Here is a 144,179-nt window from a genome sequence, read left to right as displayed (position 1 = left end):
ACAGGGGCCATGGAACATTGTGATGACAAATGACGTGGAGCATTGTGATGACAAGTGTCATGGGGCATTTTGATGACATTGGCATGGAGCATTATGATGACAAGAGTTCTGGAGCATTTTGATGACAAGCGCATGGAGCATTGTGATGACAGGGCCCATGGAACATTGTGATGAAAAGGACAGGGAACATTGTGATGACTGGGTTTATGGAGCATTGAGATGAAGGGGCCATGGAGCATTGAGATGACAGGCGTCATGAGGCATGGTGATGACAGTGGACATGGAGCATTGTGATGAAAGACGTCATGGAGCAATATGATAACAGGGGCCATGGAGCATTGTGATGACAGGTGTATTGGAGCATTGTGATGAAATTAGTCATGGATCATTGTGATGACATGTGTCCTGGAACACTGTGATGACACGGTTCATCGAGTATTGTGATGACAAGGGTCATAGCGAATTGTGATGACAGGTGTCCTGGGGCATTATGATGACATTGATCATCTAGGAAATGTGATGAAAGGTATCATGGAGCACTGAGATGACTGGGGCCTTAATCATTGTTATGAAAATTGTCCTGGATTATCGTGATGCCAGCAGTCAAGGAGAATTGTGATGACAGGGATTATGCAGCATTGTGTTGACAAGGGTATGGACTATTGTGATGACAATGGTCATGGAGCAATGTGATGAAAGTTTTCATGGAACATCTTGAAGAAAATTGCCTGGCAGCATTGTGACAATAAAGGCCATGGATCATTGTGATGACAAGTGTCATGGAGCATTGTAATGAAAGGTTTCATGGTGCACTGTGATGACAAGGGGGATGGAGTATTGTGATGAAACTGGTCCTGGAGCATTGTGATAACAAAATCATTGGAGCATTGCGATGACAAGGGCCATGGAGCATTGTGAATACAAGGGACATGGAACCTTGTGATGACAAGTATCATGGATCATTGTAAAAACAGGTATCATTGGGCATTGTGATGACAGGGACATGTAGCATTTTAATGTAATTTGCCATGGAGATTTGTGATGAAACGGATCATGTGGATTTTTAATGACAAGTGCCATGGAGCATTGTGAGGAAACAAATCTTGGAGTATTTTGATGAAAGTTGTCATGGAGCATTGCGATGAAAATCACCAAGGAACATTTTGATGACAAGGGCCATCGAGCATTGTGATGACAAGTGTCATGGAGCATTGTGGTAACAGGTGTCATGGAGCAACGTGATGACAAATGCCATGGAGAATTGTGATGAGAGGTGGCATTGGGCATTGTGATGAAAGGGGTCATGGATGATTATGATGACAAGTGTCCTGGAACCTTTTGATGACACGGTTCATGGAGCATTGTGATGACAAGGAACAAAGCTAATTGTGATGACATCTGTCATGGGGCATTGTGATGACAGTGGTCATCTAGAATTGTGATGAAAAGTATCATGGAGCACTGTGATGATAGGGGCCATGGAACATTGTGATGACAAAGGCCATGGAGCATTGTGGTGAGAAGTGTCATGGGGCGTTTTGATGACATTGGCATTGAGCATTATGATGACAAGAGTTCTGGAGCATTTTGTTGAAAAGGGCATGGAGCATTTTGATGACAGGTCCCTTGGAGCATTGTGATGAAAAGGGCAGGGAATATTGTGATGACTGGGTTCATGGAGCATTGTGATGAAAGGGGCCATGGAGCACTGAGATGACAGGTGTCATGAGGCATGGTGATGACAGTGGTCATGGAGCATTGTGATGAAAGAGATCATGGAGCAATATGATAACAGGGGCCATGGAGCATTGTGATGACAGGTGTATTGGAGCATTGTGATGAAAGTAGTCCTGGATCATTGTGATGACATGTGTCCTGGAACACTGTGATGACACGGTTCATCGAGTATTGTGATGACAAGGGTCATAGCGAATTGTGATGACAGGTGTCATGGGGCATTGTGATGACATTGATCATCTAGGAATTGTGATGAAAGGTATCATGGAGCACTGTGATGACTGGGGGCATGAAGCATTGTTATGAAATTGTCCTGGATTATTGTGATGACAGCAGTCATGGAGAATTGTGATGACAGGGATTATGCAGCATTGTGTTGACAAGGGTATGGACTATTGTGCTGACAATGGTCATGGAGCAATGTGATGAAAGTTTTCATGGAACATCGTGATGAAAAGTGCCTGGGAACAGTGTGACGATAAAGGCCATGGAGCATTGTGATGACAAGTGTCATGGAGCATTGTAATAAAAGCTTACATTGTACACTGTGATGACAAGGAGGATGGAATGTTGTGAGGAAACTTGTCCTGGAGCATTGTGATAACAAAATCCATGGAACATTGTGATGACAAGAATTTTGGAGCCTTGTGATGACAAGGGCATGGAGCCTTGTGATTACATGCGCCATGGAGCAGTGTGATGACACAGGCTTGGAGCACTGTGATGACAAGGGCCATGGAACATTGTGATTAGAGGGGTCATGGGGCATTGTGATGAGTGAGGTAATGGAGCATTGAGATGAAACGGGTCAGGGAGCACTGTGTTTACTGGGGCCATGGAGCATTGTGATGACAAAGTCCATGAAGCATTGTGATGACAGGTGTCCTGGAGCATTGAGATGAAACGGGTCATGGACCATTATGATGAAAGGTGTCATGGAGAACTGTGATGAAAGTGGCCATGGGGAATTTGGATGAAAGGCGTACTGGAGCATTGTGAAGAAATGTTTCATGGAGCATTGTGATGACAAGGGCCATGGAGCATCGTGATGACAGGGGTCATGGGGCATTGTGATGAGAGGTTGCATTGGGCATTGTGATGAAAAGGGTCAAGGAGAACTGTAATTACAGGGGCCATGGAGCATTGTGATCACAAGTGACATGGAGAATAGTGATGACAGGCCTCATAGAGCATTGTGATGACAAGTGCCATTTAGCATTTTGATGACAGGGGTCATCAGGCGTTGTGTTGAGAGGGGTCACGGAGCATTGTGATGACAAACGCCACAGAGCATTGTGATGACATGGGTCATGGAGCATTGTGATGACAAAGGCCATAGAGCATTGCGATGACAGGTGTCATGGAGCACTGTGATGACATGGGCCATGGAGAATTGTGAAGACAAGATTCATGGAGCATTGTGATGACACGTGCATGAAGCATGCTGATGACAACAGACCTGGAGCATTGTGATGACATTGGCAGCGATCATTGTGATTACAGGGATCATGGAGCATTGTGATGAAAAGTGTCATGCAATATGGTGCTGACACAGATCATGGAGCCTTTTGATAAGAGTGGCCTTGGAGCACAGTGATGAGAAACGTCATGGGGCATTATGGTGACAGTGGTCAAGGAGCATTGTGATGAAAGTGTTCATGTAGCAACGCGATGATCGGGACAATGGAGCATTGAGAATACAAAGGCCATGGAGCATTGAGATAACAGAGTTCATGGAGCATTGTGATGAAAGTGGTCATGGATCACTGTGATGACAAGTGTCCTGGAACCTAGTGATGACACGGTTCATACAGCATTGAGATGACAAGGGCCAAGGTGAATTGTGATGACACGTGTCATGGGGCATTGTAATGACATTGGTCATCTTGCATTGTGATGACAGTGGTCATGTAGAATTTTGATTAAAGGTATCTTGGAACACTGTGATGACAAAGGCCAAGGAAGATTTTGATGCAAGTGTCATTGAGCAATGGGATGACACGGCAATGGAGTATTATGATTACAAGTGTTCAGGAGCATTGTGATGACAAGGGCATGGAACATTGTGATTACAGGGGCCATGGAGCATTGTGATGACACGGGCATGGAGCATTGTAATGATAGGCTATCTGGAGCATTGTGATGAAAATGGGATGGAGTATTTTGATGACAGCGTCCAAGGAGCATTGTGCTGACAATGGCATGGACCATTGTGATGAAAAGGGTACTGGAGCACTGTGAGGAAAGGAGTCATGGATCATTGTGATGACAGGGGTTATCGAGCTTTTTGATGACAAGGGTAATGGAGCATTGTGATCACACGGTCAAGGAATATTGCGATGACAATAATTCTGGAGCACTGTGCTGAAAGGTCATGGAGCATTGTGATTAAAGGTGACAAGGAGCATTGTGATGATATGGGCAGAGAAGTTTGTGATGACAGGGGTCATGGAGCATTGTGATGACAAGTGTCATGGAACATTGTGCTGACAGGGATCATGGAGCTTTTATGTAAAAGAGGCCTTGTAGTTTTGTGATGGCAGGCGTCATGGGGCATTGTGATGACAGCGGTCTTGGAGCATTGTGATGAAATTGGTCATGGAGCACTTTGATTACAGGGGCCATGGGGCATTGTGAATACAAAGGCTATGGAACTTTGAGATGACAGGGTTCATGTAACATTGTGATGAAAATGATCATGGATCATTGTGATGACAAGTATCCTGGAACCTTGTGATGACACGGTTCATGGAGCATTGTGATGACAAGGACCTTGGCGAATTGTGATGCCATCTGTCATCGGGCATTGTGATGACAGTGTTCATCTAGAATTTGATGAAATGTATCATGGAGCACTGTGATGACAGGGGCCATGGAATATTGTGAGGAAAAAGGCCATGGAGCATTGTGATGACAAGTGTCATGGGGCATTTTGATGACATTGGCATGGAGCATTATGATGACAAGGGTTCTGGAGCATTTTGATGACAAGGGCATGGAGCATTGTGATGACAAGAATTCTGGAGCATTGTGAGGAAAAAGGCATGGAGCATTGTGATTATACGGGACATGGAGCATTGTGATGGCATGGGCAGGGAACACTGTGATGACAGGTGTTATGGAGCAATGTGATGACAAGTGTCATGGAGCATTGTGATGAGAGGGGCCTTGGAGAATTGTGATCACAGACGTCATGGGGCATTGAGATGACAGTGGTCATGGAGCATTATGATGAAAGGTGTTATGGAGCACTGTGATTACAGGGGCCATGGAGCATTGTGAATACAAAAGCCATGGAGCATTGAGATGACAGTGGTCATGGGGCATTGTGATGAAAGTGGTAATGGATCATTGTGATGACAAGTGTCTTGGGACCCTGTGATGACATGGTTCATGGAGCATTGTGATGACAATGGTCATGGCGAATTGTGGTGACAATGTCATGGTGCTTTGTGAAGGCAGTGGTCATCTAGAAATGTGATTAAAGTTATTATGGAGCACAGTAATGAGAGGGTCCATGGAGCATTGTGATGACAAGTGTCATGGAGCAAGGTGATGAAACGGACATGGAGCATTTTAATGACAATAATTCTGGAGCCTTGTGATGACAAGGACATGGAGCATTGTGATTACAGGTGCCATGGAGCAGTGTGATTAAAAAGGCTTGGAGCACTGTGATGACAAGGGCCAAGGAGCATTGTGATTACAGGGGTCATGGGACATTGTGATGAGTGAGGTCATGGAGCATTGAGATAAAACGGGTCATGGAGCACTGTGATTACAGGGGCCATGGAGCATTGTGATGACAAAGGCCAAGGAGCATTGTGATGACAGGTGTCATGGAGCATTGAGATGAAACGGGTCATGGACCATTATGATGACAGGGGTCAAGGAGAATTGTGATGACAGTGGCCATGGGGAATTTGGATGAAAGGCGTACTGGAGCATTGTGAGGAAATGTTTCATGGAGCATTGTGTTGACTAGGGCCATGGACCATCATGATGACAGGGGTCATGGGGCATTGTGCTGAAAACGGTCAGGGAGCATTGAGATAAAAAGCACTATGGAGCATTGTGATGACAAGGGCCATGGAGTATTGTGAATACAAGGGACATGGAGCCTTGTGATGACAAGGGTCATAGATCATTGTAAAAACAGGTATCATTGGGCATTGTGATGACAGGGGCATGGAGCATTTTTATGTAAGTTGCCATGGAGAATTGTGATGAAAGGGATCATGTGGATTTGTAATGACAAGGGCCATGGAGCATTGTGATGAAACAAATCTTGGAGTATTTTGATGAAAGTTTTCACGGAGCTTTGCGATGAAAAGCACCAAGGAACATTGTGATGACAAGGGCCATCGAGCATTGTGATGACAAGTGTCATGGAGCATCGTAATGACAAATGACATTGAGAATTGTGACGAGAGGTGGCATTGGGCATTGTGATTAAAGGGGTTATGGAGTACTGTGATTACAGGGGCCATGGAGCATTGTGATGAGAAGTGACATGGAGAATAGTGATGACAGGCGTCATAGAGCATTGTGATTACAAGTGCCATTTAGGATTTTGATGACAGGGGTCATCAGGCATTGTGTTGACAGGGGTCACGGAGCATTGTGATGAAAATGCCATAGAGCATTGTGATGACAGTGGTCATGGAGCATTGTGATGACATGGGCCATGGAGCATTGTGAAGACAAGATTCATGGAGCATTGTGATGACACGGGCATGAAGCATGGTGATGATAACAGACCTGGAGCATTGTGATGACAAGGGCATGGAGCATTGTGATTACATGAGACATGGAGCATTGTGATGATATTGGCAGGGATCATTGTGATTACAGGGATCATGGAGCATTGTGATGACAAAGGCATGGAGCATTGTGATGACAGGGGTCATTGATCATTGTGATTACAAAGACCATGAGGCATTGTGATGACAGGGGCCTTGGAGCATTTTGATGACAATGGTCATCAAGCATAGTGATGACAGCAGTCATTGAGCATTGTGATGAGAAAGACCATGGAGCATGGTGATGACAGAGGCTATGGAGCTTTGTGGTGACAAGGCCATGTACAATTGTGATTACAAGGGTCATGGAGCATTGTGATGACAAGAGCAGGGAACCTTGTGGTGACCAGTGTCATGAAGACTTTTGATGACAGCTTTCATGGAACGTTGTGATGACAGGGGTCATGGAGCATTGTGTTGAAAGGGAACATGGAGCAGTGTGATTACAGGGTCCATGGAGCATTGTGAATACATAGGCCATGGAACAATGTGATGACAGGGTCATGGAGCATTGTGATTACAGGTGTTAAGGGACACTGTGATGACAGGGGGCATCGAGCATTGTAATGACAAGTGTCATGGAGCATTGTGATGACAGCTGTCACAGAGAGTTGGGATGAAAGGTATCATGCAGCATTGTGATGACAACTGTCATGGATTATTTGATGACAGGGGTCATGGAATATTCTGATAAAAAGGTTCATAAAGCATTTTGATGACATGGGTCATGGAGCATTGTGTTGACACGGGCATGGAGCATTGTAATGATAGGATATCTGGATGATTGTGATGAAAATGGGATGGAGATTTTTGATGACAGGATCCAAGGAGCATTGTGCTGACAATGGCATGGAGCATTTTGATGGAAAGGGTACTGGAGCACTGTGAGGAAAGGAGTCATGGATCAATGTGATGACAGGGGTCATGGAGCTTTGTGATGACAAGGGTAATGGAGCATTGTGATGACAGTGGTCATGGAGCTTTGTGATGAGAAGCGTCATGGATCATTGTGATGACAGGGGTCATGGAGCTTTGTGATGAGAAGGGTTATGGATCATTGTGATGACAGGGGTCATGGGGATTTGTGATGACAAGCATCATGGAGCATTGTGATGACACGGTCAAGGAACATTGCGATGACAAGAATTCTGCAGCATTGTGATGAAAGGGCATGGAGCATTGTGATTAAAGGTGAAAAGGAGCATTGTGATGATATGGGTAGACAACTTTGTGATGACAGGGGTCATGGAGCACTGTGATGAAAAGTGTCATCGAACATTGTGCTGACAGGGATCATGGAGATTTTTGTAAGAGAGGCCTTGGCGATTTGTGATGGCAGGCGTCATGGGTTATAGTGATGACAGCGGTCTTGGAGTATTGTGATGAAAGGGGTCATGGAGCATTGTGATTACAGGAACCATGGAGCATTGTGAATAGAAAGACTATGGAGCATTGAGATGACAGGGTTCATGGAGCATTGTGATAAAAGGGACTATGGAGCATTGAGATGACAGGCGTCATGAGGCATGGTGATGACAGTGGTCATGGAGCATTGTGATGAAAGAGATCATGGAGCCATATGATATCAGGGCCCATGGAGCATTGTGATGACAAGGGTCATGCATCATTGTAAAAACAGGTATCATTGGACATTGTGATGACAGGGGCATGGAGCATTTTTATGTAAGTTGCCATGGAGAGTTGTGATGAAAGGGATCATGTGGATTTGTAATGACAAGGGCCATGGTGTATTGTGATGAAACAAATCTTGGAGTATCTTAATGAAAGTTGTCATGGAGCATTGCGATGCAAAGAACCAAGGAACATTGTCATGACAAGGGCCATCGTGCACTGTGATGACAAGTGTCATGGAGCATTGTGATGACAGGTGTCATGGAGCATCGTGAGGACAAATGCCATGGAGAATTGTGAAGAGAGGTGGCATTGGGCAATGTGACGAAAGGGTTCAAGGAGTACTGTGATTACAGGGGCCATGGGGCATTGTGATATCAAGTGACATGGAGAATAGTGATGACAGGCGTCATAGAGCATTGTGATGACAAGTGACATTTAGGATTTTGATGACAGGGGTCATCAGGCATTGTGTTGACAGGGGTCACGGAGTATTGTGATGAAAAAGACAATAGAGCATTGTGATGACAGGGGTCATGGAGCACTGTGATGACATGGGCCATGGAGCATTGTGCAGACAAGATTCATGGAGCATTGTGATGACACGGGCATGAAGCATGGTGATGACAACAGACCTGGAGCATTGTGATGACATTGGCAGGGATCATTGTGATTACAGGGATCATGGAGCATTGTGATGACAAGTGTCATGCAATATTGTGCTGACACAGATCATGGAACATTTTGATGAGAGTGGCCTTGGAGCACAGTGATGAGAAACATCATGGGGCATTATGGTGACAGTGGTCAAGGAGCATTGTGATGAAAGTGTTCATGGAGCAACGCTATTATCGGGACAATGGAGCATTGTGAATACAAAGGCCATGGAGCATTGAGATAACATACTTAATGGAGCATTTTGATGAAAGTGGTCATGGATCACTGTGAAGACATGTATCCTTTAACCTAGTGATGACACGGTTCATACAACATTGAGATGACAAGGGCCAAGGAGAATTGTGATGACACGTGTCATGGGGCATTGTGATGACATTGGTCATCTTGCATTGTGATGACAGTGGTCATGTAGAATTTTGATTAAAGGTATCATGGAGCACTGTGATGACAAAGGCCAAGGAAGATTTTGATGCAAGTGTCATTGAGCAATGGGATGATACGGGAATGGAGTATTATGATGACATGTGTTCTGGAGCATTGTGATGACAAGGGCATGGAGCATTGTGATTACAGAGGCCATGGAGCATTGTGATGACAACGGCATGGAGTATTGTGATGACAGGGGTCATTGAGCATTGTGATTACAAAGACCATGAGGCATTGTGATGACAGGGGCCTTGGAGCATTGTGATGACAATAGTCATCGAGCATTGTGATGAGAGGGGTCATACAGCATTGTGATGAGAAAGACCATGGAGCATGGTGATGACAGAGGCCATGGAACATTGTGATGACAAGGCGATGCACCATTGTGATTACAAGGTTCATGAAACATTGTGATGACAAGGGCAGGGAACATTGTGGTGACCGGGGTCATGGAGCATTTTGATGACAACTTTCATGGATTGTTGTGATGACAGGGGTCATGGAGCATTGTGTTGAAAGGGAACATGGAGCAGTGTGATTACATGTTCCATGGTACATTGTGAATACATAGGCCATGGAACAATGTGATGACAGGGGTCATGTAGATTTGTGATGACAGGGTCATGGAACATTGTGATTACAGGGGTTATGGGGCACTGTGATGACAGGGGGCATGGAGCATTGTGATGAAAATTGTCCTGGAGCATTGTGATTACAGTGGTCACAGAGAATTGGGATGAAAGATATCATGCAGCATTGTGATGACAACGGTCATGGATCATATTGATGACAGGGGTCATGGAACATTCTGATTACAAGGTTCATAAAGCATTTTGATGACTGGGGTCATGCAGCATTGTGTTGACACGGGCATGGAGCATTGTAGTGATAGGATATCTGGCGCATTGTGATGAAAAGGGGATGGAGCATTTTGATGACAGGGTCCAAGGAGCATTGTGCCGACAATGGCATGGAGCACTGTGATGAAAACGGTACTGGAGCAATTGCGGAAAGGTGTTATAGGTCATTGTGATGACAGGGGTCATGGAGCTTTGTGATGACAAGGGTCATGGAGCATTGTGATGACACGGTCAAGGAACATTGCAATGACAAGTATTCTGGAGCATTGTGATGAAAGGGCATGGAGCATTGTGATGACAGGTGTATTGGAGCATTGTGATGAAAGTCGTCATGGATCATTGTGATGACATGTGCCCTGGAACACTGTGATGACACGGTTCATCGAGTATTGTGATGAGAAGGGTCATAGCGAATTGTGATGACAGGTGTCATGGGGCATTGTGATGACATTGATCATCTAGGAATTTTGATGAAAGGTGTCATGGAGCACTGTGATGACTGGGGGCATGAAGCATTGTTATGAAAATTGTCCTGGATTATTGTGGTGACAGCAGTCATGGAGAATTGTGATGACAGGGATTATGCAGCATTGTGTTGACAAGGGTATGGACTCTTGTGATGGCAATGGTCGTGGAGCAATGTGATGAAAGTTTTCATGGAACATCGTGATGAAAAGTGCCTGGGAGAATTTTGACGATAAAGGCCATGGAGCATTGTGATGACAAGTGTCATGGAGAATTGTAATGAAAGGTTTCATTGTGCACTGTGATGACAAGGGGGATGGAGTATTGTGATGAAACTGGTCCTGGAGCATTGTGATAACAAACTACATGGAGTATTGTGATGAAACTGGTCCTGGAGCATTGTGATAACAAACTACATGGAGCATTGTGATGACAGGCATCATGGAGCATTGTGAAGAAAGGGGCCATGGGGAATTGTAATGACAATAGAGAAATGTGATAAAAATTGTCAGCGATCATAGTGATTAAAGTGGTCATTGAGAATTGTGATGAAAAGTGACATAAAGCATTGTGATGACAAAGGTCATGGAGAATTGTGATGAGCAGGGTCATGTAGCATTGTGATGCCACGGTCATGGAACATTGTGTTGAAAAGAATTCTGGAGCATTGTGAGGAAAACGGCATGGAGCATTGTGATTATAGGGGACATGGAGCATTGTGATGACATGGGCAGGGAACACTGTGATGACAGGTGTTATGGAGCAATGTGATGACACGTGTCATGGAGCATTGTGATGAGAGGTGCCTTGGAGAATTGTGATGACAGGCCTCATGGGGCATTGAGATGACAGTCGTCATGGAGGGTTATGATGAAAGGTGTTATGGAGCACTGTGATTACAGGGGCCATGGAGCATTGTGAATACAAAGGCCATGGAGCATTGAGATGACAGTGGTCATGGAGCATTGTGATGAAAGTGGTCATGGATCATTGTGATGACAAGTGTCCTGGGACCCTGTGATGACATGGTTCATGGAACATTGTGATGACAATGGTAATGGCGAATTGTGATGACAATGTCATGAGGCATTGTGATGGCAGTGGTCATCTAGAAATGTGATTAAAGTTATTATGGAGCACAGTAATGAGAGGGGCCATGGAGCATTGTGATGACAAGTGTCATGGAGCATTGTGATTAGAGGGGTCATGGGGCATTGCGATGAGTGGGGTCATGGGGCATTGTGATGAGTGAGGTCATGGAGCATTAAGATGAAACGAGTCATGGAGCACTGTGATTACAGGGGCCATGGCACATTGTGATGCCAAAGGCCATGGAGCATTGTGATGACAGGTGTCATGGAACATTGAGATGAAACGGGTTATGGACCATTACGATGACAGGGGTCATGGAGAATTGTGATGACTGTGGCCATGGGGAATTTGGATGAAAGGCGTACTGGAGAATTGTGAGGAAATGTTTCATGGAGCCTTGTGATGACAAGGGTCATGGATCATTGTAAGAACAGGTATCATTGGGCATTGTGATGACAGGGTCATGAAGCATTTTTATGTAAGTTGCCATGGAGAATTGTGATGAAAGGGTTCATGTGGATTTGTAATGACAAGGGCCATGGAGCATTGTGATGAAACAAATCTTGGAGTATTTTGATGAAAGTTGTCATGGAGCATTGCGATGAAAAGCACCAAGGAACACTGTGATGACAAGGGTCATCGAGCATTGTGATGACAAGTGTTATGGAACATTGTGATGACAGGTCTTATGGAGCATTGTGAGGACAAATGCCATGGAGAATTGTGATGAGAGGTGGCATTGGGCATTCTGATGAAAGGGGTCATGGAGCACTGTGATTACAGGGGCCATGGAGCATTGTGATGACAAGGAACATGGCGAATTGTGATGACAGGTTTCATGGGGCAATGTGAATACATAGGACATAGAGCAAGTGCCCAGGCCAAAGGGTTCCAGAATTAAGCCTCAGTCATTTTGCCAGGCCAGAGTGTTCCACCATCAAACCTCAGTCATGATCCCAGGCCACATGTTTCCACGATGAAACCTCAGACATTTTCCCAGGGCACAGGTTTCAAGCATAAAACCTCAGTCATGTTCCCAGACACATGGTTCCAGAATCAAACCTCAGTCATGTTCGCAGGCCACAACTTTCAACAATCAAACGTCAGTCATGTTCCCAGGACACAGGTGTCCAGAATCAAACCTCAGTAATGTTCCCAGGGAACAGGCTTCCAGAAAGAAACCTCAGTCATGTTCCCAGGCCACAGGGTTCCACAATCAAAACTCAGCCATGTTCCCAGGCCACAGTGTCTCAGAATACAACAGATGTCGTGTTCCCAGGCCACAGGGTTCCAGATTCAAACTACAGTCATGTTCCCAGTTCAGAGGGTCACACATTCCAACCTCAGTCATGTTCCCAGGCCACAGGGTCCCAGAATACAACCGATGTCATGTTCCCAGGCCACAGGGTTCAAGAAGCAAACCTCAGTCTTGTTCCCAGGACACAGGTTTCCAAAATCTACCTGATATCATGTTCCCGGGCCACAGCCTTCCAGAATCAAACCTCAGACATGTTCCCAGGCCACAGGGTTCCAGAATCAATCCTCAGTTATGTTCACAGGCCACAGGGTTCCACCATCAAACCTCAGCATGTTGCCAGGTCACAAGGTTCAACAATCAAACCTCAGTCATGTTCCCAGGAAACAGGATTACAGAATCAAACCAATGATATGTTCCCAACCCACGAGGTTCTAGTATCAGGCCTCAGTCATGTTCCCAGTGCACAGGGTTCCACCATCAAACCTCAGTCATTTTGCCAGTCCACAGCTTTCGGCTATCAAACCAGAGTCAAGTTCCCAGGCCACAGGGTTCCAGAATCAAGCCTCAGTCATGTTGCCAGGCCACAGAGTACCACCATCAAACCTCAGTCATGTTCCCAGGTCAAAGGGTTCCTCCATCAAACCTCAATAATCTTCCCAGGACACAGGGTTCCAGAATCAAACCAATGTCAAGTTCCCAGGCCATGGGGTTCCAGTACCAGGCCACAGTCATGTTTCCAGGGCACAGGGTTACACAATAAAACCTCAGCCATGTTGCAGTCCACAGGTTTCTGCCATCAAACCTCACTCAAGATCCCAGGCCACAGGGTTCCAGAATCAAGCCTCAGTCATTTTGCCAGGCCAGAGTGTTCAACCATCAAACCTCAGTCATGATCCCAGGCCACATGTTTCCACACTGAAACCTCAGACATTTTCCCAGGCCACAGGTTTCCAGAATCAAACCTCAGTCATATTCCCAGGCCACATGGTTCCAGAATCAAACCTCAGTCGTGTTCCCAGGAACCAGGGTTCAAGAATAAAACCTCAGTCATGTTCCCAGGCCACATGGTTCCAGAATCAAACCTCAGTCGTGTTCCCAGGACCCAGGGTTCCAGAATAAAACCTCAGTCATGTTCCCTGGACACAGGTTTCAAAAATAAAATCCCAGTAATGATCCAAGGGCACAGGGTCCACAATTAAACCTCAGTCATATTCCCAGGCCAGAGGGTTCAACAATCAAACCTCAGTCCTATTGCCAGGCCACGGTTCCACCATCAAGCCTCCGTCATGTTCCCAGGCCAGAGTGTTCCAGAATCAAACTTAAGTCATCTTGCCAGGCAAAAGGGTTCCACCATCAAACCTCAGTCATTGTGCCAGGGCACAGGGTACCACCATCAAACCTCAGTCATGTTCCCAGGCCACAGGGTTCCTCCATCAAACCTCAATCATCTTCCCAGGACACAGGGTTCCAGAATGAAGCCAATGTCAAGTTCCCAGGCCATGGTTTTCCATTACCAGGCCACAGTCATGTTTCCAGGGCACAGGGTTCCACAATCAAACCTCAGTCATGTTGCAGTCCACAGGTTTCTGCCATCAAACCTCACTCAAGTTCCCAGGCCACAGTGTTCCACCATCAAACCTCAGTCATGATCCCAGGCCACATATTTCCACAATGAAACCTCACTTTCCCAGGCCACCGCTTTCCAGAATCAAACCTCAGTCATATTCCCAGGCTACATGGTTCCAGAATCAAACCTCAGTCATCTTCCCAGGCCAGAGTGTTCCACAATCAAACTTAAGTCATCTTGCCAGGCAAAAGGGTTCCACAATCAAACCTCAGTCATGTTGCCAGGCCATAGTATTCAACCATCAAACCTCAGTCATGTTCCCAGGAAACAGGGTTCAAGAATCAAACCAATGGCATGTTCTCATGCCACGAGGTTCCAGTATCAGACCTCAGTCATGTTCCCAGCGCACAGGGTTCAACCATCAAACCTCAGTCAAGTTCCCAGGCCACAGGGTTCCAGAATCAAGCCTCAGTCATGTTGCCAGGCCACAGGGTACCACCATCAAACCTCAGTCATGTTCCCAGGCCACAGGGTTCCTCCATCAAACCTCAGTCATGTTTCCAGGAAACAGGGTTCTAGAATCAAACTAATGTCAAGTTCCCAGGCCATGGGTTTCCAGTACCAGGCCACAGACAGGTTTCCAGGGCACAGGGTTCCAAAATCAAACCTCAGTCATGTTGCCAGTCCACAGGTTTCTGCCATCAAACCTCAGGCAAGTGCCCAGGCCACAGGGTTCCAGAATTAAGCCTCAGTCATTTTGTCAGGCCAGAGTGTTCCACCATCAAACCTCAGTCATGATCCCAGGCCACATGTTGCCACAATGAAACCTCAGACATCTTCCGAGGGCACAGGTTTCCAGAATCAAACATCAGTCATATTCCCAGGACACATGGTTCCAGAATCAAACCTGAGTCATGTTCGCAGGCCACAGGTTTCAACAATCAAACCTCAGTCATGTTCCCAGGACACAGTTGTGCAGAATCAAACCTCAGTCATGTCCCAGGCCAGAGGGTTCCACAATCAAACCTCAGCCATATTCCCAGGACACAGGGTCCCAGAATACAACAGATGTCATGTTCCCAGGCCACAGGGTTCCACATTCAAACCACAGTCATGTTCCCAGGCCACAGGGTCCCAGAATACAACCGATGTCATGATCCCAGGCCACAGGGTTCCAGAAGAAAACCTCAGTCTTGTTCCCAGGACACAGGTTTACAAAATCCACCTGATATCATGTTCCCTGGCCAGAGTCTTCCAGAATCCCACCTCAGACATGTTCCCAGGCCACAGGGTTCCAGAATAAAACCGTTCTCATGTTCCCAGGCCAAAGGGTTCCAGAATCCACCGATGTCATGTTCCCAGGCCTCAGGGTTCCACAATCAAACCTCAGCCATGTTCCCAGGACACAGGGTCCCAGCACACAACCGATGTCATGTTCCCAAGTCACAGGGTTCCAGATTCAAACCACAGTCATGTTCCCAGTTCAGAGGGTCCCACAATCCAACCTCTGTCATGTTCCCAGGCCACAGGGTCCCAGAATACAACCGATGTCATGTTCCCAGGCCACAGGGTTCCAGAAGGAAACCTCAGTCTTGTTCCCAGGACACAGGTTTCCAAAATCAACCTGATATCATGTTCCCTGGCCACAGTCTTCCAGAATCAAACCTCAGACAAGTTCCCAGGCCACAGGGTTCCAGAATCAAACCGTTCTCATGTTCCCAGGCAAAAGGGTTCCAGAATCCACCGATGTCATGTTCCCAGGCCTTAGGGTTCCACAATCAAACCTCAGCCATGTTCCCAGGACAGAGGGTCCCAGGATACAACCCATTTCATGTTCCCAGGTCACAGGGTTCCAGAAGCAAACCTCAGTCATGTTCCCAGGACACAGGTTTCCACAATCAACCTGATATCATGTTCCCTGGCCACAGTCTTCCAGAATCCAACCTCAGACATGTTCCCAGCCAACAGGGTTCCAGAATCAAACCGTTCTCATGTTCCCAGGCCAAAGGGTTCCAGAATCCACCGATGTCATGTTCCCAGGCCACAGGGTTCCAGAATCAATCCTCAGTTATGTTCCCACGCTACAGGGTTGCAGAATAAAACCTCAGTGATGTTCCCAGGCTACAGGGTTGCAGAATAAAACCTCAGTCATGTTCCCAGTCCACAGGGTTCCAGAACCAAGGCTCAGTCACATTCCCGTTGCACAGTATTCCACAATCTAAACAGATGTCATATTCCCAGGCCACAGTTTTCCAGAATCACGCCTCAGTCATGTTCCCAGGCCACAGGGATCCAGAATCAAACCTCAGTCATGTTGCCAGGCCATAGGGTACCACCATCAAACCGCAGTCATATTCCCAGGGCACAGGTTTCCAGAATCAAACCGATTTCATGTTCCCAGGCCACAGGATTCCACAATCTAACATCAGTCATGTTCCCAGGCCAATGGTTTCCAGAATCAAACCTCAGTTATATTCCCAGGCCACATGGTTCCAGAATCAAACCTCAGTCGTGTTCCCAGGACACAGGGTTCCAGAATAAAACCTCAGTCATGTTCCCAGTCCACAGGGTTCCAGAACCAAGGCTCAGTCAGGATCCCGTTGCACAGTATTCCACAATCTCAACAGATTTCATGTTCCCAGGCCACAGGGATCCAGAATCAAACCTCAGTCATGTTGCCAGGCCATAGGGTACCACCATCAAACCTCAGTCATATTCCCAGGCCACAGGTTTCCAGAATCAAACCGATTTCATGTTCCCAGGCAACAGGGTACCAGAATCCAAACCGATGTCATGTTCCAAGGCCACAGGATGCCAAAATCTAACATCAGTCATGTTCCCAGGCCAATGGTTTACAGAGTCAAACCTCATTCATATTCCCAGGCCACACGGTTCCTCCATCAAACCTCAATCATGTTCCCAGGACACAGGGTTCCAGAATCAAATCAATGTCAAGATCCCAGGCCATGGGTTTCAAGTCCCAGGCCACAATCATGTTTCCAGGTCACAGGGTTCCACAATCAACCCTCAGTCATGTTGCCAGCCCACAGGTTTCTGCCATCAAACCTCAGTCAAGTTCCCAGGCCACAGGGTTCCAGAATCAAGCCTCAGTCATTTTGCCAGGCCAGAGTGTTCCACCATCAAACCTCAGTCATGATCCCAGGCCACATGTTTCCACAATGAAACCTCAGTCATTTTCCCAGGCCACAGGTTTCCAGAATCAAACCTCAGTCATATTCCCAATACACATGGTTCCAGAATCAAACCTCAGTCATGTTCGAGGTCACAGGTTTCAACAATCAAACCTCAGTCATGTTCCCAGGCCACAGGTGTCCAGAATCAAACCTCAGTCATGTTCCCAGGGAACAGGCTTCCAGAAACAAACCTCAGTCATATTCCCAGGCCACAGTGTTCCAGAATCCAACCGATGTCGTGTTCCCAGGACACAGGGTTCCACAATCAAACCTCAGTCATGTTCGCAGGCCATAGGTTTCAACAATCAAACCTCAGTCACGTTCCCAGGGAACAGGCTTCCAGAAACAAACCTCAGTCATGTTCCAAGGCCACAGTGTTCCATAATCCAACCGATGTCATGTTCCAAAGACACAGGGTTCCAGAAGCAAACCTCAGTATTTTTCCCAGGACACAGGTTTCCAGAATCAACCGTTTATCATGTTCCCTGGCCACAGTCTTCCAGAATCAAACCTCAGTAATGTTGCCAGGCCACAGGTTTCCACCATGAAACCTCAGACATGTTCCCAGGCCACACGGTTCCAGAATCAAACCGTTCTCATGTTCCCAGGCCACAGGGTTCCAGAATCCACCGAGGCCATGTTCCCAGGCCACAGGTTTCCAGAATCAAACCTCAGTCATGTTCCCAGGGAACAGGCTTCCAGAAACAAACCTGAGTCATGTTCCCAGGCCACAGGGTTCCAAAATCCAACCGATGTCATGTTCCCAAGACACAGGGTTCCAGAAGCAAACCTCAGTCTTTTTCCCAGGACAAAGGTTTCCAGAATCAACCGTTTATCATGTTCCCTGGCCACATTCTTCCAGAATCAAACCTCAGTAATGTTGCCAGGCCACAGGTTTCCACCATGAAACCTCAGACATGTTCCCAGGCCACACGGTTCCAGAATCAAACCGTTCTCATGTTCCCAGGTCACAGGGTTCCAGAATCCACCGAGGTCATGTTCCCGGGCCACAGGCTTCCACAGTCAAACCTCAGCCATGTTCCCAGGCCACAGGGTTTCAGAATCCAACTGATGTCAGCTTCCCAGGACACAGGGTTCCAGAGCAAACCTCTGTCTTGTTCCCAGGACACAGGTTTCCAGAATCAACCCGATATCATGTTCCCTGGCCACAGTCTTCCAGAATCAAACCTCAGTCATGTTGCCAGTCCACAGGGTGCCAGAACCAAGGCTCAGTCAGGATCCCAGGGCACAGTATTCCACAGTCTAAACAGATGTCATGCTCCCAGGCCACAGTTTTCCAGAATCACACCTCAGTCATGTTCCCAGGCCACAGGGAACCTGAATCAAACCTCACTCATGTTGCCAGGCCATAGGGTACCACCATCAAACCTCAGTCATATCCCCAGGCCACCGGTTTCCAGAATCATTCCGATTTCATGTTTCCAGGCAACAGGGTACCAGAATCCAAACCGATGTCATGTTCCCAGGCCACAGGATTCCACAATCTAACATCAGTCATGTTCCCAGACCAATGGTTTACAGAGTCAAACCTCATTCATATTCCCAGGCCACAGGGTTCGTCCATCAAACCTCAATCGTGTTCCCAGGACACAGGGTTCCAGAAGAAAAAATCAGTCATGTTCCCTGGACACAGGTTTCAAAAATAAAATCCCAGTCATATTGCCAGACCACAGGGTTCAACCATCAAACCTCAGTCATGTTCCCAGGAAACAGGGTTCCAGAATCAACCCAATGGCATGTTCCCACGCCACGGGGTTCCAGTATCAGGCCTCAGTCATATTCCCAGTGCACAGGGTTCCACCATCAAACCTCAGTCATGTTGCCAGTCCACAGGTTTGTGCCATCAAACCTCAGTTAAGTTCCAAGGCCACAGGGTTCCAGAATCAAACCACAGTCATCTTCCCAGACCAGAGGTTTCCACAATCAAACCTCAGCCATGTTCCCATGCCACAGGGTTCCAGAATCCAACCGATGTCATGTTCCCAGGCCACAGGGTTCCAGAAGCTAACCTCAGTCTTGTTCCCAGGACACAGGTTTCCACAATCAACCCGATATCATGTTCCGTGGCCACAGTCTTCCAGAATCAAACCTCAGTAATGTTGCCAGGCCACAGGTTTCCACCATGAAACCTCAGACATGTTCCCAGGCCACACGGTTCCAGAATCAAACCGTTCTCATGTTCCCAGGCCACAGGGTTCCAGAATCCACCGAGGTCATGTTCCCAGTCCACAGGATTCCACAATCTTACATCAGTCATGTTCCCAAGCCAATGGTTTCCAGAATCAAACCTCAGTCATATTTTCAGGACACATGGTTCCAGAATCAAAACTCAGTCATGTCCCCAGGGAACAGGCTTCTAGAAACAAACCTCAGTCACGTTCCCAGGCCACAGGGTTCCAGAATCCAACCGATGTCATGTTCCCAGGCAACAGGTTTCAAGAATCAAACCTCAGTCATATTCCCAGGCCACATGGTTCCAGAATTAAAGCTCAGTCGTGTTCCTAGGACCCAGGGTCCCAGAATAAAACCTCAGTCATATTCCCTGGACACAGGTTTCAAAAATAAAATTCCAGTCATGTTCCCAGGCCACAGGGTTCCACAATTAAACCTCAGTCATATTCCCAGGCCAGAGGGCTCCACAATAAAATCTCAGTCCTATTGCCAGGCCACGGTTCCTCCATCAAGCCTCAGTCATGTTCCCAGGTCACAGGGTTCCACAGTTAAACCTCAGTCATATTCCCAGACCAGAGGGTTCCACAATAAAACCTCAGTCCTATTGCCAGGCCACGGTTCCACCATCAAGCCTCAGTCATGTTCCCAGGCCAGAGTGTTCCTCAATTAAACCTAAGTCATCTTGCCAGGCCACAGGGTTCCACCAGCAAACCTCAGTCATGTTTCCAGGCCACAAGGTTCAACCATCAAACCTCAGTCATGTTCCCAGGAAACAGGAATCCAGAATCAAACCAATGACATGTTCCCACTCCACGGGGTTCCAGTATCAGGCCTCAGTCATGTTCCCAGTGCACAGGGTTCCACCATCAAACCTCAGTCATTTTGCCAGTCCACAGCTTTCTGCTATCAAACCACAGTCAAGTTCCCAGGACACAGGGTTCCAGAATCAAGCCTCAGTCATGGTGCCAGGCCACAGGGTACCACCATCAAACCTCAGTCATGTTCCCAGGCCACAGGGTTCCTCCATCAAACCTCAATCATGTTCCCAGGACACAGGGTTCCAGAATCAAACCAATGCCAAGTTCCCAGGCCATGGTTTTCCATTACCAGGCCACAGTCATGATTCCAGGGCACAGGGTTCCACAATCAAACCTCAGTTATGTTGCAGTCCACAGGTTTCTGTCATCAAACCTCACTCAAGTTCCCAGGGCACAGGGTTCCAGAATCAAACCTCAGTTGTGCTCCCAGGACCCAGGGTCCCAGAATAAAACCTCAGTCATCTTCCCTGGACACAGGTTTCAAAAATAAAATCCCAGTCATGTTACCAGGCCACAGGGTTCCACAATTAAACCTCAGTCATATTCCCAGGCCAGAGGGTTCAACAATCAAACCTCAGTCCTATTGCCAGGTCACGGTTCCACCATCAAGCCTCAGTCATGTTCCCAGGCCAGAGTGTTCCAGAATCAAAATTAAGTCATCTTGCCAGGCCACAGGTTTCCACCATCAAACCTCAGTCATGTTGCCAGGCCACAGGGTTCAACCATCAAACCTCAATCATGTTCCCAGGAAACAGGTTTCAAGAATCAAACCAATGGCATGTTCCCACGCCACGGGGTTCCAGTATCAGGCCTCAGTCATGTTCCCAGTACACAGGGTTCCACCATCAAACCTCAGTCATGTTGCGAGTCCACAGGTTTCTGCGATCAAACCACAGTCAAGTTCCCAGGACACAGAGTTCCAGAATCAAGCCTCAGTCATGTTTCCAGGCCACAGGGTACCACCAACAAACCTCAGTCATATTCCCAGCCCACAAGGTTCCTCCATCAAACCTCAATCATGTTCCCAGGACACAGGGTTCCAGAATCAAACCAATGTCAAGTTCCCAGGCCATGGGTTTCCAGTACCAGGCCACAGTCATGTTTCAAGGGCACAGGGTTCCAAAATCAAACCTCAGTCATGTTGCCAGTCCACAGGTTTCTGCCATCAAACCTCAGGCAAGTGCCCAGGCCACAGGGTTCCAGAATTAAGCCTCAGTCATTTTGCCAGGCCAGAGTGTTCCACCATCAAACCTCAGTCATGATCCCAGGCCACATGTTGCCACAATGAAACCTCAGACATCTTCCGAGGGCACAGGTTTCCAGAATCAAACCTCAGTCATATTCCCAGGACACATGGTTCCAGAATCAACCTGAGTCATGTTCGAAGGCCACAGGTTTCAACAATCAAACCTCAGTCATGTTCCCTGGACACAGGTTTCAGAAATCAAATCCCAGGCATGTTCCCAGGCCACAGGGTTCCACAATTAAACCTGAGTCATATTCCCAGGCCACAGGGTTCCACCATCAAGCCTCAGTCATATTCCCAGGCCAGAGTGTTCCACAAACAAACCTAAGTCATCTTGCCAAGCCACAGGGTTCCACCATCAAACCTCAGGCATATTGCCAGGCCACAGGGTTCCACCATGAAGCCTCACTCATGTTCCCAAGCCTGAGGGTTCCACTATCAAACCTCAGTCATGTTGCCAGGCCACAGGATTCCACCATGAAACCTCAGTCATGTTCCCAGTAAACAGGGCTCCAGAATCAAACCAATGTCATGTTCCCATGCCACGGGGTTCCAGTGTCAGGCCTCAGTCATGGTCCCCGTGCACAGGGTTCCAAATCAAACCTCAGTCATGTTGCCAGTCCACAGGTTTCTGCCATCAAACCTCAGTCATGTTCCCAGTAAACAGGGCTCCAGAATCAAGCCTCAGTCATTTTGCCAGGCCAGAGTGTTCCACCATCAAACCTCAGTCATGATCCCAGGCCACATGTTTCCACAATGAAACCTCAGTCATTTTCCCAGGACAAAGGTTTCCAGAATCAAACCTCAGTCATATTCCCAGGACACATGGTTCCAGAATCAACCTGAGTCATGTTCGAAGGCCACAGGTTTCAACAATCAAACCTCAGTCATGTTCCCAGGACACAGGTGTCCAGAATCAAACCTCAGTCATGTTCCCAGAGAACAGGCTTCCAGAAACAAACCTCAGTCATGTTCCCAAGCCACAGGGTTGCAGAATCAAACCTCAGTCTTGTTCCCAGGACACAGGTGTCCAGAATCAAACCGCAGTCATGTTCCCAGGGAACAGGCTTCCAGAAACAAACCTCAGTCAAGTTCCCAGGCATCAGGGTTCCAGAATCAAACCTCAGTCTTGTTCCCAGGACTCAGGTTTCCAGAATCAACCCGATATCATGTTCCCTGGCCACAGTCTTCCAGAGTCAATCCTCAGTCATGTTGCCAGGCCACAGGTTTCCACCATCAAACCTCAGACATGTTCCCAGGCCTCAGGGTACCAGAGTCAAACCGTTCGCAGGTTCCCAGGCCACAGAGTTCCAGAATCCACCGATGTCATGCTGCCAGGCCACAGGGTTCCAGAATCAATCCCCAGTTATGTTCGCAGGCTACAGGGTTCCGGAAGAAAACCTCAGTCATGTTCCCAGTCCACAGGGTTCCAGAACCAAGGCTCAGTCACGTTCCCAGGGCACAGTATTCCACAATCTAAACAGATGTCATTTTCCCAGGCCTCAGGGTTCCAGAATCCACCCATGTCATGTTCCCAGGCAGAAGGGTTCCAGAATCAATCCTCAGTTATGTTCCCAGGCTACAAGGTTCCAGAATAAAACCTCAGTCATGTTCCTAGTCCACAGGGTTCCAGAATCCACCGTTGTCATGTGCCCAGGCCACAGGGTTCCAGAATCAATCCTCAGTTATGGTCCCAGGCTACAGGGTTCCAGAATAAAACCTCAGTCATGTTCCCAGTCAACAGGGTTCCAGAACCAAAGCTCAGTCAGGTTCCCGGGGCACAGTATTCCACAATCTAAACAGATGTCATGTTCCCAGGCCACAGGTTTCCAGAATCATGCCTCTGTCATGTTCCCAGGCCACAGGCATCCAGAATCAAACCTCAGTCATGTTGCCAGGCCATAGGGTACCACAATCAAACCTCAGTCATATTCCCAGACCTCAGGTTTACAGAATCAAACCGATTTCATGTTCCCAGGCAACAGGGTACCAGAATCCAAACCGATGGCATGTTCCCAGGCCACAGGATTCCATCATCAATCCTCACTCATGTTCCCAAGCCTGAGGGTTCCACTATCAAACCTCAATCATGTTGCCAGGACACAGGGTTCAACCATCAATCCTCAGTCATGTTCCAAGTAAAAAGGGCTCCAGAATCAAACCAATGTCATGTTCCCACGCCACGGGGTTCCAGTATCAGGCCTCAGTCATGGACCCCGTGCACAGGGTTCCAGAATCAAACATCAGTCTTGTTCCCAGGACACAGGTTTCCAGAATCAACCCGATATCATGTTCACTGGCCACAGTCTTTCAGAATCAAACCTCAGTCATATTGCCAGGCCACAGGTTTCCACCATTAAACCTCAGACATGTTCCCAGGGCACAGGGTTCCAGAGTCAAACCGTTCGCAGGTTCCGAGGCCACAGTGTTCCAGAATCCTCCGATATCATGTTCCCAGGCCACAGGGTTCCAGAATCAATCCTCAGTAATGTTCCCAGGCTACACGGCTCCCGAATAAAACCTCAGTAATTTTCCCAGTCCACAGGGTTCCAGAACCAAGGCTCAGTCAAGTTCCCGGGCCACAGTATTTCACAATCTAAACAGATTTCGTTTTCCCAGGCCTGAGGGTTCCAGAATCCACCCATGTCATGTTCCCAGGACACAGGGTTCCAGAATAAAATCTCAGTCATGTTCCCTGGACACGGGTTTCAGAAATCAAATCCCAGTCATGTTCCCAGGCCACAGGGTTCCACAATTATACCTCAGTCATATTCCCAGGCCAGAGGGTTCCACAATCAAACCTCAGTCCTTTTGCCAGGCCACGGTTCCACCATCAAGCCTCAGTCATGTTCCCAGGCCAGAGTGGTCCACAATCAAACCTAAGTCATCTTGCCAAGCCACATGGTTCCACCATCTAACCTCAGTCATGTTGCCACGACACATGGTTCCAGAATCAACCTGAGTCATGTTCGCAGGCCACAGGTTTCAACAATCAAACCTCAGTCAGGTTCCCGGGCCACAGTGCTCCAAAATCTAAACAGATGCCATGTTCCCAGGTCACAGATTTCCAGAATCACGCCTCAGTCATTTTCCCAGGCCACAGGGATCCAGAATCAAACCTCAGTCATGTTGCCAGGCCATAGGGTACCACCATCAAACCTCAGTCATATTCCCAGGCCTCAGGTTTCCAGAATCAAACCGATTTCGTGTTCCCAGGCAACAGGGTAGCAGAATCCAAACCGATGTCATGTTCCCAGGCCCCATGATTGCACACTCTAACATCAGTCATGTTCCCAGGCCAGTGGTTTCCAGAATCAAACCTGAGCCATGTTAGCAGGCCTCAGGTTTCAACAATCAAACCTCAGTCATGTTCCCCGGCCACAGGGTTCCAGAATCAAAACTCAGTCCAGTTCCCAGGCCACAGGTTTCCAGAATCAACCCGATATCATGTTCCCTGTCCACAGTCTTCCAGAATCAAACCTCCGGCATGTTGCCAGGTCACAGGTTTCCACCATCAAACCTCAGACATGTTCCCAGGCCACAGGGTACCAGAGTCAAACCGTTCGCAGGTTCCCAGGTCACAGGGTTCCAGAATCCACCGATGTCATGTTCCCAGGCCACAGGGTTCCAGAATCAATCGTCAGTTATGTTCCCAGTCTACAGGGTTCCAGAACCAAGGCTCAGTCAGGTTCCCGGGGCACAGTATTCCACAATCTAAACAGATGTCATGTTCCCAGGCCTCAGGGTTCCAGAATCCACCCATGTCATGTTCCCAGGACACAGTGGTCCAGAATAAAACCTCAGTCATCTTCCCTGGACACAGGTTTCAGAAATAAAATCCCAGTCATGTTCCCAGGCCACAGGGTTCCACAATTAAACCTCAGTCATATTCCCAGGCCAGAGGGTTCCACAATCAAACCTCAGTCCTGTTGCCAGGCCACGGTTCCACCATGAAACCTCAGGCATGTTGCCCGGCCACAGGGTTCCATCATCAAGCCTCACTCATGTTCCCTAGCCTGAGGGTTGCACTATCAAACCTCAATCATGTTGCCAAGACACAGGGTTCAACCATCAATCCTCAGTCATGTTCCCAGTAAACAGGGCTCCAGAATCAAACCAATGTCATGTTCCCATGCCACGGGGTTCCAGTATCAGGCCTCAGTCATGGTCCCCGTGCACAGGGTTCCACAATCAAACCTCAGTCATGTTGCCAATCCACAGGTTTCTGCCATCCGACCTCAGTCAAGTTCCCAGGCCCCAGGGTTCCAGAATCAAGCCTCAGTCATTTTGCCAGGCCAGAGTGTTCCACCATCAAACCTCAGTCATGATCCCAGGCCACATGTTTCCACAATGAAACCTCAGTCATTTTCCCAGGACAAAGGTTTCCAGAATCAAACCTCAGTCATATTCCCAGGACACATGGTTCCAGAATCAACCTGAGTCATGTTCGAAGGCCACAGGTTTCAACAATCAAACCTCAGTCATGTTCCCAGGACACAGGTGTCCAGAATCAAACCTCAGTCATGTTCCCAGAGAACAGGCTTCCAGAAACAAACCTCAGTCATGTTCCCAAGCCACAGGGTTGCAGAATCAAACCTCAGTCTTGTTCCCAGGACACAGGTGTCCAGAATCAAACCGCAGTCATGTTCCCAGGGAACAGGCTTCCAGAAACAAACCTCAGTCATGTTCCCAAGCCACAGGGTTGCAGAATCAAACCTCAGTCTTGTTCCCAGGGCACAGGGTTCCACAATCAAACCTCAGTCATGTTGCAGTCCACAGGTTTCTGCCATCAAACCTCACTCAAGTTCCCAGGCCACAGTGTTCCACCATCAAACCTCAGTCATGATCCCAGGCCACATATTTCCACAATGAAACCTCACTTTCCCAGGCCACCGCTTTCCAGAATCAAACCTCAGTCATATTCCCAGGCTACATGGTTCCAGAATCAAACCTCAGTCATCTTCCCAGGCCAGAGTGTTCCACAATCAAACTTAAGTCATCTTGCCAGGCAAAAGGGTTCCACAATCAAACCTCAGTCATGTTGCCAGGCCATAGTATTCAACCATCAAACCTCAGTCATGTTCCCAGGAAACAGGGTTCAAGAATCAAACCAATGGCATGTTCTCATGCCACGAGGTTCCAGTATCAGACCTCAGTCATGTTCCCAGCGCACAGGGTTCAACCATCAAACCTCAGTCAAGTTCCCAGGCCACAGGGTTCCAGAATCAAGCCTCAGTCATGTTGCCAGGCCACAGGGTACCACCATCAAACCTCAGTCATGTTCCCAGGCCACAGGGTTCCTCCATCAAACCTCAGTCATGTTTCCATGAAACAGTGTTCTAGAATCAAACTAATGTCAAGTTCCCAGGCCATGGGTTTCCAGTACCAGGCCACAGACAGGTTTCCAGGGCACAGGGTTCCAAAATCAAACCTCAGTCATGTTGCCAGTCCACAGGTTTCTGCCATCAAACCTCAGGCAAGTGCCCAGGCCACAGGGTTCCAGAATTAAGCCTCAGTCATTTTGCCAGGCCAGAGTGTTCCACCATCAAACCTCAGTCATGATCCCAGGCCACATGTTGCCACAATGAAACCTCAGACATCTTCCGAGGGCACAGGTTTCCAGAATCAAACCTCAGTCATATTCCCAGGACACATGGTTCCAGAATCAAACCTGAGTCATGTTCGCAGGCCACAGGTTTCAACAATCAAACCTCAGTCATGTTCCCAGGACACAGTTGTGCAGAATCAAACCTCAGTCATGTCCCAGGCCAGAGGGTTCCACAATCAAACCTCAGCCATATTCCCAGGACACAGGGTCCCAGAATACAACAGATGTCATGTTCCCAGGCCACAGGGTTCCACATTCAAACCACAGTCATGTTCCCAGGCCACAGGGTCCCAGAATACAACCGATGTCATGATCCCAGGCCACAGGGTTCCAGAAGAAAACCTCAGTCTTGTTCCCAGGACACAGGTTTACAAAATCCACCTGATATCATGTTCCCTGGCCAGAGTCTTCCAGAATCCCACCTCAGACATGTTCCCAGGCCACAGGTTTCCAGAATAAAACCGTTCTCATGTTCCCAGGCCAAAGGGTTCCAGAATCCACCGATGTCATGTTCCCAGGCCTCAGGGTTCCACAATCAAACCTCAGCCATGTTCCCAGGACACAGGGTCCCAGCACACAACCGATGTCATGTTCCCAAGTCACAGGGTTCCAGATTCAAACCACAGTCATGTTCCCAGTTCAGAGGGTCCCACAATCCAACCTCTGTCATGTTCCCAGGCCACAGGGTCCCAGAATACAACCGATGTCATGTTCCCAGGCCACAGGGTTCCAGAAGGAAACCTCAGTCTTGTTCCCAGGACACAGGTTTCCAAAATCAACCTGATATCATGTTCCCTGGCCACAGTCTTCCAGAATCAAACCTCAGACAAGTTCCCAGGCCACAGGGTTCCAGAATCAAACCGTTCTCATGTTCCCAGGCAAAAGGGTTCCAGAATCCACCGATGTCATGTTCCCAGGCCACAGGGTTCCAGAATCAAACCTCAGCCATGTTCCCAGGACAGAGGGTCCCAGGATACAACCCATTTCATGTTCCCAGGTCACAGGGTTCCAGAAGCAAACCTCAGTCATGTTCCCAGGACACAGGTTTCCACAATCAACCTGATATCATGTTCCCTGGCCACAGTCTTCCAGAATCCAACCTCAGACATGTTCCCAGCCAACAGGGTTCCAGAATCAAACCGTTCTCATGTTCCCAGGCCAAAGGGTTCCAGAATCCACCGATGTCATGTTCCCAGGCCACAGGGTTCCAGAATCAATCCTCAGTTATGTTCCCACGCTACAGGGTTGCAGAATAAAACCTCAGTGATGTTCCCAGGCTACAGGGTTGCAGAATAAAACCTCAGTCATGTTCCCAGTCCACAGGATTCCAGAACCACGGCTCAGTCACATTCCCGTTGCACAGTATTCCACAATCTAAACAGATGTCATATTCCCAGGCCACAGTTTTCCAGAATCACGCCTCAGTCATGTTCCCAGGCCACAGGGATCCAGAATCAAACCTCAGTCATGTTGCCAGGCCATAGGGTACCACCATCAAACCGCAGTCATATTCCCAGGGCACAGGTTTCCAGAATCAAACCGATTTCATGTTCCCAGGCCACAGGATTCCACAATCTAACATCAGTCATGTTCCCAGGCCAATGGTTTCCAGAATCAAACCTCAGTTATATTCCCAGGCCACATGGTTCCAGAATCAAACCTCAGTCGTGTTCCCAGGACACAGGGTTCCAGAATAAAACCTCAGTCATGTTCCCAGTCCACAGGGTTCCAGAACCAAGGCTCAGTCAGGATCCCGTTGCACAGTATTCCACAATCTCAACAGATTTCATGTTCCCAGGCCACAGGGATCCAGAATCAAACCTCAGTCATGTTGCCAGGCCATAGGGTACCACCATCAAACCTCAGTCATATTCCCAGGCCACAGGTTTCCAGAATCAAACCGATTTCATGTTCCCAGGCAACAGGGTACCAGAATCCAAACCGATGTCATGTTCCAAGGCCACAGGATGCCAAAATCTAACATCAGTCATGTTCCCAGGCCAATGGTTTACAGAGTCAAACCTCATTCATATTCCAAGGCCACACGGTTCCTCCATCAAACCTCAATCATGTTCCCAGGACACAGGGTTCCAGAATCAAATCAATGTCAAGATCCCAGGCCATGGGTTTCAAGTCCCAGGCCACAATCATGTTTCCAGGTCACAGGGTTCCACAATCAACCCTCAGTCATGTTGCCAGCCCACAGGTTTCTGCCATCAAACCTCAGTCAAGTTCCCAGGCCACAGAGTTCCAGAATCAAGCCTCAGTCATTTTGCCAGGCCAGAGTGTTCCACCATCAAACCTCAGTCATGATCCCAGGCCACATGTTTCCACAATGAAACCTCAGTCATTTTCCCAGGCCACAGGTTTCCAGAATCAAACCTCAGTCATATTCCCAATACACATGGTTCCAGAATCAAACCTCAGTCATGTTCGAGGTCACAGGTTTCAACAATCAAACCTCAGTCATGTTCCCAGGCCACAGGTGTCCAGAATCAAACCTCAGTCATGTTCCCAGGGAACAGGCTTCCAGAAACAAACCTCAGTCATATTCCCAGGCCACAGTGTTCCAGAATCCAACCGATGTCGTGTTCCCAGGACACAGGGTTCCACAATCAAACCTCAGTCATGTTCGCAGGCCATAGGTTTCAACAATCAAACCTCAGTCACGTTCCCAGGGAACAGGCTTCCAGAAACAAACCTCAGTCATGTTCCAAGGCCACAGTGTTCCATAATCCAACCGATGTCATGTTCCAAAGACACAGGGTTCCAGAAGCAAACCTCAGTATTTTTCCCAGGACACAGGTTTCCAGAATCAACCGTTTATCATGTTCCCTGGCCACAGTCTTCCAGAATCAAACCTCAGTAATGTTGCCAGGCCACAGGTTTCCACCATGAAACCTCAGACATGTTCCCAGGCCACACGGTTCCAGAATCAAACCGTTCTCATGTTCCCAGGCCACAGGGTTCCAGAATCCACCGAGGCCATGTTCCCAGGCCACAGGTTTCCAGAATCAAACCTCAGTCATGTTCCCAGGGAACAGGCTTCCAGAAACAAACCTGAGTCATGTTCCCAGGCCACAGGGTTCCAAAATCCAACCGATGTCATGTTCCCAAGACACAGGGTTCCAGAAGCAAACCTCAGTCTTTTTCCCAGGACAAAGGTTTCCAGAATCAACCGTTTATCATGTTCCCTGGCCACATTCTTCCAGAATCAAACCTCAGTAATGTTGCCAGGCCACAGGTTTCCACCATGAAACCTCAGACATGTTCCCAGGCCACACGGTTCCAGAATCAAACCGTTCTCATGTTCCCAGGTCACAGGGTTCCAGAATCCACCGAGGTCATGTTCCCGGGCCACAGGCTTCCACAGTCAAACCTCAGCCATGTTCCCAGGCCACAGGGTTTCAGAATCCAACTGATGTCAGCTTCCCAGGACACAGGGTTCCAGAGCAAACCTCTGTCTTGTTCCCAGGACACAGGTTTCCAGAATCAACCCGATATCATGTTCCCTGGCCACAGTCTTCCAGAATCAAACCTCAGTCATGTTGCCAGTCCACAGGGTGCCAGAACCAAGGCTCAGTCAGGATCCCAGGGCACAGTATTCCACAGTCTAAACAGATGTCATGCTCCCAGGCCACAGTTTTCCAGAATCACACCTCAGTCATGTTCCCAGGCCACAGGGAACCTGAATCAAACCTCACTCATGTTGCCAGGCCATAGGGTACCACCATCAAACCTCAGTCATATCCCCAGGCCACCGGTTTCCAGAATCATTCCGATTTCATGTTTCCAGGCAACAGGGTACCAGAATCCAAACCGATGTCATGTTCCCAGGCCACAGGATTCCACAATCTAACATCAGTCATGTTCCCAGACCAATGGTTTACAGAGTCAAACCTCATTCATATTCCCAGGCCACAGGGTTCGTCCATCAAACCTCTATCGTGTTCCCAGGACACAGGGTTCCAGAAGAAAAAATCAGTCATGTTCCCTGGACACAGGTTTCAAAAATAAAATCCCAATCATATTGCCAGACCACAGGGTTCAACCATCAAACCTCAGTCATGTTCCCAGGAAACAGGGTTCCAGAATCAACCCAATGGCATGTTCCCACGCCACGGGGTTCCACTATCAGGCCTCAGTCATATTCCCAGTGCACAGGGTTCCACCATCAAACCTCAGTCATGTTGCCAGTCCACAGGTTTGTGCCATCAAACCTCAGTTAAGTTCCAAGGCCACAGGGTTCCAGAATCAAACCACAGTCATCTTCCCAGACCAGAGGTTTCCACAATCAAACCTCAGCCATGTTCCCATGCCACAGGGTTCCAGAATCCAACCGATGTCATGTTCCCAGGCCACAGGGTTCCAGAAGCTAACCTCAGTCTTGTTCCCAGGACACAGGTTTCCACAATCAACCCGATATCATGTTCCGTGGCCACAGTCTTCCAGAATCAAACCTCAGTAATGTTGCCAGGCCACAGGTTTCCACCATGAAACCTCAGACATGTTCCCAGGCCACACGGTTCCAGAATCAAACCGTTCTCATGTTCCCAGGCCACAGGGTTCCAGAATCCACCGAGGTCATGTTCCCAGTCCACAGGATTCCACAATCTTACATCAGTCATGTTCCCAAGCCAATGGTTTCCAGAATCAAACCTCAGTCATATTTTCAGGACACATGGTTCCAGAATCAAAACTCAGTCATGTCCCCAGGGAACAGGCTTCTAGAAACAAACCTCAGTCACGTTCCCAGGCCACAGGGTTCCAGAATCCAACCGATGTCATGTTCCCAGGCAACAGGTTTCAAGAATCAAACCTCAGTCATATTCCCAGGCCACATGGTTCCAGAATTAAAGCTCAGTCGTGTTCCTAGGACCCAGGGTCCCAGAATAAAACCTCAGTCATATTCCCTGGACACAGGTTTCAAAAATAAAATTCCAGTCATGTTCCCAGGCCACAGGGTTCCACAATTAAACCTCAGTCATATTCCCAGGCCAGAGGGCTCCACAATAAAATCTCAGTCCTATTGCCAGGCCACGGTTCCTCCATCAAGCCTCAGTCATGTTCCCAGGTCACAGGGTTCCACAGTTAAACCTCAGTCATATTCCCAGACCAGAGGGTTCCACAATAAAACCTCAGTCCTATTGCCAGGCCACGGTTCCACCATCAAGCCTCAGTCATGTTCCCAGGCCAGAGTGTTCCTCAATTAAACCTAAGTCATCTTGCCAGGCCACAGGGTTCCACCAGCAAACCTCAGTCATGTTTCCAGGCCACAAGGTTCAACCATCAAACCTCAGTCATGTTCCCAGGAAACAGGAATCCAGAATCAAACCAATGACATGTTCCCACTCCACGGGGTTCCAGTATCAGGCCTCAGTCATGTTCCCAGTGCACAGGGTTCCACCATCAAACCTCAGTCATTTTGCCAGTCCACAGCTTTCTGCTATCAAACCACAGTCAAGTTCCCAGGACACAGGGTTCCAGAATCAAGCCTCAGTCATGGTGCCAGGCCACAGGGTACCACCATCAAACCTCAGTCATGTTCCCAGGCCACAGGGTTCCTCCATCAAACTTCAATCATGTTCCCAGGACACAGGGTTCCAGAATCAAACCAATGCCAAGTTCCCAGGCCATGGTTTTCCATTACCAGGCCACAGTCATGATTCCAGGGCACAGGGTTCCACAATCAAACCTCAGTTATGTTGCAGTCCACAGGTCTCTGTCATCAAACCTCACTCAAGTTCCCAGGGCACAGGGTTCCAGAATCAAACCTCAGTCGTGCTCCCAGGACCCAGGGTCCCAGAATAAAACCTCAGTCATCTTCCCTGGACACAGGTTTCAAAAATAAAATCCCAGTCATGTTACCAGGCCACAGGGTTCCACAATTAAACCTCAGTCATATTCCCAGGCCAGAGGGTTCAACAATCAAACCTCAGTCCTATTGCCAGGTCACGGTTCCACCATCAAGCCTCAGTCATGTTCCCAGGCCAGAGTGTTCCAGAATCAAAATTAAGTCATCTTGCCAGGCCACAGGTTTCCACCATCAAACCTCAGTCATGTTGCCAGGCCACAGGGTTCAACCATCAAACCTCAATCATGTTCCCAGGAAACAGGTTTCAAGAATCAAACCAATGGCATGTTCCCACGCCACGGGGTTCCAGTATCAGGCCTCAGTCATGTTCCCAGTACACAGGGTTCCACCATCAAACCTCAGTCATGTTGCGAGTCCACAGGTTTCTGCGATCAAACCACAGTCAAGTTCCCAGGACACAGAGTTCCAGAATCAAGCCTCAGTCATGTTTCCAGGCCACAGGGTACCACCAACAAACCTCAGTCATATTCCCAGCCCACAAGGTTCCTCCATCAAACCTCAATCATGTTCCCAGGACACAGGGTTCCAGAATCAAACCAATGTCAAGTTCCCAGGCCATGGGTTTCCAGTACCAGGCCACAGTCATGTTTCAAGGGCACAGGGTTCCAAAATCAAACCTCAGTCATGTTGCCAGTCCACAGGTTTCTGCCATCAAACCTCAGGCAAGTGCCCAGGCCACAGGGTTCCAGAATTAAGCCTCAGTCATTTTGCCAGGCCAGAGTGTTCCACCATCAAACCTCAGTCATGATCCCAGGCCACATGTTGCCACAATGAAACCTCAGACATCTTCCGAGGGCACAGGTTTCCAGAATCAAACCTCAGTCATATTCCCAGGACACATGGTTCCAGAATCAACCTGAGTCATGTTCGAAGGCCACAGGTTTCAACAATCAAACCTCAGTCATGTTCCCTGGACACAGGTTTCAGAAATCAAATCCCAGGCATGTTCCCAGGCCACAGGGTTCCACAATTAAACCTGAGTCATATTCCCAGGCCACAGGGTTCCACCATCAAGCCTCAGTCATATTCCCAGGCCAGAGTGTTCCACAAACAAACCTAAGTCATCTTGCCAAGCCACAGGGTTCCACCATCAAACCTCAGGCATATTGCCAGGCCACAGGGTTCCACCATGAAGCCTCACTCATGTTCCCAAGCCTGAGGGTTCCACTATCAAACCTCAGTCATGTTGCCAGGCCACAGGATTCCACCATGAAACCTCAGTCATGTTCCCAGTAAACAGGGCTCCAGAATCAAACCAATGTCATGTTCCCATGCCACGGGGTTCCAGTGTCAGGCCTCAGTCATGGTCCCCGTGCACAGGGTTCCAAATCAAACCTCAGTCATGTTGCCAGTCCACAGGTTTCTGCCATCAAACCTCAGTCATGTTCCCAGTAAACAGGGCTCCAGAATCAAGCCTCAGTCATTTTGCCAGGCCAGAGTGTTCCACCATCAAACCTCAGTCATGATCCCAGGCCACATGTTTCCACAATGAAACCTCAGTCATTTTCCCAGGACAAAGGTTTCCAGAATCAAACCTCAGTCATATTCCCAGGACACATGGTTCCAGAATCAACCTGAGTCATGTTCGAAGGCCACAGGTTTCAACAATCAAACCTCAGTCATGTTCCCAGGACACAGGTGTCCAGAATCAAACCTCAGTCATGTTCCCAGAGAACAGGCTTCCAGAAACAAACCTCAGTCATGTTCCCAAGCCACAGGGTTGCAGAATCAAACCTCAGTCTTGTTCCCAGGACACAGGTGTCCAGAATCAAACCGCAGTCATGTTCCCAGGGAACAGGCTTCCAGAAACAAACCTCAGTCATGTTCCCAAGCCACAGGGTTGCAGAATCAAACCTCAGTCTTGTTCCCAGGGCACAGGGTTCCACAATCAAACCTCAGTCATGTTGCAGTCCACAGGTTTCTGCCATCAAACCTCACTCAAGTTCCCAGGCCACAGTGTTCCACCATCAAACCTCAGTCATGATCCCAGGCCACATATTTCCACAATGAAACCTCACTTTCCCAGGCCACCGCTTTCCAGAATCAAACCTCAGTCATATTCCCAGGCTACATGGTTCCAGAATCAAACCTCAGTCATCTTCCCAGGCCAGAGTGTTCCACAATCAAACTTAAGTCATCTTGCCAGGCAAAAGGGTTCCACAATCAAACCTCAGTCATGTTGCCAGGCCATAGTATTCAACCATCAAACCTCAGTCATGTTCCCAGGAAACAGGGTTCAAGAATCAAACCAATGGCATGTTCTCATGCCACGAGGTTCCAGTATCAGACCTCAGTCATGTTCCCAGCGCACAGGGTTCAACCATCAAACCTCAGTCAAGTTCCCAGGCCACAGGGTTCCAGAATCAAGCCTCAGTCATGTTGCCAGGCCACAGGGTACCACCATCAAACCTCAGTCATGTTCCCAGGCCACAGGGTTCCTCCATCAAACCTCAGTCATGTTTCCAGGAAACAGTGTTCTAGAATCAAACTAATGTCAAGTTCCCAGGCCATGGGTTTCCAGTACCAGGCCACAGACAGGTTTCCAGGGCACAGGGTTCCAAAATCAAACCTCAGTCATGTTGCCAGTCCACAGGTTTCTGCCATCAAACCTCAGGCAAGTGCCCAGGCCACAGGGTTCCAGAATTAAGCCTCAGTCATTTTGCCAGGCCAGAGTGTTCCACCATCAAACCTCAGTCATGATCCCAGGCCACATGTTGCCACAATGAAACCTCAGACATCTTCCGAGGGCACAGGTTTCCAGAATCAAACCTCAGTCATATTCCCAGGACACATGGTTCCAGAATCAAACCTGAGTCATGTTCGCAGGCCACAGGTTTCAACAATCAAACCTCAGTCATGTTCCCAGGACACAGTTGTGCAGAATCAAACCTCAGTCATGTCCCAGGCCAGAGGGTTCCACAATCAAACCTCAGCCATATTCCCAGGACACAGGGTCCCAGAATACAACAGATGTCATGTTCCCAGGCCACAGGGTTCCACATTCAAACCACAGTCATGTTCCCAGGCCACAGGGTCCCAGAATACAACCGATGTCATGATCCCAGGCCACAGGGTTCCAGAAGAAAACCTCAGTCTTGTTCCCAGGACACAGGTTTACAAAATCCACCTGATATCATGTTCCCTGGCCAGAGTCTTCCAGAATCCCACCTCAGACATGTTCCCAGGCCACAGGTTTCCAGAATAAAACCGTTCTCATGTTCCCAGGCCAAAGGGTTCCAGAATCCACCGATGTCATGTTCCCAGGCCTCAGGGTTCCACAATCAAACCTCAGCCATGTTCCCAGGACACAGGGTCCCAGCACACAACCGATGTCATGTTCCCAAGTCACAGGGTTCCAGATTCAAACCACAGTCATGTTCCCAGTTCAGAGGGTCCCACAATCCAACCTCTGTCATGTTCCCAGGCCACAGGGTCCCAGAATACAACCGATGTCATGTTCCCAGGCCACAGGGTTCCAGAAGGAAACCTCAGTCTTGTTCCCAGGACACAGGTTTCCAAAATCAACCTGATATCATGTTCCCTGGCCACAGTCTTCCAGAATCAAACCTCAGACAAGTTCCCAGGCCACAGGGTTCCAGAATCAAACCGTTCTCATGTTCCCAGGCAAAAGGGTTCCAGAATCCACCGATGTCATGTTCCCAGGCCACAGGGTTCCAGAATCAAACCTCAGCCATGTTCCCAGGACAGAGGGTCCCAGGATACAACCCATTTCATGTTCCCAGGTCACAGGGTTCCAGAAGCAAACCTCAGTCATGTTCCCAGGACACAGGTTTCCACAATCAACCTGATATCATGTTCCCTGGCCACAGTCTTCCAGAATCCAACCTCAGACATGTTCCCAGCCAACAGGGTTCCAGAATCAAACCGTTCTCATGTTCCCAGGCCAAAGGGTTCCAGAATCCACCGATGTCATGTTCCCAGGCCACAGGGTTCCAGAATCAATCCTCAGTTATGTTCCCACGCTACAGGGTTGCAGAATAAAACCTCAGTGATGTTCCCAGGCTACAGGGTTGCAGAATAAAACCTCAGTCATGTTCCCAGTCCACAGGATTCCAGAACCACGGCTCAGTCACATTCCCGTTGCACAGTATTCCACAATCTAAACAGATGTCATATTCCCAGGCCACAGTTTTCCAGAATCACGCCTCAGTCATGTTCCCAGGCCACAGGGATCCAGAATCAAACCTCAGTCATGTTGCCAGGCCATAGGGTACCACCATCAAACCGCAGTCATATTCCCAGGGCACAGGTTTCCAGAATCAAACCGATTTCATGTTCCCAGGCCACAGGATTCCACAATCTAACATCAGTCATGTTCCCAGGCCAATGGTTTCCAGAATCAAACCTCAGTTATATTCCCAGGCCACATGGTTCCAGAATCAAACCTCAGTCGTGTTCCCAGGACACAGGGTTCCAGAATAAAACCTCAGTCATGTTCCCAGTCCACAGGGTTCCAGAACCAAGGCTCAGTCTGGATCCCGTTGCACAGTATTCCACAATCTCAACAGATTTCATGTTCCCAGGCCACAGGGATCCAGAATCAAACCTCAGTCATGTTGCCAGGCCATAGGGTACCACCATCAAACCTCAGTCATATTCCCAGGCCACAGGTTTCCAGAATCAAACCGATTTCATGTTCCCAGGCAACAGGGTACCAGAATCCAAACCGATGTCATGTTCCAAGGCCACAGGATGCCAAAATCTAACATCAGTCATGTTCCCAGGCCAATGGTTTACAGAGTCAAACCTCATTCATATTCCAAGGCCACACGGTTCCTCCATCAAACCTCAATCATGTTCCCAGGACACAGGGTTCCAGAATCAAATCAATGTCAAGATCCCAGGCCATGGGTTTCAAGTCCCAGGCCACAATCATGTTTCCAGGTCACAGGGTTCCACAATCAACCCTCAGTCATGTTGCCAGCCCACAGGTTTCTGCCATCAAACCTCAGTCAAGTTCCCAGGCCACGGGTTTCAAGTCCCAGGCCACAATCATGTTTCCAGGTCACAGGGTTCCACAATCAACCCTCAGTCATGTTGCCAGCCCACAGGTTTCTGCCATCAAACCTCAGTCAAGTTCCCAGGCCACAGAGTTCCAGAATCAAGCCTCAGTCATTTTGCCAGGCCAGAGTGTTCCACCATCAAACCTCAGTCATGATCCCAGGCCACATGTTTCCACAATGAAACCTCAGTCATTTTCCCAGGCCACAGGTTTCCAGAATCAAACCTCAGTCATATTCCCAATACACATGGTTCCAGAATCAAACCTCAGTCATGTTCGAGGTCACAGGTTTCAACAATCAAACCTCAGTCATGTTCCCAGGCCACAGGTGTCCAGAATCAAACCTCAGTCATGTTCCCAGGGAACAGGCTTCCAGAAACAAACCTCAGTCATATTCCCAGGCCACAGTGTTCCAGAATCCAACCGATGTCGTGTTCCCAGGACACAGGGTTCCACAATCAAACCTCAGTCATGTTCGCAGGCCATAGGTTTCAACAATCAAACCTCAGTCACGTTCCCAGGGAACAGGCTTCCAGAAACAAACCTCAGTCATGTTCCAAGGCCACAGTGTTCCATAATCCAACCGATGTCATGTTCCAAAGACACAGGGTTCCAGAAGCAAACCTCAGTATTTTTCCCAGGACACAGGTTTCCAGAATCAACCGTTTATCATGTTCCCTGGCCACAGTCTTCCAGAATCAAACCTCAGTAATGTTGCCAGGCCACAGGTTTCCACCATGAAACCTCAGACATGTTCCCAGGCCACACGGTTCCAGAATCAAACCGTTCTCATGTTCCCAGGCCACAGGGTTCCAGAATCCACCGAGGCCATGTTCCCAGGCCACAGGTTTCCAGAATCAAACCTCAGTCATGTTCCCAGGGAACAGGCTTCCAGAAACAAACCTGAGTCATGTTCCCAGGCCACAGGGTTCCAAAATCCAACCGATGTCATGTTCCCAAGACACAGGGTTCCAGAAGCAAACCTCAGTCTTTTTCCCAGGACAAAGGTTTCCAGAATCAACCGTTTATCATGTTCCCTGGCCACATTCTTCCAGAATCAAACCTCAGTAATGTTGCCAGGCCACAGGTTTCCACCATGAAACCTCAGACATGTTCCCAGGCCACACGGTTCCAGAATCAAACCGTTCTCATGTTCCCAGGTCACAGGGTTCCAGAATCCACCGAGGTCATGTTCCCGGGCCACAGGCTTCCACAGTCAAACCTCAGCCATGTTCCCAGGCCACAGGGTTTCAGAATCCAACTGATGTCAGCTTCCCAGGACACAGGGTTCCAGAGCAAACCTCTGTCTTGTTCCCAGGACACAGGTTTCCAGAATCAACCCGATATCATGTTCCCTGGCCACAGTCTTCCAGAATCAAACCTCAGTCATGTTGCCAGTCCACAGGGTGCCAGAACCAAGGCTCAGTCAGGATCCCAGGGCACAGTATTCCACAGTCTAAACAGATGTCATGCTCCCAGGCCACAGTTTTCCAGAATCACACCTCAGTCATGTTCCCAGGCCACAGGGAACCTGAATCAAACCTCACTCATGTTGCCAGGCCATAGGGTACCACCATCAAACCTCAGTCATATCCCCAGGCCACCGGTTTCCAGAATCATTCCGATTTCATGTTTCCAGGCAACAGGGTACCAGAATCCAAACCGATGTCATGTTCCCAGGCCACAGGATTCCACAATCTAACATCAGTCATGTTCCCAGACCAATGGTTTACAGAGTCAAACCTCATTCATATTCCCAGGCCACAGGGTTCGTCCATCAAACCTCTATCGTGTTCCCAGGACACAGGGTTCCAGAAGAAAAAATCAGTCATGTTCCCTGGACACAGGTTTCAAAAATAAAATCCCAATCATATTGCCAGACCACAGGGTTCAACCATCAAACCTCAGTCATGTTCCCAGGAAACAGGGTTCCAGAATCAACCCAATGGCATGTTCCCACGCCACGGGGTTCCACTATCAGGCCTCAGTCATATTCCCAGTGCACAGGGTTCCACCATCAAACCTCAGTCATGTTGCCAGTCCACAGGTTTGTGCCATCAAACCTCAGTTAAGTTCCAAGGCCACAGGGTTCCAGAATCAAACCACAGTCATCTTCCCAGACCAGAGGTTTCCACAATCAAACCTCAGCCATGTTCCCATGCCACAGGGTTCCAGAATCCAACCGATGTCATGTTCCCAGGCCACAGGGTTCCAGAAGCTAACCTCAGTCTTGTTCCCAGGACACAGGTTTCCACAATCAACCCGATATCATGTTCCGTGGCCACAGTCTTCCAGAATCAAACCTCAGTAATGTTGCCAGGCCACAGGTTTCCACCATGAAACCTCAGACATGTTCCCAGGCCACACGGTTCCAGAATCAAACCGTTCTCATGTTCCCAGGCCACAGGGTTCCAGAATCCACCGAGGTCATGTTCCCAGTCCACAGGATTCCACAATCTTACATCAGTCATGTTCCCAAGCCAATGGTTTCCAGAATCAAACCTCAGTCATATTTTCAGGACACATGGTTCCAGAATCAAAACTCAGTCATGTCCCCAGGGAACAGGCTTCTAGAAACAAACCTCAGTCACGTTCCCAGGCCACAGGGTTCCAGAATCCAACCGATGTCATGTTCCCAGGCAACAGGTTTCAAGAATCAAACCTCAGTCATATTCCCAGGCCACATGGTTCCAGAATTAAAGCTCAGTCGTGTTCCTAGGACCCAGGGTCCCAGAATAAAACCTCAGTCATATTCCCTGGACACAGGTTTCAAAAATAAAATTCCAGTCATGTTCCCAGGCCACAGGGTTCCACAATTAAACCTCAGTCATATTCCCAGGCCAGAGGGCTCCACAATAAAATCTCAGTCCTATTGCCAGGCCACGGTTCCTCCATCAAGCCTCAGTCATGTTCCCAGGTCACAGGGTTCCACAGTTAAACCTCAGTCATATTCCCAGACCAGAGGGTTCCACAATAAAACCTCAGTCCTATTGCCAGGCCACGGTTCCACCATCAAGCCTCAGTCATGTTCCCAGGCCAGAGTGTTCCTCAATTAAACCTAAGTCATCTTGCCAGGCCACAGGGTTCCACCAGCAAACCTCAGTCATGTTTCCAGGCCACAAGGTTCAACCATCAAACCTCAGTCATGTTCCCAGGAAACAGGAATCCAGAATCAAACCAATGACATGTTCCCACTCCACGGGGTTCCAGTATCAGGCCTCAGTCATGTTCCCAGTGCACAGGGTTCCACCATCAAACCTCAGTCATTTTGCCAGTCCACAGCTTTCTGCTATCAAACCACAGTCAAGTTCCCAGGACACAGGGTTCCAGAATCAAGCCTCAGTCATGGTGCCAGGCCACAGGGTACCACCATCAAACCTCAGTCATGTTCCCAGGCCACAGGGTTCCTCCATCAAACTTCAATCATGTTCCCAGGACACAGGGTTCCAGAATCAAACCAATGCCAAGTTCCCAGGCCATGGTTTTCCATTACCAGGCCACAGTCATGATTCCAGGGCACAGGGTTCCACAATCAAACCTCAGTTATGTTGCAGTCCACAGGTCTCTGTCATCAAACCTCACTCAAGTTCCCAGGGCACAGGGTTCCAGAATCAAACCTCAGTCGTGCTCCCAGGACCCAGGGTCCCAGAATAAAACCTCAGTCATCTTCCCTGGACACAGGTTTCAAAAATAAAATCCCAGTCATGTTACCAGGCCACAGGGTTCCACAATTAAACCTCAGTCATATTCCCAGGCCAGAGGGTTCAACAATCAAACCTCAGTCCTATTGCCAGGTCACGGTTCCACCATCAAGCCTCAGTCATGTTCCCAGGCCAGAGTGTTCCAGAATCAAAATTAAGTCATCTTGCCAGGCCACAGGTTTCCACCATCAAACCTCAGTCATGTTGCCAGGCCACAGGGTTCAACCATCAAACCTCAATCATGTTCCCAGGAAACAGGTTTCAAGAATCAAACCAATGGCATGTTCCCACGCCACGGGGTTCCAGTATCAGGCCTCAGTCATGTTCCCAGTACACAGGGTTCCACCATCAAACCTCAGTCATGTTGCGAGTCCACAGGTTTCTGCGATCAAACCACAGTCAAGTTCCCAGGACACAGAGTTCCAGAATCAAGCCTCAGTCATGTTTCCAGGCCACAGGGTACCACCAACAAACCTCAGTCATATTCCCAGCCCACAAGGTTCCTCCATCAAACCTCAATCATGTTCCCAGGACACAGGGTTCCAGAATCAAACCAATGTCAAGTTCCCAGGCCATGGGTTTCCAGTACCAGGCCACAGTCATGTTTCAAGGGCACAGGGTTCCAAAATCAAACCTCAGTCATGTTGCCAGTCCACAGGTTTCTGCCATCAAACCTCAGGCAAGTGCCCAGGCCACAGGGTTCCAGAATTAAGCCTCAGTCATTTTGCCAGGCCAGAGTGTTCCACCATCAAACCTCAGTCATGATCCCAGGCCACATGTTGCCACAATGAAACCTCAGACATCTTCCGAGGGCACAGGTTTCCAGAATCAAACCTCAGTCATATTCCCAGGACACATGGTTCCAGAATCAACCTGAGTCATGTTCGAAGGCCACAGGTTTCAACAATCAAACCTCAGTCATGTTCCCTGGACACAGGTTTCAGAAATCAAATCCCAGGCATGTTCCCAGGCCACAGGGTTCCACAATTAAACCTGAGTCATATTCCCAGGCCACAGGGTTCCACCATCAAGCCTCAGTCATATTCCCAGGCCAGAGTGTTCCACAAACAAACCTAAGTCATCTTGCCAAGCCACAGGGTTCCACCATCAAACCTCAGGCATATTGCCAGGCCACAGGGTTCCACCATGAAGCCTCACTCATGTTCCCAAGCCTGAGGGTTCCACTATCAAACCTCAGTCATGTTGCCAGGCCACAGGATTCCACCATGAAACCTCAGTCATGTTCCCAGTAAACAGGGCTCCAGAATCAAACCAATGTCATGTTCCCATGCCACGGGGTTCCAGTGTCAGGCCTCAGTCATGGTCCCCGTGCACAGGGTTCCAAATCAAACCTCAGTCATGTTGCCAGTCCACAGGTTTCTGCCATCAAACCTCAGTCATGTTCCCAGTAAACAGGGCTCCAGAATCAAGCCTCAGTCATTTTGCCAGGCCAGAGTGTTCCACCATCAAACCTCAGTCATGATCCCAGGCCACATGTTTCCACAATGAAACCTCAGTCATTTTCCCAGGACAAAGGTTTCCAGAATCAAACCTCAGTCATATTCCCAGGACACATGGTTCCAGAATCAACCTGAGTCATGTTCGAAGGCCACAGGTTTCAACAATCAAACCTCAGTCATGTTCCCAGGACACAGGTGTCCAGAATCAAACCTCAGTCATGTTCCCAGAGAACAGGCTTCCAGAAACAAACCTCAGTCATGTTCCCAAGCCACAGGGTTGCAGAATCAAACCTCAGTCTTGTTCCCAGGACACAGGTGTCCAGAATCAAACCGCAGTCATGTTCCCAGGGAACAGGCTTCCAGAAACAAACCTCAGTCAAGTTCCCAGGCATCAGGGTTCCAGAATCAAACCTCAGTCTTGTTCCCAGGACTCAGGTTTCCAGAATCAACCCGATATCATGTTCCCTGGCCACAGTCTTCCAGAGTCAATCCTCAGTCATGTTGCCAGGCCACAGGTTTCCACCATCAAACCTCAGACATGTTCCCAGGCCTCAGGGTACCAGAGTCAAACCGTTCGCAGGTTCCCAGGCCACAGAGTTCCAGAATCCACCGATGTCATGCTGCCAGGCCACAGGGTTCCAGAATCAATCCCCAGTTATGTTCGCAGGCTACAGGGTTCCGGAAGAAAACCTCAGTCATGTTCCCAGTCCACAGGGTTCCAGAACCAAGGCTCAGTCACGTTCCCAGGGCACAGTATTCCACAATCTAAACAGATGTCATTTTCCCAGGCCTCAGGGTTCCAGAATCCACCCATGTCATGTTCCCAGGCAGAAGGGTTCCAGAATCAATCCTCAGTTATGTTCCCAGGCTACAAGGTTCCAGAATAAAACCTCAGTCATGTTCCTAGTCCACAGGGTTCCAGAATCCACCGTTGTCATGTGCCCAGGCCACAGGGTTCCAGAATCAATCCTCAGTTATGGTCCCAGGCTACAGGGTTCCAGAATAAAACCTCAGTCATGTTCCCAGTCAACAGGGTTCCAGAACCAAAGCTCAGTCAGGTTCCCGGGGCACAGTATTCCACAATCTAAACAGATGTCATGTTCCCAGGCCACAGGTTTCCAGAATCATGCCTCTGTCATGTTCCCAGGCCACAGGCATCCAGAATCAAACCTCAGTCATGTTGCCAGGCCATAGGGTACCACAATCAAACCTCAGTCATATTCCCAGACCTCAGGTTTACAGAATCAAACCGATTTCATGTTCCCAGGCAACAGGGTACCAGAATCCAAACCGATGGCATGTTCCCAGGCCACAGGATTCCATCATCAATCCTCACTCATGTTCCCAAGCCTGAGGGTTCCACTATCAAACCTCAATCATGTTGCCAGGACACAGGGTTCAACCATCAATCCTCAGTCATGTTCCAAGTAAAAAGGGCTCCAGAATCAAACCAATGTCATGTTCCCACGCCACGGGGTTCCAGTATCAGGCCTCAGTCATGGACCCCGTGCACAGGGTTCCAGAATCAAACATCAGTCTTGTTCCCAGGACACAGGTTTCCAGAATCAACCCGATATCATGTTCACTGGCCACAGTCTTTCAGAATCAAACCTCAGTCATGTTGCCAGGCCACAGGTTTCCCCCATTAAACCTCAGACATGTTCCCAGGCCACAGGGTTCCAGAGTCAAACCGTTCGCAGGTTCCGAGGCCACAGTGTTCCAGAATCCTCCGATATCATGTTCCCAGGCCACAGGGATCCAGAATCAAACCTCAGTCATGTTGCCAGGCCATAGGGTACCACCATCAAACCGCAGTCATATTCCCAGGGCACAGGTTTCCAGAATCAAACCGATTTCATGTTCCCAGGCCACAGGATTCCACAATCTAACATCAGTCATGTTCCCAGGCCAATGGTTTCCAGAATCAAACCTCAGTTATATTCCCAGGCCACATGGTTCCAGAATCAAACCTCAGTCGTGTTCCCAGGACACAGGGTTCCAGAATAAAACCTCAGTCATGTTCCCAGTCCACAGGGTTCCAGAACCAAGGCTCAGTCAGGATCCCGTTGCACAGTATTCCACAATCTCAACAGATTTCATGTTCCCAGGCCACAGGGATCCAGAATCAAACCTCAGTCATGTTGCCAGGCCATAGGGTACCACCATCAAACCTCAGTCATATTCCCAGGCCACAGGTTTCCAGAATCAAACCGATTTCATGTTCCCAGGCAACAGGGTACCAGAATCCAAACCGATGTCATGTTCCAAGGCCACAGGATGCCAAAATCTAACATCAGTCATGTTCCCAGGCCAATGGTTTACAGAGTCAAACCTCATTCATATTCCAAGGCCACACGGTTCCTCCATCAAACCTCAATCATGTTCCCAGGACACAGGGTTCCAGAATCAAATCAATGTCAAGATCCCAGGCCATGGGTTTCAAGTCCCAGGCCACAATCATGTTTCCAGGTCACAGGGTTCCACAATCAACCCTCAGTCATGTTGCCAGCCCACAGGTTTCTGCCATCAAACCTCAGTCAAGTTCCCAGGCCACAGAGTTCCAGAATCAAGCCTCAGTCATTTTGCCAGGCCAGAGTGTTCCACCATCAAACCTCAGTCATGATCCCAGGCCACATGTTTCCACAATGAAACCTCAGTCATTTTCCCAGGCCACAGGTTTCCAGAATCAAACCTCAGTCATATTCCCAATACACATGGTTCCAGAATCAAACCTCAGTCATGTTCGAGGTCACAGGTTTCAACAATCAAACCTCAGTCATGTTCCCAGGCCACAGGTGTCCAGAATCAAACCTTAGTCATGTTCCCAGGGAACAGGCTTCCAGAAACAAACCTCAGTCATATTCCCAGGCCACAGTGTTCCAGAATCCAACCGATGTCGTGTTCCCAGGACACAGGGTTCCACAATCAAACCTCAGTCATGTTCGCAGGCCATAGGTTTCAACAATCAAACCTCAGTCACGTTCCCAGGGAACAGGCTTCCAGAAACAAACCTCAGTCATGTTCCAAGGCCACAGTGTTCCATAATCCAACCGATGTCATGTTCCAAAGACACAGGGTTCCAGAAGCAAACCTCAGTATTTTTCCCAGGACACAGGTTTCCAGAATCAACCGTTTATCATGTTCCCTGGCCACAGTCTTCCAGAATCAAACCTCAGTAATGTTGCCAGGCCACAGGTTTCCACCATGAAACCTCAGACATGTTCCCAGGCCACACGGTTCCAGAATCAAACCGTTCTCATGTTCCCAGGCCACAGGGTTCCAGAATCCACCGAGGCCATGTTCCCAGGCCACAGGTTTCCAGAATCAAACCTCAGTCATGTTCCCAGGGAACAGGCTTCCAGAAACAAACCTGAGTCATGTTCCCAGGCCACAGGGTTCCAAAATCCAACCGATGTCATGTTCCCAAGACACAGGGTTCCAGAAGCAAACCTCAGTCTTTTTCCCAGGACAAAGGTTTCCAGAATCAACCGTTTATCATGTTCCCTGGCCACATTCTTCCAGAATCAAACCTCAGTAATGTTGCCAGGCCACAGGTTTCCACCATGAAACCTCAGACATGTTCCCAGGCCACACGGTTCCAGAATCAAACCGTTCTCATGTTCCCAGGTCACAGGGTTCCAGAATCCACCGAGGTCATGTTCCCGGGCCACAGGCTTCCACAGTCAAACCTCAGCCATGTTCCCAGGCCACAGGGTTTCAGAATCCAACTGATGTCAGCTTCCCAGGACACAGGGTTCCAGAGCAAACCTCTGTCTTGTTCCCAGGACACAGGTTTCCAGAATCAACCCGATATCATGTTCCCTGGCCACAGTCTTCCAGAATCAAACCTCAGTCATGTTGCCAGTCCACAGGGTGCCAGAACCAAGGCTCAGTCAGGATCCCAGGGCACAGTATTCCACAGTCTAAACAGATGTCATGCTCCCAGGCCACAGTTTTCCAGAATCACACCTCAGTCATGTTCCCAGGCCACAGGGAACCTGAATCAAACCTCACTCATGTTGCCAGGCCATAGGGTACCACCATCAAACCTCAGTCATATCCCCAGGCCACCGGTTTCCAGAATCATTCCGATTTCATGTTTCCAGGCAACAGGGTACCAGAATCCAAACCGATGTCATGTTCCCAGGCCACAGGATTCCACAATCTAACATCAGTCATGTTCCCAGACCAATGGTTTACAGAGTCAAACCTCATTCATATTCCCAGGCCACAGGGTTCGTCCATCAAACCTCTATCGTGTTCCCAGGACACAGGGTTCCAGAAGAAAAAATCAGTCATGTTCCCTGGACACAGGTTTCAAAAATAAAATCCCAATCATATTGCCAGACCACAGGGTTCAACCATCAAACCTCAGTCATGTTCCCAGGAAACAGGGTTCCAGAATCAACCCAATGGCATGTTCCCACGCCACGGGGTTCCACTATCAGGCCTCAGTCATATTCCCAGTGCACAGGGTTCCACCATCAAACCTCAGTCATGTTGCCAGTCCACAGGTTTGTGCCATCAAACCTCAGTTAAGTTCCAAGGCCACAGGGTTCCAGAATCAAACCACAGTCATCTTCCCAGACCAGAGGTTTCCACAATCAAACCTCAGCCATGTTCCCATGCCACAGGGTTCCAGAATCCAACCGATGTCATGTTCCCAGGCCACAGGGTTCCAGAAGCTAACCTCAGTCTTGTTCCCAGGACACAGGTTTCCACAATCAACCCGATATCATGTTCCGTGGCCACAGTCTTCCAGAATCAAACCTCAGTAATGTTGCCAGGCCACAGGTTTCCACCATGAAACCTCAGACATGTTCCCAGGCCACACGGTTCCAGAATCAAACCGTTCTCATGTTCCCAGGCCACAGGGTTCCAGAATCCACCGAGGTCATGTTCCCAGTCCACAGGATTCCACAATCTTACATCAGTCATGTTCCCAAGCCAATGGTTTCCAGAATCAAACCTCAGTCATATTTTCAGGACACATGGTTCCAGAATCAAAACTCAGTCATGTCCCCAGGGAACAGGCTTCTAGAAACAAACCTCAGTCACGTTCCCAGGCCACAGGGTTCCAGAATCCAACCGATGTCATGTTCCCAGGCAACAGGTTTCAAGAATCAAACCTCAGTCATATTCCCAGGCCACATGGTTCCAGAATTAAAGCTCAGTCGTGTTCCTAGGACCCAGGGTCCCAGAATAAAACCTCAGTCATATTCCCTGGACACAGGTTTCAAAAATAAAATTCCAGTCATGTTCCCAGGCCACAGGGTTCCACAATTAAACCTCAGTCATATTCCCAGGCCAGAGGGCTCCACAATAAAATCTCAGTCCTATTGCCAGGCCACGGTTCCTCCATCAAGCCTCAGTCATGTTCCCAGGTCACAGGGTTCCACAGTTAAACCTCAGTCATATTCCCAGACCAGAGGGTTCCACAATAAAACCTCAGTCCTATTGCCAGGCCACGGTTCCACCATCAAGCCTCAGTCATGTTCCCAGGCCAGAGTGTTCCTCAATTAAACCTAAGTCATCTTGCCAGGCCACAGGGTTCCACCAGCAAACCTCAGTCATGTTTCCAGGCCACAAGGTTCAACCATCAAACCTCAGTCATGTTCCCAGGAAACAGGAATCCAGAATCAAACCAATGACATGTTCCCACTCCACGGGGTTCCAGTATCAGGCCTCAGTCATGTTCCCAGTGCACAGGGTTCCACCATCAAACCTCAGTCATTTTGCCAGTCCACAGCTTTCTGCTATCAAACCACAGTCAAGTTCCCAGGACACAGGGTTCCAGAATCAAGCCTCAGTCATGGTGCCAGGCCACAGGGTACCACCATCAAACCTCAGTCATGTTCCCAGGCCACAGGGTTCCTCCATCAAACTTCAATCATGTTCCCAGGACACAGGGTTCCAGAATCAAACCAATGCCAAGTTCCCAGGCCATGGTTTTCCATTACCAGGCCACAGTCATGATTCCAGGGCACAGGGTTCCACAATCAAACCTCAGTTATGTTGCAGTCCACAGGTCTCTGTCATCAAACCTCACTCAAGTTCCCAGGGCACAGGGTTCCAGAATCAAACCTCAGTCGTGCTCCCAGGACCCAGGGTCCCAGAATAAAACCTCAGTCATCTTCCCTGGACACAGGTTTCAAAAATAAAATCCCAGTCATGTTACCAGGCCACAGGGTTCCACAATTAAACCTCAGTCATATTCCCAGGCCAGAGGGTTCAACAATCAAACCTCAGTCCTATTGCCAGGTCACGGTTCCACCATCAAGCCTCAGTCATGTTCCCAGGCCAGAGTGTTCCAGAATCAAAATTAAGTCATCTTGCCAGGCCACAGGTTTCCACCATCAAACCTCAGTCATGTTGCCAGGCCACAGGGTTCAACCATCAAACCTCAATCATGTTCCCAGGAAACAGGTTTCAAGAATCAAACCAATGGCATGTTCCCACGCCACGGGGTTCCAGTATCAGGCCTCAGTCATGTTCCCAGTACACAGGGTTCCACCATCAAACCTCAGTCATGTTGCGAGTCCACAGGTTTCTGCGATCAAACCACAGTCAAGTTCCCAGGACACAGAGTTCCAGAATCAAGCCTCAGTCATGTTTCCAGGCCACAGGGTACCACCAACAAACCTCAGTCATATTCCCAGCCCACAAGGTTCCTCCATCAAACCTCAATCATGTTCCCAGGACACAGGGTTCCAGAATCAAACCAATGTCAAGTTCCCAGGCCATGGGTTTCCAGTACCAGGCCACAGTCATGTTTCAAGGGCACAGGGTTCCAAAATCAAACCTCAGTCATGTTGCCAGTCCACAGGTTTCTGCCATCAAACCTCAGGCAAGTGCCCAGGCCACAGGGTTCCAGAATTAAGCCTCAGTCATTTTGCCAGGCCAGAGTGTTCCACCATCAAACCTCAGTCATGATCCCAGGCCACATGTTGCCACAATGAAACCTCAGACATCTTCCGAGGGCACAGGTTTCCAGAATCAAACCTCAGTCATATTCCCAGGACACATGGTTCCAGAATCAACCTGAGTCATGTTCGAAGGCCACAGGTTTCAACAATCAAACCTCAGTCATGTTCCCTGGACACAGGTTTCAGAAATCAAATCCCAGGCATGTTCCCAGGCCACAGGGTTCCACAATTAAACCTGAGTCATATTCCCAGGCCACAGGGTTCCACCATCAAGCCTCAGTCATATTCCCAGGCCAGAGTGTTCCACAAACAAACCTAAGTCATCTTGCCAAGCCACAGGGTTCCACCATCAAACCTCAGGCATATTGCCAGGCCACAGGGTTCCACCATGAAGCCTCACTCATGTTCCCAAGCCTGAGGGTTCCACTATCAAACCTCAGTCATGTTGCCAGGCCACAGGATTCCACCATGAAACCTCAGTCATGTTCCCAGTAAACAGGGCTCCAGAATCAAACCAATGTCATGTTCCCATGCCACGGGGTTCCAGTGTCAGGCCTCAGTCATGGTCCCCGTGCACAGGGTTCCAAATCAAACCTCAGTCATGTTGCCAGTCCACAGGTTTCTGCCATCAAACCTCAGTCATGTTCCCAGTAAACAGGGCTCCAGAATCAAGCCTCAGTCATTTTGCCAGGCCAGAGTGTTCCACCATCAAACCTCAGTCATGATCCCAGGCCACATGTTTCCACAATGAAACCTCAGTCATTTTCCCAGGACAAAGGTTTCCAGAATCAAACCTCAGTCATATTCCCAGGACACATGGTTCCAGAATCAACCTGAGTCATGTTCGAAGGCCACAGGTTTCAACAATCAAACCTCAGTCATGTTCCCAGGACACAGGTGTCCAGAATCAAACCTCAGTCATGTTCCCAGAGAACAGGCTTCCAGAAACAAACCTCAGTCATGTTCCCAAGCCACAGGGTTGCAGAATCAAACCTCAGTCTTGTTCCCAGGACACAGGTGTCCAGAATCAAACCGCAGTCATGTTCCCAGGGAACAGGCTTCCAGAAACAAACCTCAGTCAAGTTCCCAGGCATCAGGGTTCCAGAATCAAACCTCAGTCTTGTTCCCAGGACTCAGGTTTCCAGAATCAACCCGATATCATGTTCCCTGGCCACAGTCTTCCAGAGTCAATCCTCAGTCATGTTGCCAGGCCACAGGTTTCCACCATCAAACCTCAGACATGTTCCCAGGCCTCAGGGTACCAGAGTCAAACCGTTCGCAGGTTCCCAGGCCACAGAGTTCCAGAATCCACCGATGTCATGCTGCCAGGCCACAGGGTTCCAGAATCAATCCCCAGTTATGTTCGCAGGCTACAGGGTTCCGGAAGAAAACCTCAGTCATGTTCCCAGTCCACAGGGTTCCAGAACCAAGGCTCAGTCACGTTCCCAGGGCACAGTATTCCACAATCTAAACAGATGTCATTTTCCCAGGCCTCAGGGTTCCAGAATCCACCCATGTCATGTTCCCAGGCAGAAGGGTTCCAGAATCAATCCTCAGTTATGTTCCCAGGCTACAAGGTTCCAGAATAAAACCTCAGTCATGTTCCTAGTCCACAGGGTTCCAGAATCCACCGTTGTCATGTGCCCAGGCCACAGGGTTCCAGAATCAATCCTCAGTTATGGTCCCAGGCTACAGGGTTCCAGAATAAAACCTCAGTCATGTTCCCAGTCAACAGGGTTCCAGAACCAAAGCTCAGTCAGGTTCCCGGGGCACAGTATTCCACAATCTAAACAGATGTCATGTTCCCAGGCCACAGGTTTCCAGAATCATGCCTCTGTCATGTTCCCAGGCCACAGGCATCCAGAATCAAACCTCAGTCATGTTGCCAGGCCATAGGGTACCACAATCAAACCTCAGTCATATTCCCAGACCTCAGGTTTACAGAATCAAACCGATTTCATGTTCCCAGGCAACAGGGTACCAGAATCCAAACCGATGGCATGTTCCCAGGCCACAGGATTCCATCATCAATCCTCACTCATGTTCCCAAGCCTGAGGGTTCCACTATCAAACCTCAATCATGTTGCCAGGACACAGGGTTCAACCATCAATCCTCAGTCATGTTCCAAGTAAAAAGGGCTCCAGAATCAAACCAATGTCATGTTCCCACGCCACGGGGTTCCAGTATCAGGCCTCAGTCATGGACCCCGTGCACAGGGTTCCAGAATCAAACATCAGTCTTGTTCCCAGGACACAGGTTTCCAGAATCAACCCGATATCATGTTCACTGGCCACAGTCTTTCAGAATCAAACCTCAGTCATGTTGCCAGGCCACAGGTTTCCACCATTAAACCTCAGACATGTTCCCAGGCCACAGGGTTCCAGAGTCAAACCGTTCGCAGGTTCCGAGGCCACAGTGTTCCAGAATCCTCCGATATCATGTTCCCAGGCCACAGGGTTCCAGAATCAATCCTCAGTAATGTTCCCAGGCTACACGGCTCCCGAATAAAACCTCAGTCATTTTCCCAGTCCACAGGGTTCCAGAACCAAGGCTCAGTCAAGTTCCCGGGCCACAGTATTTCACAATCTAAACAGATGTCGTTTTCCCAGGCCTAAGGGTTCCAGAATCCACCCATGTCATGTTCCCAGGACACAGGGTTCCAGAATAAAATCTCAGTCATGTTCCCTGGACACGGGTTTCAGAAATCAAATCCCAGTCATGTTCCCAGGCCACAGGGTTCCACAATTATACCTCAGTCATATTCCCAGGCCAGAGGGTTCCACAATCAAACCTCAGTCCTTTTGCCAGGCCACGGTTCCACCATCAAGCCTCAGTCATGTTCCCAGGCCAGAGTGGTCCACAATCAAACCTAAGTCATCTTGCCAAGCCACATGGTTCCACCATCTAACCTCAGTCATGTTGCCACGACACATGGTTCCAGAATCAACCTGAGTCATGTTCGCAGGCCACAGGTTTCAACAATCAAACCTCAGTCAGGTTCCCGGGCCACAGTGCTCCACAATCTAAACAGATGCCATGTTCCCAGGTCACAGATTTCCAGAATCACGCCTCAGTCATTTTCCCAGGCCACAGGGATCCAGAATCAAACCTCAGTCATGTTGCCAGGCCATAGGGTACCACCATCAAACCTCAGTCATATTCCCAGGCCTCAGGTTTCCAGAATCAAACCGATTTCGTGTTCCCAGGCAACAGGGTAGCAGAATCCAAACCGATGTCATGTTCCCAGGCCCCATGATTGCACACTCTAACCTCAGTCATGTTCCCAGGCCAGTGGTTTCCAGAATCAAACCTGAGCCATGTTCGCAGGCCTCAGGTTTCAACAATCAAACCTCAGTCATGTTCCCCGGCCACAGGGTTCCAGAATCAAAACTCAGTCCAGTTCCCAGGCCACAGGTTTCCAGAATCAACCCGATATCATGTTCCCTGTCCACAGTCTTCCAGAATCAAACCTCCGGCATGTTGCCAGGTCACAGGTTTCCACCATCAAACCTCAGACATGTTCCCAGGCCACAGGGTACCAGAGTCAAACCGTTCGCAGGTTCCCAGGTCACAGGGTTCCAGAATCCACCGATGTCATGTTCCCAGGCCACAGGGTTCCAGAATCAATCGTCAGTTATGTTCCCAGTCTACAGGGTTCCAGAACCAAGGCTCAGTCAGGTTCCCGGGGCACAGTATTCCACAAGCTAAACAGATGTCATGTTCCCAGGCCTCAGGGTTCCAGAATCCACCCATGTCATGTTCCCAGGACACAGTGGTCCAGAATAAAACCTCAGTCATCTTCCCTGGACACAGGTTTCAGAAATAAAATCCCAGTCATGTTCCCAGGCCACAGGGTTCCACAATTAAACCTCAGTCATATTCCCAGGCCAGAGGGTTCCACAATCAAACCTCAGTCCTGTTGCCAGGCCACGGTTCCACCATGAAACCTCAGGCATGTTGCCCGGCCACAGGGTTCCATCATCAAGCCTCACTCATGTTCCCTAGCCTGAGGGTTGCACTATCAAACCTCAATCATGTTGCCAGGACACAGGGTTCAACCATCAATCCTCAGTCATGTTCCCAGTAAACAGGGCTCCAGAATCAAACCAATGTCATGTTCCCACGCCACGGGGTTCCAGTATCAGGCCTCAGTCATGGTCCCCGTGCACAGGGTTCCACAATCAAACCTCAGTCATGTTGCCAATCCACAGGTTTCTGCCATCCGACCTCAGTCAAGTTCCCAGGCCCCAGGGTTCCAGAATCAAGCCTCAGTCATTTTGCCAGGCCAGAGTGTTCCACCATTAAACCTCAGTCATGATCCCAGGCCACATGTTTCCACAATGAAACCTCAGTCATTTTGCCAGGACAAAGGTTTCCAGAATCAAACCTCAGTCATATTCCCAGGACACGTGGTTCCAGAATCAAACCTGAGTCATATTCGCAGGCCACAGGTTTCAACAATCAAACCTCAGTCATGTTTCCAGGCAACAGGGTTCCAGAATCAAACCTCAGTCTTGTTCCCAGGACACAGGTGTCCAGAATCAAACCGCAGTCATGTTCCCAGGGAACAGGCTTCCAGAAACAAACCTCAGTCATGTTCCCAGGCATCAGGGTTCCAGAATCAAACTTCAGTCTTGTTCCCAGGACACAGGTTTCCAGAATCAACCAGATATCATGTTCCCTGGCCACAGTCTTCCAGAATCAATCCTCAGTCATGTTGCCAGGCCACAGGTTTCCACCATTAAACCTCAGACATGTTTCCAGGCCACAGGGTACCAGAGTCAAACCGTTCGCAGGATCCCAGGCCACAGAGTTCCAGAATCCACCGATGTCATGCAGCCAGGCCACAGGGTTACAGAATCAATCCTCAGTTATGTTCGCAGGCTACAGGGTTCCGGAATAAAACCTCAGTCATGTTCCCAGTCCACAGGGTTCCAGAATCAAGGCTCAGTCAGGTACCCGGGGCACAGTATTCCACAATCTAAACAGATGTCATGTTCCCAGGCCTCAGGGTTCCAGAATCCACCCATGTCATGTTCCCAGGCCACAGGGTTCCAGAATCAATCCTCAGTTATGTTCCCAGGCTACAAGGCTCCAGAATAAAACCTCAGTCATATTCCCAGTCCACAGGTTTCCAGAACCAAGGCTCAGACAAGTTCCCAGGCCACAGTATTCCACAATCTAAACAGATTTCATGTTCCCAGGCCTCAGGGTTCCAGAATCCACCCATGTCATGTTAACAGGACACAGCGTTCCAGAATAAAACCTCAGTCATGTTCCCAGTCCACAGGGGTCCAGAACCAAGGCTCAGTCAGGTTTCCGGGGCACAGTATTCTACAATCTAAACAGATGTCATGTTCCCAGGCCACAGGGATCCAGAATCAAACCTCAGTCATGTTGCCAGGCCATAGGGTACCACCATCAAACCTCAGTCATATTCCCAGGCCTAAGGTTTCCAGAATCAAACCGATTTCATGTTTCCAGGCAACAGGGTACCAGAATCCAAACCGATGTCATGTTCCCAGGGCACAGGATTCCACACTCTAACATCAGTCATGTTCCCAGGCCAATGATTTCCAGAATCAAACCTAAGTCATATTCCCAGGCCACATGGTTCCAGAATCAAACCTCAGTCGTGTTCCAAGGACACAGGGTTCCAGAATAAAACCTCAGTCATTTTCCCTGGACACAGGTTTCAGAATTCAAATCCCAGTCATGTTTCCAGGCCACAGGGTTCCAGAATCAATCCTCAGTTATGTTCCCAGGCTACAGGGTTCCAGAATAAAACGTCAGTCATGTTCCCAGGCCACAGGGTACCAGAGTCAAACCGTTCGCAGGTTCCCAGGCCACAGAGTTCCAGAATCCAAGGATGTCATGCTGCCAGGCCACAGGGTTCCAGAATCAATGCTCAGTTATGTTCGCAGGCTACAGGGTTCCGGAATAAAACCTCAGTCATGTTACCAGTCCACAGGGTTCCAGAACCAAGGCTCAGTCACGTTCCCGGGGCACAGTATTCCACAATCTAAACAGATGTCATGTTCCCAGGCCTCAGGGTTCCAGAATCCACCCATGTCATGTTCCCAGGCCACAGGGTTCCAGAATCAATCCTCAGTTATGTTCCCAGGCTACACGGCTCCAGAATAAAACCTCAGTCATATTCCCAGTCCACAGGTTTCCAGAACCAAGGCTCAGTCAAGTTCCCTGGCCACAGTATTCCACAATCTAAACAGATTTCATGTTCCCAGGCCTCAGGGTTCCAGAATCCACCCATGTCATGTTCCCAGGACAAAGGGTTCCAGAATAAAATCTCAGTCATGTTCCCAGTCCACAGGGTTCCAGAACCAAGGCTCAGTCAGGTTCCCGGGGCACAGTATTCCACAATCTAAACAGATGTCATGTTCCCAGGCCTCAGGGTTCCAGAATCCACCCATGTCATTTTCCCAGGCCACAGGGTTCCAGAATCAATCCTCAGTTATGTTCCCAGGCTACAAGTTTCCAGAATAAAACCTCAGTCATGTTCCTAGTCCACAGGGTTCCAGAATCCACCGTTGTCATGTGCCCAGGCCACAGGGTTCCAGAATCAATCCTCAGTTATGGTCCCAGGCTACAGGGTTCCAGAATAAAACCTCAGTCATGTTCCCAGTCTACAGGGTTCCAGAACCAAGGCTCAGTCAGGTTCCCGGGTCACAGTATTCCACAATCTAAACAGATGTCATGTTCCCAGGCCACAGGTTTCCAGAATCATGCCTCAGTCATGTTCCCAGGCCACAGGCATCCAGAATCAAACCTCAGTCATGTTGCCAGGCCATAGGGTACCACAATCAAACCTCAGTCATATTCCCAGACCTCAGGTTTACAGAATCAAACCGATTTCATGTTCCCAGGCAACAGGGTACCAGAATCCAAACCGATGTCATGTTCCCAGGCCACAGGATTCCACATTCTAACATCAGTCATGTTCCCAGGCCAATGGTTTCCAGAATCAAACCTCAGTCATATTCCCAGGCCACATGGTTACAGAATCAAACCTCAGTCGTGTTCCCAGGACACAGGGTTCCAGAATAAACCTCAGTCATGTTCCCTGGACACATGTTTCAGAAATCAAATCCCAGGCATGTTCCCAGGCCACAGGGTTCCACAATTAAACCTCAGTCATATTCCCAGGCCAGAGGGTTCCACAATCAAACCTCAGTCCTGTTGCCAGGCCACGGTTCCACCATCAAGCCTCAGTCATATTCCCAGGCCAGAGTGTTCCACAATCAAACCTAAGTCATCTTGCCAAGCCACAGGGTTCCACCATCAAACCTCAGGCATATTGCCAGGCCACAGGGTTCCACCATCAAGCCTCACTCATGTTCCCAAGCCTGAGGGTTCCACTATCAAACCTCAATCATGTTGCCAGGCCACAGGATTCCACCATGAAACCTCAGTCATGTTCCCAGTAAACAGGGCTCCAGAATCAAACCAATGTCATGTTCCCATGCCACGGGGTTCCAGTATCAGGCCTCAGTCATGGTCCCCGTGCACAGGGTTCCAAATCAAACCTCAGTCATGTTGCCAGTCCACAGGTTTCTGCCATCAAACCTCAGTCATGTTCCCAGTAAACAGGGCTCCAGAATCAAGCCTCAGTCATTTTGCCAGGCCAGAGTGTTCCACCATCAAACCTCACTCATGATCCCAGGCCACATGTTTCCACAATGAAACCTCAGTCATTTTCGCAGGACAAAGGTTTCCAGAATCAAACCTCAGTCATATTCCCAGGACACATGGTTCCAGAATCAACCTGAGTCATGTTCGAAGGCCACAGGTTTCAACAATCAAACCTCAGTCATGTTCCCAGGACACAGGTGTCCAGAATCAAACCTCAGTCATGTTCCCAGAGAACAGGCTTCCAGAAACAAACCTCAGTCATGTTCCCAAGCCACAGGGTTGCAGAATCAAACCTCAGTCTTTTTCCCAGGACAAAGGTGTCCAGAATCAAACCGCAGTCATGTTCCCAGGGAACAGGCTTCCAGAAACAAACCTCAGTCAAGTTCCCAGGTATCAGGGTTCCAGAATCAAACCTCAGTCTTGTTCCCAGGACACAGGTTTCCAGAATCAACCCGATATCATGTTCCCTGGCCACAGTCTTCCAGAGTCAATCCTCAGTCATGTTGCCAGGCCACAGGTTTCCACCATCAAACCTCAGACATGTTCCCAGGCCTCAGGGTAGCAGAGTCAAACCGTTCGCAGGTTCCCAGGCCACAGAATTCCTGAATCCACCGATGTCATGCTGCCAGGCCACAGGGTTCCAGAATCAATCCCCAGTTATGTTCGCAGGCTACAGGGTTCCGGAATAAAACCTCAGTCATGTTCCCAGTCCACAGGGTTCCAGAACCAAGGCTCAGTCACGTTCCCAGGGCACAGTATTCCACAATCTAAACAGATATCATGTTCCCAGGCCTCAGGGTTCCAGAATCCACCCATGTCATGTTCCCAGGCCACAGGGTTCCAGAATCAATCCTCAGTTATGTTCCCAGGCTACAAGGTTCCAGAATAAAACCTCAGTCATGTTCCTAGTCCACAGGGTTCCAGAATCCACCGTTGTCATGTGCCCAGGCCACAGGGTTCCAGAATCAATCCTCAGTTATGGTCCCAGGCTACAGGGTTCCAGAATAAAACCTCAGTCATGTTCCCAGTCCACAGGGTTCCAGAACCAAGGCTCAGTCAGGTTCCCGGGGCACAGTATTCCACAATCTAAACAGATGTCATGTTCCCAGGCCACAGCTTTCCAGAATCATGCCTCAGTCATGTTTCCAGGCCACAGGCATCCAGAATCAAACCTCAGTCATGTTGCCAGGCCATAGGGTACCACAATCAAACCTCAGTCATATTCCCAGACCTCAGGTTTACAGAATGAAACCGATTTCATGTTCCCAGGCAACAGGGTACCAGAATCCAAACCGATGTCATGTTCCCAGGCCATAGGATTCCATCATCAATCCTCATTCATGTTCCCAAGCCTGAGGGTTCCACTATCAAACCTCAATCATGTTGCCAGGACACAGGGTTCAACCATCAATCCTCAGTCATGTTCCAAGTAAAAAGGGCTCCAGAATCAAACCAATGTCATGTTCCCACGCCACGGGGTTCCAGTATCAGGCCTCAGTCATGGATCCCGTGCACAGGGTTCCACAATCAAACCTCAGTCATATTGCCAGTCCACAGGTTTCTGCCATCTGACCTCAGTCAAGTTCCCAGGACCCAGGGCTCCAGAATCAAGCCTCAGTCATTTTGGCAGGCCAGAGTGTTCCACCATTAAACCTCAGTCATGATCCCAGGCCACATGTTTCCACAATGAAACCTCAGTCATTTTCCCAGGCCAAAGGTTTCCAGAATCAAACCTCAGTCATATTCCCAGGACACATGGTTCCAGAATCAAACCTGAGTCATGTTCGCAGGCCACAGGTTTCAACAATCAAACCTCAGTCATGTTTCCAGGACACAGGTGTCCAGAATCAAACCTCAGTCATATTCCAAGGGAACAGGCTTCCAGAAACAAACCTAAGTCATGTTCCCAGGCCACAGGGTTCCAGAATCAAACCTCAGTCTTTCAGTCTTGTTCCCAGGACAAAGGTTTCCAGAATCAACCTGATATCATATTCCCTGGCCACAGTCTTTCAGAATCAAACCTCAGTCATGTTGCCAGGCCACAGGTTTCCACCACCAAACCTCAGACATGTTCCCAGGCCACAGGGTTCCAGAGTCAAACCGTTCGCAGGTTCCCAGGCCACAGTGTTCCAGAATCCACCGATGTCATGTTCCAAGGCCTCAGGTTTCCAGAATACACCCATGTCATGTTCCTGGGCCACAGGGTTTCAAAGTGAATCCTCAGTTATGTTCCCAGGCTACACGGCTCCAGAATAAAACCTCAGTCATATTCCCAGTCCACATGTTTCCAGAACCAAGGCTCAGTCAAGATCCCAGGCCACAGTATTCCACAATATAAACAGATTTTATGTTCCCAGGCCTCAGGGTTCCAGAATCCACCCATGTCATGTTCCCAGGACACAGGGTTCCAGAATAAAACCTCAGTCATGTTCCCAGTCCACAGGAATCAAGAACCAATGCTCAGTCAGGTTCCCGGGGCACAGTATTCCACAATCTAAACAGATGTCATGTTCCCAGTCCACAGGGATCCAGAATCAAACCTCAGTCATGTTGCCAGGCCATAGGGTACCACCATCAAACCTCAGTCATATTCCAAGGCCTAAAGTTTCCAGAATCAAACCGATTTCATCTTTCCAGGCAACAGGGTACCAGAATCCAAACCGATGTCATGTTCCCAGGGCACAGTATTCCACATTCTAACATCAGTCATGTTCCCACGCCAATGGTTTCCAGAATCGAACCTCAGTCATATTCCCAGGCCACATGGTTACAGAATCAAACCTCAGTCGTGTTCCCAGGACACAGGGTTCCAGAATAAAACCTCAGTCATGCGCCCTGGACACAGGTTTCAGAAATCAAATCCCAGTCATGTTCCCAGGCCACAGGGTTCCACAATTAAACCTCAGTCATATTCCCAGGCCAGAGGGTTCCACAAGCAAACCTCAGTCCTGTTGCCAGGACACGGTTCCACCATCAAGCCTCAGTCATGTTCCCAGGCCAGAGTGTTCCACACTCAAACCTAAGTCATCTTGCCAAGCCACAGGGTTCCACGATCAAACCTCAGGCATATTGCCAGGCCACAGGGTTCCACCATCAAGCCTCACTCATGTTCCCAAGCCTGAGGGTTCCACTATCAAACCTCAATCATGTTGCCAGGCCACAGGATTCAACCATGAAACCTCAGTCAAGTTCCCAGTAAACAGGGTTCCAGAATCAAACCAATGTCTTGTTCCCATGCCACGGTGTTCCAGTATCAGGCCTCAGTCATGGTCCCCGTGCACAGTGTTCCAAATCAAACCTCAGTCATGTTGCCAGTCCACAGGTTTCTGCCATCAAACCTCAGTCATGTTCCCAGTAAACAGGGCTCCAGAATCAAGCCTCAGTCATTTTGCCAGGCCAGAGTGTTCCACCATCAAACCTCAGTCATGATCCCAGGCCACATGTTTCCACTATGAAACCTCAGTCATTTTCCCAGGACAAAGGTTTCCAGAATCAAACCTCAGTCATATTCCCAGGACACATGGTTCCAGAATCAACCTGAATCATGTTCGAAGGCCACAGGTTTCAACAATCAAACCTCAGTCATGTTCCCAGGACACAGGTGTCCAGAATCAAACCTCAGTCATGTTCCCAGAGAACAGGCTTCCAGAAACAAACCTCAGTCATGTTCCCAAGCCACAGGGTTGCAGAATCAAACCTCAGTCTTGTTCCCAGGACACAGGTGTCCAGAATCAAACCGCAGTCATGTTCCCAGGGAACAGGCTTCCAGAAACAAACCTCAGTCATGTTCCCAGGCATCAGGGTTCCAGAATCAAACTTCAGTCTTGTTCCCAGGACACAGGTTTCCAGAATCAACCAGATATCATGTTCCCTGGCCACAGTCTTCCAGAATCAATCCTCAGTCATGTTGCCAGGCCACAGGTTTCCACCATCAAACCTCAGACATGTTCCCAGGCCACAGGGTACCAGAGTCAAACCGTTGGCAGGTTCCCAGGCCACAGAGTTCCAGAATCCACCGATGTCATGCGGCCAGGCCACAAGGTTCCAGAATCAATCCTCAGTTATGTTCGCAGGCTACAGGGTTCCGGAATAAAACCTCAGTCATGTTCCCAGTCCACAGGGTTCCAGAATCAAGGCTCAGTCAGGTACCCGGGGCACAGTATTCCACAATCTAAACAGATGTCATGTTCCCAGGCCTCAGGGTTCCAGAATCCACCCATGTCATGTTCCCAGGCCACAGGGTTCCAGAATCAATCCTCAGTTATGTTCCCAGGCTACAAGGCTCCAGAATAAAACCTCAGTCATATTCCCAGTCCACAGGTTTCCAGAACCAAGGCTCAGACAAGTTCCCAGGCCACAGTATTCCACAATCTAAACAGATTTCATGTTCCCAGGCCTCAGGGTTCCAGAATCCACCCATGTCATGTTAACAGGACACAGCGTTCCAGAATAAAACCTCAGTCATGTTCCCAGTCCACAGGGGTCCAGAACCAAGGCTCAGTCAGGTTTCCGGGGCACAGTATTCCACAATCTAAACAGATGTCATGTTCCCAGGCCACAGGGATCCAGAATCAAACCTCAGTCATGTTGCCAGGCCATAGGGTACCACCATCAAACCTCAGTCATATTCCCAGGCCTAAGGTTTCCAGAATCAAACCGATTTCATGTTTCCAGGCAACAGGGTACCAGAATCCAAACCGATGTCATGTTCCCAGGGCACAGGATTCCACACTCTAACATTAGTCATGTTCCCAGGCCAATGATTTCCAGAATCAAACCTAAGTCATATTCCCAGGCCACATGGTTCCAGAATCAAACCTCAGTCGTGTTCCAAGGACACAGGGTTCCAGAATAAAACCTCAGTCATTTTCCCTGGACACAGGTTTCAGAATTCAAATCCCAGTCATGTTTCCAGGCCACAGGGTTCCAGAATCAATCCTCAGTTATGTTCCCAGGCTACAGGGTTCCAGAATAAAACGTCAGTCATGTTCCCAGGCCACAGGGTACCAGAGTCAAACCGTTCGCAGGTTCCCAGGCCACAGAGTTCCAGAATCCAAGGATGTCATGCTGCCAGGCCACAGGGTTCCAGAATCAATGCTCAGTTATGTTCGCAGGCTACAGGGTTCCGGAATAAAACCTCAGTCATTTTACCAGTCCACAGGGTTCCAGAACCAAGGCTCAGTCACGTTCCCGGGGCACAGTATTCCACAATCTAAACCGATGTCATGTTCCCAGGCCTCAGGGTTCCAGAATCCACCCATGTCATGTTCCCAGGCCACAGGGTTCCAGAATCAATCCTCAGTTATGTTCCCAGGCTACAAGGTTCCAGAATAAAACCTCAGTCATGTTCCTAGTCCACAGGGTTCCAGAATCCACCGTTGTCATGTGCCCAGGCCACAGGGTTCCAGAATCAATCCTCAGTTATGGTCCCTGGCTACAGGGTTCCAGAATAAAACCTCAGTCATGTTCCCAGTCCACAGGGTTCCAGAACCAAGGCTCAGTCAGGTTCCCGGGGCACAGTATTCCACAATCTAAACAGATGTCATGTTCCCAGGCCACAGGTTTCCAGAATCATGCCTCAGTCATGTTCCCAGGCCACAGGCATCCAGAATCAAACCTCAGTCATGTTGCCAGGCCATAGGGTACCACAATCAAACCTCAGTCATATTCCCAAACCTCAGGTTAACAGAATCAAACCGATTTCATGTTCCCAGGCAACAGGGTACCAGAATCCAAACCGATGTCATGTTCCCAGGCCACAGGATTCCACATTCTAACATCAGTCATGTTCCCAGGCCAATGGTTTCCAGAATCAAACCTCAGTCATATTCCCAGGCCACATGGTTACAGAATCAAACCTCAGTCGTGTTCCCAGGACACAGGGTTCCAGAATAAAACCTCAGTCATGTTCCCTGGACACAGGTTTCAGAAATCAAATCCCAGTCATGTTCCTAGGCCACAGGGTTCCACAATTAAACCTCAGTCATAATCCCAGGCCAGAGGGTTCCACAATCAAACCTCAGTCCTGTTGCCAGGACACGGTTCCACCATCAAGCCTCAGTCATGTTCCCAGGCCAGAGTGTTCCACAATCAAACCTAAGTCATCTTGCCAAGACACAGGGTTCCACCATCAAACCTCAGGCATATTGCCAGGCCACAGGGTTCCACCATCAAGCCTCACTCATGTTCCCAAGCCTGAGGGTTCCACTATCAAACCTCAATCATGTTGCCAGGCCACAGGATTCCACCATGAAACCTCAGTCATGTTCCCAGTAAACAGGGCTCCAGAATCAAACCAATGTCATGTTCCCATGCCACGGGGTTCCAGTATCAGGCCTCAGTCATGGTCCCCGTGCACAGGGTTCCAAATCAAACCTCAGTCATGTTGCCAGTCCACAGGTTTCTGCCATCAAACCTCAGTCATGTTCCCAGTAAACAGGGCTCCAGAATCAAGCCTCAGTCATTTTGCCAGGCCAGAGTGTTCCACCATCAAACCTCAGTCATGATCCCAGGCCACATGTTTCCACAATGAAACCTCAGTCATTTTCCCAGGACAAAGGTTTCCAGAATCAAACCTCAGTCATATTCCCAGGACACATGGTTCCAGAATCAACCTGAGTCATGTTCGAAGGCCACAGGTTTCAACAATCAAACCTCAGTCATGTTCCCAGGACACAGGTGTCCAGAATCAAACCTCAGTCATGTTCCCAGAGAACAGGCTTCCAGAAACAAACCTCAGTCATGTTCCCAAGCCACAGGGTTGCAGAATCAAACCTCAGTCTTGTTCCCAGGAAACAGGTGTCCAGAATCAAACCGCAGTCATGTTCCCAGGGAACAGGCTTCCAGAAACAAACCTCAGTCAAGTTCCCAGGCATCAGGGTTCCAGAATCAAACCTCAGTCTTGTTCCCAGGACACAGGTTTCCAGAATCAACCCGATATCATGTTCCCTGGCCACAGTCTTCCAGAGTCAATCCTCAGTCATGTTGCCAGGCCACAGGTTTCCACCATCAAACCTCAGACATGTTCCCAGGCCTCAGGGTAGCAGAGTCAAACCGTTCGCAGGTTCCCAGGCCACAGAATTCCTGAATCCACCGATGTCATGCTGCCAGGCCACAGGGTTCCAGAATCAATCCCCAGTTATGTTCGCAGGCTACAGGGTTCCGGAATAAAACCTCAGTCATGTTCCCAGTCCACAGGGTTCCAGAACCAAGGCTCAGTCACGTTCCCAGGGCACAGTATTCCACAATCTAAACAGATGTCATGTTCCCAGGCCTCAGGGTTCCAGAATCCACCCATGTCATGTTCCCAGGCCACAGGGTTCCAGAATCAATCCTCAGTTATGTTCCCAGGCTACAAGGTTCCAGAATAAAACCTCAGTCATGTTCCTAGTCCACAGGGTTCCAGAATCCACCGTTGTCATGTGCCCAGGCCACAGGGTTCCAGAATCAATCCTCAGTTATGGTCCCAGGCTACAGGGTTCCAGAATAAAACCTCAGTCATGTTCCCAGTCCACAGGGTTCCAGAACCAAGGCTCAGTCAGATTCCCGGGGCACAGTATTCCACAATCTAAACAGATGTCATGTTCCCAGGCCACAGGTTTCCAGAATCATGCCTCAGTCATGTTCCCAGGCCACAGGCATCCAGAATCAAACCTCAGTCATGTTGCCAGGCCATAGGGTACCACAATCAAACCTCAGTCATATTCCCAGACCTCAGGTTTACAGAATGAAACCGATTTCATGTTCCCAGGCAACAGGGTACCAGAATCCAAACCGATGTCATGTTCCCAGGCCATAGGATTCCATCATCAATCCTCATTCATGTTCCCAAGCCTGAGGGTTCCACTATCAAACCTCAATCATGTTGCCAGGACACAGGGTTCAACCATCAATCCTCAGTCATGTTCCAAGTAAAAAGGGCTCCAGAATCAAACCAATGTCATGTTCCCACGCCACGGGGTTCCAGTATCAGGCCTCAGTCATGGATCCCGTGCACAGGGTTCCACAATCAAACCTCAGTCATATTGCCAGTCCACAGGTTTCTGCCATCTGACCTCAGTCAAGTTCCCAGGACCCAGGGCTCCAGAATCAAGCCTCAGTCATTTTGGCAGGCCAGAGTGTTCCACCATTAAACCTCAGTCATGATCCCAGGCCACATGTTTCCACAATGAAACCTCAGTCATTTTCCCAGGCCAAAGGTTTCCAGAATCAAACCTCAGTCATATTCCCAGGACACATGGTTCCAGAATCAAACCTGAGTCATGTTCGCAGGCCACAGGTTTCAACAATCAAACCTCAGTCATGTTTCCAGGACACAGGTGTCCAGAATCAAACCTCAGTCATATTCCAAGGGAACAGGCTTCCAGAAACAAACCTCAGTCATGTTCCCAGGCCACAGGGTTCCAGAATCAAACCTCAGTCTTGTTCCCAGGACAAAGGTTTCCAGAATCAACCCGATATCATGTTCCCTGGCCACAGTCTTTCAGAATCAAACCTCAGTCATGTTGCCAGGCCACAGGTTTCCACCACCAAACCTCAGACATGTTCCCAGGCCACAGGGTTCCAGAGTCAAACCGTTCGCAGGTTCCCAGGCCACAGTGTTCCAGAATCCACCGATGTCATGTTCCAAGGCCTCAGGTTTCCAGAATCCACCCATGTCATGTTCCTGGGCCACAGGGTTTCAAAGTGAATCCTCAGTTATGTTCCCAGGCTACACGGCTCCAGAATAAAACCTCAGTCATATTCCCAGTCCACATGTTTCCAGAACCAAGGCTCAGTCAAGATCCCAGGACACAGTATTCCACAATATAAACAGATTTTATGTTCCCAGGCCTCAGGGTTCCAGAATCCACCCATGTCATGTTCCCAGGACACAGGGTTCCAGAATAAAACCTCAGTCATGTTCCCAGTCCACAGGAATCAAGAACCAATGCTCAGTCAGGTTCCCGGGGCACAGTATTCCACAATCTAAACAGATGTCATGTTCCCAGGCCACAGGGATCCAGAATCAAACCTCAGTCATGTTGCCAGGCCATAGGGTACCACCATCAAACCTCAGTCATATTCCGAGGCCTAAAGTTTCCAGAATCAAACCGATTTCATCTTTCCAGGCAACAGGGTACCAGAATCCAAACCGATGTCATGTTCCCAGGGCACAGTATTCCACATTCTAACATCAGTCATGTTCCCACGCCAATGGTTTCCAGAATCGAACCTCAGTCATATTCCCAGGCCACATGGTTACAGAATCAAACCTCAGTCGTGTTCCCAGGACACAGGGTTCCAGAATAAAACCTCAGTCATGCGCCCTGGACACAGGTTTCAGAAATCAAATCCCAGTCATGTTCCCAGGCCACAGGGTTCCACAATTAAACCTCAGTCATATTCCCAGGCCAGAGGGTTCCACAAGCAAAACTCAGTCCTGTTGCCAGGACACGGTTCCACCATCAAGCCTCAGTCATGTTCCCAGGCCAGAGTGTTCCACAATCAAACCTAAGTCATCTTGCCAAGCCACAGGGTTCCACCATCAAACCTCAGGCATATTGCCAGGCCACAGGGTTCCACCATCAAGCCTCACTCATGTTCCCAAGCCTGAGGGTTCCACTATCAAACCTCAATCATGTTGCCAGGCCACAGGATTCAACCATGAAACCTCAGTCAAGTTCCCAGTAAACAGGGTTCCAGAATCAAACCAATGTCTTGTTCCCATGCCACGGTGTTCCAGTATCAGGCCTCAGTCATGGTCCCCGTGCACAGTGTTCCAAATCAAACCTCAGTCATGTTGCCAGTCCACAGGTTTCTGCCATCAAACCTCAGTCATGTTCCCAGTAAACAGGGCTCCAGAATCAAGCCTCAGTCATTTTGCCAGGCCAGAGTGTTCCACCATCAAACGTCAGTCATGATCCCAGGCCACATGTTTCCACTATGAAACCTCAGTCATTTTCCCAGGACAAAGGTTTCCAGAATCAAACCTCAGTCATATTCCCAGGACACATGGTTCCAGAATCAACCTGAATCATGTTCGAAGGCCACAGGTTTCAACAATCAAACCTCAGTCATGTTCCCAGGACACAGGTGTCCAGAATCAAACCTCAGTCATGTTCCCAGAGAACAGGCTTCCAGAAACAAACCTCAGTCATGTTCCCAAGCCACAGGGTTGCAGAATCAAACCTCAGTCTTGTTCCCAGGACACAGGTGTCCAGAATCAAACCGCAGTCATGTTCCCAGGGAACAGGCTTCCAGAAACAAACCTCAGTCATGTTCCCAGGCATCAGGGTTCCAGAATCAAACTTCAGTCTTGTTCCCAGGACACAGGTTTCCAGAATCAACCAGATATCATGTTCCCTGGCCACAGTCTTCCAGAATCAATCCTCAGTCATGTTGCCAGGCCACAGGTTTCCACCATCAAACCTCAGACATGTTTCCAGGCCACAGGGTACCAGAGTCAAACCGTTGGCAGGTTCCCAGGCCACAGAGTTCCAGAATCCACCGATGTCATGCGGCCAGGCCACAGGGTTCCAGAATCAATCCTCAGTTATGTTCGCAGGCTACAGGGTTCCGGAATAAAACCTCAGTCATGTTCCCAGTCCACAGGGTTCCAGAATCAAGGCTCAGTCAGGTACCCGGGGCACAGTATTCCACAATCTAAACAGATGTCATGTTCCCAGGCCTCAGGGTTCCAGAATCCACCCATGTCATGTTCCCAGGCCACAGGGTTCCAGAATCAATCCTCAGTTATGTTCCCAGGCTACAAGGCTCCAGAATAAAACCTCAGTCATATTCCCAGTCCACAGGTTTCCAGAACCAAGGCTCAGACAAGTTCCCAGGCCACAGTATTCCACAATCTAAACAGATTTCATGTTCCCAGGCCTCAGGGTTCCAGAATCCACCCATGTCATGTTAACAGGACACAGCGTTCCAGAATAAAACCTCAGTCATGTTCCCAGTCCACAGGGGTCCAGAACCAAGGCTCAGTCAGGTTTCCGGGGCACAGTATTCCACAATCTAAACAGATGTCATGTTCCCAGGCCACAGGGATCCAGAATCAAACCTCAGTCATGTTGCCAGGCCATAGGGTACCACCATCAAACCTCAGTCATATTCCCAGGCCTAAGGTTTCCAGAATCAAACCGATTTCATGTTTCCAGGCAACAGGGTACCAGAATCCAAACCGATGTCATGTTCCCAGGGCACAGGATTCCACACTCTAACATTAGTCATGTTCCCAGGCCAATGATTTCCAGAATCAAACCTAAGTCATATTCCCAGGCCACATGGTTCCAGAATCAAACCTCAGTCGTGTTCCAAGGACACAGGGTTCCAGAATAAAACCTCAGTCATTTTCCCTGGACACAGGTTTCAGAATTCAAATCCCAGTCATGTTTCCAGGCCACAGGGTTCCAGAATCAATCCTCAGTTATGTTCCCAGGCTACAGGGTTCCAGAATAAAACGTCAGTCATGTTCCCAGGCCACAGGGTACCAGAGTCAAACCGTTCGCAGGTTCCCAGGCCACAGAGTTCCAGAATCCAAGGATGTCATGCTGCCAGGCCACAGGGTTCCAGAATCAATGCTCAGTTATGTTCGCAGGCTACAGGGTTCCGGAATAAAACCTCAGTCATTTTACCAGTCCACAGGGTTCCAGAACCAAGGCTCAGTCACGTTCCCGGGGCACAGTATTCCACAATCTAAACCGATGTCATGTTCCCAGGCCTCAGGGTTCCAGAATCCACCCATGTCATGTTCCCAGGCCACAGGGTTCCAGAATCAATCCTCAGTTATGTTCCCAGGCTACAAGGTTCCAGAATAAAACCTCAGGCATGTTCCTAGTCCACAGGGTTCCAGAATCCACCGTTGTCATGTGCCCAGGCCACAGGGTTCCAGAATCAATCCTCAGTTATGGTCCCAGGCTACAGGGTTCCAGAATAAAACCTCAGTCATGTTCCCAGTCTACAGGGTTCCAGAACCAAGGCTCAGTCAGGTTCCCGGGTCACAGTATTCCACAATCTAAACAGATGTCATGTTCCCAGGCCACAGGGATCCAGAATCAAACCTCAGTCATGTTGCCAGGCCATAGGGTACCACCATCAAACCTCAGTCATATTCCGAGGCCTAAAGTTTCCAGAATCAAACCGATTTCATCTTTCCAGGCAACAGGGTACCAGAATCCAAACCGATGTCATGTTCCCAGGGCACAGTATTCCACATTCTAACATCAGTCATGTTCCCACGCCAATGGTTTCCAGAATCGAACCTCAGTCATATTCCCAGGCCACATGGTTACAGAATCAAACCTCAGTCGTGTTCCCAGGACACAGGGTTCCAGAATAAAACCTCAGTCATGCGCCCTGGACACAGGTTTCAGAAATCAAATCCCAGTCATGTTCCCAGGCCACAGGGTTCCACAATTAAACCTCAGTCATATTCCCAGGCCAGAGGGTTCCACAAGCAAACCTCAGTCCTGTTGCCAGGACACGGTTCCACCATCAAGCCTCAGTCATGTTCCCAGGCCAGAGTGTTCCACAATCAAACCTAAGTCATCTTGCCAAGCCACAGGGTTCCACCATCAAACCTCAGGCATATTGCCAGGCCACAGGGTTCCACCATCAAGCCTCACTCATGTTCCCAAGCCTGAGGGTTCCACTATCAAACCTCAATCATGTTGCCAGGCCACAGGATTCAACCATGAAACCTCAGTCATGTTCCCAGTAAACAGGGTTCCAGAATGAAACCAATGTCTTGTTCCCATGCCACGGTGTTCCAGTATCAGGCCTCAGTCATGGTCCCCGTGCACAGTGTTCCAAATCAAACCTCAGTCATGTTGCCAGTCCACAGGTTTCTGCCATCAAACCTCAGTCATGTTCCCAGTAAACAGGGCTCCAGAATCAAGCCTCAGTCATTTTGCCAGGCCAGAGTGTTCCACCATCAAACGTCAGTCATGATCCCAGGCCACATGTTTCCACTATGAAACCTCAGTCATTTTCCCAGGACAAAGGTTTCCAGAATCAAACCTCAGTCATATTCCCAGGACACATGGTTCCAGAATCAACCTGAATCATGTTCGAAGGCCACAGGTTTCAACAATCAAACCTCAGTCATGTTCCCAGGACACAGGTGTCCAGAATCAAACCTCAGTCATGTTCCCAGAGAACAGGCTTCCAGAAACAAACCTCAGTCATGTTCCCAAGCCACAGGGTTGCAGAATCAAACCTCAGTCTTGTTCCCAGGACACAGGTGTCCAGAATCAAACCGCAGTCATGTTCCCAGGGAACAGGCTTCCAGAAACAAACCTCAGTCATGTTCCCAGGCATCAGGGTTCCAGAATCAAACTTCAGTCTTGTTCCCAGGACACAGGTTTCCAGAATCGTGCCTCAGTCATGTTCCCAGGCCACAGGCATCCAGAATCAAACCTCAGTCATGTTGCCAGGCCATAGGGTACCACAATCAAACCTCAGTCATATTCCCAGACCTCAGGTTAACAGAATCAAACCGATTTCATGTTCCCAGGCAACAGGGTACCAGAATCCAAACCGATGTCATGTTCCCAGGCCACAGGATTCCACATTCTAACATCAGTCATGTTCCCAGGCCAATGGTTTCCAGAATCAAACCTCAGTCATATTCCCAGGCCACATGGTTACAGAATCAAACCTCAGTCGTGTTCCCAGGACACAGGGTTCCAGAATAAAACCTCAGTCATGTTCCCTGGACACAGGTTTCAGAAATCAAATCCCAGTCATGTTCCTAAGCCACAGGGTTCCACAATTAAACCTCAGTCATAATCCCAGGCCAGAGGGTTCCACAATCAAACCTCAGTCCTGTTGCCAGGACACGGTTCCACCATCAAGCCTCAGTCATGTTCCCAGGCCAGAGTGTTCCACAATCAAACCTAAGTCATCTTGCCAAGACACAGGGTTCCACCATCAAACCTCAGGCATATTGCCAGGCCACAGGGTTCCACCATCAAGCCTCACTCATGTTCCCAAGCCTGAGGGTTCCACTATCAAACCTCAATCATGTTGCCAGGCCACAGGATTCCACCATGAAACCTCAGTCATGTTCCCAGTAAACAGGGCTCCAGAATCAAACCAATGTCATGTTCCCATGCCACGGGGTTCCAGTATCAGGCCTCAGTCATGGTCCCCGTGCACAGGGTTCCAAATCAAACCTCAGTCATGTTGCCAGTCCACAGGTTTCTGCCATCAAACCTCAGTCATGTTCCCAGTAAACAGGGCTCCAGAATCAAGCCTCAGTCATTTTGCCAGGCCAGAGTGTTCCACCATCAAACCTCAGTCATGATCCCAGGCCACATGTTTCCACAATGAAACCTCAGTCATTTTCCCAGGACAAAGGTTTCCAGAATCAAACCTCAGTCATATTCCCAGGACACATGGTTCCAGAATCAACCTGAGTCATGTTCGAAGGCCACAGGTTTCAACAATCAAACCTCAGTCATGTTCCCAGGACACAGGTGTCCAGAATCAAACCTCAGTCATGTTCCCAGAGAACAGGCTTCCAGAAACAAACCTCAGTCATGTTCCCAAGCCACAGGGTTGCAGAATCAAACCTCAGCCTTGTTCCCAGGAAACAGGTGTCCAGAATCAAACCGCAGTCATGTTCCCAGGGAACAGGCTTCCAGAAACAAACCTCAGTCAAGTTCCCAGGCATCAGGGTTCCAGAATCAAACCTCAGTCTTGTTCCCAGGACACAGGTTTCCAGAATCAACCCGATATCATGTTCCCTGGCCACAGTCTTCCAGAGTCAATCCTCAGTCATGTTGCCAGGCCACAGGTTTCCACCATCAAACCTCAGACATGTTCCCAGGCCTCAGGGTAGCAGAGTCAAACCGTTCGCAGGTTCCCAGGCCACAGAATTCCTGAATCCACCGATGTCATGCTGCCAGGCCACAGGGTTCCAGAATCAATCCCCAGTTATGTTCGCAGGCTACAGGGTTCCGGAATAAAACCTCAGTCATGTTCCCAGTCCACAGGGTTCCAGAACCAAGGCTCAGTCACGTTCCCAGGGCACAGTATTCCACAATCTAAACAGATGTCATGTTCCCAGGCCTCAGGGTTCCAGAATCCACCCATGTCATGTTCCCAGGCCACAGGGTTCCAGAATCAATCCTCAGTTATGTTCCCAGGCTACAAGGTTCCAGAATAAAACCTCAGTCATGTTCCTAGTCCACAGGGTTCCAGAATCCACCGTTGTCATGTGCCCAGGCCACAGGGTTCCAGAATCAATCCTCAGTTATGGTCCCAGGCTACAGGGTTCCAGAATAAAACCTCAGTCATGTTCCCAGTCCACAGGGTTCCAGAACCAAGGCTCAGTCAGATTCCCGGGGCACAGTATTCCACAATCTAAACAGATGTCATGTTCCCAGGCCACAGGTTTCCAGAATCATGCCTCAGTCATGTTCCCAGGCCACAGGCATCCAGAATCAAACCTCAGTCATGTTGCCAGGCCATAGGGTACCACAATCAAACCTCAGTCATATTCCCAGACCTCAGGTTTACAGAATGAAACCGATTTCATGTTCCCAGGCAACAGGGTACCAGAATCCAAACCGATGTCATGTTCCCAGGCCATAGGATTCCATCATCAATCCTCATTCATGTTCCCAAGCCTGAGGGTTCCACTATCAAACCTCAATCATGTTGCCAGGACACAGGGTTCAACCATCAATCCTCAGTCATGTTCCAAGTAAAAAGGGCTCCAGAATCAAACCAATGTCATGTTCCCACGCCACGGGGTTCCAGTATCAGGCCTCAGTCATGGATCCCGTGCACAGGGTTCCACAATCAAACCTCAGTCATATTGCCAGTCCACAGGTTTCTGCCATCTGACCTCAGTCAAGTTCCCAGGACCCAGGGCTCCAGAATCAAGCCTCAGTCATTTTGGCAGGCCAGAGTGTTCCACCATTAAACCTCAGTCATGATCCCAGGCCACATGTTTCCACAATGAAACCTCAGTCATTTTCCCAGGCCAAAGGTTTCCAGAATCAAACCTCAGTCATATTCCCAGGACACATGGTTCCAGAATCAAACCTGAGTCATGTTCGCAGGCCACAGGTTTCAACAATCAAACCTCAGTCATGTTTCCAGGACACAGGTGTCCAGAATCAAACCTCAGTCATATTCCAAGGGAACAGGCTTCCAGAAACAAACCTCAGTCATGTTCCCAGGCCACAGGGTTCCAGAATCAAACCTCAGTCTTGTTCCCAGGACAAAGGTTTCCAGAATCAACCCGATATCATGTTCCCTGGCCACAGTCTTTCAGAATCAAACCTCAGTCATGTTGCCAGGCCACAGGTTTCCACCACCAAACCTCAGACATGTTCCCAGGCCACAGGGTTCCAGAGTCAAACCGATCGCAGGTTCCCAGGCCACAGTGTTCCAGAATCCACCGATGTCATGTTCCAAGGCCTCAGGTTTCCAGAATCCACCCATGTCATGTTCCTGGGCCACAGGGTTTCAAAGTGAATCCTCAGTTATGTTCCCAGGCTACACGGCTCCAGAATAAAACCTCAGTCATATTCCCAGTCCACATGTTTCCAGAACCAAGGCTCAGTCAAGATCCCAGGCCACAGTATTCCACAATATAAACAGATTTTATGTTCCCAGGCCTCAGGGTTCCAGAATCCACCCATGTCATGTTCCCAGGACACAGGGTTCCAGAATAAAACCTCAGTAATGTTCCCAGTCCACAGGAATCAAGAACCAATGCTCAGTCAGGTTCCCGGGGCACAGTATTCCACAATCTAAACAGATGTCATGTTCCCAGGCCACAGGGATCCAGAATCAAACCTCAGTCATGTTGCCAGGCCATAGGGTACCACCATCAAACCTCAGTCATATTCCCAGGCCTAAAGTTTCCAGAATCAAACCGATTTCATCTTTCCAGGCAACAGGGTACCAGAATCCAAACCGATGTCATGTTCCCAGGGCACAGTATTCCACATTCTAACATCAGTCATGTTCCCACGCCAATGGTTTCCAGAATCGAACCTCAGTCATATTCCCAGGCCACATGGTTACAGAATCAAACCTCAGTCGTGTTCCCAGGACACAGGGTTCCAGAATAAAACCTCAGTCATGTGCCCTGGACACAGGTTTCAGAAATCAAATCCCAGTCATGTTCCCAGGCCACAGGGTTCCACAATTAAACCTCAGTCATATTCCCAGGCCAGAGGGTTCCACAAGCAAACCTCAGTCCTGTTGCCAGGACACGGTTCCACCATCAAGCCTCAGTCATGTTCCCAGGCCAGAGTGTTCCACAATCAAACCTAAGTCATCTTGCCAAGCCACAGGGTTCCACCATCAAACCTCAGGCATATTGCCAGGCCACAGGGTTCCACCATCAAGCCTCACTCATGTTCCCAAGCCTGAGGGTTCCACTATCAAACCTCAATCATGTTGCCAGGCCACAGGATTCAACCATGAAACCTCAGTCATGTTCCCAGTAAACAGGGTTCCAGAATCAAACCAATGTCTTGTTCCCATGCCACGGTGTTCCAGTATCAGGCCTCAGTCATGGTCCCCGTGCACAGTGTTCCAAATCAAACCTCAGTCATGTTGCCAGTCCACAGGTTTCTGCCATCAAACCTCAGTCATGTTCCCAGTAAACAGGGCTCCAGAATCAAGCCTCAGTCATTTTGCCAGGCCAGAGTGTTCCACCATCAAACGTCAGTCATGATCCCAGGCCACATGTTTCCACTATGAAACCTCAGTCATTTTCCCAGGACAAAGGGTTCCAGAATAAAACCTCAGTCATTTTCCCTGGACACAGGTTTCAGAATTCAAATCCCAGTCATGTTTCCAGGCCACAGGGTTCCAGAATCAATCCTCAGTTATGTTCCCAGGCTACAAGGTTCCAGAATAAAACCTCAGTCATGTTCCTAGTCCACAGGGTTCCAGAATCCACCGTTGTCATGTGCCCATGCCACAGGGTTCCAGAATCAATCCTCAGTTATGGTCCCAGGCTACAGGGTTCCAGAATAAAACCTCAGTCATGTTCCCAGTCCACAGGGTTCCAGAACCAAGGCTCAGTCAGATTCCAGGGGCACAGTATTCCACAATCTAAACAGATGTCATGTTCCCAGGCCACAGGTTTCCAGAATCATGCCTCAGTCATGTTCCCAGGCCACAGGCATCCAGAATCAAACCTCAGTCATGTTGCCAGGCCATAGGGTACCACAATCAAACCTCAGTCATATTCCCAGACCTCAGGTTTACAGAATGAAACCGATTTCATGTTCCCAGGCAACAGGGTACCAGAATCCAAACCGATGTCATGTTCCCAGGCCATAGGATTCCATCATCAATCCTCATTCATGTTCCCAAGCCTGAGGGTTCCACTATCAAACCTCAATCATGTTGCCAGGACACAGGGTTCAACCATCAATCCTCAGTCATGTTCCAAGTAAAAAGGGCTCCAGAATCAAACCAATGTCATGTTCCCACGCCACGGGGTTCCAGTATCAGGCCTCAGTCATGGATCCCGTGCACAGGGTTCCACAATCAAACCTCAGTCATATTGCCAGTCCACAGGTTTCTGCCATCTGACCTCAGTCAAGTTCCCAGGACCCAGGGCTCCAGAATCAAGCCTCAGTCATTTTGGCAGGCCAGAGTGTTCCACCATTAAACCTCAGTCATGATCCCAGGCCACATGTTTCCACAATGAAACCTCAGTCATTTTCCCAGGCCAAAGGTTTCCAGAATCAAACCTCAGTCATATTCCCAGGACACATGGTTCCAGAATCAAACCTGAGTCATGTTCGCAGGCCACAGGTTTCAACAATCAAACCTCAGTCATGTTTCCAGGACACAGGTGTCCAGAATCAAACCTCAGTCATATTCCAAGGGAACAGGCTTCCAGAAACAAACCTCAGTCATGTTCCCAGGCCACAGGGTTCCAGAATCAAACCTCAGTCTTGTTCCCAGGACAAAGGTTTCCAGAATCAACCCGATATCATGTTCCCTGGCCACAGTCTTTCAGAATCAAACCTCAGTCATGTTGCCAGGCCACAGGTTTCCACCACCAAACCTCAGACATGTTCCCAGGCCACAGGGTTCCAGAGTCAAACCGTTCGCAGGTTCCCAGGCCACAGTGTTCCAGAATCCACCGATGTCATGTTCCAAGGCCTCAGGTTTCCAGAATCCACCCATGTCATGTTCCTGGGCCACAGGGTTTCAAAGTGAATCCTCAGTTATGTTCCCAGGCTACACGGCTCCAGAATAAAACCTCAGTCATATTCCCAGTCCACATGTTTCCAGAACCAAGGCTCAGTCAAGATCCCAGGCCACAGTATTCCACAATATAAACAGATTTTATGTTCCCAGGCCTCAGGGTTCCAGAATCCACCCATGTCATGTTCCCAGGACACAGGGTTCCAGAATAAAACCTCAGTAATGTTCCCAGTCCACAGGAATCAAGAACCAATGCTCAGTCAGGTTCCCGGGGCACAGTATTCCACAATCTAAACAGATGTCATGTTCCCAGGCCACAGGGATCCAGAATCAAACCTCAGTCATGTTGCCAGGCCATAGGGTACCACCATCAAACCTCAGTCATATTCCCAGGCCTAAAGTTTCCAGAATCAAACCGATTTCATCTTTCCAGGCAACAGGGTACCAGAATCCAAACCGATGTCATGTTCCCAGGGCACAGTATTCCACATTCTAACATCAGTCATGTTCCCACGCCAATGGTTTCCAGAATCGAACCTCAGTCATATTCCCAGGCCACATGGTTACAGAATCAAACCTCAGTCGTGTTCCCAGGACACAGGGTTCCAGAATAAAACCTCAGTCATGTGCCCTGGACACAGGTTTCAGAAATCAAATCCCAGTCATGTTCCCAGGCCACAGGGTTCCACAATTAAACCTCAGTCATATTCCCAGGCCAGAGGGTTCCACAAGCAAACCTCAGTCCTGTTGCCAGGACACGGTTCCACCATCAAGCCTCAGTCATGTTCCCAGGCCAGAGTGTTCCACAATCAAACCTAAGTCATCTTGCCAAGCCACAGGGTTCCACCATCAAACCTCAGGCATATTGCCAGGCCACAGGGTTCCACCATCAAGCCTCACTCATGTTCCCAAGCCTGAGGGTTCCACTATCAAACCTCAATCATGTTGCCAGGCCACAGGATTCAACCATGAAACCTCAGTCATGTTCCCAGTAAACAGGGTTCCAGAATCAAACCAATGTCTTGTTCCCATGCCACGGTGTTCCAGTATCAGGCCTCAGTCATGGTCCCCGTGCACAGTGTTCCAAATCAAACCTCAGTCATGTTGCCAGTCCACAGGTTTCTGCCATCAAACCTCAGTCATGTTCCCAGTAAACAGGGCTCCAGAATCAAGCCTCAGTCATTTTGCCAGGCCAGAGTGTTCCACCATCAAACGTCAGTCATGATCCCAGGCCACATGTTTCCACTATGAAACCTCAGTCATTTTCCCAGGACAAAGGGTTCCAGAATAAAACCTCAGTCATTTTCCCTGGACACAGGTTTCAGAATTCAAATCCCAGTCATGTTTCCAGGCCACAGGGTTCCAGAATCAATCCTCAGTTATGTTCCCAGGCTACAAGGTTCCAGAATAAAACCTCAGTCATGTTCCTAGTCCACAGGGTTCCAGAATCCACCGTTGTCATGTGCCCATGCCACAGGGTTCCAGAATCAATCCTCAGTTATGGTCCCAGGCTACAGGGTTCCAGAATAAAACCTCAGTCATGTTCCCAGTCCACAGGGTTCCAGAACCAAGGCTCAGTCAGATTCCAGGGGCACAGTATTCCACAATCTAAACAGATGTCATGTTCCCAGGCCACAGGTTTCCAGAATCATGCCTCAGTCATGTTCCCAGGCCACAGGCATCCAGAATCAAACCTCAGTCATGTTGCCAGGCCATAGGGTACCACAATCAAACCTCAGTCATATTCCCAGACCTCAGGTTTACAGAATGAAACCGATTTCATGTTCCCAGGCAACAGGGTACCAGAATCCAAACCGATGTCATGTTCCCAGGCCATAGGATTCCATCATCAATCCTCATTCATGTTCCCAAGCCTGAGGGTTCCACTATCAAACCTCAATCATGTTGCCAGGACACAGGGTTCAACCATCAATCCTCAGTCATGTTCCAAGTAAAAAGGGCTCCAGAATCAAACCAATGTCATGTTCCCACGCCACGGGGTTCCAGTATCAGGCCTCAGTCATGGATCCCGTGCACAGGGTTCCACAATCAAACCTCAGTCATATTGCCAGTCCACAGGTTTCTGCCATCTGACCTCAGTCAAGTTCCCAGGACCCAGGGCTCCAGAATCAAGCCTCAGTCATTTTGGCAGGCCAGAGTGTTCCACCATTAAACCTCAGTCATGATCCCAGGCCACATGTTTCCACAATGAAACCTCAGTCATTTTCCCAGGCCAAAGGTTTCCAGAATCAAACCTCAGTCATATTCCCAGGACACATGGTTCCAGAATCAAACCTGAGTCATGTTCGCAGGCCACAGGTTTCAACAATCAAACCTCAGTCATGTTTCCAGGACACAGGTGTCCAGAATCAAACCTCAGTCATATTCCAAGGGAACAGGCTTCCAGAAACAAACCTCAGTCATGTTCCCAGGCCACAGGGTTCCAGAATCAAACCTCAGTCTTGTTCCCAGGACAAAGGTTTCCAGAATCAACCCGATATCATGTTCCCTGGCCACAGTCTTTCAGAATCAAACCTCAGTCATGTTGCCAGGCCACAGGTTTCCACCACCAAACCTCAGACATGTTCCCAGGCCACAGGGTTCCAGAGTCAAACCGTTCGCAGGTTCCCAGGCCACAGTGTTCCAGAATCCACCGATGTCATGTTCCAAGGCCTCAGGTTTCCAGAATCCACCCATGTCATGTTCCTGGGCCACAGGGTTTCAAAGTGAATCCTCAGTTATGTTCCCAGGCTACACGGCTCCAGAATAAAACCTCAGTCATATTCCCAGTCCACATGTTTCCAGAACCAAGGCTCAGTCAAGATCCCAGGCCACAGTATTCCACAATATAAACAGATTTTATGTTCCCAGGCCTCAGGGTTCCAGAATCCACCCATGTCATGTTCCCAGGACACAGGGTTCCAGAATAAAACCTCAGTCATGTTCCCAGTCCACAGGAATCAAGAACCAATGCTCAGTCAGGTTCCCGGGGCACAGTATTCCACAATCTAAACAGATGTCATGTTCCCAGGCCACAGGGATCCAGAATCAAACCTCAGTCATGTTGCCAGGCCATAGGGTACCACCATCAAACCTCAGTCATATTCCCAGGCCTAAAGTTTCCAGAATCAAACCGATTTCATCTTTCCAGGCAACAGGGTACCAGAATCCAAACCGATGTCATGTTCCCAGGGCACAGTATTCCACATTCTAACATCAGTCATGTTCCCACGCCAATGGTTTCCAGAATCGAACCTCAGTCATATTCCCAGGCCACATGGTTACAGAATCAAACCTCAGTCGTGTTCCCAGGACACAGGGTTCCAGAATAAAACCTCAGTCATGCGCCCTGGACACAGGTTTCAGAAATCAAATCCCAGTCATGTTCCCAGGCCACAGGGTTCCACAATTAAACCTCAGTCATATTCCCAGGCCAGAGGGTTCCACAAGCAAACCTCAGTCCTGTTGCCAGGACACGGTTCCACCATCAAGCCTCAGTCATGTTCCCAGGCCAGAGTGTTCCACAATCAAACCTAAGTCATCTTGCCAAGCCACAGGGTTCCACCATCAAACCTCAGGCATATTGCCAGGCCACAGGGTTCCACCATCAAGCCTCACTCATGTTCCCAAGCCTGAGGGTTCCACTATCAAACCTCAATCATGTTGCCAGGCCACAGGATTCAACCATGAAACCTCAGTCATGTTCCCAGTAAACAGGGTTCCAGAATGAAACCAATGTCTTGTTCCCATGCCACGGTGTTCCATTATCAGGCCTCAGTCATGGTCCCCGTGCACAGTGTTCCAAATCAAACCTCAGTCATGTTGCCAGTCCACAGGTTTCTGCCATCAAACCTCAGTCATGTTCCCAGTAAACAGGGCTCCAGAATCAAGCCTCAGTCATTTTGCCAGGCCAGAGTGTTCCACCATCAAACGTCAGTCATGATCCCAGGCCACATGTTTCCACTATGAAACCTCAGTCATTTTCCCAGGACAAAGGGTTCCAGAATAAAACCTCAGTCATTTTCCCTGGACACAGGTTTCAGAATTCAAATCCCAGTCATGTTTCCAGGCCACAGGGTTCCAGAATCAATCCTCAGTTATGTTCCCAGGCTACAAGGTTCCAGAATAAAACCTCAGTCATGTTCCTAGTCCACAGGGTTCCAGAATCCACCGTTGTCATGTGCCCATGCCACAGGGTTCCAGAATCAATCCTCAGTTATGGTCCCAGGCTACAGGGTTCCAGAATAAAACCTCAGTCATGTTCCCAGTCCACAGGGTTCCAGAACCAAGGCTCAGTCAGATTCCAGGGGCACAGTATTCCACAATCTAAACAGATGTCATGTTCCCAGGCCACAGGTTTCCAGAATCATGCCTCAGTCATGTTCCCAGGCCACAGGCATCCAGAATCAAACCTCAGTCATGTTGCCAGGCCATAGGGTACCACAATCAAACCTCAGTCATATTCCCAGACCTCAGGTTTACAGAATGAAACCGATTTCATGTTCCCAGGCAACAGGGTACCAGAATCCAAACCGATGTCATGTTCCCAGGCCATAGGATTCCATCATCAATCCTCATTCATGTTCCCAAGCCTGAGGGTTCCACTATCAAACCTCAATCATGTTGCCAGGACACAGGGTTCAACCATCAATCCTCAGTCATGTTCCAAGTAAAAAGGGCTCCAGAATCAAACCAATGTCATGTTCCCACGCCACGGGGTTCCAGTATCAGGCCTCAGTCATGGATCCCGTGCACAGGGTTCCACAATCAAACCTCAGTCATATTGCCAGTCCACAGGTTTCTGCCATCTGACCTCAGTCAAGTTCCCAGGACCCAGGGCTCCAGAATCAAGCCTCAGTCATTTTGGCAGGCCAGAGTGTTCCACCATTAAACCTCAGTCATGATCCCAGGCCACATGTTTCCACAATGAAACCTCAGTCATTTTCCCAGGCCAAAGGTTTCCAGAATCAAACCTCAGTCATATTCCCAGGACACATGGTTCCAGAATCAAACCTGAGTCATGTTCGCAGGCCACAGGTTTCAACAATCAAACCTCAGTCATGTTTCCAGGACACAGGTGTCCAGAATCAAACCTCAGTCATATTCCAAGGGAACAGGCTTCCAGAAACAAACCTCAGTCATGTTCCCAGGCCACAGGGTTCCAGAATCAAACCTCAGTCTTGTTCCCAGGACAAAGGTTTCCAGAATCAACCCGATATCATGTTCCCTGGCCACAGTCTTTCAGAATCAAACCTCAGTCATGTTGCCAGGCCACAGGTTTCCACCACCAAACCTCAGACATGTTCCCAGGCCACAGGGTTCCAGAGTCAAACCGTTCGCAGGTTCCCAGGCCACAGTGTTCCAGAATCCACCGATGTCATGTTCCAAGGCCTCAGGTTTCCAGAATCCACCCATGTCATGTTCCTGGGCCACAGGGTTTCAAAGTGAATCCTCAGTTATGTTCCCAGGCTACACGGCTCCAGAATAAAACCTCAGTCATATTCCCAGTCCACATGTTTCCAGAACCAAGGCTCAGTCAAGATCCCAGGCCACAGTATTCCACAATATAAACAGATTTTATGTTCCCAGGCCTCAGGGTTCCAGAATCCACCCATGTCATGTTCCCAGGACACAGGGTTCCAGAATAAAACCTCAGTCATGTTCCCAGTCCACAGGAATCAAGAACCAATGCTCAGTCAGGTTCCCGGGGCACAGTATTCCACAATCTAAACAGATGTCATGTTCCCAGGCCACAGGGATCCAGAATCAAACCTCAGTCATGTTGCCAGGCCATAGGGTACCACCATCAAACCTCAGTCATATTCCCAGGCCTAAAGTTTCCAGAATCAAACCGATTTCATCTTTCCAGGCAACAGGGTACCAGAATCCAAACCGATGTCATGTTCCCAGGGCACAGTATTCCACATTCTAACATCAGTCATGTTCCCACGCCAATGGTTTCCAGAATCGAACCTCAGTCATATTCCCAGGCCACATGGTTACAGAATCAAACCTCAGTCGTGTTCCCAGGACACAGGGTTCCAGAATAAAACCTCAGTCATGCGCCCTGGACACAGGTTTCAGAAATCAAATCCCAGTCATGTTCCCAGGCCACAGGGTTCCACAATTAAACCTCAGTCATATTCCCAGGCCAGAGGGTTCCACAAGCAAACCTCAGTCCTGTTGCCAGGACACGGTTCCACCATCAAGCCTCAGTCATGTTCCCAGGCCAGAGTGTTCCACAATCAAACCTAAGTCATCTTGCCAAGCCACAGGGTTCCACCATCAAACCTCAGGCATATTGCCAGGCCACAGGGTTCCACCATCAAGCCTCACTCATGTTCCCAAGCCTGAGGGTTCCACTATCAAACCTCAATCATGTTGCCAGGCCACAGGATTCAACCATGAAACCTCAGTCATGTTCCCAGTAAACAGGGTTCCAGAATGAAACCAATGTCTTGTTCCCATGCCACGGTGTTCCATTATCAGGCCTCAGTCATGGTCCCCGTGCACAGTGTTCCAAATCAAACCTCAGTCATGTTGCCAGTCCACAGGTTTCTGCCATCAAACCTCAGTCATGTTCCCAGTAAACAGGGCTCCAGAATCAAGCCTCAGTCATTTTGCCAGGCCAGAGTGTTCCACCATCAAACGTCAGTCATGATCCCAGGCCACATGTTTCCACTATGAAACCTCAGTCATTTTCCCAGGACAAAGGGTTCCAGAATAAAACCTCAGTCATTTTCCCTGGACACAGGTTTCAGAATTCAAATCCCAGTCATGTTTCCAGGCCACAGGGTTCCAGAATCAATCCTCAGTTATGTTCCCAGGCTACAAGGTTCCAGAATAAAACCTCAGTCATGTTCCTAGTCCACAGGGTTCCAGAATCCACCGTTGTCATGTGCCCATGCCACAGGGTTCCAGAATCAATCCTCAGTTATGGTCCCAGGCTACAGGGTTCCAGAATAAAACCTCAGTCATGTTCCCAGTCCACAGGGTTCCAGAACCAAGGCTCAGTCAGATTCCAGGGGCACAGTATTCCACAATCTAAACAGATGTCATGTTCCCAGGCCACAGGTTTCCAGAATCATGCCTCAGTCATGTTCCCAGGCCACAGGCATCCAGAATCAAACCTCAGTCATGTTGCCAGGCCATAGGGTACCACAATCAAACCTCAGTCATATTCCCAGACCTCAGGTTTACAGAATGAAACCGATTTCATGTTCCCAGGCAACAGGGTACCAGAATCCAAACCGATGTCATGTTCCCAGGCCATAGGATTCCATCATCAATCCTCATTCATGTTCCCAAGCCTGAGGGTTCCACTATCAAACCTCAATCATGTTGCCAGGACACAGGGTTCAACCATCAATCCTCAGTCATGTTCCAAGTAAAAAGGGCTCCAGAATCAAACCAATGTCATGTTCCCACGCCACGGGGTTCCAGTATCAGGCCTCAGTCATGGATCCCGTGCACAGGGTTCCACAATCAAACCTCAGTCATATTGCCAGTCCACAGGTTTCTGCCATCTGACCTCAGTCAAGTTCCCAGGACCCAGGGCTCCAGAATCAAGCCTCAGTCATTTTGGCAGGCCAGAGTGTTCCACCATTAAACCTCAGTCATGATCCCAGGCCACATGTTTCCACAATGAAACCTCAGTCATTTTCCCAGGCCAAAGGTTTCCAGAATCAAACCTCAGTCATATTCCCAGGACACATGGTTCCAGAATCAAACCTGAGTCATGTTCGCAGGCCACAGGTTTCAACAATCAAACCTCAGTCATGTTTCCAGGACACAGGTGTCCAGAATCAAACCTCAGTCATATTCCAAGGGAACAGGCTTCCAGAAACAAACCTCAGTCATGTTCCCAGGCCACAGGGTTCCAGAATCAAACCTCAGTCTTGTTCCCAGGACAAAGGTTTCCAGAATCAACCCGATATCATGTTCCCTGGCCACAGTCTTTCAGAATCAAACCTCAGTCATGTTGCCAGGCCACAGGTTTCCACCACCAAACCTCAGACATGTTCCCAGGCCACAGGGTTCCAGAGTCAAACCGTTCGCAGGTTCCCAGGCCACAGTGTTCCAGAATCCACCGATGTCATGTTCCAAGGCCTCAGGTTTCCAGAATCCACCCATGTCATGTTCCTGGGCCACAGGGTTTCAAAGTGAATCCTCAGTTATGTTCCCAGGCTACACGGCTCCAGAATAAAACCTCAGTCATATTCCCAGTCCACATGTTTCCAGAACCAAGGCTCAGTCAAGATCCCAGGCCACAGTATTCCACAATATAAACAGATTTTATGTTCCCAGGCCTCAGGGTTCCAGAATCCACCCATGTCATGTTCCCAGGACACAGGGTTCCAGAATAAAACCTCAGTCATGTTCCCAGTCCACAGGAATCAAGAACCAATGCTCAGTCAGGTTCCCGGGGCACAGTATTCCACAATCTAAACAGATGTCATGTTCCCAGGCCACAGGGATCCAGAATCAAACCTCAGTCATGTTGCCAGGCCATAGGGTACCACCATCAAACCTCAGTCATATTCCCAGGCCTAAAGTTTCCAGAATCAAACCGATTTCATCTTTCCAGGCAACAGGGTACCAGAATCCAAACCGATGTCATGTTCCCAGGGCACAGTATTCCACATTCTAACATCAGTCATGTTCCCACGCCAATGGTTTCCAGAATCGAACCTCAGTCATATTCCCAGGCCACATGGTTACAGAATCAAACCTCAGTCGTGTTCCCAGGACACAGGGTTCCAGAATAAAACCTCAGTCATGCGCCCTGGACACAGGTTTCAGAAATCAAATCCCAGTCATGTTCCCAGGCCACAGGGTTCCACAATTAAACCTCAGTCATATTCCCAGGCCAGAGGGTTCCACAAGCAAACCTCAGTCCTGTTGCCAGGACACGGTTCCACCATCAAGCCTCAGTCATGTTCCCAGGCCAGAGTGTTCCACAATCAAACCTAAGTCATCTTGCCAAGCCACAGGGTTCCACCATCAAACCTCAGGCATATTGCCAGGCCACAGGGTTCCACCATCAAGCCTCACTCATGTTCCCAAGCCTGAGGGTTCCACTATCAAACCTCAATCATGTTGCCAGGCCACAGGATTCAACCATGAAACCTCAGTCATGTTCCCAGTAAACAGGGTTCCAGAATGAAACCAATGTCTTGTTCCCATGCCACGGTGTTCCATTATCAGGCCTCAGTCATGGTCCCCGTGCACAGTGTTCCAAATCAAACCTCAGTCATGTTGCCAGTCCACAGGTTTCTGCCATCAAACCTCAGTCATGTTCCCAGTAAACAGGGCTCCAGAATCAAGCCTCAGTCATTTTGCCAGGCCAGAGTGTTCCACCATCAAACGTCAGTCATGATCCCAGGCCACATGTTTCCACTATGAAACCTCAGTCATTTTCCCAGGACAAAGGTTTCCAGAATCAAACCTCAGTCATATTCCCAGGACACATGGTTCCAGAATCAACCTGAATCATGTTCGAAGGCCACAGGTTTCAACAATCAAACCTCAGTCATGTTCCCAGGACACAGGTGTCCAGAATCAAACCTCAGTCATGTTCCCAGAGAACAGGCTTCCAGAAACAAACCTCAGTCATGTTCCCAAGCCACAGGGTTGCAGAATCAAACCTCAGTCTTGTTCCCAGGACACAGGTGTCCAGAATCAAACCGCAGTCATGTTCCCAGGGAACAGGCTTCCAGAAACAAACCTCAGTCATGTTCCCAGGCATCAGGGTTCCAGAATCAAACTTCAGTCTTGTTCCCAGGCCACAGGTTTCCAGAATCGTGCCTCAGTCATGTTCCCAGGCCACAGGCATCCAGAATCAAACCTCAGTCATGTTGCCAGGCCATAGGGTACCACAATCAAACCTCAGTCATATTCCCAGACCTCAGGTTAACAGAATCAAACCGATTTCATGTTCCCAGGCAACAGGGTACCAGAATCCAAACCGATGTCATGTTCCCAGGCCACAGGATTCCACATTCTAACATCAGTCATGTTCCCAGGCCAATGGTTTCCAGAATCAAACCTCAGTCATATTCCCAGGCCACATGGTTACAGAATCAAACCTCAGTCGTGTTCCCAGGACACAGGGTTCCAGAATAAAACCTCAGTCATGTTCCCTGGACACAGGTTTCAGAAATCAAATCCCAGTCATGTTCCTAAGCCACAGGGTTCCACAATTAAACCTCAGTCATAATCCCAGGCCAGAGGGTTCCACAATCAAACCTCAGTCCTGTTGCCAGGACACGGTTCCACCATCAAGCCTCAGTCATGTTCCCAGGCCAGAGTGTTCCACAATCAAACCTAAGTCATCTTGCCAAGACACAGGGTTCCACCATCAAACCTCAGGCATATTGCCAGGCCACAGGGTTCCACCATCAAGCCTCACTCATGTTCCCAAGCCTGAGGGTTCCACTATCAAACCTCAATCATGTTGCCAGGCCACAGGATTCCACCATGAAACCTCAGTCATGTTCCCAGTAAACAGGGCTCCAGAATCAAACCAATGTCATGTTCCCATGCCACGGGGTTCCAGTATCAGGCCTCAGTCATGGTCCCCGTGCACAGGGTTCCAAATCAAACCTCAGTCATGTTGCCAGTCCACAGGTTTCTGCCATCAAACCTCAGTCATGTTCCCAGTAAACAGGGCTCCAGAATCAAGCCTCAGTCATTTTGCCAGGCCAGAGTGTTCCACCATCAAACCTCACTCATGATCCCAGGCCACATGTTTCCACAATGAAACCTCAGTCATTTTCCCAGGACAAAGGTTTCCAGAATCAAACCTCAGTCATATTCCCAGGACACATGGTTCCAGAATCAACCTGAGTCATGTTCGAAGGCCACAGGTTTCAACAATCAAACCTCAGTCATGTTCCCAGGACACAGGTGTCCAGAATCAAACCTCAGTCATGTTCCCAGAGAACAGGCTTCCAGAAACAAACCTCAGTCATGTTCCCAAGCCACAGGGTTGCAGAATCAAACCTCAGTCTTGTTCCCAGGAAACAGGTGTCCAGAATCAAACCGCAGTCATGTTCCCAGGGAACAGGCTTCCAGAAACAAACCTCAGTCAAGTTCCCAGGCATCAGGGTTCCAGAATCAAACCTCAGTCTTGTTCCCAGGACACAGGTTTCCAGAATCAACCCGATATCATGTTCCCTGGCCACAGTCTTCCAGAGTCAATCCTCAGTCATGTTGCCAGGCCACAGGTTTCCACCATCAAACCTCAGACATGTTCCCAGGCCTCAGGGTAGCAGAGTCAAACCGTTCGCAGGTTCCCAGGCCACAGAATTCCTGAATCCACCGATGTCATGCTGCCAGGCCACAGGGTTCCAGAATCAATCCCCAGTTATGTTCGCAGGCTACAGGGTTCCGGAATAAAACCTCAGTCATGTTCCCAGTCCACAGGGTTCCAGAACCAAGGCTCAGTCACGTTCCCAGGGCACAGTATTCCACAATCTAAACAGATGTCATGTTCCCAGGCCTCAGGGTTCCAGAATCCACCCATGTCATGTTCCCAGGCCACAGGGTTCCAGAATCAATCCTCAGTTATGTTCCCAGGCTACAAGGTTCCAGAATAAAACCTCAGTCATGTTCCTAGTCCACAGGGTTCCAGAATCCACCGTTGTCATGTGCCCAGGCCACAGGGTTCCAGAATCAATCCTCAGTTATGGTCCCAGGCTACAGGGTTCCAGAATAAAACCTCAGTCATGTTCCCAGTCCACAGGGTTCCAGAACCAAGGCTCAGTCAGATTCCCGGGGCACAGTATTCCACAATCTAAACAGATGTCATGTTCCCAGGCCACAGGTTTCCAGAATCATGCCTCAGTCATGTTCCCAGGCCACAGGCATCCAGAATCAAACCTCAGTCATGTTGCCAGGCCATAGGGTACCACAATCAAACCTCAGTCATATTCCCAGACCTCAGGTTTACAGAATGAAACCGATTTCATGTTCCCAGGCAACAGGGTACCAGAATCCAAACCGATGTCATGTTCCCAGGCCATAGGATTCCATCATCAATCCTCATTCATGTTCCCAAGCCTGAGGGTTCCACTATCAAACCTCAATCATGTTGCCAGGACACAGGGTTCAACCATCAATCCTCAGTCATGTTCCCAAGCCTGAGGGTTCCACTATCAAACCTCAATCATGTTGCCAGGACACAGGGTTCAACCATCAATCCTCATTCATGTTCCCAAGCCTGAGGGTTCCACTATCAAACCTCAATCATGTTGCCAGGACACAGGGTTCAACCATCAATCCTCAGTCATGTTCCAAGTAAAAAGGGCTCCAGAATCAAACCAATGTCATGTTCCCACGCCACGGGGTTCCAGTATCAGGCCTCAGTCATGGATCCCGTGCACAGGGTTCCACAATCAAACCTCAGTCATATTGCCAGTCCACAGGTTTCTGCCATCTGACCTCAGTCAAGTTCCCAGGACCCAGGGCTCCAGAATCAAGCCTCAGTCATTTTGGCAGGCCAGAGTGTTCCACCATTAAACCTCAGTCATGATCCCAGGCCACATGTTTCCACAATGAAACCTCAGTCATTTTCCCAGGCCAAAGGTTTCCAGAATCAAACCTCAGTCATATTCCCAGGACACATGGTTCCAGAATCAAACCTGAGTCATGTTCGCAGGCCACAGGTTTCAACAATCAAACCTCAGTCATGTTTCCAGGACACAGGTGTCCAGAATCAAACCTCAGTCATATTCCAAGGGAACAGGCTTCCAGAAACAAACCTCAGTCATGTTCCCAGGCCACAGGGTTCCAGAATCAAACCTCAGTCTTGTTCCCAGGACAAAGGTTTCCAGAATCAACCCGATATCATGTTCCCTGGCCACAGTCTTTCAGAATCAAACCTCAGTCATGTTGCCAGGCCACAGGTTTCCACCACCAAACCTCAGACATGTTCCCAGGCCACAGGGTTCCAGAGTCAAACCGATCGCAGGTTACCAGGCCACAGTGTTCCAGAATCCACCGATGTCATGTTCCAAGGCCTCAGGTTTCCAGAATCCACCCATGTCATGTTCCTGGGCCACAGGGTTTCAAAGTGAATCCTCAGTTATGTTCCCAGGCTACACGGCTCCAGAATAAAACCTCAGTCATATTCCCAGTCCACATGTTTCCAGAACCAAGGCTCAGTCAAGATCCCAGGCCACAGTATTCCACAATATAAACAGATTTTATGTTCCCAGGCCTCAGGGTTCCAGAATCCACCCATGTCATGTTCCCAGGACACAGGGTTCCAGAATAAAACCTCAGTAATGTTCCCAGTCCACAGGAATCAAGAACCAATGCTCAGTCAGGTTCCCGGGGCACAGTATTCCACAATCTAAACAGATGTCATGTTCCCAGGCCACAGGGATCCAGAATCAAACCTCAGTCATGTTGCCAGGCCATAGGGTACCACCATCAAACCTCAGTCATATTACCAGGCCTAAGTTTTGCAGAATCAAACCGATTTCATGTTTCCAGGCAACAGGGTACTAGAATCCAAACCGATGTCATGTTCCCAGGGCACAGGATTCCACACTCTAACATCAGTCATGTTCCCAGGCCAATGGTTTCCAGAATCAAACCTAAGTCATATTCCCAGGCCACATGATTCCAGAATCAAACCTCAGTCGTGTTCCCAGGACACAGGGTTCCAGAATAAAACCTCAGTCATTTTCCCTGGACACAGGTTTCAGAAATCAAATCCCAGTCATGTTCCCAGGCCACAGGGTTCCAGAATCAATCCTCAGTTATGTTCCCAGGCTACAGGGTTCCAGAATAAAATGTCAGTCATGTTCCCAGTCCACAGGGTTCCAGAACCAAGGCTCAGTCACGTTCCCAGGGCACAGTATTCCACAATCTAAACAGATGTCATGTTCCCACGCCTCAGGGTTCCAGAATCCACCCATGTCATGTTCCCAGGCCACAGGGTTCCAGAATCAATCCTCAGTTATGTTCCCAGGCTACAAGGTTCCAGAATAAAACCTCAGTCATGTTCCTAGTCCACAGGGTTCCAGAATCCACCGTTGTCATGTGCCCAGGCCACAGGGTTCCAGAATCAATCCTCAGTTATGGTCCCAGGCTACAGAGTTCCAGAATAAAACCTCAGTCATGTTCCCAGTCCACAGGGTTCCAGAACCAAGGCTCAGTCAGGTTCCAGGGGCACAGTATTCCACAATCTAAACAGATGTCATATTCCCAGGCCACAGGTTTCCAGAATCATGCCTCAGTCATGTTCCCAGGCCACAGGCATCCAGAATCAAACCTCAGTCATGTTGACAGGCCATAGGGTACCACAATCAAACCTCAGTCATATTCCCAGACCTCAGGTTTACAGAATCAAACCGATTTCATGTTCCCAGGCAACAGGGTACCAGAATCCAAACCGATGTCATGTTCCCAGGCCACAGGATTCCACATTCTAACATCAGTCATGTTCCCAGGCCAATGGTTTCCAGAATCAAACCTCAATCATATTCCCAGGCCACATGGTTACAGAATCAAACCTCAGTCGTGTTCCCAGGTCACAGGGTTCCAGAATAAAACCTCAGTCATGTTCCCTGGACACAGGTTTCAGAAATCAAATCCCAGTCATGTTCCCAGGCCACAGGGTTCCACAATTAAACCTCAGTCATATTCCCAGGCCAGAGGGTTCCACAATCAAACCTCAGTCCTGTTGCCAGGCCACGGTTCCACCATCAAGCCTCAGTCATGTTCCCAGGTCAGAGTGTTCCACAATCTAACCTAAGTCATCTTGCCAAGCCACAGGGTTCCACCATCAAACCTCAGGCATATTGCCAGGCCACAGTGTTCCACCATCAAGCCTCACTCATGTTCCCAAGCCTGAGGGTTCCACTTTCAAACCTCAATCATGTTGCCAGGCCACAGGATTCAACCATGAAACCTCAGTCATGTTCCCAGTAAACAGGGCTCCAGAATCAAACCAATGTCATGTTCCCATGCCACGGGGTTCCAGTATCAGGCCTCAGTCATGGTCCCCGTGCACAGGGTTCCAAATCAAACCCCAGTCACGTTGCCAGTCCACAGGTTTCTGCCATCAAACCTCAGTCATGTTCCCAGTAAACAGGGCTCCAGAATCAAGCCTCAGTCATTTTGCCAGGCCAGAGTGTTCCACCATCAAACCTCACTCATGATCCCAGGCCACATGTTTCCACAATGAAACCTCAGTCATTTTCCCAGGACAAAGGTTTCCAGAATCAAACCTCAGTCATATTCCCAGGACACATGGTTCCAGAATCAACCTGAGTCATGTTCGAAGGCCACAGGTTTCAACAATCAAACCTCAGTCATGTTCCCAGGACACAGGTGTCCAGAATCAAACCTCAGTCATGTTCCCAGAGAACAGGCTTCCAGAAACAAACCTCAGTCATGTTCCCAAGCCACAGGGTTGCAGAATCAAACCTCAGTCTTGTTCCCAGGAAACAGGTGTCCAGAATCAAACCGCAGTCATGTTCCCAGGGAACAGGCTTCCAGAAACAAACCTCAGTCAAGTTCCCAGGCATCAGGGTTCCAGAATCAAACCTCAGTCTTGTTCCCAGGACACAGGTTTCCAGAATCAACCCGATATCATGTTCCCTGGCCACAGTCTTCCAGAGTCAATCCTCAGTCATGTTGCCAGGCCACAGGTTTCCACCATCAAACCTCAGACATGTTCCCAGGCCTCAGGGTAGCAGAGTCAAACCGTTCGCAGGTTCCCAGGCCACAGAATTCCTGAATCCACCGATGTCATGCTGCCAGGCCACAGGGTTCCAGAATCAATCCCCAGTTATGTTCGCAGGCTACAGGGTTCCGGAATAAAACCTCAGTCATGTTCCCAGTCCACAGGGTTCCAGAACCAAGGCTCAGTCACGTTCCCAGGGCACAGTATTCCACAATCTAAACAGATGTCATGTTCCCAGGCCTCAGGGTTCCAGAATCCACCCATGTCATGTTCCCAGGCCACAGGGTTCCAGAATCAATCCTCAGTTATGTTCCCAGGCTACAAGGTTCCAGAATAAAACCTCAGTCATGTTCCTAGTCCACAGGGTTCCAGAATCCACCGTTGTCATGTGCCCAGGCCACAGGGTTCCAGAATCAATCCTCAGTTATGGTCCCAGGCTACAGGGTTCCAGAATAAAACCTCAGTCATGTTCCCAGTCCACAGGGTTCCAGAACCAAGGCTCAGTCAGATTCCCGGGGCACAGTATTCCACAATCTAAACAGATGTCATGTTCCCAGGCCACAGGTTTCCAGAATCATGCCTCAGTCATGTTCCCAGGCCACAGGCATCCAGAATCAAACCTCAGTCATGTTGCCAGGCCATAGGGTACCACAATCAAACCTCAGTCATATTCCCAGACCTCAGGTTTACAGAATGAAACCGATTTCATGTTCCCAGGCAACAGGGTACCAGAATCCAAACCGATGTCATGTTCCCAGGCCATAGGATTCCATCATCAATCCTCATTCATGTTCCCAAGCCTGAGGGTTCCACTATCAAACCTCAATCATGTTGCCAGGACACAGGGTTCAACCATCAATCCTCAGTCATGTTCCCAAGCCTGAGGGTTCCACTATCAAACCTCAATCATGTTGCCAGGACACAGGGTTCAACCATCAATCCTCATTCATGTTCCCAAGCCTGAGGGTTCCACTATCAAACCTCAATCATGTTGCCAGGACACAGGGTTCAACCATCAATCCTCAGTCATGTTCCAAGTAAAAAGGGCTCCAGAATCAAACCAATGTCATGTTCCCACGCCACGGGGTTCCAGTATCAGGCCTCAGTCATGGATCCCGTGCACAGGGTTCCACAATCAAACCTCAGTCATATTGCCAGTCCACAGGTTTCTGCCATCTGACCTCAGTCAAGTTCCCAGGACCCAGGGCTCCAGAATCAAGCCTCAGTCATTTTGGCAGGCCAGAGTGTTCCACCATTAAACCTCAGTCATGATCCCAGGCCACATGTTTCCACAATGAAACCTCAGTCATTTTCCCAGGCCAAAGGTTTCCAGAATCAAACCTCAGTCATATTCCCAGGACACATGGTTCCAGAATCAAACCTGAGTCATGTTCGCAGGCCACAGGTTTCAACAATCAAACCTCAGTCATGTTTCCAGGACACAGGTGTCCAGAATCAAACCTCAGTCATATTCCAAGGGAACAGGCTTCCAGAAACAAACCTCAGTCATGTTCCCAGGCCACAGGGTTCCAGAATCAAACCTCAGTCTTGTTCCCAGGACAAAGGTTTCCAGAATCAACCCGATATCATGTTCCCTGGCCACAGTCTTTCAGAATCAAACCTCAGTCATGTTGCCAGGCCACAGGTTTCCACCACCAAACCTCAGACATGTTCCCAGGCCACAGGGTTCCAGAGTCAAACCGATCGCAGGTTACCAGGCCACAGTGTTCCAGAATCCACCGATGTCATGTTCCAAGGCCTCAGGTTTCCAGAATCCACCCATGTCATGTTCCTGGGCCACAGGGTTTCAAAGTGAATCCTCAGTTATGTTCCCAGGCTACACGGCTCCAGAATAAAACCTCAGTCATATTCCCAGTCCACATGTTTCCAGAACCAAGGCTCAGTCAAGATCCCAGGCCACAGTATTCCACAATATAAACAGATTTTATGTTCCCAGGCCTCAGGGTTCCAGAATCCACCCATGTCATGTTCCCAGGACACAGGGTTCCAGAATAAAACCTCAGTAATGTTCCCAGTCCACAGGAATCAAGAACCAATGCTCAGTCAGGTTCCCGGGGCACAGTATTCCACAATCTAAACAGATGTCATGTTCCCAGGCCACAGGGATCCAGAATCAAACCTCAGTCATGTTGCCAGGCCATAGGGTACCACCATCAAACCTCAGTCATATTACCAGGCCTAAGTTTTGCAGAATCAAACCGATTTCATGTTTCCAGGCAACAGGGTACTAGAATCCAAACCGATGTCATGTTCCCAGGGCACAGGATTCCACACTCTAACATCAGTCATGTTCCCAGGCCAATGGTTTCCAGAATCAAACCTAAGTCATATTCCCAGGCCACATGATTCCAGAATCAAACCTCAGTCGTGTTCCCAGGACACAGGGTTCCAGAATAAAACCTCAGTCATTTTCCCTGGACACAGGTTTCAGAAATCAAATCCCAGTCATGTTCCCAGGCCACAGGGTTCCAGAATCAATCCTCAGTTATGTTCCCAGGCTACAGGGTTCCAGAATAAAATGTCAGTCATGTTCCCAGTCCACAGGGTTCCAGAACCAAGGCTCAGTCACGTTCCCAGGGCACAGTATTCCACAATCTAAACAGATGTCATGTTCCCACGCCTCAGGGTTCCAGAATCCACCCATGTCATGTTCCCAGGCCACAGGGTTCCAGAATCAATCCTCAGTTATGTTCCCAGGCTACAAGGTTCCAGAATAAAACCTCAGTCATGTTCCTAGTCCACAGGGTTCCAGAATCCACCGTTGTCATGTGCCCAGGCCACAGGGTTCCAGAATCAATCCTCAGTTATGGTCCCAGGCTACAGAGTTCCAGAATAAAACCTCAGTCATGTTCCCAGTCCACAGGGTTCCAGAACCAAGGCTCAGTCAGGTTCCAGGGGCACAGTATTCCACAATCTAAACAGATGTCATATTCCCAGGCCACAGGTTTCCAGAATCATGCCTCAGTCATGTTCCCAGGCCACAGGCATCCAGAATCAAACCTCAGTCATGTTGACAGGCCATAGGGTACCACAATCAAACCTCAGTCATATTCCCAGACCTCAGGTTTACAGAATCAAACCGATTTCATGTTCCCAGGCAACAGGGTACCAGAATCCAAACCGATGTCATGTTCCCAGGCCACAGGATTCCACATTCTAACATCAGTCATGTTCCCAGGCCAATGGTTTCCAGAATCAAACCTCAATCATATTCCCAGGCCACATGGTTACAGAATCAAACCTCAGTCGTGTTCCCAGGTCACAGGGTTCCAGAATAAAACCTCAGTCATGTTCCCTGGACACAGGTTTCAGAAATCAAATCCCAGTCATGTTCCCAGGCCACAGGGTTCCACAATTAAACCTCAGTCATATTCCCAGGCCAGAGGGTTCCACAATCAAACCTCAGTCCTGTTGCCAGGCCACGGTTCCACCATCAAGCCTCAGTCATGTTCCCAGGTCAGAGTGTTCCACAATCTAACCTAAGTCATCTTGCCAAGCCACAGGGTTCCACCATCAAACCTCAGGCATATTGCCAGGCCACAGTGTTCCACCATCAAGCCTCACTCATGTTCCCAAGCCTGAGGGTTCCACTTTCAAACCTCAATCATGTTGCCAGGCCACAGGATTCAACCATGAAACCTCAGTCATGTTCCCAGTAAACAGGGCTCCAGAATCAAACCAATGTCATGTTCCCATGCCACGGGGTTCCAGTATCAGGCCTCAGTCATGGTCCCCGTGCACAGGGTTCCAAATCAAACCCCAGTCACGTTGCCAGTCCACAGGTTTCTGCCATCAAACCTCAGTCATGTTCCCAGTAAACAGGGCTCCAGAATCAAGCCTCAGTCATTTTGCCAGGCCAGAGTGTTCCACCATCAAACCTCACTCATGATCCCAGGCCACATGTTTCCACAATGAAACCTCAGTCATTTTCCCAGGACAAAGGTTTCCAGAATCAAACCTCAGTCATATTCCCAGGACACATGGTTCCAGAATCAACCTGAGTCATGTTCGAAGGCCACAGGTTTCAACAATCAAACCTCAGTCATGTTCCCAGGACACAGGTGTCCAGAATCAAACCTCAGTCATGTTCCCAGAGAACAGGCTTCCAGAAACAAACCTCAGTCATGTTCCCAAGCCACAGGGTTGCAGAATCAAACCTCAGTCTTGTTCCCAGGAAACAGGTGTCCAGAATCAAACCGCAGTCATGTTCCCAGGGAACAGGCTTCCAGAAACAAACCTCAGTCAAGTTCCCAGGCATCAGGGTTCCAGAATCAAACCTCAGTCTTGTTCCCAGGACACAGGTTTCCAGAATCAACCCGATATCATGTTCCCTGGCCACAGTCTTCCAGAGTCAATCCTCAGTCATGTTGCCAGGCCACAGGTTTCCACCATCAAACCTCAGACATGTTCCCAGGCCTCAGGGTAGCAGAGTCAAACCGTTCGCAGGTTCCCAGGCCACAGAATTCCTGAATCCACCGATGTCATGCTGCCAGGCCACAGGGTTCCAGAATCAATCCCCAGTTATGTTCGCAGGCTACAGGGTTCCGGAATAAAACCTCAGTCATGTTCCCAGTCCACAGGGTTCCAGAACCAAGGCTCAGTCACGTTCCCAGGGCACAGTATTCCACAATCTAAACAGATGTCATGTTCCCAGGCCTCAGGGTTCCAGAATCCACCCATGTCATGTTCCCAGGCCACAGGGTTCCAGAATCAATCCTCAGTTATGTTCCCAGGCTACAAGGTTCCAGAATAAAACCTCAGTCATGTTCCTAGTCCACAGGGTTCCAGAATCCACCGTTGTCATGTGCCCAGGCCACAGGGTTCCAGAATCAATCCTCAGTTATGGTCCCAGGCTACAGGGTTCCAGAATAAAACCTCAGTCATGTTCCCAGTCCACAGGGTTCCAGAACCAAGGCTCAGTCAGATTCCCGGGGCACAGTATTCCACAATCTAAACAGATGTCATGTTCCCAGGCCACAGGTTTCCAGAATCATGCCTCAGTCATGTTCCCAGGCCACAGGCATCCAGAATCAAACCTCAGTCATGTTGCCAGGCCATAGGGTACCACAATCAAACCTCAGTCATATTCCCAGACCTCAGGTTTACAGAATGAAACCGATTTCATGTTCCCAGGCAACAGGGTACCAGAATCCAAACCGATGTCATGTTCCCAGGCCATAGGATTCCATCATCAATCCTCATTCATGTTCCCAAGCCTGAGGGTTCCACTATCAAACCTCAATCATGTTGCCAGGACACAGGGTTCAACCATCAATCCTCATTCATGTTCCCAAGCCTGAGGGTTCCACTATCAAACCTCAATCATGTTGCCAGGACACAGGGTTCAACCATCAATCCTCAGTCATGTTCCAAGTAAAAAGGGCTCCAGAATCAAACCAATGTCATGTTCCCACGCCACGGGGTTCCAGTATCAGGCCTCAGTCATGGATCCCGTGCACAGGGTTCCACAATCAAACCTCAGTCATATTGCCAGTCCACAGGTTTCTGCCATCTGACCTCAGTCAAGTTCCCAGGACCCAGGGCTCCAGAATCAAGCCTCAGTCATTTTGGCAGGCCAGAGTGTTCCACCATTAAACCTCAGTCATGATCCCAGGCCACATGTTTCCACAATGAAACCTCAGTCATTTTCCCAGGCCAAAGGTTTCCAGAATCAAACCTCAGTCATATTCCCAGGACACATGGTTCCAGAATCAAACCTGAGTCATGTTCGCAGGCCACAGGTTTCAACAATCAAACCTCAGTCATGTTTCCAGGACACAGGTGTCCAGAATCAAACCTCAGTCATATTCCAAGGGAACAGGCTTCCAGAAACAAACCTCAGTCATGTTCCCAGGCCACAGGGTTCCAGAATCAAACCTCAGTCTTGTTCCCAGGACAAAGGTTTCCAGAATCAACCCGATATCATGTTCCCTGGCCACAGTCTTTCAGAATCAAACCTCAGTCATGTTGCCAGGCCACAGGTTTCCACCACCAAACCTCAGACATGTTCCCAGGCCACAGGGTTCCAGAGTCAAACCGATCGCAGGTTACCAGGCCACAGTGTTCCAGAATCCACCGATGTCATGTTCCAAGGCCTCAGGTTTCCAGAATCCACCCATGTCATGTTCCTGGGCCACAGGGTTTCAAAGTGAATCCTCAGTTATGTTCCCAGGCTACACGGCTCCAGAATAAAACCTCAGTCATATTCCCAGTCCACATGTTTCCAGAACCAAGGCTCAGTCAAGATCCCAGGCCACAGTATTCCACAATATAAACAGATTTTATGTTCCCAGGCCTCAGGGTTCCAGAATCCACCCATGTCATGTTCCCAGGACACAGGGTTCCAGAATAAAACCTCAGTAATGTTCCCAGTCCACAGGAATCAAGAACCAATGCTCAGTCAGGTTCCCGGGGCACAGTATTCCACAATCTAAACAGATGTCATGTTCCCAGGCCACAGGGATCCAGAATCAAACCTCAGTCATGTTGCCAGGCCATAGGGTACCACCATCAAACCTCAGTCATATTACCAGGCCTAAGTTTTGCAGAATCAAACCGATTTCATGTTTCCAGGCAACAGGGTACTAGAATCCAAACCGATGTCATGTTCCCAGGGCACAGGATTCCACACTCTAACATCAGTCATGTTCCCAGGCCAATGGTTTCCAGAATCAAACCTAAGTCATATTCCCAGGCCACATGATTCCAGAATCAAACCTCAGTCGTGTTCCCAGGACACAGGGTTCCAGAATAAAACCTCAGTCATTTTCCCTGGACACAGGTTTCAGAAATCAAATCCCAGTCATGTTCCCAGGCCACAGGGTTCCAGAATCAATCCTCAGTTATGTTCCCAGGCTACAGGGTTCCAGAATAAAATGTCAGTCATGTTCCCAGTCCACAGGGTTCCAGAACCAAGGCTCAGTCACGTTCCCAGGGCACAGTATTCCACAATCTAAACAGATGTCATGTTCCCACGCCTCAGGGTTCCAGAATCCACCCATGTCATGTTCCCAGGCCACAGGGTTCCAGAATCAATCCTCAGTTATGTTCCCAGGCTACAAGGTTCCAGAATAAAACCTCAGTCATGTTCCTAGTCCACAGGGTTCCAGAATCCACCGTTGTCATGTGCCCAGGCCACAGGGTTCCAGAATCAATCCTCAGTTATGGTCCCAGGCTACAGAGTTCCAGAATAAAACCTCAGTCATGTTCCCAGTCCACAGGGTTCCAGAACCAAGGCTCAGTCAGGTTCCAGGGGCACAGTATTCCACAATCTAAACAGATGTCATATTCCCAGGCCACAGGTTTCCAGAATCATGCCTCAGTCATGTTCCCAGGCCACAGGCATCCAGAATCAAACCTCAGTCATGTTGACAGGCCATAGGGTACCACAATCAAACCTCAGTCATATTCCCAGACCTCAGGTTTACAGAATCAAACCGATTTCATGTTCCCAGGCAACAGGGTACCAGAATCCAAACCGATGTCATGTTCCCAGGCCACAGGATTCCACATTCTAACATCAGTCATGTTCCCAGGCCAATGGTTTCCAGAATCAAACCTCAATCATATTCCCAGGCCACATGGTTACAGAATCAAACCTCAGTCGTGTTCCCAGGTCACAGGGTTCCAGAATAAAACCTCAGTCATGTTCCCTGGACACAGGTTTCAGAAATCAAATCCCAGTCATGTTCCCAGGCCACAGGGTTCCACAATTAAACCTCAGTCATATTCCCAGGCCAGAGGGTTCCACAATCAAACCTCAGTCCTGTTGCCAGGCCACGGTTCCACCATCAAGCCTCAGTCATGTTCCCAGGTCAGAGTGTTCCACAATCTAACCTAAGTCATCTTGCCAAGCCACAGGGTTCCACCATCAAACCTCAGGCATATTGCCAGGCCACAGTGTTCCACCATCAAGCCTCACTCATGTTCCCAAGCCTGAGGGTTCCACTTTCAAACCTCAATCATGTTGCCAGGCCACAGGATTCAACCATGAAACCTCAGTCATGTTCCCAGTAAACAGGGCTCCAGAATCAAACCAATGTCATGTTCCCATGCCACGGGGTTCCAGTATCAGGCCTCAGTCATGGTCCCCGTGCACAGGGTTCCAAATCAAACCCCAGTCACGTTGCCAGTCCACAGGTTTCTGCCATCAAACCTCAGTCATGTTCCCAGTAAACAGGGCTCCAGAATCAAGCCTCAGTCATTTTGCCAGGCCAGAGTGTTCCACCATCAAACCTCACTCATGATCCCAGGCCACATGTTTCCACAATGAAACCTCAGTCATTTTCCCAGGACAAAGGTTTCCAGAATCAAACCTCAGTCATATTCCCAGGACACATGGTTCCAGAATCAACCTGAGTCATGTTCGAAGGCCACAGGTTTCAACAATCAAACCTCAGTCATGTTCCCAGGACACAGGTGTCCAGAATCAAACCTCAGTCATGTTCCCAGAGAACAGGCTTCCAGAAACAAACCTCAGTCATGTTCCCAAGCCACAGGGTTGCAGAATCAAACCTCAGTCTTGTTCCCAGGAAACAGGTGTCCAGAATCAAACCGCAGTCATGTTCCCAGGGAACAGGCTTCCAGAAACAAACCTCAGTCAAGTTCCCAGGCATCAGGGTTCCAGAATCAAACCTCAGTCTTGTTCCCAGGACACAGGTTTCCAGAATCAACCCGATATCATGTTCCCTGGCCACAGTCTTCCAGAGTCAATCCTCAGTCATGTTGCCAGGCCACAGGTTTCCACCATCAAACCTCAGACATGTTCCCAGGCCTCAGGGTAGCAGAGTCAAACCGTTCGCAGGTTCCCAGGCCACAGAATTCCTGAATCCACCGATGTCATGCTGCCAGGCCACAGGGTTCCAGAATCAATCCCCAGTTATGTTCGCAGGCTACAGGGTTCCGGAATAAAACCTCAGTCATGTTCCCAGTCCACAGGGTTCCAGAACCAAGGCTCAGTCACGTTCCCAGGGCACAGTATTCCACAATCTAAACAGATGTCATGTTCCCAGGCCTCAGGGTTCCAGAATCCACCCATGTCATGTTCCCAGGCCACAGGGTTCCAGAATCAATCCTCAGTTATGTTCCCAGGCTACAAGGTTCCAGAATAAAACCTCAGTCATGTTCCTAGTCCACAGGGTTCCAGAATCCACCGTTGTCATGTGCCCAGGCCACAGGGTTCCAGAATCAATCCTCAGTTATGGTCCCAGGCTACAGGGTTCCAGAATAAAACCTCAGTCATGTTCCCAGTCCACAGGGTTCCAGAACCAAGGCTCAGTCAGATTCCCGGGGCACAGTATTCCACAATCTAAACAGATGTCATGTTCCCAGGCCACAGGTTTCCAGAATCATGCCTCAGTCATGTTCCCAGGCCACAGGCATCCAGAATCAAACCTCAGTCATGTTGCCAGGCCATAGGGTACCACAATCAAACCTCAGTCATATTCCCAGACCTCAGGTTTACAGAATGAAACCGATTTCATGTTCCCAGGCAACAGGGTACCAGAATCCAAACCGATGTCATGTTCCCAGGCCATAGGATTCCATCATCAATCCTCATTCATGTTCCCAAGCCTGAGGGTTCCACTATCAAACCTCAATCATGTTGCCAGGACACAGGGTTCAACCATCAATCCTCAGTCATGTTCCCAAGCCTGAGGGTTCCACTATCAAACCTCAATCATGTTGCCAGGACACAGGGTTCAACCATCAATCCTCATTCATGTTCCCAAGCCTGAGGGTTCCACTATCAAACCTCAATCATGTTGCCAGGACACAGGGTTCAACCATCAATCCTCAGTCATGTTCCAAGTAAAAAGGGCTCCAGAATCAAACCAATGTCATGTTCCCACGCCACGGGGTTCCAGTATCAGGCCTCAGTCATGGATCCCGTGCACAGGGTTCCACAATCAAACCTCAGTCATATTGCCAGTCCACAGGTTTCTGCCATCTGACCTCAGTCAAGTTCCCAGGACCCAGGGCTCCAGAATCAAGCCTCAGTCATTTTGGCAGGCCAGAGTGTTCCACCATTAAACCTCAGTCATGATCCCAGGCCACATGTTTCCACAATGAAACCTCAGTCATTTTCCCAGGCCAAAGGTTTCCAGAATCAAACCTCAGTCATATTCCCAGGACACATGGTTCCAGAATCAAACCTGAGTCATGTTCGCAGGCCACAGGTTTCAACAATCAAACCTCAGTCATGTTTCCAGGACACAGGTGTCCAGAATCAAACCTCAGTCATATTCCAAGGGAACAGGCTTCCAGAAACAAACCTCAGTCATGTTCCCAGGCCACAGGGTTCCAGAATCAAACCTCAGTCTTGTTCCCAGGACAAAGGTTTCCAGAATCAACCCGATATCATGTTCCCTGGCCACAGTCTTTCAGAATCAAACCTCAGTCATGTTGCCAGGCCACAGGTTTCCACCACCAAACCTCAGACATGTTCCCAGGCCACAGGGTTCCAGAGTCAAACCGATCGCAGGTTACCAGGCCACAGTGTTCCAGAATCCACCGATGTCATGTTCCAAGGCCTCAGGTTTCCAGAATCCACCCATGTCATGTTCCTGGGCCACAGGGTTTCAAAGTGAATCCTCAGTTATGTTCCCAGGCTACACGGCTCCAGAATAAAACCTCAGTCATATTCCCAGTCCACATGTTTCCAGAACCAAGGCTCAGTCAAGATCCCAGGCCACAGTATTCCACAATATAAACAGATTTTATGTTCCCAGGCCTCAGGGTTCCAGAATCCACCCATGTCATGTTCCCAGGACACAGGGTTCCAGAATAAAACCTCAGTAATGTTCCCAGTCCACAGGAATCAAGAACCAATGCTCAGTCAGGTTCCCGGGGCACAGTATTCCACAATCTAAACAGATGTCATGTTCCCAGGCCACAGGGATCCAGAATCAAACCTCAGTCATGTTGCCAGGCCATAGGGTACCACCATCAAACCTCAGTCATATTACCAGGCCTAAGTTTTGCAGAATCAAACCGATTTCATGTTTCCAGGCAACAGGGTACTAGAATCCAAACCGATGTCATGTTCCCAGGGCACAGGATTCCACACTCTAACATCAGTCATGTTCCCAGGCCAATGGTTTCCAGAATCAAACCTAAGTCATATTCCCAGGCCACATGATTCCAGAATCAAACCTCAGTCGTGTTCCCAGGACACAGGGTTCCAGAATAAAACCTCAGTCATTTTCCCTGGACACAGGTTTCAGAAATCAAATCCCAGTCATGTTCCCAGGCCACAGGGTTCCAGAATCAATCCTCAGTTATGTTCCCAGGCTACAGGGTTCCAGAATAAAATGTCAGTCATGTTCCCAGTCCACAGGGTTCCAGAACCAAGGCTCAGTCACGTTCCCAGGGCACAGTATTCCACAATCTAAACAGATGTCATGTTCCCACGCCTCAGGGTTCCAGAATCCACCCATGTCATGTTCCCAGGCCACAGGGTTCCAGAATCAATCCTCAGTTATGTTCCCAGGCTACAAGGTTCCAGAATAAAACCTCAGTCATGTTCCTAGTCCACAGGGTTCCAGAATCCACCGTTGTCATGTGCCCAGGCCACAGGGTTCCAGAATCAATCCTCAGTTATGGTCCCAGGCTACAGAGTTCCAGAATAAAACCTCAGTCATGTTCCCAGTCCACAGGGTTCCAGAACCAAGGCTCAGTCAGGTTCCAGGGGCACAGTATTCCACAATCTAAACAGATGTCATATTCCCAGGCCACAGGTTTCCAGAATCATGCCTCAGTCATGTTCCCAGGCCACAGGCATCCAGAATCAAACCTCAGTCATGTTGACAGGCCATAGGGTACCACAATCAAACCTCAGTCATATTCCCAGACCTCAGGTTTACAGAATCAAACCGATTTCATGTTCCCAGGCAACAGGGTACCAGAATCCAAACCGATGTCATGTTCCCAGGCCACAGGATTCCACATTCTAACATCAGTCATGTTCCCAGGCCAATGGTTTCCAGAATCAAACCTCAATCATATTCCCAGGCCACATGGTTACAGAATCAAACCTCAGTCGTGTTCCCAGGTCACAGGGTTCCAGAATAAAACCTCAGTCATGTTCCCTGGACACAGGTTTCAGAAATCAAATCCCAGTCATGTTCCCAGGCCACAGGGTTCCACAATTAAACCTCAGTCATATTCCCAGGCCAGAGGGTTCCACAATCAAACCTCAGTCCTGTTGCCAGGCCACGGTTCCACCATCAAGCCTCAGTCATGTTCCCAGGTCAGAGTGTTCCACAATCTAACCTAAGTCATCTTGCCAAGCCACAGGGTTCCACCATCAAACCTCAGGCATATTGCCAGGCCACAGTGTTCCACCATCAAGCCTCACTCATGTTCCCAAGCCTGAGGGTTCCACTTTCAAACCTCAATCATGTTGCCAGGCCACAGGATTCAACCATGAAACCTCAGTCATGTTCCCAGTAAACAGGGCTCCAGAATCAAACCAATGTCATGTTCCCATGCCACGGGGTTCCAGTATCAGGCCTCAGTCATGGTCCCCGTGCACAGGGTTCCAAATCAAACCCCAGTCACGTTGCCAGTCCACAGGTTTCTGCCATCAAACCTCAGTCATGTTCCCAGTAAACAGGGCTCCAGAATCAAGCCTCAGTCATTTTGCCAGGCCAGAGTGTTCCACCATCAAACCTCACTCATGATCCCAGGCCACATGTTTCCACAATGAAACCTCAGTCATTTTCCCAGGACAAAGGTTTCCAGAATCAAACCTCAGTCATATTCCCAGGACACATGGTTCCAGAATCAACCTGAGTCATGTTCGAAGGCCACAGGTTTCAACAATCAAACCTCAGTCATGTTCCCAGGACACAGGTGTCCAGAATCAAACCTCAGTCATGTTCCCAGAGAACAGGCTTCCAGAAACAAACCTCAGTCATGTTCCCAAGCCACAGGGTTGCAGAATCAAACCTCAGTCTTGTTCCCAGGAAACAGGTGTCCAGAATCAAACCGCAGTCATGTTCCCAGGGAACAGGCTTCCAGAAACAAACCTCAGTCAAGTTCCCAGGCATCAGGGTTCCAGAATCAAACCTCAGTCTTGTTCCCAGGACACAGGTTTCCAGAATCAACCCGATATCATGTTCCCTGGCCACAGTCTTCCAGAGTCAATCCTCAGTCATGTTGCCAGGCCACAGGTTTCCACCATCAAACCTCAGACATGTTCCCAGGCCTCAGGGTAGCAGAGTCAAACCGTTCGCAGGTTCCCAGGCCACAGAATTCCTGAATCCACCGATGTCATGCTGCCAGGCCACAGGGTTCCAGAATCAATCCCCAGTTATGTTCGCAGGCTACAGGGTTCCGGAATAAAACCTCAGTCATGTTCCCAGTCCACAGGGTTCCAGAACCAAGGCTCAGTCACGTTCCCAGGGCACAGTATTCCACAATCTAAACAGATGTCATGTTCCCAGGCCTCAGGGTTCCAGAATCCACCCATGTCATGTTCCCAGGCCACAGGGTTCCAGAATCAATCCTCAGTTATGTTCCCAGGCTACAAGGTTCCAGAATAAAACCTCAGTCATGTTCCTAGTCCACAGGGTTCCAGAATCCACCGTTGTCATGTGCCCAGGCCACAGGGTTCCAGAATCAATCCTCAGTTATGGTCCCAGGCTACAGGGTTCCAGAATAAAACCTCAGTCATGTTCCCAGTCCACAGGGTTCCAGAACCAAGGCTCAGTCAGATTCCCGGGGCACAGTATTCCACAATCTAAACAGATGTCATGTTCCCAGGCCACAGGTTTCCAGAATCATGCCTCAGTCATGTTCCCAGGCCACAGGCATCCAGAATCAAACCTCAGTCATGTTGCCAGGCCATAGGGTACCACAATCAAACCTCAGTCATATTCCCAGACCTCAGGTTTACAGAATGAAACCGATTTCATGTTCCCAGGCAACAGGGTACCAGAATCCAAACCGATGTCATGTTCCCAGGCCATAGGATTCCATCATCAATCCTCATTCATGTTCCCAAGCCTGAGGGTTCCACTATCAAACCTCAATCATGTTGCCAGGACACAGGGTTCAACCATCAATCCTCAGTCATGTTCCCAAGCCTGAGGGTTCCACTATCAAACCTCAATCATGTTGCCAGGACACAGGGTTCAACCATCAATCCTCATTCATGTTCCCAAGCCTGAGGGTTCCACTATCAAACCTCAATCATGTTGCCAGGACACAGGGTTCAACCATCAATCCTCAGTCATGTTCCAAGTAAAAAGGGCTCCAGAATCAAACCAATGTCATGTTCCCACGCCACGGGGTTCCAGTATCAGGCCTCAGTCATGGATCCCGTGCACAGGGTTCCACAATCAAACCTCAGTCATATTGCCAGTCCACAGGTTTCTGCCATCTGACCTCAGTCAAGTTCCCAGGACCCAGGGCTCCAGAATCAAGCCTCAGTCATTTTGGCAGGCCAGAGTGTTCCACCATTAAACCTCAGTCATGATCCCAGGCCACATGTTTCCACAATGAAACCTCAGTCATTTTCCCAGGCCAAAGGTTTCCAGAATCAAACCTCAGTCATATTCCCAGGACACATGGTTCCAGAATCAAACCTGAGTCATGTTCGCAGGCCACAGGTTTCAACAATCAAACCTCAGTCATGTTTCCAGGACACAGGTGTCCAGAATCAAACCTCAGTCATATTCCAAGGGAACAGGCTTCCAGAAACAAACCTCAGTCATGTTCCCAGGCCACAGGGTTCCAGAATCAAACCTCAGTCTTGTTCCCAGGACAAAGGTTTCCAGAATCAACCCGATATCATGTTCCCTGGCCACAGTCTTTCAGAATCAAACCTCAGTCATGTTGCCAGGCCACAGGTTTCCACCACCAAACCTCAGACATGTTCCCAGGCCACAGGGTTCCAGAGTCAAACCGATCGCAGGTTACCAGGCCACAGTGTTCCAGAATCCACCGATGTCATGTTCCAAGGCCTCAGGTTTCCAGAATCCACCCATGTCATGTTCCTGGGCCACAGGGTTTCAAAGTGAATCCTCAGTTATGTTCCCAGGCTACACGGCTCCAGAATAAAACCTCAGTCATATTCCCAGTCCACATGTTTCCAGAACCAAGGCTCAGTCAAGATCCCAGGCCACAGTATTCCACAATATAAACAGATTTTATGTTCCCAGGCCTCAGGGTTCCAGAATCCACCCATGTCATGTTCCCAGGACACAGGGTTCCAGAATAAAACCTCAGTAATGTTCCCAGTCCACAGGAATCAAGAACCAATGCTCAGTCAGGTTCCCGGGGCACAGTATTCCACAATCTAAACAGATGTCATGTTCCCAGGCCACAGGGATCCAGAATCAAACCTCAGTCATGTTGCCAGGCCATAGGGTACCACCATCAAACCTCAGTCATATTACCAGGCCTAAGTTTTGCAGAATCAAACCGATTTCATGTTTCCAGGCAACAGGGTACTAGAATCCAAACCGATGTCATGTTCCCAGGGCACAGGATTCCACACTCTAACATCAGTCATGTTCCCAGGCCAATGGTTTCCAGAATCAAACCTAAGTCATATTCCCAGGCCACATGATTCCAGAATCAAACCTCAGTCGTGTTCCCAGGACACAGGGTTCCAGAATAAAACCTCAGTCATTTTCCCTGGACACAGGTTTCAGAAATCAAATCCCAGTCATGTTCCCAGGCCACAGGGTTCCAGAATCAATCCTCAGTTATGTTCCCAGGCTACAGGGTTCCAGAATAAAATGTCAGTCATGTTCCCAGTCCACAGGGTTCCAGAACCAAGGCTCAGTCACGTTCCCAGGGCACAGTATTCCACAATCTAAACAGATGTCATGTTCCCACGCCTCAGGGTTCCAGAATCCACCCATGTCATGTTCCCAGGCCACAGGGTTCCAGAATCAATCCTCAGTTATGTTCCCAGGCTACAAGGTTCCAGAATAAAACCTCAGTCATGTTCCTAGTCCACAGGGTTCCAGAATCCACCGTTGTCATGTGCCCAGGCCACAGGGTTCCAGAATCAATCCTCAGTTATGGTCCCAGGCTACAGAGTTCCAGAATAAAACCTCAGTCATGTTCCCAGTCCACAGGGTTCCAGAACCAAGGCTCAGTCAGGTTCCAGGGGCACAGTATTCCACAATCTAAACAGATGTCATATTCCCAGGCCACAGGTTTCCAGAATCATGCCTCAGTCATGTTCCCAGGCCACAGGCATCCAGAATCAAACCTCAGTCATGTTGACAGGCCATAGGGTACCACAATCAAACCTCAGTCATATTCCCAGACCTCAGGTTTACAGAATCAAACCGATTTCATGTTCCCAGGCAACAGGGTACCAGAATCCAAACCGATGTCATGTTCCCAGGCCACAGGATTCCACATTCTAACATCAGTCATGTTCCCAGGCCAATGGTTTCCAGAATCAAACCTCAATCATATTCCCAGGCCACATGGTTACAGAATCAAACCTCAGTCGTGTTCCCAGGTCACAGGGTTCCAGAATAAAACCTCAGTCATGTTCCCTGGACACAGGTTTCAGAAATCAAATCCCAGTCATGTTCCCAGGCCACAGGGTTCCACAATTAAACCTCAGTCATATTCCCAGGCCAGAGGGTTCCACAATCAAACCTCAGTCCTGTTGCCAGGCCACGGTTCCACCATCAAGCCTCAGTCATGTTCCCAGGTCAGAGTGTTCCACAATCTAACCTAAGTCATCTTGCCAAGCCACAGGGTTCCACCATCAAACCTCAGGCATATTGCCAGGCCACAGTGTTCCACCATCAAGCCTCACTCATGTTCCCAAGCCTGAGGGTTCCACTTTCAAACCTCAATCATGTTGCCAGGCCACAGGATTCAACCATGAAACCTCAGTCATGTTCCCAGTAAACAGGGCTCCAGAATCAAACCAATGTCATGTTCCCATGCCACGGGGTTCCAGTATCAGGCCTCAGTCATGGTCCCCGTGCACAGGGTTCCAAATCAAACCCCAGTCACGTTGCCAGTCCACAGGTTTCTGCCATCAAACCTCAGTCATGTTCCCAGTAAACAGGGCTCCAGAATCAAGCCTCAGTCATTTTGCCAGGCCAGAGTGTTCCACCATCAAACCTCAGTCATGATCCCAGGCCACATGTTTCCACAATGAAACCTCAGTCATTTTCCCAGGACAAAGGTTTCCAGAATCAAACCTCAGTCATATTCCCAGGACACATGGTTCCAGAATCAACCTGAGTCATGTTCGAAGGCCACAGGTTTCAACAATCAAACCTCAGTCATGTTCCCAGGACAAAGGTGTCCAGAATCAAACCTCAGTCATGTTCCCAGAGAACAGGCTTCTAGAAACAAACCTCAGTCATGTTCCCAAGCCACAGGGTTGCAGAATCAAACCTCAGTCTTGTTCCCAGGACACAGGTGTCCAGAATCAAACCTCAGGCATGTTCCCAGGCCACAGGGTTCCAGAATCAAACTTCAGTCTTGTTCCCAGGACACAGGTTTCCAGAATCAACCAGATATCATGTTCCCTGGCCACAGTCTTCCAGAATCAATCCTCAGTCATGTTGCCAGGCCACAGGTTTCCACCATCAAACCTCAGACATGTTCCCAGGCCACAGGGTACCAGAGTCAAACCGTTCGCAGGTTCCCAGGCCACAGAGTTCCAGAATCCACCGATGTCATGCGGCCAGTCCACAGGGTTCCAGAATCAATCCTCAGTTATGTTCGCAGGCTACAGGGTTCCGGAATAAAACCTCAGTCATGTTCCCAGTCCACAGGGTTCCAGAATCAAGGCTCAGTCAGGTACCCGGGGCACAGTATTCCACAATCTAAACAGATGTCATGTTCCCAGGCCTCAGGGTTCCAGAATCCACCCATGTCATGTTCCCAGGCCACAGGGTTCCAGAATCAATCCTCAGTTATGTTCCCAGGCTACAGGGTTCCAGAATAAAACCTCAGTCATGTTCCTAGTGCACAGTGTTCCAGAACCAAGGCTCAGTCAGGTTCCCGGGCCAAAGTATTCCACAATCTAAACAGATGTCATGTTTCCAGGCCACAGGTCTTCAGAATCACGCCTCAGTCATTTTCCCAGGCCACAGAGATCCAGAATCAAACCTCAGTCAGGTTGCCAGGCCTCAGATTTCCGGAATCAAACCGATTTCGTGTTCCCAGGCCACAGGGTTCCAGAGTAAAACCGTTCGCAGTTTCCCAGGCCACAGTGTTCCAGAATCCACCGATGTCATGTTCCCAGCCACAGGCTTCCAGAATCAATCCTCAGTTATGTTCCCAGGCTACAGGGTTCCAGAATAAAACCTCAGTCATGTTCCCAGTCCACAGGGTTCCAGAACCAAGGCTCAGTCAGGTTCCCGGGCCACAGTATTCCACAATCTAAACAGATGTCATGTTCCAAGGCCTCAGGTTTCCAGAATCCACCCATGTCATGTTCCTGGGCCACAGGGTTCCAAAGTGAATCCTCAGTTATGTTCCCAGGCTACACGGCTCCAGAATAAAACCTCAGTCATATTCCCAGTCCACAGGTTTCCAGAACCAAGGCTCAGTCAAGATCCCAGGCCACAGTATTCCACAATCTAAACAGATTTCATGTTCCCAGGCCTCAGGGTTCCAGAATCCACCCATGTCATGTTAACAGGACACAGGGTTCCAGAATAAAACCTCAGTCATGTTCCCAGTCCACAGGGGTCCAGAACCAAGGCTCAGTCAGGTTCCCGGGGCACAGTATTCCACAATCTAAACAGATGCCATGTTCCCAGGCCACAGGGATCCAGAATCAAACCTAAGTCATGTTGCCAGGCCATAGGGTACCACCATCAAACCTCAGTCATATTCCCAGGCCTAAGGTTTCCAGAATCAAACCGATTTCATGTTTCCAGGCAACAGGGTACCAGAATCCAAACCGATGTCATGTTCCCAGGGCACAGGATTCCACACTCTAACATCAGTCATGTTCCCAGGCCAATGGTTTCCAGAATCAAACCTAAGTCATATTCCCAGGCCACATGGTTCCAGAATCAAACCTCAGTCGTGTTCCCAGGACACAGGGTTCCAGAATAAAACCTCAGTCATTTTCCCTGGACACAGGTTTCAGAAATCAAATCCCAGTCATGTTCCCAGGCCACAGGGTTCCAGAATAAAGCGTCAGTCATATTCCCAGTCCACAGGGTTCCAGAACAAAGGCTCAGTCACGTTCCCAGGGCACAGTATTCCACAATCTAAACAGATGTCATGTTCCCAGGCCTCAGGGTTCCAGAATCCACCCATGTCATGTTCCCAGGTCACAGGGTTCCAGAATCAATCCTCAGTTATGTTCCCAGGCTACAAGGTTCCAGAATAAAACCTCAGTCATGTTCCTAGTCCACAGGGTTCCAGAATCCACCGTTGTCATGTGCCCAGGCCACAGGGTTCCAGAATCAATCCTCAGTTATGGTCCCAGGCTACAGGGTTCCAGAAAAAAACCTCAGTCATGTTCCCAGTCCACAGGGTTCCAGAACCAAGGCTCAGTCAGGTTCCCGTCGCACAGTATTTCACAATCTAAACAGATGTCATGTTCCCAGGCCACAGGTTTCCAGAATCATGCCTCAGTCATGTTCCCAGGCCACAGGCATCCAGAATCAAACCTCAGTCATGTTGCCAGGCCATAGGGTACCACAATCAAACCTCAGTCATATTCCCAGACCTCAGGTTTACAGAATCAAACCGATTTCATGTTCCCAGGCCACAGGGTACCAGAATCCAAACCGATGTCATGTTCCCAGGCCACTGGATTCCACATTCTAACATCAGTCATGTTCCCAGGCCAATGGTTTCCAGAATCAAACCTCAGTCATATTCCCAGGCCACATGGTTACAGAATCAAACCTCAGTCGTGTTCCCAGGACACAGGGTTCCAGAATAAAACCTCAGTCTTGTTCCCTGGACACAGGTTTCAGAAATCAAATCCCAGTCATGTTCCCAGGCCACAGGGTTCCACAATTAAACCTCAGTCATATTCCCAGGCCAGAGGGTTCCACAATCAAACCTCAGTCCTGTTGCCAGGCCACGGTTCCACCATCAAGCCTCAGTCATGTTCCCAGGTCAGAGTGTTCCACAATCTAACTTAAGTCATCTTGCCAAGCCACAGGGTTCCACCATCAAACCTCAGGCATATTGCCAGGCCACAGTGTTCCACCATCAAGCCTCACTCATGTTCCCAAGCCTGAGGGTTCCACTATCAAACCTCAATCATGTTGCCAGGCCACAGGATTCAACCGTGAAACCTCAGTCATGTTCCCAGTAAACAGGGCTCCAGAATCAAACCAATGTCATGTTCCCATGCCACGGGGTTCCAGTATCAGGCCTCAGTCATGGTCCCCGTGCACAGGGTTCCAAATCAAACCTCAGTCATGTTGCCAGTCCACAGGTTTCTGCCATCAAACCTCAGTCATGTTCCCAGTAAACAGGGCTCCAGAATCAAGCCTCAGTCATTTTGCCAGGCCAGAGTGTTCCACCATCAAACCTCAGTCATGATCCCAGGCCACATGTTTCCACAATGAAACCTCAGTCATTTTCCCAGGACAAAGGTTTCCAGAATCAAACCTCAGTCATATTCCCAGGACACATGGTTCCAGAATCAACTTGAGTCATGTTCGAAGGCCACAGGTTTCAACAATCAAACCTCAGTCATGTTCCCAGGACACAGGTGTCCAGAATCAAACCTCAGTCATGTTCCCAGAGAACAGGCTTCCAGAAACAAACCTCAGTCATGTTCCCAAGCCACAGGGTTGCAGAATCAAACCTCAGTCTTGTTCCCAGGACACAGGTGTCCAGAATCAAACCGCAGTCATGTTCCCAGGGAACAGGCTTCCAGAAACAAACCTCAGTCATGTTCCCAGGCCACAGGGTTCCAGAATCAAACTTCAGTCTTGTTCCCAGGACACAGGTTTCCAGAATCAACCAGATATCATGTTCCCTGGCCACAGTCTTCCAGAATCAATCCTCAGTCATGTTGCCAGGCCACAGGTTTCCACCATCAAACCTCAGACATGTTCCCAGGCCACAGGGTACCAGAGTCAAACCGTTCGCAGGTTCCCAGGCCACAGAGTTCCAGAATCCACCGATGTCATGCGGCCAGGCCACAGGGTTCCAGAATCAATCCTCAGTTATGTTTGCAGGCTACAGGGTTCAGGAATAAAACCTCAGTCATGTTCCCAGTCCACAGGGTTCCAGAATCAAGGCTCAGTCAGGTACCCGGGGCACAGTATTCCACAATCTAAACACATGTCATGTTCCCAGGCCTCAGGGTTCCAGAATCCACCCATGTCATGTTCCCAGGCCACAGGGTTCCAGAATCAATCCTCAGTTATGTTCCCAGGCTACAGGGTTCCAGAATAAAACCTTAGTCATATTCCCAGTTCATAGGGTTTCAGAACCAAGGCTCAGTCAGGTTCCCGGGTCACAGTATTCCACAAGCTAAACAGATGTCTTGTTCCCAGGCCTCAGGGTTCCAGAATCCACCCATGTTATGTTCCCAGGCCACAGGGTTCCAGAATCAATCCTCAGTTATGTTCCCAGGCTACAGGGTTCCAGAATAAAACCTCAGTCATGTTCCTAGTGCACAGTGTTCCAGAACCAATGCTCAGTCAGGTTCCCGGGCCAAAGTATTCCACAATCTAAACAGATGTCATGTTTCCAGGCCACAGGTCTTCAGAATCACGCCTCAGTCATTTTCCCAGGCCACAGAGATCCAGAATCAAACCTCAGTCATGTTGCCAGGCCTCAGATTTCCGGAATCAAACCGATTTCGTGTTCCCAGGCCACAGGGTTCCAGAGTCAAACCGTTCGCAGGTTCCTAGTCCACAGGGTTCCAGAATCCACCGTTGTCATGTGCCCAGGCCACAGGGTTCCAGAATCAATCCTCAGTTATGGTCCCAGGCTACAGGGTTCCAGAATAAAACCTCAGTCATGTTCCCAGTCCACAGGGTTCCAGAACCAAGGCTCAGTCAGATTCCCGGGGCACAGTATTCCACAATCTAAACAGATGTCATGTTCCCAGGCCACAGGTTTCCAGAATCATGCCTCAGTCATGTTCCCAGGCCACAGGCATCCAGAATCAAACCTCAGTCATGTTGCCAGGCCATAGGGTACCACAATCAAACCTCAGTCATATTCCCAGACCTCAGGTTTACAGAATGAAACCGATTTCATGTTCCCAGGCAACAGGGTACCAGAATCCAAACCGATGTCATGTTCCCAGGCCATAGGATTCCATCATCAATCCTCATTCATGTTCCCAAGCCTGAGGGTTCCACTATCAAACCTCAATCATGTTGCCAGGACACAGGGTTCAACCATCAATCCTCAGTCATGTTCCAAGTAAAAAGGGCTCCAGAATCAAACCAATGTCATGTTCCCACGCCACGGGGTTCCAGTATCAGGCCTCAGTCATGGATCCCGTGCACAGGGTTCCACAATCAAACCTCAGTCATATTGCCAGTCCACAGGTTTCTGCCATCTGACCTCAGTCAAGTTCCCAGGACCCAGGGCTCCAGAATCAAGCCTCAGTCATTTTGGCAGGCCAGAGTGTTCCACCATTAAACCTCAGTCATGATCCCAGGCCACATGTTTCCACAATGAAACCTCAGTCATTTTCCCAGGCCAAAGGTTTCCAGAATCAAACCTCAGTCATATTCCCAGGACACATGGTTCCAGAATCAAACCTGAGTCATGTTCGCAGGCCACAGGTTTCAACAATCAAACCTCAGTCATGTTTCCAGGACACAGGTGTCCAGAATCAAACCTCAGTCATATTCCAAGGGAACAGGCTTCCAGAAACAAACCTCAGTCATGTTCCCAGGCCACAGGGTTCCAGAATCAAACCTCAGTCTTGTTCCCAGGACAAAGGTTTCCAGAATCAACCCGATATCATGTTCCCTGGCCACAGTCTTTCAGAATCAAACCTCAGTCATGTTGCCAGGCCACAGGTTTCCACCACCAAACCTCAGACATGTTCCCAGGCCACAGGGTTCCAGAGTCAAACCGATCGCAGGTTACCAGGCCACAGTGTTCCAGAATCCACCGATGTCATGTTCCAAGGCCTCAGGTTTCCAGAATCCACCCATGTCATGTTCCTGGGCCACAGGGTTTCAAAGTGAATCCTCAGTTATGTTCCCAGGCTACACGGCTCCAGAATAAAACCTCAGTCATATTCCCAGTCCACATGTTTCCAGAACCAAGGCTCAGTCAAGATCCCAGGCCACAGTATTCCACAATATAAACAGATTTTATGTTCCCAGGCCTCAGGGTTCCAGAATCCACCCATGTCATGTTCCCAGGACACAGGGTTCCAGAATAAAACCTCAGTAATGTTCCCAGTCCACAGGAATCAAGAACCAATGCTCAGTCAGGTTCCCGGGGCACAGTATTCCACAATCTAAACAGATGTCATGTTCCCAGGCCACAGGGATCCAGAATCAAACCTCAGTCATGTTGCCAGGCCATAGGGTACCACCATCAAACCTCAGTCATATTCCCAGGCCTAAAGTTTCCAGAATCAAACCGATTTCATCTTTCCAGGCAACAGGGTACCAGAATCCAAACCGATGTCATGTTCCCAGGGCACAGTATTCCACATTCTAACATCAGTCATGTTCCCACGCCAATGGTTTCCAGAATCGAACCTCAGTCATATTCCCAGGTCACATGGTTACAGAATCAAACCTCAGTCGTGTTCCCAGGACACAGGGTTCCAGAATAAAACCTCAGTCATGTGCCCTGGACACAGGTTTCAGAAATCAAATCCCAGTCATGTTCCCAGGCCACAGGGTTCCACAATTAAACCTCAGTCATATTCCCAGGCCAGAGGGTTCCACAAGCAAACCTCAGTCCTGTTGCCAGGACACGGTTCCACCATCAAGCCTCAGTCATGTTCCCAGGCCAGAGTGTTCCACAATCAAACCTAAGTCATCTTGCCAAGCCACAGGGTTCCACCATCAAACCTCAGGCATATTGCCAGGCCACAGGGTTCCACCATCAAGCCTCACTCATGTTCCCAAGCCTGAGGGTTCCACTATCAAACCTCAATCATGTTGCCAGGCCACAGGATTCAACCATGAAACCTCAGTCATGTTCCCAGTAAACAGGGTTCCAGAATCAAACCAATGTCTTGTTCCCATGCCACGGTGTTCCAGTATCAGGCCTCAGTCATGGTCCCCGTGCACAGTGTTCCAAATCAAACCTCAGTCATGTTGCCAGTCCACAGGTTTCTGCCATCAAACCTCAGTCATGTTCCCAGTAAACAGGGCTCCAGAATCAAGCCTCAGTCATTTTGCCAGGCCAGAGTGTTCCACCATCAAACGTCAGTCATGATCCCAGGCCACATGTTTCCACTATGAAACCTCAGTCATTTTCCCAGGACAAAGGTTTCCAGAATCAAACCTCAGTCATATTCCCAGGACACATGGTTCCAGAATCAACCTGAATCATGTTCGAAGGCCACAGGTTTCAACAATCAAACCTCAGTCATGTTCCCAGGACACAGGTGTCCAGAATCAAACCTCAGTCATGTTCCCAGAGAACAGGCTTCCAGAAACAAACCTCAGTCATGTTCCCAAGCCACAGGGTTGCAGAATCAAACCTCAGTCTTGTTCCCAGGACACAGGTGTCCAGAATCAAACCGCAGTCATGTTCCCAGGGAACAGGCTTCCAGAAACAAACCTCAGTCATGTTCCCAGGCATCAGGGTTCCAGAATCAAACTTCAGTCTTGTTCCCAGGACACAGGTTTCCAGAATCAACCAGATATCATGTTCCCTGGCCACAGTCTTCCAGAATCAATCCTCAGTCATGTTGCCAGGCCACAGGTTTCCACCATCAAACCTCAGACATGTTTCCAGGCCACAGGGTACCAGAGTCAAACCGTTGGCAGGTTCCCAGGCCACAGAGTTCCAGAATCCACCGATGTCATGCGGCCAGGCCACAGGGTTACAGAATCAATCCTCAGTTATGTTCGCAGGCTACAGGGTTCCGGAATAAAACCTCAGTCATGTTCCCAGTCCACAGGGTTCCAGAATCAAGGCTCAGTCAGGTACCCGGGGCACAGTATTCCACAATCTAAACAGATGTCATGTTCCCAGGCCTCAGGGTTCCAGAATCCACCCATGTCATGTTCCCAGGCCACAGGGTTCCAGAATCAATCCTCAGTTATGTTCCCAGGCTACAAGGCTCCAGAATAAAACCTCAGTCATATTCCCAGTCCACAGGTTTCCAGAACCAAGGCTCAGACAAGTTCCCAGGCCACAGTATTCCACAATCTAAACAGATTTCATGTTCCCAGGCCTCAGGGTTCCAGAATCCACCCATGTCATGTTAACAGGACACAGCGTTCCAGAATAAAACCTCAGTCATGTTCCCAGTCCACAGGGGTCCAGAACCAAGGCTCAGTCAGGTTTCCTGGGGCACAGTATTCCACAATCTAAACAGATGTCATGTTCCCAGGCCACAGGGATCCAGAATCAAACCTCAGTCATGTTGCCAGGCCATAGGGTACCACCATCAAACCTCAGTCATATTCCCAGGTCTAAGGTTTCCAGAATCAAACCGATTTCATGTTTCCAGGCAACAGGGTACCAGAATCCAAACCGATGTCATGTTCCCAGGGCACAGGATTCCACACTCTAACATTAGTCATGTTCCCAGGCCAATGATTTCCAGAATCAAACCTAAGTCATATTCCCAGGCCACATGGTTCCAGAATCAAACCTCAGTCGTGTTCCAAGGACACAGGGTTCCAGAATAAAACCTCAGTCATTTTCCCTGGACACAGGTTTCAGAATTCAAATCCCAGTCATGTTTCCAGGCCACAGGGTTCCAGAATCAATCCTCAGTTATGTTCCCAGGCTACAGGGTTCCAGAATAAAACGTCAGTCATGTTCCCAGGCCACAGGGTACCAGAGTCAAACCGTTCGCAGGTTCCCAGGCCACAGAGTTCCAGAATCCAAGGATGTCATGCTGCCAGGCCACAGGGTTCCAGAATCAATGCTCAGTTATGTTCGCAGGCTACAGGGTTCCGGAATAAAACCTCAGTCATTTTACCAGTCCACAGGGTTCCAGAACCAAGGCTCAGTCACGTTCCCGGGGCACAGTATTCCACAATCTAAACAGATGTCATGTTCCCAGGCCTCAGGGTTCCAGAATCCACCCATGTCATGTTCCCAGGACACAGGGTTCCAGAATAAAACCTCAGTAATGTTCCCAGTCCACAGGAATCAAGAACCAATGCTCAGTCAGGTTCCCGGGGCACAGTATTCCACAATCTAAACAGATGTCATGTTCCCAGGCCACAGGGATCCAGAATCAAACCTCAGTCATGTTGCCAGGCCATAGGGTACCACCATCAAACCTCAGTCATATTACCAGGCCTAAGTTTTGCAGAATCAAACCGATTTCATGTTTCCAGGCAACAGGGTACTAGAATCCAAACCGATGTCATGTTCCCAGGGCACAGGATTCCACACTCTAACATCAGTCATGTTCCCAGGCCAATGGTTTCCAGAATCAAACCTCAGTCATATTCCCAGGCCACATGGTTACAGAATCAAACCTCAGTCGTGTTCCCAGGACACAGGGTTCCAGAATAAAACCTCAGTCATGTTCCCTGGACACAGGTTTCAGAAATCAAATCCCAGTCATGTTCCTAAGCCACAGGGTTCCACAATTAAACCTCAGTCATAATCCCAGGCCAGAGGGTTCCACAATCAAACCTCAGTCCTGTTGCCAGGACACGGTTCCACCATCAAGCCTCAGTCATGTTCCCAGGCCAGAGTGTTCCACAATCAAACCTAAGTCATCTTGCCAAGACACAGGGTTCCACCATCAAACCTCAGGCATATTGCCAGGCCACAGGGTTCCACCATCAAGCCTCACTCATGTTCCCAAGCCTGAGGGTTCCACTATCAAACCTCAATCATGTTTCCAGGCCACAGGATTCCACCATGAAACCTCAGTCATGTTCCCAGTAAACAGGGCTCCAGAATCAAACCAATGTCATGTTCCCATGCCACGGGGTTCCAGTATCAGGCCTCAGTCATGGTCCCCGTGCACAGGGTTCCAAATCAAACCTCAGTCATGTTGCCAGTCCACAGGTTTCTGCCATCAAAACTCAGTCATGTTCCCAGTAAACAGGGCTCCAGAATCAAGCCTCAGTCATTTTGCCAGGCCAGAGTGTTCCACCATCAAACCTCACTCATGATCCCAGGCCACATGTTTCCACAATGAAACCTCAGTCATTTTCCCAGGACAAAGGTTTCCAGAATCAAACCTCAGTCATATTCCCAGGACACATGGTTCCAGAATCAACCTGAGTCATGTTCGAAGGCCACAGGTTTCAACAATCAAACCTCAGTCATGTTCCCAGGACACAGGTGTCCAGAATCAAACCTCAGTCATGTTCCCAGAGAACAGGCTTCCAGAAACAAACCTCAGTCATGTTCCCAAGCCACAGGGTTGCAGAATCAAACCTCAGTCTTGTTCCCAGGAAACAGGTGTCCAGAATCAAACCGCAGTCATGTTCCCAGGGAACAGGCTTCCAGAAACAAACCTCAGTCAAGTTCCCAGGCATCAGGGTTCCAGAATCAAACCTCAGTCTTGTTCCCAGGACACAGGTTTCCAGAATCAACCCGATATCATGTTCCCTGGCCACAGTCTTCCAGAGTCAATCCTCAGTCATGTTGCCAGGCCACAGGTTTCCACCATCAAACCTCAGACATGTTCCCAGGCCTCAGGGTAGCAGAGTCAAACCGTTCGCAGGTTCCCAGGCCACAGAATTCCTGAATCCACCGATGTCATGCTGCCAGGCCACAGGGTTCCAGAATCAATCCCCAGTTATGTTCGCAGGCTACAGGGTTCCGGAATAAAACCTCAGTCATGTTCCCAGTCCACAGGGTTCCAGAACCAAGGCTCAGTCACGTTCCCAGGGCACAGTATTCCACAATCTAAACAGATGTCATGTTCCCAGGCCTCAGGGTTCCAGAATCCACCCATGTCATGTTCCCAGGCCACAGGGTTCCAGAATCAATCCTCAGTTATGTTCCCAGGCTACAAGGTTCCAGAATAAAACCTCAGTCATGTTCCTAGTCCACAGGGTTCCAGAATCCACCGTTGTCATGTGCCCAGGCCACAGGGTTCCAGAATCAATCCTCAGTTATGGTCCCAGGCTACAGGGTTCCAGAATAAAACCTCAGTCATGTTCCCAGTCCACAGGGTTCCAGAACCAAGGCTCAGTCAGATTCCCGGGGCACAGTATTCCACAATCTAAACAGATGTCATGTTCCCAGGCCACAGGTTTCCAGAATCATGCCTCAGTCATGTTCCCAGGCCACAGGCATCCAGAATCAAACCTCAGTCATGTTGCCAGGCCATAGGGTACCACAATCAAACCTCAGTCATATTCCCAGACCTCAGGTTTACAGAATGAAACCGATTTCATGTTCCCAGGCAACAGGGTACCAGAATCCAAACCGATGTCATGTTCCCAGGCCATAGGATTCCATCATCAATCCTCATTCATGTTCCCAAGCCTGAGGGTTCCACTATCAAACCTCAATCATGTTGCCAGGACACAGGGTTCAACCATCAATCCTCAGTCATGTTCCCAAGCCTGAGGGTTCCACTATCAAACCTCAATCATGTTGCCAGGACACAGGGTTCAACCATCAATCCTCATTCATGTTCCCAAGCCTGAGGGTTCCACTATCAAACCTCAATCATGTTGCCAGGACACAGGGTTCAACCATCAATCCTCAGTCATGTTCCAAGTAAAAAGGGCTCCAGAATCAAACCAATGTCATGTTCCCACGCCACGGGGTTCCAGTATCAGGCCTCAGTCATGGATCCCGTGCACAGGGTTCCACAATCAAACCTCAGTCATATTGCCAGTCCACAGGTTTCTGCCATCTGACCTCAGTCAAGTTCCCAGGACCCAGGGCTCCAGAATCAAGCCTCAGTCATTTTGGCAGGCCAGAGTGTTCCACCATTAAACCTCAGTCATGATCCCAGGCCACATGTTTCCACAATGAAACCTCAGTCATTTTCCCAGGCCAAAGGTTTCCAGAATCAAACCTCAGTCATATTCCCAGGACACATGGTTCCAGAATCAAACCTGAGTCATGTTCGCAGGCCACAGGTTTCAACAATCAAACCTCAGTCATGTTTCCAGGACACAGGTGTCCAGAATCAAACCTCAGTCATATTCCAAGGGAACAGGCTTCCAGAAACAAACCTCAGTCATGTTCCCAGGCCACAGGGTTCCAGAATCAAACCTCAGTCTTGTTCCCAGGACAAAGGTTTCCAGAATCAACCCGATATCATGTTCCCTGGCCACAGTCTTTCAGAATCAAACCTCAGTCATGTTGCCAGGCCACAGGTTTCCACCACCAAACCTCAGACATGTTCCCAGGCCACAGGGTTCCAGAGTCAAACCGATCGCAGGTTACCAGGCCACAGTGTTCCAGAATCCACCGATGTCATGTTCCAAGGCCTCAGGTTTCCAGAATCCACCCATGTCATGTTCCTGGGCCACAGGGTTTCAAAGTGAATCCTCAGTTATGTTCCCAGGCTACACGGCTCCAGAATAAAACCTCAGTCATATTCCCAGTCCACATGTTTCCAGAACCAAGGCTCAGTCAAGATCCCAGGCCACAGTATTCCACAATATAAACAGATTTTATGTTCCCAGGCCTCAGGGTTCCAGAATCCACCCATGTCATGTTCCCAGGACACAGGGTTCCAGAATAAAACCTCAGTAATGTTCCCAGTCCACAGGAATCAAGAACCAATGCTCAGTCAGGTTCCCGGGGCACAGTATTCCACAATCTAAACAGATGTCATGTTCCCAGGCCACAGGGATCCAGAATCAAACCTCAGTCATGTTGCCAGGCCATAGGGTACCACCATCAAACCTCAGTCATATTACCAGGCCTAAGTTTTGCAGAATCAAACCGATTTCATGTTTCCAGGCAACAGGGTACTAGAATCCAAACCGATGTCATGTTCCCAGGGCACAGGATTCCACACTCTAACATCAGTCATGTTCCCAGGCCAATGGTTTCCAGAATCAAACCTAAGTCATATTCCCAGGCCACATGATTCCAGAATCAAACCTCAGTCGTGTTCCCAGGACACAGGGTTCCAGAATAAAACCTCAGTCATTTTCCCTGGACACAGGTTTCAGAAATCAAATCCCAGTCATGTTCCCAGGCCACAGGGTTCCAGAATCAATCCTCAGTTATGTTCCCAGGCTACAGGGTTCCAGAATAAAATGTCAGTCATGTTCCCAGTCCACAGGGTTCCAGAACCAAGGCTCAGTCACGTTCCCAGGGCACAGTATTCCACAATCTAAACAGATGTCATGTTCCCACGCCTCAGGGTTCCAGAATCCACCCATGTCATGTTCCCAGGCCACAGGGTTCCAGAATCAATCCTCAGTTATGTTCCCAGGCTACAAGGTTCCAGAATAAAACCTCAGTCATGTTCCTAGTCCACAGGGTTCCAGAATCCACCGTTGTCATGTGCCCAGGCCACAGGGTTCCAGAATCAATCCTCAGTTATGGTCCCAGGCTACAGAGTTCCAGAATAAAACCTCAGTCATGTTCCCAGTCCACAGGGTTCCAGAACCAAGGCTCAGTCAGGTTCCAGGGGCACAGTATTCCACAATCTAAACAGATGTCATATTCCCAGGCCACAGGTTTCCAGAATCATGCCTCAGTCATGTTCCCAGGCCACAGGCATCCAGAATCAAACCTCAGTCATGTTGACAGGCCATAGGGTACCACAATCAAACCTCAGTCATATTCCCAGACCTCAGGTTTACAGAATCAAACCGATTTCATGTTCCCAGGCAACAGGGTACCAGAATCCAAACCGATGTCATGTTCCCAGGCCACAGGATTCCACATTCTAACATCAGTCATGTTCCCAGGCCAATGGTTTCCAGAATCAAACCTCAATCATATTCCCAGGCCACATGGTTACAGAATCAAACCTCAGTCGTGTTCCCAGGTCACAGGGTTCCAGAATAAAACCTCAGTCATGTTCCCTGGACACAGGTTTCAGAAATCAAATCCCAGTCATGTTCCCAGGCCACAGGGTTCCACAATTAAACCTCAGTCATATTCCCAGGCCAGAGGGTTCCACAATCAAACCTCAGTCCTGTTGCCAGGCCACGGTTCCACCATCAAGCCTCAGTCATGTTCCCAGGTCAGAGTGTTCCACAATCTAACCTAAGTCATCTTGCCAAGCCACAGGGTTCCACCATCAAACCTCAGGCATATTGCCAGGCCACAGTGTTCCACCATCAAGCCTCACTCATGTTCCCAAGCCTGAGGGTTCCACTTTCAAACCTCAATCATGTTGCCAGGCCACAGGATTCAACCATGAAACCTCAGTCATGTTCCCAGTAAACAGGGCTCCAGAATCAAACCAATGTCATGTTCCCATGCCACGGGGTTCCAGTATCAGGCCTCAGTCATGGTCCCCGTGCACAGGGTTCCAAATCAAACCCCAGTCACGTTGCCAGTCCACAGGTTTCTGCCATCAAACCTCAGTCATGTTCCCAGTAAACAGGGCTCCAGAATCAAGCCTCAGTCATTTTGCCAGGCCAGAGTGTTCCACCATCAAACCTCACTCATGATCCCAGGCCACATGTTTCCACAATGAAACCTCAGTCATTTTCCCAGGACAAAGGTTTCCAGAATCAAACCTCAGTCATATTCCCAGGACACATGGTTCCAGAATCAACCTGAGTCATGTTCGAAGGCCACAGGTTTCAACAATCAAACCTCAGTCATGTTCCCAGGACACAGGTGTCCAGAATCAAACCTCAGTCATGTTCCCAGAGAACAGGCTTCCAGAAACAAACCTCAGTCATGTTCCCAAGCCACAGGGTTGCAGAATCAAACCTCAGTCTTGTTCCCAGGAAACAGGTGTCCAGAATCAAACCGCAGTCATGTTCCCAGGGAACAGGCTTCCAGAAACAAACCTCAGTCAATTTCCCAGGCATCAGGGTTCCAGAATCAAACCTCAGTCTTGTTCCCAGGACACAGGTTTCCAGAATCAACCCGATATCATGTTCCCTGGCCACAGTCTTCCAGAGTCAATCCTCAGTCATGTTGCCAGGCCACAGGTTTCCACCATCAAACCTCAGACATGTTCCCAGGCCTCAGGGTAGCAGAGTCAAACCGTTCGCAGGTTCCCAGGCCACAGAATTCCTGAATCCACCGATGTCATGCTGCCAGGCCACAGGGTTCCAGAATCAATCCCCAGTTATGTTCGCAGGCTACAGGGTTCCGGAATAAAACCTCAGTCATGTTCCCAGTCCACAGGGTTCCAGAACCAAGGCTCAGTCACGTTCCCAGGGCACAGTATTCCACAATCTAAACAGATGTCATGTTCCCAGGCCTCAGGGTTCCAGAATCCACCCATGTCATGTTCCCAGGCCACAGGGTTCCAGAATCAATCCTCAGTTATGTTCCCAGGCTACAAGGTTCCAGAATAAAACCTCAGTCATGTTCCTAGTCCACAGGGTTCCAGAATCCACCGTTGTCATGTGCCCAGGCCACAGGGTTCCAGAATCAATCCTCAGTTATGGTCCCAGGCTACAGGGTTCCAGAATAAAACCTCAGTCATGTTCCCAGTCCACAGGGTTCCAGAACCAAGGCTCAGTCAGATTCCCGGGGCACAGTATTCCACAATCTAAACAGATGTCATGTTCCCAGGCCACAGGTTTCCAGAATCATGCCTCAGTCATGTTCCCAGGCCACAGGCATCCAGAATCAAACCTCAGTCATGTTGCCAGGCCATAGGGTACCACAATCAAACCTCAGTCATATTCCCAGACCTCAGGTTTACAGAATGAAACCGATTTCATGTTCCCAGGCAACAGGGTACCAGAATCCAAACCTATGTCATGTTCCCAGGCCATAGGATTCCATCATCAATCCTCATTCATGTTCCCAAGCCTGAGGGTTCCACTATCAAACCTCAATCATGTTGCCAGGACACAGGGTTCAACCATCAATCCTCAGTCATGTTCCCAAGCCTGAGGGTTCCACTATCAAACCTCAATCATGTTGCCAGGACACAGGGTTCAACCATCAATCCTCATTCATGTTCCCAAGCCTGAGGGTTCCACTATCAAACCTCAATCATGTTGCCAGGACACAGGGTTCAACCATCAATCCTCAGTCATGTTCCAAGTAAAAAGGGCTCCAGAATCAAACCAATGTCATGTTCCCACGCCACGGGGTTCCAGTATCAGGCCTCAGTCATGGATCCCGTGCACAGGGTTCCACAATCAAACCTCAGTCATATTGCCAGTCCACAGGTTTCTGCCATCTGACCTCAGTCAAGTTCCCAGGACCCAGGGCTCCAGAATCAAGCCTCAGTCATTTTGGCAGGCCAGAGTGTTCCACCATTAAACCTCAGTCATGATCCCAGGCCACATGTTTCCACAATGAAACCTCAGTCATTTTCCCAGGCCAAAGGTTTCCAGAATCAAACCTCAGTCATATTCCCAGGACACATGGTTCCAGAATCAAACCTGAGTCATGTTCGCAGGCCACAGGTTTCAACAATCAAACCTCAGTCATGTTTCCAGGACACAGGTGTCCAGAATCAAACCTCAGTCATATTCCAAGGGAACAGGCTTCCAGAAACAAACCTCAGTCATGTTCCCAGGCCACAGGGTTCCAGAATCAAACCTCAGTCTTGTTCCCAGGACAAAGGTTTCCAGAATCAACCCGATATCATGTTCCCTGGCCACAGTCTTTCAGAATCAAACCTCAGTCATGTTGCCAGGCCACAGGTTTCCACCACCAAACCTCAGACATGTTCCCAGGCCACAGGGTTCCAGAGTCAAACCGATCGCAGGTTACCAGGCCACAGTGTTCCAGAATCCACCGATGTCATGTTCCAAGGCCTCAGGTTTCCAGAATCCACCCATGTCATGTTCCTGGGCCACAGGGTTTCAAAGTGAATCCTCAGTTATGTTCCCAGGCTACACGGCTCCAGAATAAAACCTCAGTCATATTCCCAGTCCACATGTTTCCAGAACCAAGGCTCAGTCAAGATCCCAGGCCACAGTATTCCACAATATAAACAGATTTTATGTTCCCAGGCCTCAGGGTTCCAGAATCCACCCATGTCATGTTCCCAGGACACAGGGTTCCAGAATAAAACCTCAGTAATGTTCCCAGTCCACAGGAATCAAGAACCAATGCTCAGTCAGGTTCCCGGGGCACAGTATTCCACAATCTAAACAGATGTCATGTTCCCAGGCCACAGGGATCCAGAATCAAACCTCAGTCATGTTGCCAGGCCATAGGGTACCACCATCAAACCTCAGTCATATTACCAGGCCTAAGTTTTGCAGAATCAAACCGATTTCATGTTTCCAGGCAACAGGGTACTAGAATCCAAACCGATGTCATGTTCCCAGGGCACAGGATTCCACACTCTAACATCAGTCATGTTCCCAGGCCAATGGTTTCCAGAATCAAACCTAAGTCATATTCCCAGGCCACATGATTCCAGAATCAAACCTCAGTCGTGTTCCCAGGACACAGGGTTCCAGAATAAAACCTCAGTCATTTTCCCTGGACACAGGTTTCAGAAATCAAATCCCAGTCATGTTCCCAGGCCACAGGGTTCCAGAATCAATCCTCAGTTATGTTCCCAGGCTACAGGGTTCCAGAATAAAATGTCAGTCATGTTCCCAGTCCACAGGGTTCCAGAACCAAGGCTCAGTCACGTTCCCAGGGCACAGTATTCCACAATCTAAACAGATGTCATGTTCCCACGCCTCAGGGTTCCAGAATCCACCCATGTCATGTTCCCAGGCCACAGGGTTCCAGAATCAATCCTCAGTTATGTTCCCAGGCTACAAGGTTCCAGAATAAAACCTCAGTCATGTTCCTAGTCCACAGGGTTCCAGAATCCACCGTTGTCATGTGCCCAGGCCACAGGGTTCCAGAATCAATCCTCAGTTATGGTCCCAGGCTACAGAGTTCCAGAATAAAACCTCAGTCATGTTCCCAGTCCACAGGGTTCCAGAACCAAGGCTCAGTCAGGTTCCAGGGGCACAGTATTCCACAATCTAAACAGATGTCATATTCCCAGGCCACAGGTTTCCAGAATCATGCCTCAGTCATGTTCCCAGGCCACAGGCATCCAGAATCAAACCTCAGTCATGTTGACAGGCCATAGGGTACCACAATCAAACCTCAGTCATATTCCCAGACCTCAGGTTTACAGAATCAAACCGATTTCATGTTCCCAGGCAACAGGGTACCAGAATCCAAACCGATGTCATGTTCCCAGGCCACAGGATTCCACATTCTAACATCAGTCATGTTCCCAGGCCAATGGTTTCCAGAATCAAACCTCAATCATATTCCCAGGCCACATGGTTACAGAATCAAACCTCAGTCGTGTTCCCAGGTCACAGGGTTCCAGAATAAAACCTCAGTCATGTTCCCTGGACACAGGTTTCAGAAATCAAATCCCAGTCATGTTCCCAGGCCACAGGGTTCCACAATTAAACCTCAGTCATATTCCCAGGCCAGAGGGTTCCACAATCAAACCTCAGTCCTGTTGCCAGGCCACGGTTCCACCATCAAGCCTCAGTCATGTTCCCAGGTCAGAGTGTTCCACAATCTAACCTAAGTCATCTTGCCAAGCCACAGGGTTCCACCATCAAACCTCAGGCATATTGCCAGGCCACAGTGTTCCACCATCAAGCCTCACTCATGTTCCCAAGCCTGAGGGTTCCACTTTCAAACCTCAATCATGTTGCCAGGCCACAGGATTCAACCATGAAACCTCAGTCATGTTCCCAGTAAACAGGGCTCCAGAATCAAACCAATGTCATGTTCCGATGCCACGGGGTTCCAGTATCAGGCCTCAGTCATGGTCCCCGTGCACAGGGTTCCAAATCAAACCCCAGTCACGTTGCCAGTCCACAGGTTTCTGCCATCAAACCTCAGTCATGTTCCCAGTAAACAGGGCTCCAGAATCAAGCCTCAGTCATTTTGCCAGGCCAGAGTGTTCCACCATCAAACCTCAGTCATGATCCCAGGCCACATGTTTCCACAATGAAACCTCAGTCATTTTCCCAGGACAAAGGTTTCCAGAATCAAACCTCAGTCATATTCCCAGGACACATGGTTCCAGAATCAACCTGAGTCATGTTCGAAGGCCACAGGTTTCAACAATCAAACCTCAGTCATGTTCCCAGGACAAAGGTGTCCAGAATCAAACCTCAGTCATGTTCCCAGAGAACAGGCTTCTAGAAACAAACCTCAGTCATGTTCCCAAGCCACAGGGTTGCAGAATCAAACCTCAGTCTTGTTCCCAGGACACAGGTGTCCAGAATCAAACCTCAGGCATGTTCCCAGGCCACAGGGTTCCAGAATCAAACTTCAGTCTTGTTCCCAGGACACAGGTTTCCAGAATCAACCAGATATCATGTTCCCTGGCCACAGTCTTCCAGAATCAATCCTCAGTCATGTTGCCAGGCCACAGGTTTCCACCATCAAACCTCAGACATGTTCCCAGGCCACAGGGTACCAGAGTCAAACCGTTCGCAGGTTCCCAGGCCACAGAGTTCCAGAATCCACCGATGTCATGCGGCCAGTCCACAGGGTTCCAGAATCAATCCTCAGTTATGTTCGCAGGCTACAGGGTTCCGGAATAAAACCTCAGTCATGTTCCCAGTCCACAGGGTTCCAGAATCAAGGCTCAGTCAGGTACCCGGGGCACAGTATTCCACAATCTAAACAGATGTCATGTTCCCAGGCCTCAGGGTTCCAGAATCCACCCATGTCATGTTCCCAGGCCACAGGGTTCCAGAATCAATCCTCAGTTATGTTCCCAGGCTACAGGGTTCCAGAATAAAACCTCAGTCATGTTCCTAGTGCACAGTGTTCCAGAACCAAGGCTCAGTCAGGTTCCCGGGCCAAAGTATTCCACAATCTAAACAGATGTCATGTTTCCAGGCCACAGGTCTTCAGAATCACGCCTCAGTCATTTTCCCAGGCCACAGAGATCCAGAATCAAACCTCAGTCATGTTGCCAGGCCTCAGATTTCCGGAATCAAACCGATTTCGTGTTCCCAGGCCACAGGGTTCCAGAGTAAAACCGTTCGCAGTTTCCCAGGCCACAGTGTTCCAGAATCCACCGATGTCATGTTCCCAGCCACAGGCTTCCAGAATCAATCCTCAGTTATGTTCCCAGGCTACAGGGTTCCAGAATAAAACCTCAGTCATGTTCCCAGTCCACAGGGTTCCAGAACCAAGGCTCAGTCAGGTTCCCGGGCCACAGTATTCCACAATCTAAACAGATGTCATGTTCCAAGGCCTCAGGTTTCCAGAATCCACCCATGTCATGTTCCTGGGCCACAGGGTTCCAAAGTGAATCCTCAGTTATGTTCCCAGGCTACACGGCTCCAGAATAAAACCTCAGTCATATTCCCAGTCCACAGGTTTCCAGAACCAAGGCTCAGTCAAGTTCCCAGGCCACAGTATTCCACAATCTAAACAGATTTCATGTTCCCAGGCCTCAGGGTTCCAGAATCCACCCATGTCATGTTAACAGGACACAGGGTTCCAGAATAAAACCTCAGTCATGTTCCCAGTCCACAGGGGTCCAGAACCAAGGCTCAGTCAGGTTCCCGGGGCACAGTATTCCACAATCTAAACAGATGCCATGTTCCCAGGCCACAGGGATCCAGAATCAAACCTAAGTCATGTTGCCAGGCCATAGGGTACCACCATCAAACCTCAGTCATATTCCCAGGCCTAAGGTTTCCAGAATCAAACCGATTTCATGTTTCCAGGCAACAGGGTACCAGAATCCAAACCGATGTCATGTTCCCAGGGCACAGGATTCCACACTCTAACATCAGTCATGTTCCCAGGCCAATGGTTTCCAGAATCAAACCTAAGTCATATTCCCAGGCCACATGGTTCCAGAATCAAACCTCAGTCGTGTTCCCAGGACACAGGGTTCCAGAATAAAACCTCAGTCATTTTCCCTGGACACAGGTTTCAGAAATCAAATCCCAGTCATGTTCCCAGGCCACAGGGTTCCAGAATAAAACGTCAGTCATATTCCCAGTCCACAGGGTTCCAGAACAAAGGCTCAGTCACGTTCCCAGGGCACAGTATTCCACAATCTAAACAGATGTCATGTTCCCAGGCCTCAGGGTTCCAGAATCCACCCATGTCATGTTCCCAGGTCACAGGGTTCCAGAATCAATCCTCAGTTATGTTCCCAGGCTACAAGGTTCCAGAATAAAACCTCAGTCATGTTCCTAGTCCACAGGGTTCCAGAATCCACCGTTGTCATGTGCTCAGGCCACAGGGTTCCAGAATCAATCCTCAGTTATGGTCCCAGGCTACAGGGTTCCAGAAAAAAACCTCAGTCATGTTCCCAGTCCACAGGGTTCCAGAACCAAGGCTCAGTCAGGTTCCCGTCGCACAGTATTTCACAATCTAAACAGATGTCATGTTCCCAGGCCACAGGTTTCCAGAATCATGCCTCAGTCATGTTCCCAGGCCACAGGCATCCAGAATCAAACCTCAGTCATGTTGCCAGGCCATAGGGTACCACAATCAAACCTCAGTCATATTCCCAGACCTCAGGTTTACAGAATCAAACCGATTTCATGTTCCCAGGCCACAGGGTACCAGAATCCAAACCGATGTCATGTTCCCAGGCCACTGGATTCCACATTCTAACATCAGTCATGTTCCCAGGCCAATGGTTTCCAGAATCAAACCTCAGTCATATTCCCAGGCCACATGGTTACAGAATCAAACCTCAGTCGTGTTCCCAGGACACAGGGTTCCAGAATAAAACCTCAGTCTTGTTCCCTGGACACAGGTTTCAGAAATCAAATCCCAGTCATGTTCCCAGGCCACAGGGTTCCACATTTAAACCTCAGTCATATTCCCAGGCCAGAGGGTTCCACAATCAAACCTCAGTCCTGTTGCCAGGCCACGGTTCCACCATCAAGCCTCAGTCATGTTCCCAGGTCAGAGTGTTCCACAATCTAACTTAAGTCATCTTGCCAAGCCACAGGGTTCCACCATCAAACCTCAGGCATATTGCCAGGCCACAGTGTTCCACCATCAAGCCTCACTCATGTTCCCAAGCCTGAGGGTTCCACTATCAAACCTCAATCATGTTGCCAGGCCACAGGATTCAACCGTGAAACCTCAGTCATGTTCCCAGTAAACAGGGCTCCAGAATCAAACCAATGTCATGTTCCCATGCCACGGGGTTCCAGTATCAGGCCTCAGTCATGGTCCCCGTGCACAGGGTTCCAAATCAAACCTCAGTCATGTTGCCAGTCCACAGGTTTCTGCCATCAAACCTCAGTCATGTTCCCAGTAAACAGGGCTCCAGAATCAAGCCTCAGTCATTTTGCCAGGCCAGAGTGTTCCACCATCAAACCTCAGTCATGATCCCAGGCCACATGTTTCCACAATGAAACCTCAGTCATTTTCCCAGGACAAAGGTTTCCAGAATCAAACCTCAGTCATATTCCCAGGACACATGGTTCCAGAATCAACTTGAGTCATGTTCGAAGGCCACAGGTTTCAACAATCAAACCTCAGTCATGTTCCCAGGACACAGGTGTCCAGAATCAAACCTCAGTCATGTTCCCAGAGAACAGGCTTCCAGAAACAAACCTCAGTCATGTTCCCAAGCCACAGGGTTGCAGAATCAAACCTCAGTCTTGTTCCCAGGACACAGGTGTCCAGAATCAAACCGCAGTCATGTTCCCAGGGAACAGGCTTCCAGAAACAAACCTCAGTCATGTTCCCAGGCCACAGGGTTCCAGAATCAAACTTCAGTCTTGTTCCCAGGACACAGGTTTCCAGAATCAACCAGATATCATGTTCCCTGGCCACAGTCTTCCAGAATCAATCCTCAGTCATGTTGCCAGGCCACAGGTTTCCACCATCAAACCTCAGACATGTTCCCAGGCCACAGGGTACCAGAGTCAAACCGTTCGCAGGTTCCCAGGCCACAGAGTTCCAGAATCCACCGATGTCATGCGGCCAGGCCACAGGGTTCCAGAATCAATCCTCAGTTATGTTCGCAGGCTTCAGGGTTCAGGAATAAAACCTCAGTCATGTTCCCAGTCCACAGGGTTCCAGAATCAAGGCTCAGTCAGGTACCCGGGGCACAGTATTCCACAATCTAAACACATGTCATGTTCCCAGGCCTCAGGGTTCCAGAATCCACCCATGTCATGTTCCCAGGCCACAGGGTTCCAGAATCAATCCTCAGTTATGTTCCCAGGCTACAGGGTTCCAGAATAAAACCTTAGTCATATTCCCAGTTCATAGGGTTTCAGAACCAAGGCTCAGTCAGGTTCCCGGGTCACAGTATTCCACAAGCTAAACAGATGTCTTGTTCCCAGGCCTCAGGGTTCCAGAATCCACCCATGTTATGTTCCCAGGCCACAGGGTTCCAGAATCAATCCTCAGTTATGTTCCCAGGCTACAGGGTTCCAGAATAAAACCTCAGTCATGTTCCTAGTGCACAGTGTTCCAGAACCAATGCTCAGTCAGGTTCCCGGGCCAAAGTATTCCACAATCTAAACAGATGTCATGTTTCCAGGCCACAGGTCTTCAGAATCACGCCTCAGTCATTTTCCCAGGCCACAGAGATCCAGAATCAAACCTCAGTCATGTTGCCAGGCCTCAGATTTCCGGAATCAAACCGATTTCGTGTTCCCAGGCCACAGGGTTCCAGAGTCAAACCGTTCGCAGGTTCCTAGTCCACAGGGTTCCAGAATCCACCGTTGTCATGTGCCCAGGCCACAGGGTTCCAGAATCAATCCTCAGTTATGGTCCCAGGCTACAGGGTTCCAGAATAAAACCTCAGTCATGTTCCCAGTCCACAGGGTTCCAGAACCAAGGCTCAGTCAGATTCCCGGGGCACAGTATTCCACAATCTAAACAGATGTCATGTTCCCAGGCCACAGGTTTCCAGAATCATGCCTCAGTCATGTTCCCAGGCCACAGGCATCCAGAATCAAACCTCAGTCATGTTGCCAGGCCATAGGGTACCACAATCAAACCTCAGTCATATTCCCAGACCTCAGGTTTACAGAATGAAACCGATTTCATGTTCCCAGGCAACAGGGTACCAGAATCCAAACCGATGTCATGTTCCCAGGCCATAGGATTCCATCATCAATCCTCATTCATGTTCCCAAGCCTGAGGGTTCCACTATCAAACCTCAATCATGTTGCCAGGACACAGGGTTCAACCATCAATCCTCAGTCATGTTCCAAGTAAAAAGGGCTCCAGAATCAAACCAATGTCATGTTCCCACGCCACGGGGTTCCAGTATCAGGCCTCAGTCATGGATCCCGTGCACAGGGTTCCACAATCAAACCTCAGTCATATTGCCAGTCCACAGGTTTCTGCCATCTGACCTCAGTCAAGTTCCCAGGACCCAGGGCTCCAGAATCAAGCCTCAGTCATTTTGGCAGGCCAGAGTGTTCCACCATTAAACCTCAGTCATGATCCCAGGCCACATGTTTCCACAATGAAACCTCAGTCATTTTCCCAGGCCAAAGGTTTCCAGAATCAAACCTCAGTCATATTCCCAGGACACATGGTTCCAGAATCAAACCTGAGTCATGTTCGCAGGCCACAGGTTTCAACAATCAAACCTCAGTCATGTTTCCAGGACACAGGTGTCCAGAATCAAACCTCAGTCATATTCCAAGGGAACAGGCTTCCAGAAACAAACCTCAGGCATGTTCCCAGTCCACAGGGGTCCAGAACCAAGGCTCAGTCAGGTTCCCGGGGCACAGTATTCCACAATCTAAACAGATGCCATGTTCCCAGGCCACAGGGATCCAGAATCAAACCTAAGTCATGTTGCCAGGCCATAGGGTACCACCATCAAACCTCAGTCATATTCCCAGGCCTAAGGTTTCCAGAATCAAACCGATTTCATGTTTCCAGGCAACAGGGTACCAGAATCCAAACCGATGTCATGTTCCCAGGGCACAGGATTCCACACTCTAACATCAGTCATGTTCCCAGGCCAATGGTTTCCAGAATCAAACCTAAGTCATATTCCCAGGCCACATGGTTCCAGAATCAAACCTCAGTCGTGTTCCCAGGACACAGGGTTCCAGAATAAAACCTCAGTCATTTTCCCTGGACACAGGTTTCAGAAATCAAATCCCAGTCATGTTCCCAGGCCACAGGGTTCCAGAATAAAACGTCAGTCATATTCCCAGTCCACAGGGTTCCAGAACAAAGGCTCAGTCACGTTCCCAGGGCACAGTATTCCACAATCTAAACAGATGTCATGTTCCCAGGCCTCAGGGTTCCAGAATCCACCCATGTCATGTTCCCAGGTCACAGGGTTCCAGAATCAATCCTCAGTTATGTTCCCAGGCTACAAGGTTCCAGAATAAAACCTCAGTCATGTTCCTAGTCCACAGGGTTCCAGAATCCACCGTTGTCATGTGCCCAGGCCACAGGGTTCCAGAATCAATCCTCAGTTATGGTCCCAGGCTACAGGGTTCCAGAAAAAAACCTCAGTCATGTTCCCAGTCCACAGGGTTCCAGAACCAAGGCTCAGTCAGGTTCCCGTCGCACAGTATTTCACAATCTAAACAGATGTCATGTTCCCAGGCCACAGGTTTCCAGAATCATGCCTCAGTCATGTTCCCAGGCCACAGGCATCCAGAATCAAACCTCAGTCATGTTGCCAGGCCATAGGGTACCACAATCAAACCTCAGTCATATTCCCAGACCTCAGGTTTACAGAATCAAACCGATTTCATGTTCCCAGGCCACAGGGTACCAGAATCCAAACCGATGTCATGTTCCCAGGCCACTGGATTCCACATTCTAACATCAGTCATGTTCCCAGGCCAATGGTTTCCAGAATCAAACCTCAGTCATATTCCCAGGCCACATGGTTACAGAATCAAACCTCAGTCGTGTTCCCAGGACACAGGGTTCCAGAATAAAACCTCAGTCTTGTTCCCTGGACACAGGTTTCAGAAATCAAATCCCAGTCATGTTCCCAGGCCACAGGGTTCCACAATTAAACCTCAGTCATATTCCCAGGCCAGAGGGTTCCACAATCAAACCTCAGTCCTGTTGCCAGGCCACGGTTCCACCATCAAGCCTCAGTCATGTTCCCAGGTCAGAGTGTTCCACAATCTAACTTAAGTCATCTTGCCAAGCCACAGGGTTCCACCATCAAACCTCAGGCATATTGCCAGGCCACAGTGTTCCACCATCAAGCCTCACTCATGTTCCCAAGCCTGAGGGTTCCACTATCAAACCTCAATCATGTTGCCAGGCCACAGGATTCAACCGTGAAACCTCAGTCATGTTCCCAGTAAACAGGGCTCCAGAATCAAACCAATGTCATGTTCCCATGCCACGGGGTTCCAGTATCAGGCCTCAGTCATGGTCCCCGTGCACAGGGTTCCAAATCAAACCTCAGTCATGTTGCCAGTCCACAGGTTTCTGCCATCAAACCTCAGTCATGTTCCCAGTAAACAGGGCTCCAGAATCAAGCCTCAGTCATTTTGCCAGGCCAGAGTGTTCCACCATCAAACCTCAGTCATGATCCCAGGCCACATGTTTCCACAATGAAACCTCAGTCATTTTCCCAGGACAAAGGTTTCCAGAATCAAACCTCAGTCATATTCCCAGGACACATGGTTCCAGAATCAACTTGAGTCATGTTCGAAGGCCACAGGTTTCAACAATCAAACCTCAGTCATGTTCCCAGGACACAGGTGTCCAGAATCAAACCTCAGTCATGTTCCCAGAGAACAGGCTTCCAGAAACAAACCTCAGTCATGTTCCCAAGCCACAGGGTTGCAGAATCAAACCTCAGTCTTGTTCCCAGGACACAGGTGTCCAGAATCAAACCGCAGTCATGTTCCCAGGGAACAGGCTTCCAGAAACAAACCTCAGTCATGTTCCCAGGCCACAGGGTTCCAGAATCAAACTTCAGTCTTGTTCCCAGGACACAGGTTTCCAGAATCAACCAGATATCATGTTCCCTGGCCACAGTCTTCCAGAATCAATCCTCAGTCATGTTGCCAGGCCACAGGTTTCCACCATCAAACCTCAGACATGTTCCCAGGCCACAGGGTACCAGAGTCAAACCGTTCGCAGGTTCCCAGGCCACAGAGTTCCAGAATCCACCGATGTCATGCGGCCAGGCCACAGGGTTCCAGAATCAATCCTCAGTTATGTTCGCAGGCTTCAGGGTTCAGGAATAAAACCTCAGTCATGTTCCCAGTCCACAGGGTTCCAGAATCAAGGCTCAGTCAGGTACCCGGGGCACAGTATTCCACAATCTAAACACATGTCATGTTCCCAGGCCTCAGGGTTCCAGAATCCACCCATGTCATGTTCCCAGGCCACAGGGTTCCAGAATCAATCCTCAGTTATGTTCCCAGGCTACAGGGTTCCAGAATAAAACCTTAGTCATATTCCCAGTTCATAGGGTTTCAGAACCAAGGCTCAGTCAGGTTCCCGGGTCACAGTATTCCACAAGCTAAACAGATGTCTTGTTCCCAGGCCTCAGGGTTCCAGAATCCACCCATGTTATGTTCCCAGGCCACAGGGTTCCAGAATCAATCCTCAGTTATGTTCCCAGGCTACAGGGTTCCAGAATAAAACCTCAGTCATGTTCCTAGTGCACAGTGTTCCAGAACCAATGCTCAGTCAGGTTCCCGGGCCAAAGTATTCCACAATCTAAACAGATGTCATGTTTCCAGGCCACAGGTCTTCAGAATCACGCCTCAGTCATTTTCCCAGGCCACAGAGATCCAGAATCAAACCTCAGTCATGTTGCCAGGCCTCAGATTTCCGGAATCAAACCGATTTCGTGTTCCCAGGCCACAGGGTTCCAGAGTCAAACCGTTCGCAGGTTCCTAGTCCACAGGGTTCCAGAATCCACCGTTGTCATGTGCCCAGGCCACAGGGTTCCAGAATCAATCCTCAGTTATGGTCCCAGGCTACAGGGTTCCAGAATAAAACCTCAGTCATGTTCCCAGTCCACAGGGTTCCAGAACCAAGGCTCAGTCAGATTCCCGGGGCACAGTATTCCACAATCTAAACAGATGTCATGTTCCCAGGCCACAGGTTTCCAGAATCATGCCTCAGTCATGTTCCCAGGCCACAGGCATCCAGAATCAAACCTCAGTCATGTTGCCAGGCCATAGGGTACCACAATCAAACCTCAGTCATATTCCCAGACCTCAGGTTTACAGAATGAAACCGATTTCATGTTCCCAGGCAACAGGGTACCAGAATCCAAACCGATGTCATGTTCCCAGGCCATAGGATTCCATCATCAATCCTCATTCATGTTCCCAAGCCTGAGGGTTCCACTATCAAACCTCAATCATGTTGCCAGGACACAGGGTTCAACCATCAATCCTCAGTCATGTTCCAAGTAAAAAGGGCTCCAGAATCAAACCAATGTCATGTTCCCACGCCACGGGGTTCCAGTATCAGGCCTCAGTCATGGATCCCGTGCACAGGGTTCCACAATCAAACCTCAGTCATATTGCCAGTCCACAGGTTTCTGCCATCTGACCTCAGTCAAGTTCCCAGGACTCAGGGCTCCAGAATCAAGCCTCAGTCATTTTGGCAGGCCAGAGTGTTCCACCATTAAACCTCAGTCATGATCCCAGGCCACATGTTTCCACAATGAAACCTCAGTCATTTTCCCAGGCCAAAGGTTTCCAGAATCAAACCTCAGTCATATTCCCAGGACACATGGTTCCAGAATCAAACCTGAGTCATGTTCGCAGGCCACAGGTTTCAACAATCAAACCTCAGTCATGTTTCCAGGACACAGGTGTCCAGAATCAAACCTCAGTCATATTCCAAGGGAACAGGCTTCCAGAAACAAACCTCAGTCATGTTCCCAGGCCACAGGGTTCCAGAATCAAACCTCAGTCTTGTTCCCAGGACAAAGGTTTCCAGAATCAACCCGATATCATGTTCCCTGGCCACAGTCTTTCAGAATCAAACCTCAGTCATGTTGCCAGGCCACAGGTTTCCACCACCAAACCTCAGACATGTTCCCAGGCCACAGGGTTCCAGAGTCAAACCGATCGCAGGTTACCAGGCCACAGTGTTCCAGAATCCACCGATGTCATGTTCCAAGGCCTCAGGTTTCCAGAATCCACCCATGTCATGTTCCTGGGCCACAGGGTTTCAAAGTGAATCCTCAGTTATGTTCCCAGGCTACACGGCTCCAGAATAAAACCTCAGTCATATTCCCAGTCCACATGTTTCCAGAACCAAGGCTCAGTCAAGATCCCAGGACACAGTATTCCACAATATAAACAGATTTTATGTTCCCAGGCCTCAGGGTTCCAGAATCCACCCATGTCATGTTCCCAGGACACAGGGTTCCAGAATAAAACCTCAGTAATGTTCCCAGTCCACAGGAATCAAGAACCAATGCTCAGTCAGGTTCCCGGGGCACAGTATTCCACAATCTAAACAGATGTCATGTTCCCAGGCCACAGGGATCCAGAATCAAACCTCAGTCATGTTGCCAGGCCATAGGGTACCACCATCAAACCTCAGTCATATTCCCAGGCCTAAAGTTTCCAGAATCAAACCGATTTCATCTTTCCAGGCAACAGGGTACCAGAATCCAAACCGATGTCATGTTCCCAGGGCACAGTATTCCACATTCTAACATCAGTCATGTTCCCACGCCAATGGTTTCCAGAATCGAACCTCAGTCATATTCCCAGGCCACATGGTTACAGAATCAAACCTCAGTCGTGTTCCCAGGACACAGGGTTCCAGAATAAAACCTCAGTCATGTGCCCTGGACACAGGTTTCAGAAATCAAATCCCAGTCATGTTCCCAGGCCACAGGGTTCCACAATTAAACCTCAGTCATATTCCCAGGCCAGAGGGTTCCACAAGCAAACCTCAGTCCTGTTGCCAGGACACGGTTCCACCATCAAGCCTCAGTCATGTTCCCAGGCCAGAGTGTTCCACAATCAAACCTAAGTCATCTTGCCAAGCCACAGGGTTCCACCATCAAACCTCAGGCATATTGCCAGGCCACAGGGTTCCACCATCAAGCCTCACTCATGTTCCCAAGCCTGAGGGTTCCACTATCAAACCTCAATCATGTTGCCAGGCCACAGGATTCAACCATGAAACCTCAGTCATGTTCCCAGTAAACAGGGTTCCAGAATCAAACCAATGTCTTGTTCCCATGCCACGGTGTTCCAGTATCAGGCCTCAGTCATGGTCCCCGTGCACAGTGTTCCAAATCAAACCTCAGTCATGTTGCCAGTCCACAGGTTTCTGCCATCAAACCTCAGTCATGTTCCCAGTAAACAGGGCTCCAGAATCAAGCCTCAGTCATTTTGCCAGGCCAGAGTGTTCCACCATCAAACGTCAGTCATGATCCCAGGCCACATGTTTCCACTATGAAACCTCAGTCATTTTCCCAGGACAAAGGTTTCCAGAATCAAACCTCAGTCATATTCCCAGGACACATGGTTCCAGAATCAACCTGAATCATGTTCGAAGGCCACAGGTTTCAACAATCAAACCTCAGTCATGTTCCCAGGACACAGGTGTCCAGAATCAAACCTCAGTCATGTTCCCAGAGAACAGGCTTCCAGAAACAAACCTCAGTCATGTTCCCAAGCCACAGGGTTGCAGAATCAAACCTCAGTCTTGTTCCCAGGACACAGGTGTCCAGAATCAAACCGCAGTCATGTTCCCAGGGAACAGGCTTCCAGAAACAAACCTCAGTCATGTTCCCAGGCATCAGGGTTCCAGAATCAAACTTCAGTCTTGTTCCCAGGACACAGGTTTCCAGAATCAACCAGATATCATGTTCCCTGGCCACAGTCTTCCAGAATCAATCCTCAGTCATGTTGCCAGGCCACAGGTTTCCACCATCAAACCTCAGACATGTTTCCAGGCCACAGGGTACCAGAGTCAAACCGTTGGCAGGTTCCCAGGCCACAGAGTTCCAGAATCCACCGATGTCATGCGGCCAGGCCACAGGGTTACAGAATCAATCCTCAGTTATGTTCGCAGGCTACAGGGTTCCGGAATAAAACCTCAGTCATGTTCCCAGTCCACAGGGTTCCAGAATCAAGGCTCAGTCAGGTACCCGGGGCACAGTATTCCACAATCTAAACAGATGTCATGTTCCCAGGCCTCAGGGTTCCAGAATCCACCCATGTCATGTTCCCAGGCCACAGGGTTCCAGAATCAATCCTCAGTTATGTTCCCAGGCTACAAGGCTCCAGAATAAAACCTCAGTCATATTCCCAGTCCACAGGTTTCCAGAACCAAGGCTCAGACAAGTTCCCAGGCCACAGTATTCCACAATCTAAACAGATTTCATGTTCCCAGGCCTCAGGGTTCCAGAATCCACCCATGTCATGTTAACAGGACACAGCGTTCCAGAATAAAACCTCAGTCATGTTCCCAGTCCACAGGGGTCCAGAACCAAGGCTCAGTCAGGTTTCCTGGGGCACAGTATTCCACAATCTAAACAGATGTCATGTTCCCAGGCCACAGGGATCCAGAATCAAACCTCAGTCATGTTGCCAGGCCATAGGGTACCACCATCAAACCTCAGTCATATTCCCAGGCCTAAGGTTTCCAGAATCAAACCGATTTCATGTTTCCAGGCAACAGGGTACCAGAATCCAAACCGATGTCATGTTCCCAGGGCACAGGATTCCACACTCTAACATTAGTCATGTTCCCAGGCCAATGATTTCCAGAATCAAACCTAAGTCATATTCCCAGGCCACATGGTTCCAGAATCAAACCTCAGTCGTGTTCCAAGGACACAGGGTTCCAGAATAAAACCTCAGTCATTTTCCCTGGACACAGGTTTCAGAATTCAAATCCCAGTCATGTTTCCAGGCCACAGGGTTCCAGAATCAATCCTCAGTTATGTTCCCAGGCTACAGGGTTCCAGAATAAAACGTCAGTCATGTTCCCAGGCCACAGGGTACCAGAGTCAAACCGTTCGCAGGTTCCCAGGCCACAGAGTTCCAGAATCCAAGGATGTCATGCTGCCAGGCCACAGGGTTCCAGAATCAATGCTCAGTTATGTTCGCAGGCTACAGGGTTCCGGAATAAAACCTCAGTCATTTTACCAGTCCACAGGGTTCCAGAACCAAGGCTCAGTCACGTTCCCGGGGCACAGTATTCCACAATCTAAACAGATGTCATGTTCCCAGGCCTCAGGGTTCCAGAATCCACCCATGTCATGTTCCCAGGCCACAGGGTTCCAGAATCAATGCTCAGTTATGTTCGCAGGCTACAGGGTTCCGGAATAAAACCTCAGTCATTTTACCAGTCCACAGGGTTCCAGAACCAAGGCTCAGTCACGTTCCCGGGGCACAGTATTCCACAATCTAAACAGATGTCATGTTCCCAGGCCTCAGGGTTCCAGAATCCACCCATGTCATGTTCCCAGGCCACAGGGTTCCAGAATCAATCCTCAGTTATGTTCCCAGGCTACAAGGTTCCAGAATAAAACCTCAGTCATGTTCCTAGTCCACAGGGTTCCAGAATCCACCGTTGTCATGTGCCCAGGCCACAGGGTTCCAGAATCAATCCTCAGTTATGGTCCCTGGCTACAGGGTTCCAGAATAAAACCTCAGTCATGTTCCCAATCCACAGGGTTCCAGAACCAAGGCTCAGTCAGGTTCCCGGGGCACAGTATTCCACAATCTAAACAGATGTCATGTTCCCAGGCCACAGGTTTCCAGAATCGTGCCTCAGTCATGTTCCCAGGCCACAGGCATCCAGAATCAAACCTCAGTCATGTTGCCAGGCCATAGGGTACCAAAATCAAACCTCAGTCATATTCCCAGACCTCAGGTTAACAGAATCAAACCGATTTCATGTTCCCAGGCAACAGGGTACCAGAATCCAAACCGATGTCATGTTCCCAGGCCACAGGATTCCACATTCTAACATCAGTCATGTTCCCAGGCCAATGGTTTCCAGAATCAAACCTCAGTCATATTCCCAGGCCACATGGTTACAGAATCAAACCTCAGTCGTGTTCCCAGGACACAGGGTTCCAGAATAAAACCTCAGTCATGTTCCCTGGACACAGGTTTCAGAAATCAAATCCCAGTCATGTTCCTAAGCCACAGGGTTCCACAATTAAACCTCAGTCATAATCCCAGGCCAGAGGGTTCCACAATCAAACCTCAGTCCTGTTGCCAGGACACGGTTCCACCATCAAGCCTCAGTCATGTTCCCAGGCCAGAGTGTTCCACAATCAAACCTAAGTCATCTTGCCAAGACACAGGGTTCCACCATCAAACCTCAGGCATATTGCCAGGCCACAGGGTTCCACCATCAAGCCTCACTCATGTTCCCAAGCCTGAGGGTTCCACTATCAAACCTCAATCATGTTGCCAGGCCACAGGATTCCACCATGAAACCTCAGTCATGTTCCCAGTAAACAGGGCTCCAGAATCAAACCAATGTCATGTTCCCATGCCACGGGGTTCCAGTATCAGGCCTCAGTCATGGTCCCCGTGCACAGGGTTCCAAATCAAACCTCAGTCATGTTGCCAGTCCACAGGTTTCTGCCATCAAACCTCAGTCATGTTCCCAGTAAACAGGGCTCCAGAATCAAGCCTCAGTCATTTTGCCAGGCCAGAGTGTTCCACCATCAAACCTCAGTCATGATCCCAGGCCACATGTTTCCACAATGAAACCTCAGTCATTTTCCCAGGACAAAGGTTTCCAGAATCAAACCTCAGTCATATTCCCAGGACACATGGTTCCAGAATCAACCTGAGTCATGTTCGAAGGCCACAGGTTTCAACAATCAAACCTCAGTCATGTTCCCAGGACACAGGTGTCCAGAATCAAACCTCAGTCATGTTCCCAGAGAACAGGCTTCCAGAAACAAACCTCAGTCATGTTCCCAAGCCACAGGGTTGCAGAATCAAACCTCAGTCTTGTTCC

Source organism: Balaenoptera physalus (genome assembly GCF_965194825.1).
Source record: "Balaenoptera physalus genome assembly, chromosome: 12".
NCBI classification, from domain to species: domain Eukaryota; kingdom Metazoa; phylum Chordata; class Mammalia; order Artiodactyla; family Balaenopteridae; genus Balaenoptera; species Balaenoptera physalus.
The sequence above is the reverse complement of the archived record's forward strand: the minus strand, read 5'-3'. Positions refer to the sequence as shown.